Source organism: Alnus glutinosa, chromosome 10, assembly GCF_958979055.1.
Source record: "Alnus glutinosa chromosome 10, dhAlnGlut1.1, whole genome shotgun sequence".
NCBI classification, from domain to species: Eukaryota; Viridiplantae; Streptophyta; class Magnoliopsida; order Fagales; family Betulaceae; genus Alnus; species Alnus glutinosa.
This window is the reverse complement of record NC_084895.1, coordinates 6527257-6671435: the sequence shown is the minus strand read 5'-3', so window position 1 is coordinate 6671435 and position 144179 is coordinate 6527257. Positions and strand designations below refer to the sequence as shown.

At 34.2% G+C, this 144179-nt stretch overlaps 7 protein-coding genes, 5 long non-coding RNA genes and 3 pseudogenes across 14 annotated transcripts; 10 read left to right on the top strand and 5 right to left on the bottom strand.

Annotated features, from left to right (window-relative positions):
• The first annotated feature begins 10359 nt into the window (after positions 1–10359).
• Positions 10360–12163, top strand: LOC133880502 (rust resistance kinase Lr10-like). Its single transcript, XM_062319453.1, has one exon. The coding sequence runs from the start codon at positions 11179–11181 to the stop codon at positions 12031–12033; it is 855 nt and encodes a 284-aa protein (XP_062175437.1). The 5' UTR covers positions 10360–11178; the 3' UTR covers positions 12034–12163.
• Positions 12164–22742: 10579 nt separating this feature from the next.
• Positions 22743–24917, top strand: LOC133878967 (putative protein FAR1-RELATED SEQUENCE 10). Its single transcript, XM_062317524.1, has 4 exons — positions 22743–22855; positions 22967–23616; positions 24301–24393; positions 24543–24917. Exons 1-4 carry the CDS (start codon positions 22750–22752, stop codon positions 24915–24917), a joined length of 1224 nt encoding a protein of 407 aa, XP_062173508.1. The 5' UTR covers positions 22743–22749.
• A 9124-nt stretch (positions 24918–34041) lies between these two features.
• Positions 34042–35867, top strand: LOC133878966 (uncharacterized). Its single transcript, XM_062317523.1, has 5 exons — positions 34042–34347; positions 34602–34827; positions 34913–35002; positions 35120–35257; positions 35584–35867. Exons 1-5 carry the CDS (start codon positions 34042–34044, stop codon positions 35865–35867), a joined length of 1044 nt encoding a protein of 347 aa, XP_062173507.1.
• A 6568-nt stretch (positions 35868–42435) lies between these two features.
• LOC133880227 (uncharacterized) lies at positions 42436–46788 on the top strand. Of its 2 annotated transcripts, XR_009902217.1 has the most exons (4): positions 42436–42803; positions 45832–45927; positions 46143–46274; positions 46398–46788. It is a non-coding gene; the product is annotated as an uncharacterized LOC133880227 (long non-coding RNA). The 2 variants fall into 2 exon arrangements; XR_009902218.1 differs by lacking the exon at positions 45832–45927 and having other exon boundaries at positions 42441–42803; positions 46398–46787.
• An 18741-nt stretch (positions 46789–65529) lies between these two features.
• Positions 65530–67890, bottom strand: LOC133879428 (rust resistance kinase Lr10-like). The gene is made up of 3 exons (XM_062318004.1): positions 67238–67890; positions 66751–66777; positions 65530–66671 (listed from the first exon to the last, which is right to left on the bottom strand). Exons 1-3 carry the CDS (start codon positions 67884–67886, stop codon positions 65557–65559), a joined length of 1791 nt encoding a protein of 596 aa, XP_062173988.1. The 5' UTR covers positions 67887–67890; the 3' UTR covers positions 65530–65556.
• Positions 67891–68097: 207 nt separating this feature from the next.
• On the top strand, positions 68098–69086 carry LOC133878965 (uncharacterized). The gene is made up of 2 exons (XM_062317522.1): positions 68098–68750; positions 69080–69086. Exons 1-2 carry the CDS (start codon positions 68098–68100, stop codon positions 69084–69086), a joined length of 660 nt encoding a protein of 219 aa, XP_062173506.1.
• A 429-nt stretch (positions 69087–69515) lies between these two features.
• On the top strand, positions 69516–71215 carry LOC133879429 (rust resistance kinase Lr10-like). The gene is made up of 2 exons (XM_062318005.1): positions 69516–69779; positions 70042–71215. Exons 1-2 carry the CDS (start codon positions 69764–69766, stop codon positions 71154–71156), a joined length of 1131 nt encoding a protein of 376 aa, XP_062173989.1. The 5' UTR covers positions 69516–69763; the 3' UTR covers positions 71157–71215.
• Positions 71216–88291: 17076 nt separating this feature from the next.
• Positions 88292–90539, top strand: LOC133880435 (uncharacterized). Its single transcript, XR_009902280.1, has 6 exons — positions 88292–88530; positions 88644–88821; positions 89351–89624; positions 89745–89867; positions 90040–90151; positions 90245–90539. It is a non-coding gene; the product is annotated as an uncharacterized LOC133880435 (long non-coding RNA).
• Positions 90540–94469: 3930 nt separating this feature from the next.
• LOC133879480 (rust resistance kinase Lr10-like) lies at positions 94470–95611 on the top strand (annotated as a pseudogene).
• A 1987-nt stretch (positions 95612–97598) lies between these two features.
• LOC133880767 (uncharacterized) lies at positions 97599–99070 on the bottom strand. The gene is made up of 3 exons (XR_009902397.1): positions 98886–99070; positions 98491–98591; positions 97599–97860 (listed from the first exon to the last, which is right to left on the bottom strand). It is a non-coding gene; the product is annotated as an uncharacterized LOC133880767 (long non-coding RNA).
• A 748-nt stretch (positions 99071–99818) lies between these two features.
• On the top strand, positions 99819–102156 carry LOC133878964 (ACT domain-containing protein ACR11-like; annotated as a pseudogene).
• A 10632-nt stretch (positions 102157–112788) lies between these two features.
• LOC133880640 (rust resistance kinase Lr10-like) lies at positions 112789–114935 on the bottom strand. The gene is made up of 3 exons (XM_062319622.1): positions 114258–114935; positions 114131–114160; positions 112789–114040 (listed from the first exon to the last, which is right to left on the bottom strand). Exons 1-3 carry the CDS (start codon positions 114922–114924, stop codon positions 112926–112928), a joined length of 1812 nt encoding a protein of 603 aa, XP_062175606.1. The 5' UTR covers positions 114925–114935; the 3' UTR covers positions 112789–112925.
• A 166-nt stretch (positions 114936–115101) lies between these two features.
• Positions 115102–118191, top strand: LOC133878963 (LEAF RUST 10 DISEASE-RESISTANCE LOCUS RECEPTOR-LIKE PROTEIN KINASE-like 2.2; annotated as a pseudogene).
• A 1402-nt stretch (positions 118192–119593) lies between these two features.
• Positions 119594–121380, bottom strand: LOC133879344 (uncharacterized). 2 transcript variants are annotated; one of them, XR_009902047.1, is made up of 3 exons: positions 120821–121380; positions 120544–120663; positions 119594–119944 (listed from the first exon to the last, which is right to left on the bottom strand). It is a non-coding gene; the product is annotated as an uncharacterized LOC133879344 (long non-coding RNA). The 2 variants fall into 2 exon arrangements; XR_009902046.1 differs by having other exon boundaries at positions 120544–120645; positions 120821–121376.
• Positions 121381–126317: 4937 nt separating this feature from the next.
• LOC133879345 (uncharacterized) lies at positions 126318–127970 on the bottom strand. Its single transcript, XR_009902048.1, has 2 exons — positions 127298–127970; positions 126318–126664 (listed from the first exon to the last, which is right to left on the bottom strand). It is a non-coding gene; the product is annotated as an uncharacterized LOC133879345 (long non-coding RNA).
• Between the last annotated feature and the right edge of the window lie 16209 nt (positions 127971–144179).

The following is a 144179-nucleotide window of genomic DNA, read 5'->3' as shown; positions in this document are numbered from 1 at the left end:
TACCTTAGTTACTACCTATGTGGTGGCCACCCCTATGTTATGGGGTGGTTGCGTGAGCCATGCCCAGTATTTAGGGATGGCCATGCGAGCCATATATTAGTTGTGGGGTGGCTATGTGTTAGTAAGGTGGAAATAATTTCAGGATGAGTTGCCACCACAAAACTCACAATTGGTAGATGAAATGAAATAAATGCTAACGCTAAATTAATTGGTTCGTTTCCGGTTGTCTTTTCAACGTACGTACATTTCGTTAGATAGATAAATTGATTACGCTAACCGGCCTGTTTTTTCATACACCGAATAATTGATTGTGCCTCCAATAGCTTTAATGGCATGGTCCTTAATTGATAGAGAATATAACCATCGTTAAAGTTCCAAGCTCATAATAGAGATCAACAGAAACTTATACGAATAAAAAAAGAAAAACCAATTGAAGAACACTATCCTTAACAGCAATTCAAGCAGGTCCTTTTCACATTTTGAAAAAATCTTTGAAAGGGAGGAAATAAGTGAGAAAGTTGTCAATAGAGCTAGTTGCAGCGGTCTGATCAGTAGGGTGTTGTGAGTGCATTCGAAGTCAAAGGCACTCTTAGAATTCTTAGTTTCATATCAATTTGGACACACAAAAAAAAAAAAAAGACACAGCAAGCTGTAATAGAGAACCGACCTTATCAACTTACTAACAACTTATCAACTTATTAATAAGGGGTGGGTCTTTCCCGCTTACAATAAGGATTGAGGGCCGCCCTTTATCCCTTCAATCACTCCTATAAATACATGACAAAATGTGATGTTGGGAAAGAAGGTTAGGCAAAATGTGCTTTGTGTTAGCTATGCGTGTGAACGTTTAGAACTTGAATAGACAGCATATCAGTGCACAATGATTAATCACCGTACACCATATTAATTTAAAATAGAAATGTGAATTCACACGCATATCACTGTAAAGTGTACAAAGAAAAAACATTTGTCAATTTTGTCCAAGGAGAGAAACGTACAACTTTTGTCAAAATAATTGTTTTTGTAGTTGTACATATTCTATTTATTGTTTTTGTAAGGTGTTTGAATTTGATTGTATTTGCTATTTATGTAAAGCACTAATTATTGTAAGTCTAAAGTCTTATTTATATTAAAATTTTGCAATTTGTAAAGTTGAAAATTGTGTAATTTAAATTAGTAATAGTTTAATAAATTTTTTTATTATCATTTATTTGGATTTTATTTTCTTCAATTTTCTACTAAGTTAGCAAAAAAAAAAAAAAAATTCAACTAAGCTCAAGCGAGCCGAGAACTCGATGGAGCACTCGATTTTTCATTATTTTGCACATTTCTTGTTCATTTCTATACCAGAGATGTGTAAATTCACCATTAAATCTATGAGAACACCCGTAGATATTTCTTTGTTTAGGATGTTGGAAACATATCCTCACATAATGCATTTTTCCTTTTTTTGCTAGAAATAGGCCAAAAATGATTTGAGCCTCATGTAACAAAGCTCATGTCCGATCTGAGCATTTTTTTTTTAAAAGATTTTTTATTATTATTATTTTATTATTTTATTTAGCTTGATTCAGTCTTAATTAGACTCAGATTTTTCTTTAAAACAAAATTATCATAAAAAAAAACCCACTCGCTAGAGTATTGAGGATGCAAATGCATTGCGATTTCATAAATAAAAAGTACGATTTTAAACCTAATCGCAGAAAATAAATCGTTTGGAAGTGTATTTTTTTAAAAAAATTGTAATTTGAAAACGCATAAAATCTGCATTTTTAAATCGCAGGAATGAGAGTGTTTTTTTGAAAACACACAATTTTAAAGGCTAAACTGCAATTTTACCAAATGTTTAGCTGAATTTTTTAAAATCACGTTTTCAAATCATACATTTCAAAATCGCTACTTTTTGAAATCACAAACACAAACGAACATTGAGACTCTTTGTCAAATCACTTTCTTTGTTTTTATTCCTTTTAGCTCGTTGAGTTTGTTCCCTTTATCAAATCACTTCTTAAGTCTAATATCATATAAATTCCGTTAAATTATAAATTCCTTTTAGCTCATTGAGTTTTTTTATGGAATTCATATAAAATTTGAAATCTACCCCATCTCCAAAAATAAATAAAAAAAACAAAACAAAACAAAGAAAAAAAAAAATCATAAAGATAGCACAAAGGGTAATTGTGCAAGCAGGGGCAGAGGGAGAGGGAGTCGAGAAGCGTCAAATGCCCCCCCCCCCCCCCCGCTCAGCCCCCAATTTTTTTTCACCCCGGTAGAAGTTCCCCTCCGCCTCTGGTTGCCCACGCTCAGAGGCAAAAATATTTTAGAGGACTAGGAAAAATTCAATACATGACATCTTTGTATTTTATATAGAATCTCATAGTAATCTAAAGCGATAAAGCATGAAAAAAATACACAGAGATTAAGGTGGTTTGGCCTATGGTCTACTTCCATACATTAAAGTCTTTTCTACTACGTCTTTCATTGATCATTTGACTTTATAGAAATTTACAAAGGTTTGAATAATTTTACTTACAAATGAATTCCTTAAATTAAAGTAAGTAAATCTCTTAATTTATGGTAATTAAATAATTTAAATCCTTCAATTTAGGATAATCAAATCATAAAAGATTTATATCCTTTTCATTTACTTTTTCGTTTCATCATTGTTTCTCAGTAACTGTGTTTGTGTATCAAATTTTTAAAGATTCAGGGCTAAAGAATGAATTAAGAAGATTACATAAGTCTTTTATCAAAGCGGTGCATCTAAATTAAGTAGAAACATTGTGTTTTAACTCATGCCTAAATAAGAGACAAAAAACTCGCTGGTTAAACTTACTTTTCTTATTTTTTTTTTTTTATTATTCCAAAAGTTAGTTTTTAAATGATGTGTCACAATCTCATGTGATTTATCATGAGATTGTGATAGATCACACCTTTTTCTTTTTCTTCTTCAGAAATCAACTAAATTGACTAAAATTGAAAGCAAGGTGTTTTCATGAGTTCAACGCTGACATAATAAAAATACCTAAATATAAATACTCTGAGAAGTGAGTAAAAGTTGGGAACTTGATTTCAATAGTTTCATTAGTTTGAAAATTGAGCGGCGATCAAACTGTTGAATCCTTGTTCTCCTCACAGTTAACTATAATTATAGTTAAATGAGATTAATTCGCCTTTCAAAAAAAAAAAAAAAAATGAGATTAATTCGAAGAGTATATCTACTAAAAGGATCATGTCAACCAATTAACCATGATTTTTCAAAAACACAATCTGGAAAAACTTGGCATCATTTTAAAATATGAAGAAATCATGCATGCAATGATTTCAAAATATGTAGACTCGTCAAGAGCAATTGAATAAATTAACTCTAGGCGTGACAAAATATATTGTAAATTACATTTGTATGTTTTAATCAATAATTAAATTTTGTTTAGTTGTTTATTTATTTCGTTACTTATATATATCTTTTACTATTTTTACTCAATACTTTTGAAATTTTATTTTTTAACCTTGACCCATTTGAACAAAAATCATGGCTCTACCACTACGAGCAAGTCGATCATCTTGCAACTAAGAGGTGGCTCGGGTGGCCACCACTAAACACTGAACAGTGGGCATGACCCATGCAATCAACTCATAATAGAGGGCAGCTTGTGGGTCTACCCCTTAACTACACTAGCCACCCCTAATTTTTGGGTTTTTTTTTTTTTTTTTTTTTTTTTTTTTTTTTTTTTTTTTTTTTAATCTTTCAAAAAATGATAGAATTATAATTTTATTTAAACTCAGTAAAAAACGATTGATGGAATTTGTAAAAAATTAGACGAAATGATCGATTTGGTAATGGAAACAAACTTAAAGAACTAAATAAAAAAAGAAACTTAGAAGGTGGCTTGATAAAGGCTCAAAACTAAAGTTGTTTAATAATTTTTCCACATTGTTTAATGCGATATGAAGTTAACGATAAATAAAGAGTAATGCTAGAAATTACATTTTTATTTCACAATTATTTTATAATGTTGACTTGACAATTCCAAATCTGGTGTAGCTGACGCAGGGATCCAGTGTGATGCAGTTGCAACAAATCTAGTGTGGCGCGCGTGGATCTCTCGCGCGGGAGAGAGTGACGGCGCAAGGTGGCGCATGGTAACGAAAAATTAGATCTGTTGGTGGCGCGTGGAACGTCTTTTGAAGACTATGTTTTCCATAAACGCCAATCTGAGGCTATTCGGTCGATTTTGAGGATTAGTTTGGCAAAAAAAAGGTGGCATGTAGACGCGACAACAGTGAACAGTGGGGGCGCGTGTGGCAGCGGATGGACTCCAAATTTCTTTTACGTGCAAAATAAGCTCAACAAAATGTTTGGAAGACTATTGTCGCAGTAAAAAAAACCCCAAAAAGAAACTCTCAAAGAGAAAATGCACAAACAAGAAATTGAGATTTTAAGAGAGGCACCAGAATAACGGTGGCTCTGATACCATTAAGAAAAAAATAACAGAATATAGTTGTGAAAGAAACTTGTATTTCTGATCTGATTTACTCGTATAATAAAGTGGCCTATTTATAATTGAATGAGGCTAGAGAATAAGGAAAATATTGTAATTATAGACTAAGGTAAATACCGTAAATACAAAATTATACAATAATCATATTTACAATAAGAGTAGTGATTCACTACTACCTAAATATACAACTTTTCACCACCTTGTCTATGTGGCAAGGTGGTCCCCCACTTTAATTTATTTTTAAAAAATAAAAAAACTCAAAAAGTAGTGGGGGACCACCTTGCCACATAGGCAAGGTGGTGAAAAGTTGTATATTTAGGTGGCATTGAATCATTATTCTTACAATAATATCAAATAGGAGTAATGATTCACTACCACCTAAATATACAACTTTTCACTACCTTATCTATGTGGCAAGGTGGTCCCCCACTTTAATTTATTTTTAAAAAATAAAAAAAAAACTCAAAAAGTAGTGGAGGATCACCTTACCACATAGGCAAGGTGGTGAAAAGTTGTATATTTAGGTGGCATTGAATCATTATTCTATCAAATAGTACTATAATTTGTGAGAGAATATTTTCTTAATATGCTAAGAATATTACAAAAATATGCTACCATAAATATGGCAAGTAATGTATTAAAACAATTTTTTTTCTTTTAGAAAATGATAAAATTATAATTTTATTCAAACTCAGTAAAAAGCGATTAATGGAGTTTCTACAAAATTAGATGAAATAATCGATTTGATAATGGAAACAAACTTCAAGAACTAAATAAAAATAGAAACTTAGGAGGTGGCTTGATAAAGGCTCAAAACTAAAGTCATTTAATAATTTTTCCACACTATTTAATGCGATATGAAGTTACTGATAAATAAAGAGTTATGTTATAAATTATATTTTTATTTCACAATTATTCCATAATGCTAACTGACAATTCCAATTCTAATCAAAATCTCCTACCTTGAGTTTGATAGAGGATATTAGAGAATATATTCTTCATGTAATTGTGATTGAATATAGTAGGAAAATATATGAGTTTAATTTGATGGTATTCAAATCACATTGATTTGATTGCATACTTATCTACCACAATTCTTCTATAAATAGGAGTCTCATGTATTGTAAATATATCATAAAAAATAAGTGTATAATGTAACCCTTTGAGCTTTATCTGTAGACGTAGGCTATAGACGGAGACGAAGCCATGCACGTAAAATCTCTTGTCTCTACTTCTTTTATTTAAGCTATTGCTTTTATATTTCCATTAGCATTATGATTTTCTTCACTTTCGTAGACCACCTTTTTATCAGGGATTTGGCTTACATGTTATTAATTAAAAAAAAAAAATACAGGAAATTCTTTTCAAATGGTTTAGATTTAATTGAAAAAATTATAAAAAAAATCATATATATGTTTTTAGAGTACTTAGGCGAATTCCTTTTTTTAGTGCTTGCTTTTACGAAGGCGCAACAGTACTCGGGTAACATTCTTCTATGATCATGTCATCAGCGTTTGCTTTGTCAGTATTCCATGGTATATGAGAGTCTTATTTCTTGGTGTAACCCACTTTGGTCTTTGGGTGATAAGACTGAATCCCACTTAAAGTGATCAGATTCTATTATCTCAATTGATCATTGTTTGCGTTGATCCGGCCTTCTGGACCTTTTTCTTCGATCAACTTGACAACTTATGAAGAAAATTAAATATAAGAGAGAGGAGAGAGAGGAGTGGAAGCGACTAGAAGACAACTAAGATAAAGACTTTCAGTTTCCAAAAATTTCTAACTTTCTACATAATGTTTTTTATTTTTGTCGTCTCTAGTGGACAGTTGATTAGAAGATAGCCTCTAATTTAAACTAAAGATAATATTGTAAAAAAGAGTTACTTGGCTACAAATACAAAACGTGAAGAAAAGACTAAAGCAAGTAGAAGACATTTAAGCTAATGAAAAGGGACGTGTATTTTTGGAACGTCTTGATTGATTTTTCTTGAGATTGGTGTAAAATTGTGAGCCACGTAAATAATGAAGAGTTTTGGTTGAAAAAGAAACTGGCCAGTAGAGAAGCGATGACACGCAAGGACAGAATTCATCGATGGCCACCAAAATTTGATCAGCTAAATTAGCGCACTCAACGTAACAATATTTGAAATAATATTTATACTTTTTGTGCATAATAATTACACTCACACCAGATACATCAGAGTGGAGCCCAGTGTGTGGGCTCCACCCCAATGATATTTATTCCTTGCGACTACTGCAAGTTTGTTTCGGTCTATGACAGCAATTTTTGGCACGTCCATTATTGTGATAAAGACTAAATCATGAATTTGTCATGATTTTTAATATTTTTAGTTCTTTTTTTTTTTAATTATAAGCTAGGTATAATTTACGATATAAAATAAAACTTAAGAAAATAAAATTGTTAAACGATAGGGGCAAAAATGTATTTAATTCTTCCAATAATGATAAGGAAGCTAAGCCATAGGGAACCCTTCAAAAATGTATTTTTAGACTGTCTTTTCCTTTTCTTTTCTTTTTTTTTTTCTTTTTTTATTTTGAGTTCTGTGTAAAAAGTTGCCAAACATAATTTTTAAAAATAAATAAAAAATAGTTGAAAATAATAGGGGACCCAAACAAGCCCTTTGTTACTTCCAAGTTCCAACTAAAAATAATGTTTGACTTGACCATGTAAAGGAGATTGTGAAGCACTCACGTTACAACATTTGATAGCCTTCCAAAATAAGAGCAAAAGATTTCTTTAGATGATGTTTTCTGATAATAATTTCCAAAAACTGTTTGAAGAGAGAGAGAAAAAAAAAAAGAAAAAAAAAAAAGAAAAATCACATACTGTCAGGGTTTTCCAATGAAAAACTATTGCTGAATAATGCATTTCGAAAATGATTTTATGCTTTAATCTTTGAAGACCATCATACATATTTTTTTATGTTTTTTTCCTAAAAGTGGGATTGTTGGAGACAATCATATTTGTATTGAATGCTTCAAGAGCATTTAAATATAAAGAGAGGCACTTAAAATATATATATATATATATATATATATATATATATACATACATTGCTGTCTTTGTAGGTCGGGCCATTAATGTGATAAAGACCAGACCATTAAAATTCAAAAGTTGACTATAAGATCACCTTTTAACGATTAATAGATCAAAGATAACGTGTAGGTGTGCTTTAGACAAAGTAGGTAGCTATAATTAATGTGACAGCAGTGATAGAAATATCTGAAATATGACAAAGTGTGACTAAAAACAATTTCTTTTTTAGATTATTCGACAATCTAAGAAATTGACAATTGAAAAGGCCAAAAAAAGCAGATTAAAAAAAAAAAGTTGGCGCTTTTTTATAATCTTCGAGTTTAAGTCCCAACATTGATCATTGCAACATATATAGTAATTATTACATAAGCCAAGTTTAAATATAATTATTCTGATTCAAAAATCACTCCCAACACATTGTCAAAGATGTTTTATAAGCATATTTTCTTTAGTTTTTATGGGGCTCGTAGAGGCAAAGACATTAGAAGACATAATTAATTTATCTCATTCTCTTTTTAACATTTGAACCACATTTTTAATAGAATGACGATCTATTGAGTGCCATTGAACGCACTAGAGTCCTATAGTTGCAAGTTTCTTTGCAATTTTAGCATCTCCATTATCCTCAACAAAGATTCGTATGTCTTCTTTTTGTTCCAAGAGATTGTAGATCCATTCTGAAAAGTAGACTTGGCTAGTGTTCTCAACTGTAACGTAGACATTTTTCCTCCCTCCAACTATTTCAAGTAACAATATTCCAAAGCTAGCTATAAACATTTGCTTTTACAGACACATTTCCAAAATTTTTAGAAAACACTTCAGGTGCAATGTAACTTGATGAGTGTCAAATATTGTATATTTAGACCATTTAATTCACATTTGTTAAACCTTTAGCTTTGTTATTTTTTAATGTTTTTTGTTATTTTTTGTATTTTGGTATTTTTCAGATCATTGAAAGAAAACGACAATTTTAAAGTGAAAAATGCAAAGTTTGGAAGGAAGCACAAAGTCAAAATCGGATTGGATTAAATTTCACATTCTGCACAAGTCATAATATTTTGATCAGAACTTTTAGCTCAAGTATCGGATTAAAGTGAAATCAGCAACGTTGGAAAGCTAATTCAAAATTTTACAAATCATTGTGAAATATAATTTTCCTAATTCGAATGTTTGCCACGTCATAAATGCCCCGCAATATAAGAGCGCGAATTTTCTTGTTCCTAGCGGCCCCAAACACTCCAAACCCTAACATTCTTTTCTCTTATTAGGGTTTAGAGGGGTAGATGTGTCATTTTGTAAAAGTTAAGTTTAGCCTAATTTTTCACTATAAATACCCCATGCTATGCACCACTTAGAACATCGAATCCCAACATTGTACATAGCAGCAGCTGGGTTATTTGGCTTCTATTCTTTGTAAGTTTTTATTTTTATGTTTTTAATAAAATTTAGTATTTTCTTTTTAGTGATGAGTAGCTAATTTTTCAACTAAGGTTGAGGATGAAACCTCACATTTGATAATACTTTCATTCTTGTTATTTTATCTTATGCAATTCCGATATTTATCAAATTATTGTTCAAGTCCAATATTCAATTAATTGATTTATGTCTTTTAATTGAATGATTATTTATGAAAAGTTGGATATTTAATGTGTTTCAACCGATAGATACATCGAATGATTTGGTTGAAAGAGGATATCCATTGTGATTTGTTTGTCAAAACGGATACATTAGATGATTTGATTTCAATTGGGTATTCGTTGTGATTTGTTATTAAGTTGGATTCATTGAATAATTTAATATAGTTTTTACGGAACCTTGAACAATGAATATGTCTTAATTGTTTATTGGGTGTATAAATAAAATACAAGAATGTGTTATTTGATATGGTGAGGTGGATTCTAAAACCTTAGAGTTTTTTTTTATTGATTGTTTCTAATTTAGTTTTTATTTAGTTTACTATTTTACATTATAAAATTCCAAAATTCGGAATTAGGTTAAGATAAAATTAGTTTATATAAAAATTAATTTTTGCAACGCAATTCCCTATGGATTCGACCTTGCACTTGCACATACACTATATTGCAAACGATTCGTGCGCTTGCGAGTATTAAAATTTGCGCATCATAACCCATAGTCCCCCTAGCTGTGGTCATGGAAACTGCACTTTGATCCTTTGAACATAACTTGGCAAGACCAAAATCCAAAAATTTTGAATTGAAGTTCTGGTCTAGCAAAACATTGTGAGGTTTAATATCAAAATGGAGGATTCGTTGGTCGCATCCTTGGTGAAGATATTCGAATCCTTTTGCTACGCCAAAAGCAATATCTTGCAGCTTAACCTAATTAAGGATACGATTTTTGGCAGGCGTTGAAGATATAAACTTGTCTAGTGAATCATTTGGTAAAAACTCATAAACCAAAGCTCGTCTAAATCATTTGTCTAGTGATTTTTTATTAATTGATAAATTTATTAATTTATTTATTTTCATGTTGTAGTTATTGTACGAATACTTTATCGAGTGTTCATCTTCGGTAAGAACCGTTATCTTTTTTTATTTTGACTATCTTCTTCTTCTTTTTTTCTTATTCCTTTGTTTTTATAAACAGGTCTTTTCAACTTTAAAAGAAATGCCGAGTTTTAATTCTATGTTTCCAAACAGTGCTGATGCATGTTATTCTCTTGTTTGTCAAAACAGTATTAGATCAACTACCAGGACCACTACGACAACGACTATATGAGCTATCAAATCAACTAGAAGACCGAATACAACCAACAGTATATGAGCCAGTTGGCTACAAAGGTGAGGCTTCAATCTTAAAAATTTATTTGCAGGATAAATTCCCTATGGGCAATTTGGTAAATTTAGTATAGAATGAAACAATAACCACATAGATCGAAATGGAATATTGACTGTCCTCGATGATACGATGAAGCAACAGGTTTAATTATACTATTGCTTTTATTTCTTCTTAAGCATGGCCCTATATATGTGACATTTGTTTATGCAATTTTATTAATTCATTCATTTTTTTTTTCATATTTCTTCCAGCTCTTTCAATTTATTTACTGATGTACATGACAATTGACTATGGTAAGAATCTTCTCTCCTTTGATCTTCGCTAGTTTTTTTCTTTTTCCTTTTTAGCCGATCACTCTATAAACTATTAAGCATGAATTAATTTATAACATGTGGCCAAAATGAAAATTTTAATTATTACCTGAAAAAGATAACAAGTATTGTACTTAATTACTACGATCTATATATACTAAATTAAATAAATATATATTTACAGCAATGCAACAACATGTTGGCTTACAATCCTTACTTTGGTGATGTTCTTCCATATATAGGACTAATATTCCAAGTTCCAAAAACGATATTGGGGACTCCATTTGTAATTGCATTCTTGATATATAAATGGCGTAGGAGGCATTTATCCATGTATGATGTTGTCGAAGAATTTCTACAAAGTCACAATAACCTCATGCTAATAAGGTACTCTTATTCCGAAATAAAGAAGATTACCAAAAGTTTTGAGGAGAAATTGGGTGAAGGAGGTTATGGCACTGTATTTAAAGGAACACTTTGAAGTGGTCGTCTTGTGGCTATAAAGATGTTAGGTAAGTCCAAAGCTAACGGACAAGATTTTATAAGCGAAGTTGCAACCATTGGAAGGATTCACCATGTTAATATAATGCAACTCATTGGTTTTTGCGTTGAAGGATCGAAACGGGCTCTTGTATATGAGTTCATGCCTAATGGTTCCCTAAATAAATACATATTTTTGTCAGAAGTACACACGCTCCTAAGCTATGATCAAATGTTTGATATAGCTCTAGGAGTGGCTCGTGGGATTGAATATTTACATCAAGGATGTGAGATGCAAATTTTACATTTTGATATCAAGCCTCACAACATTCTTCTTGATGAAAATTTTACTCCCAAGGTTTCTGACTTTGGATTAGCAAAATTATATCCAACAAATGACAGCATTGTTTCTTTGACTGCTGCAAGAGGGACATTAGGATACATGGCTCCTGAGTTGTTCTACAAAAATATTGGAGGCGTCTCATACAAAGCTGATGTTTATAGTTTTGGAATGTTATTGATGGAAATGGCCGGTAGAAGAAAGAACGTAAATGCAGTTGCAGAACACTCAAGCCAAATATACTTCCCTACTTGGGTTTATGACCAATTGCAAAATGGAAACGACGTAGAAATATTGGAAGAAGCCACAGAAGAGGAAAAGAAAATAGGGAAGAAGATGATCATTGTTGTATTATGGTGTATACAGATGAAGCCTAATGATCGCCCTTCAATGAACAAAGTTGTTCAAATGCTTGAAGGAGAAGTTGAATGCTTACAAATGCCTTCCAAGCCTTTCCTTTCAGCACTAGATGAAACCGTAATAGGTGGTGGAGAGAATTCGAATCAATCAAATGAATCAAGTCAATCATCTCAATTTTAAATGCAAATTAATTTATGTATGAGTCTTTTTGATTTATTATATCCATGTTTAAAAAGAAAATTAGTTTTCTCATATATATTTGATAGCGCAAAGATGCTTAGTATTTCTATGTAACAAATAAGAGTTTGTTTGAATTAAGAAAACTCTAGCTCCTTATTACATCAGTTTTTTTTTTTGTTTTTTTAATGTTCAATTCTATTTTCTGATACTTGACTAATGAATTTGAGTTTGAAATTTGAGAAGATATGTTGCTATTCTCTTTCATTGTCTACTAGTGATCCTCTGCTTTGTGGATTTGGCATATTGAATTGGACCAATCCTTAGTCGTTTGGAGATAATATTGTTGAGGGATCTCAATCCAAATTAAGATTTAATGTATTAGTGGAGGAGATTTGGTATATTGCCACCCCATGACACAATTATTAATTTTTTTTTTAATTAAATAAAAAATCACAAAACCATATAAATGGGTTGGGTCTGATTTAATATTTTCTTTTTAAAAAAAATAAAAAATTGTGTCAATAATTATGTCTTTGGTGGCAAAATATCATTCTAACCAAGTCTGGACGGCTTCCAACTAGTACTCTATCTAGCTTTCTTAAGATTGTGTTTGTTCGATCCAAAATGAGTTTGAAACAAAAATCAAATCTCTATGTGTCAACTAACGTGTGGGGTTTTGTGGGGACGAGACGTCGCATGACATCATTTAATGCAAATTAGATCGAACGAAAGTTGCTTCTCCACGTGTCACTTGATATGTGATGTTAGGTGAGACTCAACGTCATTTGATTGCATTTAATGCCAAATTTGATCGAATAAAAATAAATTCGATCGAATGAAATGAACATTAATTGCACAAAAAGATTCTATTTAAAGAACGAAAAATAATATTTGTTCTTAGTGAACCATTGAGGGTTTTGAACTTTTTCCTTGAGTGTTAAACCAAAAGATTGAGTGTTCATGTAAGGGTTTATTATACAGAGGACTTTCGGGCAAGATTTTCAAAAAGTTTCTTCAAGGGTGAGCATTTTGAAGGCATAACTCCTTATATAATATAGTTGTAGTAGTGATCAAATAAATGATATAGACAATGATGTTAATATGTTAGGAGGGTTAACATGCTAGAATGAACAACTGGCTTAGAAAATGAATATCGACACTTGGCACTTGTCCCCTTTCAAACTACCACACTACGGGTACTTCATTGTAAGATACATGAAGGCATGAAGCACATGTGCTAAATTTTTACATGAAACACTCAATTTAGACTAAAAAATACAAATAATAATAATAATATAAAGGGTTCTTTGAGCGTTGGTCGAGCCCCCCTTAGCCACTTTTGACGGTGGCCAAATCACCCCATCAACTGGGCCTGGTCAACCACCCTATCAGCCTTTCTTTTGTCTTTTTGTCTTCTTTTTTTTCTTCTTTTTTTTCTTATTTTATAATAATTTTTAAGGGTAATTTAGGCATTTCATGTAAACAAAATTAGCATGTGTGCATTACACATGCCATTTCCCAACAATTTTTAGGTAAGAAGCTAACAAATGATGCAACTTACAGTACTTAAGTGGTAGTTTGAGGATGTTAAGTATCACTTTTTAAAATTTAAGGATAATTTAAACATTTTAAGTAACAAGCTATCACCGACAAGTTCCGACTTATTTTTCATTCAATTTAATGTTAGAAGAGCTAGCTAACAGAAGGTATAACTTGCAACAAAGTGGTAGTTTGATGGGCCTAATATTACTTTTTAAAGTTTAAAGGTGTATTTACAAAAAAGGTGTCAATTTAAGGGAAATTAAGTGTAATTTCTCAATTTTCTTTGCTTTGAAGGATATTTTTGGAATAAATGTATTTGCTTACCTAGTTGTTTCATCATGATCTATTAATAAAAGTCATAAAGTCCAAATAAAAGAAAAATGGATAATTACCTTTTCCCCCATGAACTACCAACTTTTGCGCAAAGCCCCTACAAAGTACCAACTCGACCAAAATAGAGCATTCAACTACCAAAGACAACCATTTTCCCTCCTTCCGTCAGTCAAAGGGGTTAAAACAATCGGTCAACGGGTCACGTGACCTTCACATGCCGTTTTACCCGCATTTTCTTCCTTTTTTCTCCCCATGAATTACCACCATTTTTCAACATGCCCCCATAAAAAACGGCACATGACTGTCACGTGACCCATTAACCATTTGTTTTAACCCTTTGACTGACGGAAAAGGGAGGAAAATAGTTGTTTTTGGTAGTTAAATGTTCTATTTTGGTCGAGTTGGTAGTTTGTGGGGGCTTTGTGCAAAAGTTGGTAGTTCATGAGAGAAAAAAATAATTATCCCAAAGAAAAAAATAAAAATAAAAAATGATTTGGGCTCATGTAAGAAGGCTCGTATCTGATATGAATTTTTTTTTAGCTTTTAAGACAATAAAATCTACTCCCTATTTTTATCTTTTAGCTCCTTGAGTTTATTGTGGTTACCAAATCCTTGTTAGATCTGATTTCAAATAAATTGCTTTAATTTTTTTCAAAAGATTAAAGCAAACCGTACAAAAAAAAAAAAAAAAAGTTCAATAGAAGCTGTAAGGAACAGTCCTGTATAGGGCAGCGTACCAATCACTAGCTATTAGAATTACAAAAGAGAGAATCAGGTGGTTCACAAGGTCTCTCAATCCACAAGTTTTCCTGATTCTTTTGAACTTCCTCAAGAGAAACCAATCTGATTGAGAATCTTGTCTATATTTAGTTAGCCTGGTTGGATTTGCAACTCTTGGGATTAAGGTAATAATAGTAAGTAAACATCCAGAAGCAAAGAAAGATTTGATTTCTTCCAGTATTTCTTTCCCAATTATATGTGAAGTCTTTGTGAAAAACAAGGTGTTCTAACCATAAGAGCATGGAGTCTTATTGTCTTTGGAAAACATTGAGTATCTAATGTGACGACCCTCTTTTTTTTTTTTTTTTTTTTACAAAACGTAAAACGAGTCCTCATAGTGGTACAACGATATGTCACAAAGCCAACATATGACACATGCCCCATAACATGTACCTGATAATCAGAGTATAACATATATAGATACCTATGCAACAGAAAACATAAGTCTGAATAGCGGAAATTACAACGTATACATCTATCACAAATTAATTACAACAAAAAGCCATTTAACATCTATCTGTTTGAGTCTAATTAATACAATAATTACATAACAATAATGGCTTTACAAAAAATAAGTGATACAAACATCACAAGTCATAGTAGACCTATAAAATAGTGGACAACTTGTGGTCCGACAATTACAACCGTCGCTGGCAAGCTTCAGTCATAATATCTCAAGTACACTGCTACCAAATTATCAACTATACCGAAGTACCCGCAGCCAAAGGAACATCATCTACATGGTTGTGGTGGTATCCACATCCGCATAGGTAAAAGAATGAGTCCACCGTCTCAGTATAAAACATACTAAGACCTCAGTGATATTAAACTAACTGAGTTTTCACAAAGAACCAACCTTTATTTTATTTTTAGTCGTGCGAACATTATATCAGCCACAATTTACCAATAGCTAATATAGTAAACACCGACTATTCAGAAAACATTTAAAACATACTATATAGCTGTGAACATATGTAAAATTTCCAATCTACCACTTGGAAGTTTTTACATATAAACCCCTCTATAATAATACTTTTCAACGGTGGCTCAGACATATATGCATACGATCACTCCATCACAGATATCACGCCTACACATAGGGCTGGCAATTTTGACACGACCCGATAATCCGACACGAAATTAGCGGGTTTGGGTCTTAAACGGGCCGACCCGTTTATCTTGACTTGGCGGGTCGTGTCACGGGTCACCCGCGGGTGACCAGCCAGACACGATTAGGTTTTTTTTTTTTTTTTTTTTTTTTTTTTTTTTTTAATTTTAAATTATTATTTAATTATTTAATTTATTAATTTATTATTATCAGTGAAAACACCAAAAAAAAAAAAAAAACCTAAACTTCTTTTCTTTTTTCCTTCAACGCCCCCCCCTCTATTCTTCTTCTTCCATTTTCTTCTTCTCCCCGTCTCTTTACTGCGCCGTCATCCTCGTCCGGTTCGTCGTCCTCGTCCAGTTCGTCGTCCGTCGCCCTCGTCCGGTTCATCGTCCGTCGTCCTTGAAGCCCCAATGCCCCACAGTCTCCCCAATGTGTCCGTCTCTGCTAACTCCCCTCGCCAAGTCGCCGGTCGTGGTCTGTCCAGTGTCCTCGTCGAACTCGTTCAAGCTCGGGCCCTGGTCTTCGCCTCTTCGGTCCCCACGCCTGAGTCCGATCGTGCCATGAAGAGCTTGGAGGTCAACATCTACTGATTCTACTTCAATATTTACAAGAAGCAGGTGAAGTTTTTGATGGAATTTGCGATCTGAATATCTAATTGTCGATTTGAATCATTTGATTTTGTTTTGACTGCTGAAAGTGAAACATTTAGTTGAAATTTGAGGTTCTGATTGTGGATTTTGATTTGGTTTTGAGATAATGGCTTGCCTTAGCTTTGAATGTTCAAACGGGTCGTGTCGGGTCGTGCCGACCCGATACGACCCATTATGTTAAACGGGTTTCACGGGTCGTGTCGCGTGACCCGTGAGATAATCGTGTTCGTGTCGTGTCTGGAGCCCCGACCCGTTAACATAAACGGGTCGTGTTTGGATCTAACTTAAACGGGTCGCGGGTCGTGTCGAGTACCCGTTTTGCCAGCCCTACTTACGACCTATGTGTAGCCTACACATAGGTCTTAAGCAATAAAATATGGCATCTTACTCTTCCATATTAGGATATTATCATTCAACAAAATACTCGCAACACCATCTCTAATCGTATTTCAGCTTCATGCCTTGAATGTCTGTAGATCATAAAGCACTAGAGTTAAACTCAATTATGCAAACACATCTTTCCCGAAGAACAAGAACTGTCAACCTTCTTACTAATAGACATGCCATTACTCGCACCTGAGCAGTCATGTATCCATGTGCATTCAAGTTCAATGTATGGCATCTTAACACATGCAATCATCCGATAGAAATATACATAAGCGCTTTTCATTTAAGACACTTATGCATACCAACACGTCTAGTAAAAACTACTCATAACATAAAAACATCACTTATAAAACAATGCTATATATGATATGCATGAAACTGGGTATGTTGATACTGCTGATACTGATATGCTAATACTGCTGTTTAACTGTGTATATTGCTGCTTTACTGCTGTTAATGTATGCTCTATACTACATGCTCTATGCTCTGTGTTTGACCAGTATATATTTCACTACTGTATCATGCTATAAAATCATGTAGTTGCTAAATCATGTTCTCTTAAAACTAAACAAATCTGATCTTTCATCAAATACTTTGAAAACATTCAAATCATAGTTTTTTCATAAAACATAAACAGTTTCAACATGACAAGTTCTCAAACAATTTTGCATAATTTAAATCCCAACCGCAGCACACTCAAACACTTTAACTCAATTCGACACATTTCACTCTTGCATCAATTCTTAAACATCATTGAAATAATTGAACATAATCAAACTAATCAAATTATCCAAAACATATCTTTCATCATATAGTTGGTTCAGATTCATAAAACAATATACATTTTACAAATCCATAATACATAAAAAATATAATTTCTCAGTGAGTAGAATACTCACATTGGCTGCATTGGACTCTTGACTCGAGCACTCTCTTGGACTCTAGTCACTTGGACTCTACATTAGAGAACCAATTAAAGCCTCAAATCCGGACACGATCCTGCAAACATTGGTATCGTTAAACTACACTATTGAATCCCATACTCAATGACATCCTAACTACCCGCGTGCTCACACGTCGCGTCACTCGCTTCTAAAGCCATCTAGATACCTTAAGCTATTATTAGATTAGTCATTAGTTATAAGTTTGTGTCTTATCTTATTTATTAACCAGAAGACGCATATATTATTTCATTAACTTATTTGTTATTGTTGTATCACATTATTATTCCTAATCTTTTTTATAGCTTGTTGCTTATTTACTAAGTTCACAATATATATATTTAACTCATATATATACATATGTATATATACATATATACCTTCAGCGCTTAAACCTATTCTGATAATACACTAAAACACTTAGTGTACATGGATGAGTGAATTAGGTACTAAGTTGTCTTGTTATCATTATTAACTATTAAGTCTTCTAGTTAGTTTATCCATTTAAGCTAACTAAGTATATTCGATCCCTATATATATACCTATTGACATAAGATTATATTAGACATCACAACTCTATGTTCTTTTAACATTGACCACTACATTAATACTTTACTAGTTTCTAACCTTCCAAGTAATTTAGATTATAAGACCTAGACATACTAGTAATCACTTATCTTATTTCTCATTCTCACTTGGTACCAAGTTGGAGACTTAATCAATAATTATTCAAATGGATTATAATAAAGAATCTAACTTTAATCAATTCCACTTTATCCAACTTTTACCCAAAATCCTCATTGATGGTCTCTTAATCAATCCAAGCTTCAAAGCATACTTACAACACTAAAATAACTCATAGTAGAGAACCTACTAAATTCCAATAAATCCTTTGCACTCTCTTTTGCATAGTACCATTAACCCATTCTCTATTTCCACCTCATTTGTCATTTACACCAAAAGGATCTAACACATTAACTTCAACATCATAGTTCACTCCAAATCAACACCAAATTTGGATTCAACTACATACACACATCAAAGCCATAAAACCAACTCTAAGGGTACCAATTTGGTAATTCTCAACAAAGCCCTCAAAATCAATCTCCAACAACCCTAGGAGACCAATCCTAACTAATTTCAGCACCCGTACACAAGCCATCTTCGGATAATACCCAACCATTTCCAAATGAAATTAACGGGAACCCATCCTCAACCAAGTTCCACCAACAAGACTCAATAAAACATCATCAAATCAACCATCAACAAAAATCCAGAATTTCATTAATAAACCCAACAATTTCCATCCTGAAACTAACACCCAAAAATCACCTAAACCAATAATCCATAACAAATTAACACAACTAATTCACTTAGCCTTCAATCCCCCAAATCAGCCCTCAAGATACTCTAAAACACCACTAAAAATCACATCTTCCCTCAATCGGTGAACATCAAAACAAAGAAACTAAACCAAGCTTCACAACCTACAAAATCCAAACCTATTTTGGTTAAAACAAACACCCAAGTGAAACTCCGAAAATCAACACGACCAAGACACTCATTCGACCGTGAATCGAGTCCAAATAGCACAGAAAAATTCCCAAAATAAATCTATAATAACTCAGGAATGAAATCACAAGAAATTACAAAAAATCTACCGGAAATTCATCAAGGAACGATCCTCTAACCGGACGCCGGAAATCATCCCAAAATCGCCGAAAATTGGCTCCTGTTCGCTTCACCGGCGTCAACCACCGGAAATCACGCCCTCAGCTCCGTCGGCGTCGTCTAGTCCGGAAGGATCGGGTCTCTCTTACTCTCGGCGATGATCTCTCATGCTGGGTTTCACTCGGGTTGTGCAGGTGTGATGGAAGAGAGGAGAAATGAGGAAGGGAAGAGAGGAGAGGGAAAGTGGGGCTGGGCGACAGAACAGGGGAAAGAGAATGGAAGAAAAGAGAAGAGGGGGAGGAGTAATGATAGGCAGGGGCCATCCTGCCGGCCCCTGCCCGGCCCTTTCCTACGTGGAAAGGGCCACGCCAGTTTTTAATTTTTTTTTTGATTTTTTATAAAAAAAAAAAAAAAAAAAATTTCAAATTTTGAAAACAAAACCTGCTCGTCTTTCTCATTTTCGCACTTTTCTTCCCCGAGCTTCCCCCCAAATTTTCCCTCCCTCTCTCCATCTACCCAAAATCTTCCCACCGCCGACCACCGTTCGGAGCCCAGCACCGTCGTTCTGCCCGCCACCGTTCGGAGCCCAGCACCGTCGTTCTGCCCGCCACCGTTCGGAGCCCAGCACCGTCGTTCTGCCCGCCACCGTTCGGAGCCCAGCACCGTCGTTCTGCCCGCCACCGTTCCGAGCCCAGCACTGTCGTTCTGCCCGCCACCGTTCCGAGCTCGGTCGTTCTTTCGCACGAGCCAGCCACCGTCATTCTTCCGGTTCCGACGAGGTCCCCCACCGTCATTCTTCCGGTGCCGACGAGGTCCCCCACCGTCGTTCTCCATCTTCGGCCAAAGCCCACCCACCGGTCGTCTTCCAGTGGCGGCCCTCTTCCATCTCCGGCCGTATTCCAGTTCCGGCTTCCCCCCAAATCCGGGAACTGCTGGTCCCGCCACCGCACTACCCGCGACCATTCGTTCTCCACCGTCGTTCTCCACCTCCGGCCAAAAAGAGCAGGTTCGCCCATTTTCTTTTAGGTTAATCTGCTCTCCTTTCTGTTGCTCCATTTTTTGTTCATGTGAATTGCTCGTGTGTGAAATCTTATAGGAGATTTGTGTGTTGATTGCTCCATCTTCTATTCCATCTTTTTTTGATTTCTGATTTATGGAAAGGTTGTGTTATAGTGCTTGTAGATTTAGCTTCTCACTAGACCACACTGCAACAATAATGAATTGACTTCATTATTTAAAATGAATCATGTAAACTGTGCTGCTACTCTCCTGATGGGATGCAGTAGTGGTTCTTTGACACTGAATGGGTGTTACATTCCACAAGGTACTCCACTATCCTATCTGCTAGCTGGTTCTCCTGTCATTGTTGCCAATCTATGGGAAGTGACAGACAAGGATATTGACCAATTTGGAAAGGCCATGCTTGATGCTTGGTTGAGAGAAAGATCCAATCCTTTGGGTTGTGCCCAGTGCAATTTAGTAGCGGAAGAATTTGAGGCCATGACCATAGGGGGCAATAAAGGTAATGGAAAGAGGAAAGCCCGAAGGAAGAAGTCACCTGAAACTTGCGAAACAAGTTCGTTTAAGGACTTCTGTGACCATAGACCAAAGATTGGATCATTCATGTCTCAGGCCCGTGAAGCTTGCACACTCCCCTTCCTGATTGGGGGATCACCAGTATGTTATGGTATCCCAACGGGTATAAGGAGAAATAAGGATTTGTAGCACCTCTAAGAAGTGTGATCTCCATATCTTCTCAATTTTTCCCTCTTAGCTCCAATTCTTTAGGAGACCATTTCATTTCAAACCAGCGGGGGGCAGGAAGATTTGGCTAAGATTGGCTTTTCTTACATATAGCACATAGTGAGCCGAGCATTCTTGGCCTACCAAGCGAAACTGGTGGTTCCTAGGTCACGATCGTTTGTTCCATTAAAGAGCATTTTTGTAGTGTCTTTGGTTGTCTTATGCAGTCTTTAATCCTTAACATTTCCTTTCTTCACTAAGCTATGCCCAAGTATTCCCACAGATTTGATAATTGTATACGTTGTAAATGAAAAGGAATTCCCTGTTTTAGCTTGCTTTTGTGTCTTGTTCATTTGATAAAATATTGCAGCGTGTAGCCTAGTGGTCAAAGGGTGGGCTTGGATGTGCCGTAGACTTGTACATCGTGAGTTCAATTCTGCACTAGGACCTCCCCTGGATTATATCAGCTTATTGTATGGTGGTTTTACTAGTGGTCATACAAACCGTAATGCTTGATCCTATTTATATATCGTATAGAAGGATCCTAACCCATCAAGGGTGCGGCCTAGTGGTTAAAGGGCGGACTTGAGATGAGCCATAGACTCGGACATTCTGGATTCGATTCTGCACTAGGATTTTTGTTAGATTACCTGATACCCCGGTTTTGGCGGGTAGAATTGTGTATCCGGGCTTTACTCGTAGGGGTGGGTCTGAAGGGGCCTTCCGCCCTTGGTAAGGTTCTGCTTCATAAAAAAAGAGAGCCTGAATTTTTTTTCATAAACAAGAATAAACCTTTATGAGTGAAACTTTTTAATCATAGGATGCTGCAGGATTGCTATATAGGTCATTCTCTTTGGTTTTATTAAGCTAAAATTCTTCAAATTATAAATAGGCCTCTTGGATTTTTTTTATTTTTTTTTCCTCTGTTTCTCTATATAATTGAAAAATCCTGATTCCTGAACACCTTGAGAAACGAAGTGCAGTATAGGAAGATAGGATCACAAACTGTATTTTGAAATATTATTTTTCCGGGACTTCCAATGTACACTTTTGAGATTATTAATCGAAGAAAAAAGACTTTAATATTAAAATATGTAAATGTGACCAATGTAAAACTGTTCTTTATTTCAGAAACGCTGAAAAAACGTTTTGAGTTAGTCGGACAAATGAAAAGTTTCATAAACAAATAAAAAAAGCCTCTCCGTGAAAAACATTCTTTAGGCCGGATATCATTTGGCCATCAGGCTGTTAATATATAACGGGAAGTCTAAGTTGCCTCAACTTCTATCATTTCTGTTCTTATCGAAAGAAAAAAAAACTTCTATCATTTCAGTAGTAGTAGTTTGTACTCCCGTATTGAGTTTACATCATGTTAAAATATTGGGACCGATTTAAAATATTTTCCCCAAGTTTGAATGCTTTGTGATGTAAATCGGTTGGTACTTTTTACCTAAAAATGCATGTAAGGATCTGAAACTTTATTTTAACCTGGAAAATATATTTATTTTTAAATGATAATGCATTGATATGAATCTTTATTTGTTACAGAAATTTTTAAATGGATTTATCACAATTGGACTTGATTTCACAACACGAAGATGATTGTTCATTGACACATATTGAACTTGATGATGTTGTGCCCATCGAAATGGACCCTCAAAATGGTATGTTGGACACTTCATGCTTACCTTTAATTTTTGTAACATAATAAATGTTATTATTTATAGTTGGGTTCTTTACACCATATTTATTTATTTCTTTTCATTTTGTGATAGATGGAAATGAAATTGTTGCTAATGACCAATTGAATGATGGTGTGGATAATTGTCGGTCCAAGGCCAAGCTCATAGATGGAGATAAAGTTGTTGAGGAGCCTAAGAGCGGTATGCTATTTGGCTCCATAGAGGAAGTCGTTGACTATTATAGGAATTATGGAAAGCAAGCGGGCTTTGGTGTGACACAAAAGAAGAAGAAAAAGTATGAAAATGGAGATGTACACTACATCAGTCTGACATGTGCTCGCGGAGGCAAAGCATCATCCAGTTCAAGTAATAACCTATGCAAGGCTAGCAAAACAAGCAAAACGGGGTGTCAGGCTACTTTGAATGCAACGTTAGTGGATACATCGTGGTATGTGACAAATGTAAATCTAGGGCATAATCACGACTTAAGCCCAGGTAAAGCGAGATACTTTCGGTGCAACAAGAAGTTGGATCCTGCTACGAAGAGAAAGCTTGATATAGATGATAGAGCTGGAATCCGCACAAATAAAATTTATAACGCACTAGCCGTTGAAGCGGGGGGTTATAAGAATCTTACATTTGGAGAGAGAGAGTGTCGCAATTATATTGCGAACTCAAGACGCCTTCGCCTTGGTACAGGAGGTGCCGCAGCACTTCGTGACTATTTCAATAGAATGCGGAACGTAAATGATGATTTTTATTTTGATATAGATGTGGATGATGAGTGTCGGCTGAGAAATGTTTTTTGGGCTGATGCACGAAGTAGGGCATCATATGAAGATTTTGGTGATGTGGTTACATTTGACACAACATACTTAACCAACAAATACGAAATGCCATTTGCTCCTTTTGTGGGAGTAAACCATCATGGTCAATCAATTCTTTTAGGGGCGGCATTAATTTCAAGTGAGGATACGGAGTCATTTGTTTGGTTGTTTGAGGCATGGTTGAAATGCATGAAGGGTCGTGCGCCAAGGGCAATTATTACAGATCAAGATAGGGCCATGAAAAATGCTATTAAGAAGGTGTTTCCGAATGCTCGTCATAGATTTTGTTTATGGCATATACTGAAAAAACTTCCGGAAAAGTTTGGATCACATTCACAATACTATGCCATTAAGAGTGCCATAAGAAATTGTGTGTATAATTCTCATACATGTGACGAGTTTGATGGATGTTGGCAGAGTATGCTTTAGTGTTATAATCTAGAGGAGAATGCATGGCTGCGTGGTTTATACAGTGAAAGGACTTTTTGGGTACCAACATATTTGAATGATGTATTTTGGGCCGGCATGACTACCACACAACGTAGTGAGAGTATGAATGCCTTTTTTGATGGTTATGTGCAATCGTCCACCTCATTGAAGGAATTTGTGGATCAATACGATAACGCTTTGCGCAGGAAGGTTGAGGTTGAGAATGTTGCTGATTTCGATTCCTTCAATACCACCATTTCATGTGTGAGCCATTGGCCCTTTGAGAAGCAATTCCAAAAAATTTACACCCATGCAAAGTTTAGAGAAGTTCAGAAGTTCAGAAGGAGATTTCATTGATTATGTATTGTGGTTCTTCTCTTTTAAAAAGTGAATGTGGAATTCGTACCTATCAGGTGATCGAACAGGTAGAAATTAATGAATCCTATAGGAAAAAAATCGTTTTTAATGTTTGCTACAATGGCCCTGTATATGAAGTGAATTGTAGTTGCCGTTTGTTTGAATCAAGAGGAATTTTGTGCAAACATGCCATATCCGTGTTGACTACATTTGAAGATGTCGATTTCTTGCGCGAAAAGTATTTTCTAAATCGATGGAGGAAGGATTTGAAGCGGCCATATAAGTTAATCAAGAGTAGTTATGATCCTTTGAGTGGCAACCCTACTGCAGATCGATATGCTGAACTGAGCAACAATGTGCTGAAGTTGGCCGCTATTGCAGCACCAAACGTGGACCATTGCATGGAATTGCAAAGTATGTTGATATGCTAATTAAGAAATTTAGCGGTCCAAGCTATGAACAAAGTCAACCTTCCCAATCACTCCCAAGTGCAAAAGATCTCCCAAGTGCACCTATGATCGATAATGGAGCCATGGATTGTATGGAGGTGGAGGTGTGTAGTCCTCTTGTGGCTTGAACTAAAGGCGCGCGACCATCAATCAGAAAAGTGTCTGTGGTTGAAAAAGTGGTGAGAAAAAAGTCGTCGAAAGGAGGAAATAAGAAACAGAGCAACGCAAATCCCGAGCAGCGAAGGAAAAGAAAGAAGGTATTCAACTATTCAAAAGTCGTTGTATGTGTACTTGTTCATTTGTAATTTTAATATTAATTTTAACATTTTTGAATATTTTATTTTTTGAAGACATGCCAAAGATCGCTAGTAGATGAACTGGACACAAGTGAAGATCAGTTGCTTTTTTCAACTGATGTGCAGCATGACCAAGTGATTGAAACACAACATAGTGTACTTACACAGGTACTGAAAGGAGGGAAAAAAAAGTTCATATACGTGCATTTGATTCATACATGTTGACGAATAGTTTAATTTCATATATATTAATCGTTCGATGTATTTGTTCCAGACGTTTGGGAATTCACAATCGTCATGTATTTTCGAAGAAGATTCTATATACTTGTCGTAAGTGGTAAGGTCTCTTTGATTAAAGTAAATTCGATCTTTATTAGTGTCGAGTATTACAATACTTGTAGTCCTAACAAATATAAAATAAGAGGATTCAACCATTTATAATTACTAATTTGAAAAGGTCAAGGGTGCGAATGTATATATATATGTATGTAAAAGTAGAATTAATGATAATATAAGCACCCGTAGCAGAAAATAATGATCCATTATTCTTGTATCTTTTTTCCTTATATTATTTTCTTTTAGACGAGGGCCAAATTCTGTTCCCTGTTTGTTCTCTTGAATTAAGAGCAGGTAGTGCTGCACATTGCCCACACATCAGATATTCATATGTTAACTCGCCTTGGTGTGTTCAATACCCAAATTGATGGCCTAGGGAATCTTTCTTTGTCCAGTTTCTTCATCAGTAATAATTCTCATGAAAGCTAATAATTACCGCCACTTTCTTTCTTTTTTATTAAATATCAAGGTGGGTTGAATGTCTTCCACTCTTGACAAAGAATAGGCCTAAGGCCCAAAATGAGCCTTAGGCCTTAGGCCTATTCTTTGTGGAAACTCTCTCATAGGGAGTTCTCAATTTTAGTAGAAAAAATAATCAAAAAGAAGATGAATGCAGCACCGGATTATGACTTTTTGAGTGAATAAGCTACTTTTTTTGCTTTTCCTAGAGTATCACGAGACCACTTCTATAGGTGATAGCATAAAAAAGAATCGCTTCCTTCCATCACATGATTTGCAACAGGCTACTTAACAGGCCAAATATAGCCCATGCAGTGATCAAATTCACACCTCTTGCTCATTGGAGGTTGTTTCTCAAATAATAGAAGCATTGTATTACTTTCTAGCATATAATCAAAAATACACCAATTCTTTTTAATGAGAGATGGTTTTTGTTTACAAACTCTCCTATTACAGGTCTGATTTTGCTTTCAAGGCTTGTGGAGAGGAACTTCTTGTGGTGGGCGGGCAACGAGGTCCACAAGGCGAATGCATTGTGCTTAACTCTTGGTCTCCTGAGTCCGGGATCAAGGATGGAACCTTGGATTGGAAGGTTTTTGGTGTGAAGGAGCATGTTGGTGTGAAGGGTGCTTCTGTGTCCATTTATCTTATTGACTAGAGATAGCTTTTGTCTAGCTGGAAAACCTGCTTGAATTTGAATGCATTACTTTGGTAGCTTTGTTGTCTGTCTTAAACTAATATGTTGAGATCATGATGAGATGACACTAGTATGATTCAGAATTTGTATTTGGTTAGATTACTTCAGAAGTGTAGTAGGGAACTGTAATTTTTATCTTCAAGATTTTCTTGGCTAGCAAAATGATTATTAGATCTTTTTATGTTGCTGTATCTTGATGTTCATTTGCAACAAAGAGTTGTAGGTTTGCAACAATTCACTTTATCTATGTGCTTTATTATTATCCATGTTCAGATGTTCACATTCTATGTATACATCTTAAGAGTGGTAATTACCTTTATATTAGCTACCATATTTATGAACTTCAAACTAATCTCCTCGATATCTAGTGATCTTTTGACACTAATCTTTTTAACGCCAAAAAATACGGTAAGTCCGCGTTATTAAGGTTGACAATTGCTAAAATTTGTTTCGCATAATTTTTCAACTACTTTTTCTTCCTTTGGCTCAAGTTTCTATTAAGAATTTCTTCCTTTGGCTCATGTTTTCTCTTATTTTGATTTTAGAATTCGAGCTTTCCAATTTTAAAGACCAAACCTTGGCCTGATTTTGATTAAATACTTATGTTCGTATTCCCATCAACTTTTTAATCGAAATGTTCTGTTTTTTTATTCTTCCTAGTTATACCCACCCACAACAACCCAATTTCTACATCAACAGTAAAGACTCATCACTAGTGTTCTACACAAATCAATCAACAGGGGAAAAAAATGCATCTCTTCAAAGGAAATTAATGTGCATCAATTAAGTTTAACATACATTTAGGAAATTCGTACAAACAGAAAAAAGTCAAAAGTCTTTTACAACTGAATTGTTTTCATAATTTCATTTTAACATCAAGTTAGTATGTCTAGGTTCACTATAACTACAAAAATAAAAGGCTAACAGCAAAATGACAACTAACAACAAAACACGAAACATCTTCTCGTTACGTTGCGCTAATTGTTCCTTACATTTTTTTTTCAATCAATTCCTCAACTTTCTCCTCCATTTCTTTCAAATGTTGCGCTAATTGTTCCTTGCATTTTTTTTCAATTAATTCCTCAACTTTGTCATTGTCAGCCTGTCTTCTCTCCTCCATCTCTTTCAGATATTGCGCTAATCCCTTCTCATATGCAGACATCTTCTTATCCCATTCAAAAAAATCACAATCACCGGCTTTCTGCATGAAAAAAACAAGGGTCAACAAAAATGTCATGAACTACTAACGACGAAATATAACACAAAGCTAATTTCAAAATATAACAAAAATTACCTTGTAGTTATTACATCCATACCACTTTTTAGCGGGATTGGATATGGTCCAAGAGTACCTTAGACGTGCAGGAATTCCACACTTACATAACGGATGACCGCTTGACAAATCACTTGTTGTAGACATTTACTTGTGCCTAAATTCAGAAGTGGGGGGCTAAATATATGTTACTTAAACAAGAAATATACAATCATAACCTTTAGATAGGTGACAAGCTCAGATTCCACCAAAATCCATCTAACATAATAAAAACCAAAAAATCCTCAAATTCTACCAATCTTCTATGCATGCGGTTATTAACGAATAACTAGGAGGATCAGAAAATAAAATAAAGAAATAACGAAGCACAAGCACACAAAAACTGATCATATGAAAATCATTTTGTTTTCTTTAAGATAAGATCATTCCATAATGCTGGACATGTCAAGATTGCCACTCATTTTCCAAACTCGTGTCAAGAATATATGAAAGGGAAATTGTCGTTCGAGATAATAACAGGTTCCAATTATTTGCTCAAAAAATGAACACTGTAAATAGATGCAACATCAGACATTGTTACAGGAGAATAAGTTTTCTTTCATATCAAACCTACAGAAACAGAATATAGACAATGAAGTATCAGGAAATCAATCTCATGTATTTTTGCAATTCTAAACAAAACAATTAAAACCTGTATAGGATTAAAGGTGGCCAACTAAACATGTAAACAAGAAGTTAACTAAAATAATTAACCTGGAAACAAACTTGTGGAGGGGTGTTAAAGAAGTGGAAAAAGGATTGAAGAAGGCTTCTTCCCCTCGTGTAGTTGGGGGCTAAAAAAAATAAATTCAGATACTTCTCTTCCACAACTTGTTAACGATTCCCTTGGGGGGCATATGAATGAATAACCAATACAAATATGAGTGCAGATGTTCCTTCTGGTAAATTTGTCTAAAATTAGGAAACCATCAAGTACCTTTAAATCAATGCGGTGGCGCAGCTCACGTCCAGGATATGTGAAAAGACCGACTTTGATACAATATTCATGAACCAAAGAGAAATGCTTCTTTTTTATTTTTCCTAACATGCAGACCAGAAACTGCACCGGGAGCCCTGAAACAGAAACCAGAACCAAAACAAACAATGTTCCTATGACTCAAAACACAATACTTCATAAGGAAGACAGGCTTTGATACAATGTTCATGAACCAATAATCCTAAAAGCTTAAGCTCATGGGAATTAAGCCTAACAAGTATATCAAACTAATACACACACTGACCAAAGAAGGTTCAAACTACCGTGAAACCACAAATCAACAGGCGCACCACCATAATTAGTCAATTTTCGCTGCTTTGCAGTGTTTGAAAAACCAATAAACGATTAATAAAAGGCATTGCATAATTTTTGCAAGAATTCAAGATCAAAAAACTTAAATGTTGACTCTCAATCAAGTGCAGCCATCAAAAAGTACTGATCATCACAAAGATATCCTTTCCTGTAATTGCAGAATCCAGTTTATGGAAACTAATAACCCTCAATGTTAATATATTTTTTAAAAAAATTACAATATGCTACATGAATAATAAAGAGAAAGCATCTGAAATGTAGGTAACCCTAACAGTGAAAATAGCATACAAGAAATAAGAAAGCTGTGTGAAGGAAAAATCAAACAGAAAGAAAGAATATATTACCTCCTTACAGTAAGTACTGAAAACCAAATCCTCTCTCAAGAACTTCATATCCTTTAAACGCTTTACATATTTTGATAAAAAAAACCTTTATGACTGCAAGTAAGGAGCAAATTAACACAGCGTTTCAGAAATAATATCCATAGGGGTTTTTCGGTTTACAATCAATGTTTCACAGTCCACATAACACAAACATGTAAGAAGGCATTTTATAAGCGGAAACCCAATAGCAAAAAACCACAAATAACCACAAATCACAGCAAGGAACTAAAGAAAGCAACTCTGAAAACAACTGAAAAAACGCAAAAATGGGGGAGATCGGTACTAGAGCCGGAAATGGGGGAAATCTGGGCCGGAAATGGGTCGCCGGAACCCTAAGTTTTGGCCGGAGGTGGAGAACGACGGTGGAGAACGAATGGTCGAATGGTCGCCGCCGAAACTGGAACAACGACGGAGTTGGGTCGTTCTGGGCCGGAAATGGGTCGATGGAACCCTAAGTTTTGCCAAGAAATGGAGAACGGCGCGGCCGGGTCGTGCGTGGAGAACGGCGGTGGCGGGCCGCCGGAACTGGAACAACGACAGAGTTGGGTCGTTCTGGGCCGGAAATGGGTCGATGGAACCCTAAGATTTGGCCGGAGGTGGAGAACGGCGCGGCCGGGTCGTGCGTGGAGAACGGCGGTGGCGGGCCGCCGGAACTGGAACAACGACGGAGTTGGGTCGTTCTGGGCCGGAAATGGGTCGATGGAACCCTAAGATTTGGCCGGAGGTGGAGAACGGCGCGGCCGGGTCGTGCGTGGAGAACGGCGCGGCCGGGTCGTGCGTGGAAGATTTTGGGTAGATGGAGAGAGGGAGGGAAAAAAATGGGGGGAAGGTCTGAGCTCGGGGAAGAAAAGTGCGAAAATGAGAAAGACGAGCAGGTTTTGTTTTCAAAATTTGAATTTTTTTTTTTTTTTTTTTTTTTTTTTTTTTTTTTTTAATAAAAAATCAAAAAAAAAAAAATTAAAAACTGGCGTGGCCCTTTCCACGTAGGAAAGGGCCGGGCAGGGGCCGGCAGGATGGCCCCTGCCTATCATTACTCGAGGGGGAGAGATCGTGCTGCAAGGGAAAAAGGGGAAAGAAAGAAATTGAAGAAAAGGAAGGAAAAGAAGAGGAATGTGGGGAGGGCTGGAACGTGGGGATTGAGGGGAGAAAAATATTTCCCCAAAGTTTTGGATCCTCTCCCTTTAGCGTAAAAATGAGGGTATAGAATATGAAAAGATAATTAAACCTACATTTTTACATTAAATCATTCTCTTCATTTGAAATGGAGAGAATCATTGTTCCAAAGTAACCATAGCCACACACATGGCTATGGATAAGACAAAGCTTTGCTCTTATTTTAATACTAGCCTTTAACTTTTTTAAATTGTATTTTTGCCCAATCTTATTTTATTTATTTCTCAAATAATTATTACTCAACCTCATTTTATTTAATATCATTGCAACTTAACCTTACAATTAATTATTCATTACAATAGGACTCATTATTGTAATTATTTATTTTAACTCCATTATTTACTTTAAACTCATTTTATTTTCATAATATAAATGTTGTCGGCTAAAATTTAACTATTAATCTCTTCTACTTAATAAATATAATTTATTAATTGCTAAGTTATCTATTTATTTTCTTCATCTTTACATCTAACCTCTTCATCACTCACCTTCTTGAGTCAGCCAGCCCTCCATTGATGTAACATCAAGCCTTTCTGAAATAGCAGCATTCAATCTTTCCTCATTCAGCTCAACAAAGTTAGAATTTACACCCAGAAGCTTTTGGAAGAAGCTTACCATTTCATAGTTGACCTCTTCAGGGTCGTCCACCCTATTTCCATCTTTCTTAAACACACATCTGTGATTTTCTTTCTACTGTTTCTGCACTTAACAGATTTGAACTATGCTTAGCCACCGCCCTCTATCCTTTATCTTATAGAAGCTTTCTTCAGTCCTGCGCATATCACAATGCATCTGTAACAACTCTTTTTCTTTCAACAAAAGCTCACCCTTTCTAGTATTCAGCTGAATTTGCTTCTGGACGCTCTCAAGTTTTTCTCTAGCCATGACAATTCTCCTTGATATCTGAGAGGCTGTTCTGGTTCAACTCAGTTCTGACTTCAGCAGCTTCAACTGGCTGGAAACATTATCCATAGGAGTCCCTTTCACTGCTGTGATCCAAATTTTCACCACTAAAGGAAATACTTCATACTGCCGAAGCCAAAACATATTTTAAAAAATTGGAAGGCATTTTCAGAATTGGAGGCTCAGGAAGGACTTTACTAGGGAGTGATCAGAAATGCCTAGAGGTAGAAGGACGCTAGTCACCACTCTAATCATCCATATTTCATTAACTGACACTCTGTCTAGCTTTCTTAAGATGGGATTCTCAGGCCTTCTGTTAGACCAAGTATAGAGCCAGCCCATAAAATTCAGATCTTCCATCTTGGCAAGTCTGATGTAAATCGTCCATATAGTCTGTCCAATCAACAGATCCCCCTTTCCTCTTATGCTCCATTTGTTTCGGCGTAAAATGATTTCTGAAAAATAATTTCGGTATTTTCCGGTGTTTGGTTGGGGCGTAAATAATAGTCAACCGTAAATTGATTTCGGTTTGACCAAAATTAGTTAACAAATTTTGGAAAATGATTTACGCTTTTAATTTCCGTAAATCATTTTCCCCCAGGCTCATTACTCTCGTTCGTTCCTCCCGCAAACCCGACACTCAGCTCTTTTTTACGGGAGTTTCGTCTTCTCCTCAAATACAGACGGGCGACAGCTTCTCTCATCTTCTCCTTCACGCTCAACCGCACAACTCCTCTCTCTCTCTGCTAGCATCTCAGGTAATCTCACATCTCTCTCTCTTTGTTGCGTTTGGTTTCATTTTCGTTTTGGGTTTTTAGCGTTCACTTCCGTTTGGTTTCTGAGAAAACTCAAGGGAAGAACCCGATTCTGCATTTTCTCTCGCTTTCTCTCCCTTGTTTGAATTTATATGGTTTACATGTGATATATGGCTTTTGGTTGATCTGGTTCTGCTATGTGGGGACTGTTGGCATGGGGGTGGGGATATTTGCTATTGGGTGGCTTGATTACTTTGTATCTTTTCCCTATGTGACGCTATTGTGCTCTCTGTGATATTTGCTCTGTTTACCCTCACTTGCATTTACACGTTGTCATGGGTCACGATTGACAGAGGTTGGGACTCCTGTGTTTGGCTGTTGTATGCACTCAAAGTGTTTGTCAAAATGTCTCTATACAAGTTGTAATGTTTGTAGGGCTATTATGTTTTAAGGGTCTGACTGCATTGCCAACTAAAGTCAGTTCATAGGTTTCAATTCCTTTATTTTGAGTTAAAAGTAGAGTTATTGGGGCATAAGGCATCATCTCTCTTTTCCTTTTACAAATTCAAACTTCCATACTCTCCCTAGTGGCAGTATGCTCTATAAAATGCCTGGGCTCCGTAGCCACCCTTCTGCCCATGACAGTTTAATTAGACCATCAAATAAGACCATCAAAAATATAGTTTATCAGTTTAATTAGTTAGTCTACATTTCTTAAATCATATTGGATTTGGTTTTTCAAATTACAACTTGGAGGTCAGAAGATGATGAGATTCTAATATGAGTCCACTGTCCACTTGAACTCCAACCTTTTCTTATCAACTTTCCCTTTTTTCCTGTTTGATTTGATAGCCATTTGAGGAGAAGAATCCTAATTTTGGTGATTATAGAATGGAATCTGGATTTTTTTTTTTTTTTTTTTAATCTTTGGGTTCTTGTTCTCTATGTCAGCTTTTTGGTTGTATCTTTGCCCCCTCGGTAAAATGTTCCATTTCTCTGTAATGAATAATTCTATGAAATAAAAGACAAAACCCGCCTAACTTCTTCTTTGGAAAGACATGCAAACAGACAAGTATATTATAGTGATCACTCATTTAATAAATAGATTTAAGAAGTGTAATGGCTGAAATGTTCCACACTCTCTGTTTTGGGAACATTGAGATTTCTATAACAGCTACAAAGTGATTACAATTCATCTTATCACATCAACTTCTTTATCTCTTCTTTGAACTAGTTGTTGGTTATTGTTATCTTCCTCCTTGGCTTTTGCAGATTGTCGTTCAACTTTATCTTTATCCTTCTTGTCAACTTCAGCTTGATGCTTCTCTGACGTCTCAATATTTAAAAATCAGGAAAATTTCCTTGTTACAAATACAAGGATAGGAAAATTTTTGTATTCTGAATTTATGCTTGGATGGAATATCATACCTTAATAATTTTTTGTGTTGTTTGTAGATGGATGAAAAAAATTCTTGCAACAGTTATGGCCGCAGTTGCATCTATCCTTGCTATTGGGGCTGTAATCTTAGAAGATATTAGATCTAAGAGATTATTACGTAGAGAACCTCATGTTAATCAAGAGTATGAAAGAGGGATTTATATGGATAGTATTCTTTATGGAAGCAAGCAAGATTGTATTGATCAAATAAGAATGAGTCCTACAGCTTTCTTTGAATTATGTAAAATTCTTGCTGACAACAACCTCATACGTGAAACCATTAACATGTCTATTAAGGAACAAGTGTTGATGTTTTTACACATTATTGGACATAATGTGAGGTTTCGAGTGGTTGGTGGAAGGTTCTATAGATCGATTGAGTCTGTTCATCGATATTTTAGGGTTGTCCTTAGAGGAGTCTTGAGGCTATATAAACATTTAATTAGAAAACCTGACAATTCTACGCCACCAGAAATAAGGAATAGCTAAAGGTTTTACCCATACTTTAAGGTACGTTTGAAAATTTGATTTTTTTTTTTTTTTTTTTTTTTAATTCAAGTAATTTGTCAAACAAACGTAATTTTTTTTTCTTTTGTCATCATTAGGATTGTGTTGGAGCAATAGATGGAACTCATGTTCGGGCATCTGTTCCAATCGAAATCCAAGGAAGGTTTCGTGGTCGAAAAGAGCGAACAACACAAAATGTGTTAGCTGGCATTATCTTTGACTTAAAATTCACATATGTATTAGCTGGCTGGGAAGGAAGTGCACATGATTCCCGTGTTTTGAACGATGCACTCACTGGGCCAGAGGGATTCAAAATTCCTGAAGGTATATAGGGATAAAATTACGTTTTGTTTCGGTTGATTACCTTTTATTAATTAGTTATGATTTTATTTTTATTGTAAACTTGTAGGTAAGTATTATCTTGGTGATGCTGGTTATGGAACTCGAAATGGAATTATCTCCCCCTATCGTGGTGTTCGGTACCATTTGAAAGAATTTGGTGATCATTCACCTGAAAATGAAAAAGAATTATTTAATCTTCGTCATTCGTCCTTATGAACCACCATTGAACGAGGGTTTGGAATTTTGAAGAAACGTTTTCGTGTGTTGGATGCAGAACCTTTTTGGTCATTCCCGACACAAGTGGATGTAGTATTAGCATGTTGTGTCATTCACAATCACATTATGGGTGTTGATCCTAATGACTCAATTATGGAAGAGGTTGTTCGTGATGTTGGATCTCAAAATCAAAGTGGTAGAGTCTATCAAACACAAAGGGAAGCTCAAGAGGAAAGTAGAGAATGGACAATTAAAAGGGATGTAATATGTCATGCGATGTGGAATGATTATAAAAATAGAAAAAATATGTAGATTTCTTTTCTCTTGTATGGTTTATGTTATAATGTGAACAAAATTGAAGTAGTCATCTTGAAAGACAGTTATATTTCTATCTTTAATGATTTGATTGTATAATATTGCATGTTTGATGTTTAATCCAACTTATGATATAAGTTTGTTTTTATCTTGCATTGTGTTTTTATTTTTTATCTTGCATTATTATTCATGTATTTGTGATTGTAGCAATGGGCAAAAACAAGGAGAAAGACACTAAAAACAAGCAATTTAGGTGGTCAAAACCAATGCACACTTTATTACTTGAAATTCTTGCTAATGAAGCTGTTAAAGGAAATAAGCCTTCAAACACATTCAAACCTGCATCATTTGCACTAGTTGCCAGGTCAATTAATGAGAAATTTGGAGTAGAATGTGCATCTGATCATGTTGAGAACCGCCTTCGAACCATCAGAAACATGTGGACTAGCATCAACACCCTACAGTGGGAAGAGTGGCTTTGGATGGGATGACAATTTGAGGATGATTACTTGTGCAAAGAAGGTGTATGAAGAGGAAGTGGTGGTATGAAACTAACTTTCTTTATTATAGTAGTTATATTAGTCTTGAAGTTTCTCAAAGTCTATTTTTTTTTTTATTATTATAGTAAACTAAATTATGTTCTCTCTTTTTCACAGGCGCATCCTAAGCATGAGCAATTTTTAAATAAAAAAATTGAAATGTACGATGAGATGGCCATAGTTGTTGGTAAGGATATGGCGATTGGGAGTTTCTCAAAGTCTTTTGCTGATATAGATGATTCAGAACATGTGGATTTGGATTTTGATGAAGCGTCGTCAAAAGAAAAAAATGTTGCTTCTTCCAATTCTGCTTCAGCCAAAAGGTCACACAGGAAAAGAAGCTGTGTTGACAGTGAAGATACTTATAGTTCAATACCTGAAGAGTTGAAAGATGTTGCATTAACACTTAAATCTCTCAATAAGGGAGTCGATGCAGATTATCTTTATGAGGAAGTAATGAAGGTGGAAGGATATGACGAGTTTATGCTTGCATCTGCATTTGACCACTTGATGGGAGATGAGAATGTCGCAAGAGGATTTTTGGCAAAGAATGCTAAGCTTAAAAAGTTTTGGTTGGACAACTTCTTCAAAAATCATAGAGCTTAGAATTTGCGTAGTATTGATATGTATAAGATACTAATTAACTAGATTGAAATAACATATATGATTGAACTTGGATAGTCGTAGTACGTTGGCCTAAACTTTGCAATATTTGTGGTTGAACTTGAATGGTAATATTTATGATTGAACTTTTGTTGGTAATTTAAATTTATTGTTGGATGTTATTTATGACTCTCCCAATTTGAAAATATATGATTATTGTTAGTCAATGTGTATATTTTAGTTAAACATAATTTTTTAGTTTTTTTTTTTTAAAAAAAATTAATTTTAATTTTTTTATATTATTTTACATTAATATTTTTATCTTGTGAATAAAAATTGATTTTTATAAGTTAATATGATTGAATGAAAATATAAAAAATATTTGCGATTTTCCGTACGCGCCAAACACCGGAAAATGCTTTCCTGAAAAATGACTTCCCTGAAATCATTTTACGATGGAAACCATTTTACATCAAAACAAACGGAGCATTAGTCACATATGTATTTAGAATTATGTTTTTCCATTTTGTTAGGATTAGACAATTTGTTTCTCTATTTTACTCAACTTGGCAAGCTTCATGTTTTAGGGATATGTACTTAGAATAAATGATGGCATAATGAAATCATCGTACTTAGTAGCTGAGTTGTCCAACATCTACTTACACTTGGGCATGGCATTCTTGCTATTATTTTTGTTAAGTTTCTGTGGGTTTTTGTCAGATGGTTATCTTCAGTCACTGCAATCACTCCACAAGCATCATCAACTACTGCTCTGGAGGTAAACAATTTGTGATCTATGTGATAGGGGGTTTTGCATTTTAACTAGCTTACTTCTCTAATTTCTTTTGGTTTTTGAATTTGGGGAATTGGGTGGCAAACAGGATGAAAGTCCTAGTGATAGTGATACCATCCCAACTCCTGTAGTTGTTGTCAACCAAGACTCTGATCCAAGTGCAACTATTGTGGAGATAACTTTTAGGGATCGGCTTGGAGCTCTTCTCGATACTGTATGAAGCCAATTACTTCCACTTTTAGTTTATTGAGCATGGGAATTTTTTTGATTCTGTATGATTTATTAGAATGTGTTGGTTAGTGGACATTAAGCATCAGCACATGGGTTGCAGATGAATGCACTTAAAAATCTTGGACTCAATGTTGTTAAGGCCAATGTTTTTTTGGATTCTTCTGGGAAGCACAACAAGTTTGCCATCACTAGACCGTAAGTTATGTTATGCCTTACATGTACATTACTGTCTTGACAGCTACCAAATTTGCAATTGATGCCAGTGATTTTTTTTTCTCTTCTTTTTTATTTTCTGGTCACTCGACTGAAAGTTCAGATCTCTGTTGTCCTTAAAAGTGACACTTTTTTATATGTGTTTTGGAGTGACCTTCCTTACAATTGCTGGTATTTGAGTCACAAATTTGACAATCCCTTGAACTAATGCAAACACCTAAAAATAAAAAGAGAACTGGTGACGTTTGTTCTTGGATAAGAAAACAGCTAGTCGTTTCTGTTACGGTTGGAAATCTCAGTTTCCTAGATAACTCTGAAAACCTTAAAAATTTGACGTGTGACTCATTCCTTGTTGTAACTAATTCTTTTTGTCACTGTTTTATATGGATTTTGATTTATTTGTCGGTGGTGTTTGTTTGCAGTGACACTGGTAGAAAAGTAGAAGATGCAGAGTTGCTTGACAATTATAAATAACCTGATTGAGTATCACCCGGTATTTCATCTTTAAACCTCTTCTTTTGTGTGTGGTGGAGCACTTCTTGTTGCAAAGCTAACTATCTGGGATAAATCTGTCACATTTAGAATATTATCACTATGTTTACCTTCGTTGAATATGTTTGTGTTATCTTATTCATGAAAAAAAAATGTTTGTAACCCTTCATTTCATGAATGTGGTACAAACCAGTGGCTAAAATAAATATAACTAAAATAAAGAAGAAACTGGCTGAGTAAAATACTTTTCTGCACTTCTTTTTATGCTCCCTTTTTATAACATAATGTCATAATGCAGTGGCTTGAGACTTCTTAAGTAGTATTATGTCAAATTCCCAAAATGCTGATTTACTATCATATTGAGTTGCTTGTGTCATGTAATGATATTTTTTTCACTAATTAAGGTGTGGAACATGGTGGAAGTAAGATAGTATTGTCCAATTGGCTTTGTTTTCATATCTTATGAGGGATATATTGTGTCAATGCATCCTGATAGATTTATGGGTGCATAAAATATGTGTCGATTGTTGAAGTCCCACACTTTTGTCCCAATTCAGATATGCCGTGTTGTTATTCCTCGGGTTGATGTGGATATAGCAACTCATGTAAACGTCTATAGTGATGGCCCTGACCAGAGGTAATGCATGTATCAGTTTTGTTTACTCATGTGATTAACTCCTGCAACCCAACAACAGTTGCTCCTATAGCAATTGTTGAGGCTGCAGCTCCACACCCACATTAACAATTATCTGCTACGCATGAATCATTGTAAATCTAAAATGCCGTGGCTTTCTAAACTTTTAAATTGGGTAAGAGTAACTTGATTTCAATTCTTCTTCACCTTACAAAACTGCCCAAGCAATGAAAGTCAATGAATGTGCATGGCCAACTTTGGCTTTTCTTCTCAAACAAAAATCGAATAAATCCACTTTATGGACCGTCTCTTGCCAAATCTATCGAATTAGGCATGCTTATAATATGCGCCCAACTGTTGCATCCCTTTTTTTCATTAACTTCCAATTTTCAAACTATACTAAAAAATACCCTATTTTACTTCAATGAAATGAAGGGTACACTATAATTTTCACTTCAATTTGGTTTATTTTTGTGCAATTTTCAGGAAAATAAAATGCATGTTTTGTTTATTAAAGAAATTAAGAAATGTATAAAATACCTACTAAAGTCAAAATAAGGTAGGGTATCGGAGCAAATGATATCTTTGGGGAAGGAGGAAGCGATATATTTTTAGCTTGAAAATGTGCTCACCGAGCGTAGCTAGTGATTGTTGCGTGCGCGCTGAAAAGAGATTTCCAAATTGGGGTCATATGTGTGATTTCGACACTTGTAGCAAAGGTTATGACCGACTTATGGTCATGAGGGGGATTCTTTTGAACGAAAAATGGTTTGATTAAATGAATTAAGTTTGCCACATGTCAGATGAGGAAGAAACATTCGACATAATCGAATAAACATAAATTTTGATCGAATGAAAATAGTTCAATCAAACGAATTTAGAATCTCCATGTGTCCGATGGGAAGAAACCTACGATGTAATCGAACAAACACGTGACAAATTGAACAAACATTTGTGTTTGTTCGATCCAAAATGAGTTTGCCCAAACAAAAATCAAATCTCCATGTGTCAATCATCGTGTGGGGTTTGGTGGGGACAAGACGTCGCATGACATCATTTAATGCAAATTAGATCAAACGAAAGTTGCATCTCCACGTGTCACTTGACTTGTGAGGTAAGGTGAGACTCGACGTCGTCTGACTACATTAATGCCAAATTTGATCGAATGAAAATAAATTTGATCGAATGAAATGAACATTAATCACACAAAAAGAGTCTATTTAAAGAACGTAAAAGAACGAAAAATAATATTTGTTCATAGTGAACCAGAGAGGGTTTTGAACTTTTTCCTTGAATGTTAAACCAAAAGCTAGAGTGTTTGTTATACGGAGGACTTTTAGGCAGGATTTTTGAAGAGTTGCTTCGAGGATGAGCATTTTTAAGACATAACCCCTTATATAATATAGTTGTAGTAGTGATCAAATAAATGATATAGACAATGATGTTAATATGTTAGGACAGTTAACATGCTAGAATGAACTACTCGCTTAAAAAATGAATATTGACACCTGGCACTTGGCCCCTTTCAAACTAACAGTACTTCATTGTAAGTTGCTTCCTCTATTAGTTTTTGGCATTAAAATGGACAAAGAATCGCATGCATGAAGCACGTGTGCTAATTTTTGACATGAAATACTCAAATTAGCCTCAAAAATTGAAAAAAACCACCCTATTAGCCTTCCTTTAGTCTTCCTTTTTTGTATTTATTTATTTTTTTTATAATAATTTTTAGGGGTAATTTGGGCATTTCATGTAAACAAAATTAGCATGTGTGCGTTACACATGCCATTGCCCATTAATTTTAAGTGTATTTTCTCAAAAGGGTGTCAATTTAAGGGAATATTACTTTTTAAAGTTTGAAGGTGTCTTTACAAAAGGGTATCAATTTTTTTTTTTATTTTTTTATTTTTATTTTTTTTTATATTTTATTTTTGAGAGAAAGTTGAACTTTCATTAAAACAAACAACATTACAACATTCGACCATTACAGCATTCAGCCACCCTAAAGGTGTACATTCAACTTGAGTCAAAGACTCAAATAAATACAAATAGTAGCAACTAATAAAATTCAGCCAACAGCATGGTGCCTTTGCGTTGACATACACATTTACTTGATCAGGGAGTCGGTCACACATACTGGGCAAAAGTCAATGACTGAATTAATACACGCACATAGCACACTGTCAGATTAAAGCCCAATCAAAACAACACAGGCTAAGCACTTTGAAGTGGAGACTGTCTTCTGGGAGGGCCGCCAACAAAAAAACCCTTCAACACCAAACACTGTAAGACCTCCGAACACCATCAGCCCCACCAATCACGGCAAAAACAACCAATTTGTAGCCATCACGCGCAGCCCAAAGCAGAAATAACGCACAAGCGCGTGATGACCACGCTCCGACCACCGACAGACCACAAGGCCGTGAGGAGTGGCTGAAGCACCAAAAGCTGACGGAGAATGAGGCTAGAGGGCGCGTGTCCCACAGAAGACGGCAGAAACTCGTAGATCTAGCCTCACAAAATCTGACAGTAAGAAACTCGGCCACAAATTCCGCCGGCAACACGTCATGGACAACCAGACCCCTCCGACATCTCCACCAAAGAACTCACCTGCCACCACAAACTAAACAACTAAAAAAAAAAACAACAAACTCCACCGGATCCACCGAGGAGACAAAACTACCACAACCCAAAAGGTTGGGAGACTAACCAACACCCAAACAACAAAAAAAAACCCAGGGAGGAGGGAGGCATGAAGCCTTCCTCTCCCAAAACAAAGCCAAACAACGACTCTCTCTCTCTCTAGAAACACCGGGAGCTTCTCTCTCTACCTTTGCTTTGCTTTAAATATCTGGTTCCATTCATCTACACAAAAGGGTATCAATTTAAGGAAATTAAGTGTATTTTCTCAATTTTCTTTGTTTAGAAGTATATTTTTGGAATAAATGTATTTGCTTAACAAGTTGTTTCATCATGATTTATTAATGAAAGTCATAAAGTCCTACTTCAAGAAAAAAAATTGATTTGGGCCAAAATATGCCAAAATTGATTTGGGCCTCATGTAAGAACGCTCTTGTCGGATTGAGAATTCTTTTACTTTTTAAGACAAAAAAACTAGTCCCTAGAGAATTGAGACTTAGTTTCTATTAACATGTGGGTCCCACTCTATGCGAGATGGGAGGTGTGAAACCAGTGTTTAACTCGTGTGTGTAAAGACCAAAAAAGTAAATAGAAAATTTAGCAATTTATAAATCATATTTATTAAATAAGATGGATTAATGTTAGATTCTAAGTGATATTTTATTATTTATGTTATTGAAATAAAATAGGTCTAAGATAAAATAATAGAAATAAAATAAATAATTAATTAAAATAGATAAATAGTATAATAGGTCTTAATTGAATAAATAATTAATCATATTTGTAAAAAAGTAGTTAAAATTAAATGTGGGGTTATATTGAATATTAAATGATAGGATTAATAAAAGTTGAAAATTTTAAAAATAAGAAAATCTCCCTATCACGTGTCAGCATTCGGTTGGTCCCCCCCTCCCCCATTCACACGCACGGTCCTCTCCCTTTTTCTTTTCTCTCACTTTCCATTTCTCTCTTCTTCCTCTCCTCTTCTTCACATGGCTGAGAGAGACCGAAAATGAGAGCTTCTGAGAGAGAGAAAACTTGCAGAGATTGAGAGAGTGATCGCTGAGAGTTCGTGAGGGAGATGGAGAGGCCGTGATGGAGACAACCCGTGAGAGAAGAACCAGGAACCCGTAGCAGATCCAACCGACTGGAGTGTTGGGTTTGGCCGATCGCCGGTGGGTCGACCCCTGTGGAGCGTGGGTCACGATTTCCGGCGACTCTGTGACGAATTTCGGCGGTTTCTCCGGTGGATTTCTCTGCTGTTCAACAGGGAATTCCTAAGGTGATTCTGTCATAATTTCTTGTGTTTAATTGGGATTATTCTTAATTGAATTTTATTGGTGATTTGGGTTGTGGCTTATTCGAGCCCGATTCTTTCGTTTAGCCGATTCCTGTTCTAGCAGTAAGGTTTTTATGGTAGTTTTTGGGGGATCGGCCGAATATGTATGTTTCCAATAATGTTGGGTGTTTTCTTGTTGGACCTGTTGTGATTGTGTGAGAGTGGGTGATTTTGATCATGTGGAGGGCCGATTGGTTTGTGGGTATTTTCTGTGTATGGATTTCTTGCCCTTTTATGGATTGTGAGTTAGATCCGTGTGTTTAGCCGTAGAGATTTTGGGTTATAGTTGGCAGGATGTTTTTGTGGTATGTTAACTGTGATTGGCCGAGTATTGGCTGATTTTGGGATTGTAATTTGGTTGTGTTTCTATTGTGGTTGAATCAAATTGGTTGTTGTACTTGAAGTTAGGTTTTTTTTTTTTTTTTTTTTTTTTTTTTTTTTTTTTTTTTTTTTTTTTTATGGGTTTATAGAGGAGCTCCTAGTGGATGGGTTCTAGTTGATGTTGTTTGGAAACGGTTGGGTATTATTTGAAGAGGGCTTGTGTATGGGTGGTGAAATTGGTTAGGATTGTTGGAGATTGATTTTGAGGGCTTTGTTGAGAATTACCGAATTGGTATCCTTAGAGTTGGTTTTATGGCTTGATGGTGTAGAGCTTGAAGTTTGAGTTTGCGGGGATTGTGGAAGAGTTCCCAAGTGGATGGTCATATGATATTGTGCTAGATTGTTGATGTTTGTTTGTGTGTGGCTAATTAGAGATGCTTAGGTGAGAAGGATGTGGTTTTGGAATTGAATCTTTCAATTCATTTGCTATAGGTTCATGGTCACTTAAAGGGAGTCAATTGGCTAGTTTTGATATGGAAGTTAATGTATTTAGATAATTTGTGTAAATAGCAAATGCGGTTAAAATAAAGAATAGATTATCGTTGTATCTAATAGAATAAAATGAATATGTAATAGTTAAAGAAAGAATGAGTAAAAGTAAAGTGTTAAACGTTAGGTTCTATGAGTTAGTTATAGAAATATTCACCTAACTATAAATAAATTAAGGGAATGAGTAAATAAAATAAATGTAAGAATATAGCAAATAAATGGAAAACATGAAGGTTATAATATGGAAATCATAGCTTAATATAAAGGAAAGGGGAAAGTACAGTACACTTTACTCCCCTGATGTATCCACCTATTGGTAATTTGACGCCAAATGTTTAAAAATTGGTAGATGACCCCCCTAATATAACCAACTTTGACACTTAAAACCTTCCGTCCACTTGGTCTGTCAAAAATGACGGAAAAGAGGTCATGTGCAGCTCACATGACCACTTAAAGGCCAGCTTTCCAAAATTATCCATTTTCAAAACGGTGAGTTTGGCTATGACACACCGTTTAAATTAAAAATCCATTTCTCTCTCACTCAACTCCATTTCTCTGTCTCGCTCTCTCTCAAAACACCATTACGGTGCAAGGCAACGCTGACCCAAATGAGAACACCATCAGAACACCGGAATCTCAACCAACCAAAACGGCGACGTACATGACTACGATTCCACGATTTTTCTCTTCAAGATTGCTGGTTTCTAACTGAACTAAATGTTGACTTTTTAGTCTCTCTTCAATCGTCTTCCACCCACTCTCGTCAGAGAGTCTTCTCGAAATGTTTTAGAGGGGGAGGGGGGAGGGGGAGGCGAGACATAGAATCACCAGCTCATGCAGGGAGAAACACACGCACACTCAACATGCCCAAACACCACTAGCACCAAGCCACCAACTTCACGCATAAACCATGACAACAGAAAAACTGAAAATGAAAAGGAGAAAACTGGGGAAATTGAGAAAAACAAAAAGGACCTAAAACAGGGACTCTGCCAGCTTCATCTATGCCCATAATGCAAATACTTTCTACAAGCCATGTGCATCGCCTGCCGAGAAGAGGACTTTGCCTTGGAGCTTAGGTGAGTGATGGTGATGGAAAGAGTTGGTAGTTAGAAGCTGAGAAATGGTCCTCTGTTCACACACTATAAAACAGGGGAGAACAGAGTGAAGTGCAAAAAGCCAAGAGAATTTTGTAGAGACATGCATGTGCATCATAAGAGTTGGCTTGCAATAGTTGCTTGAACTTTTTTTTGATAAGCACAATAGTTGCTTGAACTTATCAATGAGAAGCTAAGGATTCAGGATGAAAAGATGAAGGCCAATTAAGGATTCAGCTCTTGCAGAAGCTGTGCTCAAAACAGGCAACAAAGCCCGATAAATGAAGCTATTCCTCTGCTGGAGCTCCTTTGCTGTACTTCCACCTTTTGTTAGGACCAAAATTAGAGCTGCTTTAATGCAACAGGCTGTACTCCTTTGCTTTAATGCAGGATGCCAAAACTTGCTTGTTGGCACCACATATTGCTTGTTAACGCGTGTTTTAGAGTGTTGTGTATTTTTGGTTTTAAAAGTGTCTGACCTAACATAATAATAGTGAAAACTGCTTTTACAAGTGTCTTTTTTTTTTTCTTTCTTTCTTTTTTTTTTTTTTTCTTTTTTGTGGAATCCATGTTTGAGAAACTCTTGACATTATTCAGATGCGATAAATTATCCTTTGTAAAACCAATTAGCACAGTAGCACAGCTATGGTATTCAATACAGCCAGAAGGACCCCACTCCACATGGGTATTTTAAGGAGTATGTTGAGAGCGAATGCCGTTCCTATCACTGTAAAAGTATAATAAATTACAACAACGTCTGTGTAATTATATGTTATTTTTGCTGCATTGGTGTTAGCATCATGCAGAAGTTAAAGACTGTCAATATCTGGGAGATCGCAAGCTATCACGGCAACCTCAGCAAGTATCCACAGGCAGTAATTCACTGGAGTTGGGTACTCTGCCTAAAAATGCTCAGCATGATGCTTTCCTGTAAGCAAATATAATAAAAAGTATTAGTATACAACTAATATATATCATTTTTTTTTTTTTTTTGCATGGAATAGTTTGAAATAAACATGCACGTCTTTGAGTAGAGCACAGAGGGAAAACCTGTAGCCACCCCTAAATTTGCAGAACGAGACTGGATTATCAAAGCAAAGGTCAGCCCAACTAGCACGATCCATAGCAACTGCTTATATAATATGTAATAAGTGCCCTAGAATCCATAAGAAGAAGAAGAGAACTAGAGAAGTATATATCCAAAACAAAATTAAAGAGAAAATTATTTCCTCCAAACTTCGCTTTTACTCTTTCAAGCTATTATTTCATTGTAAGTTATTTCTTTTGTTCATTATGGTTTGCACAACAATTTTAGGATATGCTCCAGCAACTGTTTCTCTGCCAAGCTTCACGCAGTCGGTGCCCATCAAGAACTGCATTAGTAGCTGCAGTTTCTGCACCACACGGGTCTGCAGAAACTGCAGTTTCTACAGAATGCAGTAAAACGGTAATCCCCTCAAGCGTACGCATGTATTTCTTGATGCCTAGTGCGCATATAAATTATGCCAGTCTCTAATACTACACAATCTCTCTCCCTCTCTCTCTCTCCCCCTCTCTCTCTCTCTCTTAGAGCAAACGCGGCGGTCAAACAGAGGACGTGGAACGCCAACCACCCAGTCGGTCACGACGTGTCTCATGCATGTCCTGTTCTTGATATTGGTTTGCTACCTAGAATTGGCAACGTGGACGTCCAGCAATATCACATGCGTCGTAGGGGTCTCTTTCCAGTCTATGCGTGCCATAACAAGGTTTGGTGCCGACAGTAAACCTGTAGAAGATGTGACCAATCTAACGGCCTATAGGATGCTGCCGTTCGGTGCCGGGAGGAGAACGGATTATAGTTATTTATACATGTCAATTTTTGGAAGTGGAGGATTTTAAAAATTATCATCATACAATATGATGTTCATATGAGCTGGAAACAACCTAAAAACGAAGTGATATGCATTATAAATTTGCAAGGATGCCCTCTTTGGCTCTTTGATATAGTTAGTGTCTGGAAAAACAGCACAACCAGTTTAATTACTTAAGTTGTTTTTCTTATTAGCAAACTGAAGGCAAGGTCTTACAGGTCACGGCGTGCCTTTTTTCCCAACATGGCATGCGCATGGTCGTGATCGCCGACATCCAAGGCCAACTAGGTCACCGAGTAGCCACATCCATTGGGTCACTGTTTTTGAGCTTGACTTTTCACAGTTTGGCCTATTCACCCAAACCACCCAAGAAGTTCGTCGAACTATTCCAGAGAATAACTGAGGCCTCACCACCGTAAAAATCGTCTACGTAGTCTTAGGAGCGCAATACCGAGGTAGAGATGAAGAACAAGTTCATCAACCACGCGCGCAATATCTGGGACCGTGCGGTGTTGCTCTGCGAGAATGAACCAGCTCTGGTACAAGTACATATACATGGAGGAGATGCTCGGCAACGTCGCTGGCGCCAGACAAGTGTTAAAGCTCTGACCAAGTCTCCGCTTTCCTTCCCAAATGCAAGAGACCTTTGAGCTGCGTTTGTTTTGGAGGTCTGTAACGATGGCTTGGTGAACGACGACGCGCGGTTCTAAATATATCAGAGAAGGTATATGCGTTAAAAGTTACTGTGGGGTGAAACTCACCGTTTTGAACATGGATAATTTTGAAAAGCTGGCCTTTAAGTGGTCATGTGAGCTGCACGTGACCTCTTTTCCGTCATTTTTGACAGACCAAGTGGACGAAAGGTTTTAAGTGCCAAAGTTGGTTATATCGGGGGGTCATCTATCAATTTTTAAACATTGGGCGTCAAATTGCCAATAGGTGGATACATCAGGGGGGTAAAATGTATTTTCCCTAAAGGAAATTACTAAACCAATATTTTAGTGTGCAAATTGGTAAGGTTCCATAAACTAAATACCCGGATTTTTAGTTAACTAAAAGATAAAGTATTGAACATATTAGTAATTGTATTTAAGGTTAAGGAACTAAATAATGGTTAAAGCCTAAGATTTATATCCAAGGGGGTTAACAATAATAATGTTATACAACAATGATGTATAAGCTAATGAAGATAGTGAATACATCTTTATATTAATAAGTAAGATATAATACGAACCTATTGTCTAATAATAGTTTAGGTACTTAACTAAACTTAGAAGCGAGTAACACAACGTGTGGGCACGCGGATAGTCTTTGTGTCATAGAGTATAGAGTTCAATAGCATAGTCTAACGTTATAAGTATTTGTAGGGTTGTGTCATAATTGGAGACTTCAATGGGTCCTTCAATGTAGAGTTCGAGTTGGAGTCCAATGTAGCCAAGATGAGTATTCTACTCACTGAGAAGTATTATTTTCATATATGATGAATTGCAAAATATATATTGTTTTACAAACTTGAACCAACTGTATGTTGATTATGAACTGTTTTGGATGATTTGAGTACTTTTGAGTATATTGAAATTATGATGATGTTTTGAAGTATGAATATGATATGTGGAGTTTAAATGAATGGAATCACTGTATGTTATGGTTGGGAGTTTTGAAAACTATGATTGCAATGGAACATGAATATGATTTTAGAGTGAGTTAAGTTATGCAAATTGTTTAAGAAATGACATATTGAATTGTTTATGTTGTTATAAAGAAAGCTTGTGTTAAATGCATGATTCATGAAATGAAATGTATATTGTTTTTAAGGCATGAAGCATAAGCATATGAACGCTAAACGTGCATCGAAGTGAGGTTCATAGCCCACGGGAAATTATACATGGGTTAGATTCCCATAAGGTGCCTACTTGGATTAGATTCCCTTGAGGCATTTACGAGGTACTTACTTGGGTTAGATTCTCTTGAGGTCCTCGACCATGGGTTAGATTCCCATGAGGTGCCTACTTGGGTTAGATTCCCTTGAGGTCCTCGACCATGGGTTAGATTCCCATGAGATGCCTACTTGGATTAGATTCCCTTGAGGTACTAGTGCTTTCTTGGGTTAGATTCCCTTGAAGTACTATACTTGGGTTCGATTCCCAAGGCATAAAACAATGAGCATGAGCATGTATAACATTGTTTTTATGAGTGATGTTCTTATGTTATGAGTAGTTTTGCTAGACGTATTAGTATGCATAAGAGTCTCAATGAAAAAGAGCTTATGTATATTTCTATCGGATGGTTGCATGATTTAAATGCTATTGTTTTCTAAGTCTCACTGCATCAAAAGTATTATAGTAGGTGATGATGTATGTAGTTGTTACTAACAATGGAACTTCTACGTATAAGCTTAGCTGCATAGTATGCTTTAAATGTTTTCTATTAGTCGGTGTTTGCTATATCAGCTATGGGAGTTTTCAAACAAAAGTTTATAAAATTGGTGACTGTTATAGTGTACGCATGACTTGAAATGAAAAGTTGGTTCTTTGTGAAAACTCAGTGAATAGTATACCTCTGAGGTCTTAGTATATTTATTTATGCTAAAACGGTGGATTCATAATTCCACATATACGGATGTGGCAAACCTCCACAACTGTATAAATGATATTCCTTTGGCTGCCTTTGGCTGCAGGTATTTCGGTCGTAGTTGATGATGTTGTAGAAGTATACGTGAGATATTATGACTGAAACTCGCCGCGACAGTCGTAATTGCGGGATCAGGGGCGTCTTCTGTTTTATGGGTTTAGTTTATGACTTGTGATGTTTGTGTCACATATTATTTGTAAAGCCATTCTTTGATGCAATTATTATTTTAATAAGCTTTAAACAGATAGACATTATGGCTCTTTTGTGTAAATATCAATTTATGTTTATAAATGTGACTTCTGTTGTTCAGATTATGTTTTCCGCTGCATAGATGTTATTAGATATGTTACTCTGATTATCAGGTACATATTATAGAGTATGTACTGTATGTTGGATTTGCGACATATCGTCGTGCCATTGTGATGACTCGTTTTATGTTTGTAAAAATTAAATATAAAAAAAAAAAAAAAAAAAAAAAAAAAGGTCGTCACAATGTGTTTCTAACACCCCCTTTATCTTTTAGCTCATTGAGTTTATTGTGGTTACCACATCACTTGTTCGATCTGCTTTCATATAAATTGCTTTAATCTTTTTATGGAGTTATATAAAATTAGAAATCTTCCCCTTTGAAAAAGAAAAAAAAAACAGGGAGAAAAACAAAATTATAAAAGTGGCACTACCACTTCCACATACTGAATATGATTAATTGCCACCTTATCATATATATATATAAAAGCCGAGTTCTTCCTTAGAATGACATAGAATAGTGACACGTGGCATGAACCCATACTTTTTAGTGACTAAACCGGTCATTTAAGTACTGAACCGGTCTTTTAAATAAAATTAAACCGGTCTATTTAATATTTCTTTCTCTCTCTCTCTCTCTCTCTATTAATGATACAAGTAGCCTCTCTCTCTCTCAATTAATGATATAAGTATGACTCTTTGGTATTTTTATATTCTTGGTTGAAATCTAAATATGTTTCCATTTTGTTTGTGAAATTTGTGGTTGAACAATTCTTCATTTGAATGTTTATGAGATTTTTTTTTGTTCATTTTCTTTTTTCAAATGTTCAGAATTATATAGGATTAAAATATAATAGGCATCACTACGACATTAAAAAAAATTCCTGCTAATTTTCTATTTTATATTTTGATAATCAAAATCGTGATTTTCTTCTTGCTATTTTTCTTCTTCATACTTATTTTCATTCTAAATTACACCCATGAGAACAAATATTTTAACATGTTTTAATTTATATGAATTAAACTAAAAATAAGGTTCTTATGTATTAATTCATTTAAATGTTTTATGGGATATTTGTTTTTCGTTTATGTGATTTTACGATTTTCACTTATTTTTTGTAAGTGTTATTCTACTTTTAAAAGTCAAAAAAAACAAAATTTTATTTGATTATTGTGCACAAAAGGAATATAAATGCTTTTAAAACACTAAAGAGTTAATTAAGCATTAAATTTGAAATGTTTTTTTTTTTTAATGTTCAAAATTATATGGATTTTATTTTTATTGAAACATATCATATATTATATATATATATATATATATAAGCCGAGTTCCAACTTAGAGTTGGCTTATAATTAGGACACGTGGCATGAATCTATACTTTTTAAACATTGAACCGGTCATTTGAGTAAAAAATTGGTAATTTAAGTAAAACTAAACCGGTCTGTGTATTTCAAGTAAAATAAATGATGTATTTAATATGACTAATTAACTCTCTTATATTGAATAAAAAATGAATAGAAACGTCAAATTTTTTTTTGTCATTAATTTCTCACTAATTTCTACCTCTTTCTCTTTCTTTAAGTAAAACTAGAAAAAAAAAAAAAGAAAAAAAAAAAGGTAAAATTGAATTGCTCCATGTATTTCAAGTGAAATAAACGATGCGTTTAATATTCCTAATCAAATCTCTTCCATTGAATAGAAAATGAATAGAAACATTTAATTTTGTTATCATTAAATTCTCACTAATTTCTACATCTCTCTCTCTCTCTCTCTCTCTCTCTCTCTCTCTCTCTCTTTCTCTCTCTTTCTCTCTTCCTTTAAGTAAAATCTTTTACTCCAACACCGCTTCCCCTCCGACTAAATGTTCGTTACAAACTAAACCTCAAAGAGTCAAACGCCAGTTTTTTTCTTTGGAAAATGTTAAAAGTCACTCTAATATCTTTCGCTTTCTCAAATAAATATATGGAGAAGTAATGGTTTGTGGCTATGCAAAACTGCAATGTTGTTTACATTACCTGGGAGTTGTGCTCAAAGCAAAGATAGCAAAGTTTTTACTATTGTTGGAACCTTTTTGTTTGTAATACTGCTATAGCCTTTTTTTTTTTAGTTTGCCTTTCAAGTTTGTCGGGGCTGTGTTCAATAGAATTGTAAATAAGATATTTGTATTTATTTTATGTGCTTCTGTTTTTCTGATTTGATTTTCTATCCTTATTTTTGCATTGATAATTTATATTTTTTTTTTTTTGTTGAAAAAGTAGTTTCTTTTATGCTATATATAAGAATGATGGTCGAATTAAAAAATATCTATCTGACCGTAGTTTCTTCCTATACCTATAAATTTCTTTGGAACTGAAAAAAGTATATAAAAAAATAGTTATTTTCTATTATATTAGTGGTTATCATTTAACATTTTTTTTTTTACTTTATTTTCTATGATTCTGTTCTTTCTTTACATTTTTTTTTTGTCCCTATTTCCTAATTTATATTATTTTTTTGTTCAAATTGCTTTTTCTTTTTCTTTTTCTTTTTGCTTTTTTCCTTTTCTAAATTTTACATTGAATTCAAGGAAACCATGAAGAGAGAGAGAGTTTACAAACGATTTTTTAATTTACATTGTCCATTGAATTTTTTTTTTCCCCTGTATAATGCACATTGTTAACGTGCTTAATTGATAGACAATATTGATTTTCAAGGTTTCATATAAACCGAAAAAATATATGGAAAAGAAAACTATATTTTATTCTATTAGTATTTTTTATTTTTTGTTTATATTTTCTATGGTTCTCTTATTTTGTTTCCTCTCTTCTTCTTCTTCTTCTTTTTTTTTTCTTTTTTTTTTTTTGTAATTAATATATTATTTTTCATTCAAATTGCTTATTTTATCTTTTGTAAATTTTACACTATATTCAAGAAAATGATGGTGAGAGAGAGTTTCCTATGGTTGTTTTTTGTACGGGGTGTGATGATTTTTTAGCATATTATGTTTATTGAGTAGTTTTTTATTACTTTGTGTAACACAAAAAAGATAACACTATTATATGGACATGAATTTCCTATAAACCGGTTTGTAGAAAATTTCTTACAACCCACATATAAGATTGACATGTGTCATTTGGCATGTGGCAAGCACATGTTATTTAAATAGCATGTCCGTACATGCTTTTTTACTATCATTAATAAAAAAAAACATGTGATTCTCACATGTTTAAAGGATACGTGTCTTTTTTAAATGTTAGTTGTAGAAAATTTCTTACAAACCAGTTTATAAAATTTTTTTGTCCCTATTATATTATATTATTATATTTCAGTTTTCAGTTTTTATTTATATTTTCTATGCTTCTCTTCTTCCCTTTATTATTATTATTATTATGAAACTAAATTATAAGGAAGAATTCCGCGCATAGCACAAGTTACGAGGTAATTAACATAAATGGTGGTTATGCGAGCCACCTCACAACTAATATGACTCGCATGGCAACCCCTAAATATTGGGCATGGCTCACGCAAGCCACCCCTTAATAGGGGTAGCTTGCACGGCCACACCTTTAACTACCCAAGTCACCTTCTAGTTTTTGTATATTTTTTTCACATTTTTTTTTTCTTCTTTTGGAAAAGGGCAGAATTGAAATTTTATATAAACTCAGTAGAAAAAGATTGACAAAATCAACAAAATTGGACAAAATGATCGATTTCATAATGAGAACAAAACTTAAGGAATTAAAAAATAGAAACTTAACAAGTGATGGCGGAGTAAGGATTTTGGTTTAGGAGGATCAATTTTTTTTAATTTTTTTTTAAATATTAAAAAAAGAATATATATATATATTTTAAAAAAATGATTAAAAATATTAAAACATATAACTAAAAAAATGAATAAACAATTCATAAAAATCATTTTTGTTCTCTATAATTTTAAGTAATTACAATTATATATTCCACACAATTAAAACACGCAACAAAAACTATATATATTCATCAATAATTAATTTAAAAGATCAATTTAAATATAAAAGTTTAATCAATGTAAAAATTTGATTACATACACTTCTCAATTTTTTCTTTTTAAAAGTTGGTTTTCAAGTGATGACTCAATTTGACAAAAGAGAGTAAAAAAAACAAAAGAAATAGTTGGCCTTTGACCATTTTAAACAAATACCAAAGTCCAACGAACACAAAAAACAAAAAAAAAAAAAAATGCGTTTCGCAACCTTAATTAGTTAAACACTAAAAAAAAAAAAAAAAAAAGAGAAAAAGAAAAAAGCTAAACGGTGCGTTTCTTTAAAAATTAAAAGATGGCCTTCAACCTTCAGCCTTCTGACCTAATTACTATAATACAAAAAAAAAAAAAAAAAAAAAAAAAATGGCAAAAGTTGTGAATCACATTCCTCTTGAAAAATATTTGCCTCTTGATAAGTGTATGAGGGTGGGCAACTAAGACATCTGAAAGAATTATATAGGGGTGTAAGGATAATTTTTGGGAGGTGGGAGGGGACATTTGACCCCTCTCGACCCCCCTCCGTCCGTCTCTGGATTTGGTAAACGTTCACAACTAAGTCATTTAATAAGTTTTTCACACTGTTTAATGTGATATGGAGTTGCCAATAAATAAAGAGTGACGTTTGAAATTACATTTTTATTTTATAATGTTACTGTGACAGTTTTAATAAACTCCTGAATTAATTTTGATTTGATTTGATTTTTTATTTTTTGTAAAAAACATCTCAATCACGAGTCATTTGACACAGCCATGTTAAAATTATATAATAATTATGAGATTAAAAAAAAATGTAATTCATAGCATTTCTGATAAATGTATTACTGGTGAGTGCGACTATATTTGCTATATATCATAATATTGACCATGTCAGAAGGGTCTATTCCCTTTTTGTTTTAAACGTAATTTTTCTTCTTCTTCTTCTTCTTCTTCCACTTTAGCCATTATTTTTCTTTTTCCTTCATTTTTTTTTAATATATATATATATATATATATATTAGTATATTAGATAACAACGAGGGAAAGGGAGAAGGGAAGCTCTTTATTTCCCTTAATTGCTCACTATGTATTTGTAATTTTTTTTTTTCAATTTTTTAGGGAAAAATACATATACTCTCTAAAACTGCCACTCAATTGTCAATGTCCCCTAAATTACCAACTGTGTCAATATCCTCAAAAACTATTAAAAAAATGTCAATGTTCCCTAAGACCAACAAAAAGACAAAAATAACCTTAATTTTTTTTTCTTCAATAAGACAAAAATGTCCTTATAAATTTAAAAGAAAATACGACAATTAAAAAGAATGAAATTTTAAAAAATAAAACAAAAATTTTAAAAACAGAATTTTATTTATTAATTTATTTATTTTTTTAAACAAAGCAACTAAGATTGGGCTTCAGCCTGACGTCAAGTTGGCGATTGTGGACGTTGAAATTCAAGTAGTACAAGAGAACTCACTAACTTACTAGATTTCACATTTGGGTTGACTTTGAACTAGAGGAGATAGGAATCCACTCTTCTACGTAGAGTGCGTTTGCATTGCGATTTTGCAGGAAAAAAAAAAAGGTTCAATTTTAAATTAAATCACAAAAGATGTATTGTTTGAGAATGTGTTTTTGACAAATTGTGATTTGAAAAATTTAGAGAAATTTGCGTTTTCAAATTGGAGGTAAGGAGGTGCGTTTTTAAAAACGTATAATTTTAAAGGCTAAACTGCAATTTTAGAGGTTAAACTGCATTTCTATCAAACTCTTAACTGCAGTTTTACAAATTGCATTTTCAAATCGAACTTTTTGAAATCGTAAACCTAAATAAACCCTTACACTTTTTCTTTTCTTTTCTTTTAATTGTAGATATTAAAATGAGGATAAGTGTTCAATGCTCATTTAAATACTAGAAGAATAGTCATGATCTAGAAAAAAAACGTTAACTACATCCGTGCTATCTCTTCAAAATGATTATTCATGTACTAATTGAAGTTTCCTAGAATTACTTATAAAGTACAGTTTTACCTAGAAAGAAATCAATAAAAAAAAGGGAAAATTATAGTTTAGCCCCCCAAATTACCACCCATTTTGCGCTTAGCCCCACAAACTGCCAACACTCCGACTCCGGCCTACCAAACTACCAAAACCTTTGATAAAGGCCCCATTTGGCGAAATATCTCCATATTACCCCTGCCACGTGTCATTTTTCAATTAAAAAAAAATTTAAAACTAAAAAAACTAAATTTTTATTTTTATTTTTTTAAAAAAAAAAAAAAAAGAAAAAAGAAAATATGGGGTGGCTGCCGAGCCACCCCCTTGGGGAGTGGGGTGGCCTGCGAGCCACCCCAAGGGGCCGGGGTGGCCTGCGAGCCACCCTAGAGGTGGTGCCGGCCACCTCTGGGGGTGGCTCGCAGGCCACCCCCGAGCCCTAGGGGTGGCTTATGGGCCACCCCGAAGTCCATTTGGGGTGGCCCGAAAGCCACCCCTAGGGCTCTAGGGGTGGCGCGCGGCCACCCCAAGGTGCCGGGGTGGCCTGCGAGCCACCCCAGAGGTGGCGCCGTCCACCTCTGGGGTGGCTCGCAAGCCACCCCCGAGCCCTAGGGGTGGCTTACGGGCCACCCCGAAGTCCATTTGGGGTGGCCCGAAAGCCACCCCTAGGGCTCTAGGGGTGGCGCGCGGCCAACCCCAGAGGCCGGGGTGGCCTGCGAACCACCCTAGAGGTGGCGCCGGCCACCTCTGGGGGTGGCTTACGGTCCACCCCGAAGTCCATTTGGGGTGGCCCAAAAGCCACCCCTAGGGCTCTAGGGGTGGCGGGTGGCCACCCCCAGAGGCCGGGGTGGCCTGCGAGCCACCCCAGAGGTGGCGCCGGCCACCTCTGGGGGTGGCTCGCAGGCCACCCCACTCCCCAAGGGGGTGGCTCGGCAGCCACCCCATATTTTCTTTTTTCTTTTTTTTTTTTAAAAAAATAAAAATAAAAATTTAGTTTTTTTAGTTTTTAATTTTTTTTTAATTGAAAAATGACACGTGGCAGGGGTAATATGGAGATATTTCGCCAAATGGGGTCTTTATCAAAGGTTTTGGTAGTTTGGTAGGCCGGAGTCGGAGTGTTGGCAGTTTGTGGGGCTAAGCGCAAAACGGGTGGTAATTTGGGGGGCTAAACTATAATTTCCCCATAAAAAAACTTAGTAGCTTTATAATTGATCATCTCTATGTATACTTTACTCATCTTTTTAATATGAGACTTTCAAGCACTTTATTTGCCAGGTAGACACTTGTATTTTGTAGGAGCTGAAAATTTGTATTTTTTTTTTTTTGAAGGGGAAAAATTTGTATTAATATGACGTATATGATATTCTTTTTATTATTAACATTCTATTGTATAATTTTGTGTTGACTAATTGGTTTTATAATTTTTGTTTTTTCTACCATTAAGTAAATTCATTACCTTTCGTTTTGTTTATTTAATTTGAGTACATTTTATAGAACTCATTATTGTAAAAAAATAATAATAAACAAACTGGATAAAAATAAAATAAAATAGTAGTGTTTTACCAAAAATAAGTGGCATTTTTTAAGATGTTATTTTTTTAAAAAAAAAAAAATATCAGCATTTTATAAAACATTGGGATGCAGGATGAGAAAATAATATATGGTCTTTGGATTTATTTAGATTTTATTGATTTTTTTTTAGTGCCTATATTTCCTATATCCAAACTATATTTTTATTTCATAGATATCTCATAATGCGGACATAACGGTCCTAATTAACTATTGAATTTTTTATTTTTAAAATAATGATTAGTTTAAGAGTTGGTTGATACTATTGTGTCAGTAACATAGGATAAAAATGTGGTAAATATCATTTCTCAATTTAATATTATGAAGCTTTTGGAATTGAGATAAAGATAAGAGTAATCAATTTAATTTAATTTAATTTAATTTAATTTTATTATACTTTTTCAAGTAGAGTAACTCAAATTATTGTCTGTCTTGATTTCATATGGGTAGTCAATTTTAAGAAGAAAATATTAAACTATAAATTAATTTTAAATCATGTCTTGCAGAGGAAGAAAAACAATAATACATCATTGAGAAATTTCAATCGATAGATTAATTAATTTATGTATTCTTGTACTTTCGTTTCTTTTTATGGATAAATAATTGGGTCTTTCTTTCTTAGAAAATTCTCCACCTTATCCAAGTCATTGTTGCTCAAGTCATCGTCGAAGTCTTTGCTAGTTTATGAATAGCACGTCACCGACAGGATATTGCAGTTAAAATTATGTGGAAAGACTAAATCAACGTCAATGGAGACTTTGAGCCCCACGAGTCATTTCTGATTTCCCCACCTTTTTCAGACCAAAGAACTCGGCATGGAAGAACAAAAAGTCCTCAATATATATATATATATATATATATATATATATATATATATATATATATATATATATATAATACCTAGGCCAAATCCTTTGTTAAGTTCTTGCTTTTACGAAGGTACATGCAACAATACTCGGGTGACTTTTTTATATGATCGATCTCATTGGTGTTGTTTTTTCATATATATATATATATATTTAGAATACCTAGGCCCTTTGTTAAGTGCTTTCTTTTTCAAAGGTGCATGCAACAATACTCGGGTGACTTTCTGGTATGATTTCATTGGTGTTGCTTTTCCATATATATATATATATATATATATTTAGAATACCTAGGCCAAATCCTTTGTTAAGTGATTGCTTTTACCAAGGTGCATGTAACTATACCCGGGTGACTTTCTGCTATGATTTCATTGGTGTTGCCTATTCATATGTGTGCGTATGTATATATATATATTTAGAATACCTAGGCTAAATCCTTTGTTAAGTGCTTGCTTTTACCAAGGTGCATGTAAAAATACTCGGGTGACTTTCTGCTAAGATCGATCTCATTGGTGTTGCTTTCTCTCATATATATATATATATATATATATATATATATATATATATATAAAATACCTAGGCCAACTCCTTTTTTAAGAGCTTTCTTTTACGAAGGTACATGCAACAATACTCGGGTGACTTTCGGCTATAATTTCATTGGTGTTGCCTTTTCAAATATATATATATATATATATATATCCTTAGAATACCTAGGGCAAATCCTTTGTTAAGTGCTTGCTTTTACCAAGGTGCATGCAACAGTACTCGGGTGACTTTATGCTATGATCGATCTCATTGGTGTTGCTTTTTCATATATATATATATATATATATATATATATAGAATACCTAGACCAAATCCTTTGTTAAGTGCTTGCTTTTACCAAGGTACATGCAACAATACTCGAGTGACTTTTTGCTATGATTTCATTAGTGTTGCTTTTTCATATATATATATATATATATATATATATATATATAGAATACCAAGGCCAAATCCTTTGTTAAGTGCTTTCTTTTACGAGGGTGCATGCAACAATACTTGGGTGACTTTCTGCTATGATTTCATTAGTGTTGCTTTTTCATATATATATAGAATACCAAGGCCAAATCCTTTGTTAAGTGCTTTCTTTTACGAGGGTGCATGCAACAATACTGGGGTGACTTTCTACTATGATTTCATTGGTGTTGCCTTTTCATATATATATATATATATATATATTTAGAATACCTAGGCCAAATCCATTGTTAAGTGCTTCCTTTTACCAAGATCCATGTAACAATACTCGGGTGACTTTCTTCTATGATTGATCTCATTGGTGTTGATTTTTCATATATATATATATATATATATATATAGAATACCTAGGCCAAATCCCCACTTAATTAATATTATCTTGACTCTTGAGATTAATATTATCTTGGATCTACAAAGCTATTTAGAATAGCTAGGGCAGATCCACAATTAATATTATCTTGAATCAACAAAGCGCTAGTAGGTGGGACTTCGCATGTTTCATGCCATTTTTGATGTACATTTAGACTAAGAATATTTGGTTTTCTCTAAGATTATCAAATTATGCTGTTTGAATTTCTATAAATTTGAGGGAAAATTTTACTTACAACTCTTGATTTTTCAATACTTTTGAAATAAAGTATCCAAACTTTTAAAAAAATGTCAATTTAGGGAATCAATCTTTCAATTTTTTTTTTTAAAAAAATTTTAATTTCAACAATCCGTTAGAATTTTTCGTTAAATTCTATCAAAATTTTCAAAATACCACTGTGTTTTGTTTTTTAAAAAAATAATAAAAGATTTTAAAGATTAAGGCATGAGTAATTTTGACTAACACCTAAATCCTTGCAATTTTTTATTTTTTTTCTTAAAAGAAAATTTGGTTATTTTATGCTCTAATCTTCTTCTTTTTTTTTTTCCTAAATATTGTTGATGACTATAAAAATTGAAACGAATGTGCACTTTCTAGTGCTTTCCTTTAGTGTTTTCTTTTCTACTTTTATTAGTCCCACTTACTAGCGTTTTCTTTTTTTTTCGTCTGATCCCACTCCCTAGTTGATTGAAGCAAAATTTAGTATAAATATATGTTATGGCCGTCTAATTCTAGTGCATTAGGTTTTTTTTTTTTTTCTATATATTTCGATTAGAGATAAATAAAAGACACTCAGACGAGTGATTTTCTATACTTTTTGCCTCAATTTCTCAATACGGGGGAGAAGCAGAAAGCTGTTGAAATATTTGGTCCAAGGCAGAGCAAGATAAAGAGTATTATGTGGGCTCTTGGTAGGTGTCACTTTATGGTGTGAACTTACAGGCAGTTTTCAAGATACAAAGTTCTTGGATTCTTCTTTTGAAATTTTCTCCAACCACAATGTTTTTTTCTTCTCAACATATATATAAAATATAAAAAGAGAGTGGGGTGAAGAAATTTCAACAGATTGTTGTATTACAATCTTTACTTCTTTATATATTGATTATGATCAGTAAAGATAAAGAAATATTTATTGGGATCGATACTTCTCGAATTGCAGCTTATTTTATTGCAGTCAGGGAGGCTCTTAATGGAGTCTATTTGTTCCAACAGGTATTGAAATTAGACAAATAAATTCTCAGTCAAGCCATCTGTTTAAACAGGTACTGAAATTAGATAAATAGGCTTCATTAAGGGCTTCTTTAAATTGCCAACCTAAATATAAATCTGATTTTTTTTTTATAATTTATTGTCCAAATTATTCTTTATAAAATTATTGAAATCTCTGTCCCTTAAATATAGGACTGACAATTCCAGGGATATATACCGAGTGCAGGGGATTCCGTCCATATATCTTGATGTTATAAAAAGGTCAGAGCCATTTTTAGTGGTCGCAAAACTTTGATTCCTCTAATACTACGTGTCGTTTTATTGTTTACAGTACCGAGAGAGGATTCAGAGGAAGCTGGGGGGGGGGGGGGGGGAGGAGGTTGGAATCGTTGGATGATGTGCCCCAAGTGGAGGGCCATTGAATCCATTAATAACACGTACAGTTTGGATGTTCAAAATTTGATTTGAATTTAATAACACAGCCGAAAGGAGTTTGTAATAATCTGTTGAGTGCACTGAATGAGCTTAAAATATAAATTGAAATGAGTTTCTATTAATGTTTGTTCAAGACATAAAGCTCTCCAGTTTCAGAATACCGGGCCATGTCTTCTTCATCTCTTTCATCGAAGCAGAGTGCCCACCATCATTCCACTAAATTTGATTCCTATTTCTACCTAAAGGACAAATGATGACTTATTTTTCAAAGTCTTCCACAGATGTGGAATCATTTGGTTTGTCGTCCAATTGATCCCGCAGTTGATCGATCCTGTTGTAGGTTTTTTTAATTTACAATTTCCTGTCCCCTTAACCTCTTACGACAAATTAGGGAGTACGCTAAAATATTAATTTAAATTAATTAGTTCACAATTTCGTGTCACCTTAACCTCTAACGATAAGTGATGATTTAATGTATTAGAGCAAAGTCTTAAGTCTAAACCTTGTATCCATAATTTATCCAATATTTTGATTAAAATAGTTCACATATTTTATAGTTTAATATATAAGGAGAAGTATTAAAATATTAATTTCAATAATTAAAGTAATTTTTTTATTAATTTAAATTTTTGAAATAAATGATGATTTAATAAAAGAGTAGTGATTTACTACCACCTAAATATACAACTTTTCACCACCTTATCTATGTGGCAAGGTGGTCCCCCATCTTAATTTATTTTTAAAAAATAAAAAAAAAATCAAAAAGTAGTGGGGGACCACCTTGCCACATAAGCAAGGTGGTAAAAAGTTGTATATTTGGGTGGCATTGAATCATTATTCTTAATAAAATAGATAAGAGGTCTTTTGACAGACGGACTAAATTAATTTACAAAATATAAAGTAAGGCATTAGGATCAAGTAATCAAGGTCTTTCCTTAGTTTGCATTATTTGTTAGACCAAGCAAGGAGTAGAATATTTATTGAAAGACAACGTAATTAATGAAGTATTTTTATACAAACAAAAACATATATAAGCATTCCTAGTAGCCTCACCAAATTTTACTCACCAAAATAACTAAAAATCATTTTTTTCTATTTTGGTAAGCCACTTTATTAAAATTCCCCCAGCAGCCTCACCATTTTAACTAGTCAATATTCACTATTCCATTTAAATAATAATTTTTTCATATATATTTTTTTTATATATAATCTTTTTTACAAAAAATCATTCATATCCATGAAATAAGGACAATATCGTGTGAGAGATGGGAGATGGGAGAAGAAAATGAGAGAAAAAAGGAAAAAAGTGTGCTAATCATGTGAGAGAGAAAGGTGAAACAAAATTTGGTGAGTGGGTTGTTGAGTGAAAATGCCTGGTCTAATTTGACTAGTAATTTCAGTCATCAAATTTTTTTGGTTAAAATGGTGAGGCTGCTGGGAGTGGTTTTTAAGAGTTTTCATCAAATTGGCTCACCAAAATAGCTAAAAAACTAATTTGGTGAGGCTACTAAAAATGCTCTAAGATACAAGATAAAGAATAAGCTTTTTAAGAATCTAATAAAGAACAGCGCGCTATAGCATGTTTGTTTGTATGTTCTTTTTTTTTTTTTTTCGTCACATATAGATATAGTGAAGAGAGCTGTTATATACCATGAAAGAGCTAAGAAGAAAGTCTCAAAATTAAATACAAATAAAAAAGCCATATAGAAAAAAACGGAGATCATGGAAAACTTTTCACTATCTGAAATAAAATTTTCACATTGAACCTTGCATCTTAGGTTTTTAATGTTACCTAATTTGGTCCCCAGAACAATTTGGTTTAATTTATTTTTGACTTTTTCATATATATATATATATAAAATACGTAGGCCAAATCCCTACTTAATTAATATTATCTTGAATCAACAAAGCTATTTAGAATACCTAGGCTAGATCCCCACTTAGTTATTATTATCCTGAAATTAAAATTATCTTCGATCGACAAAGCTATTTAGAATACCTAGGCCAGATCCCCACTTAGTCTTGAAATTAATATTATCTTGGATCAACAAAGCTATTTAGAATACCTATGCCAGATCCTCACTTAGTCTTGAAATTAATATTGTCTTGGATCAACAAAGCTATTTAGAATACCTATGCCAGATCCTCACTTATTCTTGAAATTAATATTATCTTGGATCAACAAAGCTATTTAGAATACCTAGGTCAGATCCCTACTTAGTTAATATTATCTTGAAATTAATATTATGCCCACTTAATTAATACTTGAATTAACAAAGCTATTGAGAATACCTAGGCCAAATCCCACTTAATTAATATTATCTTGAATCAACAAAGCACTAGTACTAGGGACTTCGCATGTTTCATGCCATTTGATGTACCTTTAGACTATGAATATTTGGTTTTCTCTAAGATTATCAAATTATGCTGTTTGAATTTCTTTAAATTTGAGGAAAAATTTTACTTACAACTCTTGATTTTTCAATACTTTTAAAATAAGGTATCCAAACTTAAAAAAAAAAAAAAAAAAAAAAAAAAAAAAAAAAAAAAAAAAAAAAATTCAATTTAGAGAATTAATCTTTTAATTTTTTTTTTAAAAAAATTAATTAATTTCAACCATCCGTTAAAATTTTTCGTTAAATCCTATTAAAATTCCCAAAATACCACTATGTTTTGTTTTTTTTTTAAAAAAAAAATAATAAAAGATTTTAAAGATTAAGGCACGAGTATTTGCAAATGTAATTAAATTTTGACTAACATCTAAATCTTTGCAATTTTTTATTTTTTATTTTCTTAAAAGAAAAGGAAAGGGTATTTTGAGAATTTTGAGAGGATTTAACGGAAAATTCTAACGGAGTGTTGAAATTGAAAACAAATTGAAAGATGGATACCTTAAATTGACACTTTATAAAGTTTGCGTACCTTATTTCAAAAGTGATGAAAGATCAGGGTTATAAGTGAAGTTCTTTCTAAATTTGTATAGTGTAAAAGAGAAGGGTTGTAAGATCTATTTGTCTGAATAGCCTAATTGAATAATGAATTTGAAAAATTATTTTAGGCTTTAATCTCTCTTTTTTTTTTTTTTTCCTAAATATTGTTGATGACTATAAGAATTGAAACGAATGTGCACTTACTAGTGCTTTCCTTTAGTGTTTTCTTTTCTACTTTTATTAGTCCTACTTACCTTGATTTTTATTCAATAAACTAGTGTTTTCTTTGCTTTTTTCGTCTACTCCCACTCACTAGTTGATTGAAGCAAAATGTAGTATAAATATATGTTATGGCAGTCTAATTCTAGTGCATCATTTTTTATTTTTCTATATATTTCGATTAGAGATCAATAAAAGACATCAGACGAGTGATTTTTTATTCCTTTTGCCTCAATTTCTTAATACGAGGAAAAGCAGAAAGCTGTTGAAATATTTGGTGCAAGGCAAAGCCAGATAAAGAGTATTATGTGAGCTCTTGGTAGATGTGATCACTTTATGGTGTGAACTTACATGCAGTTTTCAAGATACAAAGTTCTTGGATTCTTCTTTTGAAATTTTCTCCAACCACAATGTTTTTTTCTTCTCAACATATATATAAAATATAAAAAGAGAGTGGGGTGAAGAAATTTCAACAGATTGTTGTATTACAATCTTTACTTCTTTATATATTGATTATGATTAGTAAAGATAAAGAAATATTTATCTTATTTTATTGCAGTCAGGGAGGCTCTTAATTTGTTCCAACAGGTATTAAAATTAGACAAATAAATTCTCAATGAAGCTATCTGTTTAAACAGGTACTGAAATTAGATAAATAGGCTTCATTAAGGGCTTCTTTAAATTGCCAACCTAAATATAAATCTGAATTTTTTTAATAATTTATTGTCCAAATTATTGTTTATAAAATTATTGAAATCTCTATCCCTTAAATATAGGGACAGACAATTCCAGGGATATATACTAAGTGCAGGGGATTCCGTCCATATATCTTGATGTTATAAAAAGGTCAGAGCCATTTTTAGTGGTCGCAAAACTTTGATTCCTCTATTACTACGTGTCGTTTTAATGTTTACAGTACCGAGAGAGGATTCAGAGGAAGCTGGGGGGGGGGGGGGGGGGGAGAAGTTGGAATCGTTGGATGATGTACCCCAAGTGGAGGGCCATTGAATCCATTAATAACACGTATAGTTTGGATGTTCAAGATTTGATTTGAATTTAATAACAAAGCCGAAAGGAGTTTGTAATAATCTGTTGAGTCCACTGAGCTTAAAATATAAATTGAAATGAGTTTATATTAATGTTTGTTCAAGACATAAAGCTCTCTACTTTCAGAATACCCGGCCATGTCTTCTTCATCTCTTTCATCGAAGCAGAGTGCCCACCATCATTCCACTAAATTTGACTCCTATTTCTACCTAAAGGAGAAATGATGACTTATTTTTCAATGTCTTCCACAGATGATACAAGGAAAAACTTGAAGTTGGAACATTGATTACAAGATTAATAAGTTCTAAGAATATAAGATCATTGCAATAGGCCTATATAGGTGTCACATAAGCCAAGTTTACATACAATTACTCTGATCCTAGAATCACCTCCAACTCATGGTTTACACGTTTTGTGGGAATATTTGCACTAATTTTTATAGGGCCTGTAGCGACAAAGGGATTAGGAGGTATAGTTAATTTATCTTCCTCTCTTTCCAACATTTGAACGACAGTTTTTATGGAAGGACGATCCACATGGTGCCATTGGATGCACCATAGTCCTACAATTGCAAGTTTCTTTGCAATTTTAGAATCTCCACCATCCTCAACAAAGATTCGTATATCTTCTTTTTGTTCCAAAACATTGTAGATCCATTCTGGAAAGTAGACTTGGCTAGTATTCTCAACTGTAACATCAACATTTTTCCTCCCTCCAACTATTTCAAGCAACAATATTCCAAAGCTATAAACATCTGCTTTTGCAGACACATTTCCAAAACTTCTAGAGAACACTTTAGGTGCAATGTAACCTATAGTCCCCCTAGCTGTGGTCATGGAAACTGCACTTTGATCCTTTGAACACAACTTGGCAAGACCAAAATCAGAAATTTTTGGATTGAAGTTTTGATCTAGCAAAACATTGTGAGGTTTGATGTCAAAATGTAGGATTCGTTGGTCACATCCTTGGTGAAGATATTCAATTCCTTTTGCTACGCCAAAAGCAATATCTTGCATTTTATCCCAATTAAGAATAAGGTTCTTGACAGCCGTTGAAGATATAAACTTGTCTAGTGAATCATTTGGTAAGAACTCATAAACTATAGCTCTTCTAAATCCATCAGCACAAAAGCCAACCAAGCGAACCACGTTAACATGATGGATTTTAGCCATTGTTCCTACTTCATTTATGAATTCTTCCCCATTTCCCATTGATGTTTTCAGAATCTTCACTGTAACATAAATTTCATTGGAAAGCTTTCCTTTGAACACTGTCCCATATGCTCCTTCACCTAACTTCTCAGTAAATTGATTTGTAATCCTTTTAACATCGGCATACGAGTATCTCGTGGGTTTGAAATTTCTGTAATCCTCCAAAAACTTTTTGATCTTTGCTTGATGTTCTTTTTCAACTTTATCATAAGTATAGAAACGATAGAGAGCAAAGATAGAGAGCAGTATCAGAAATGGACCTAAGATGACACCTGCATGATAAACATTGATGAATCAATAACTTCCATCTCCACAATAAGAATAATTTCAAATATCTAATATATGACTCACCAGGAATCTCTAACTTAGATACAGCACCTGTCAAAGATTTAACACAATTAGCTTCTCATTAATGCACATTTTAAGAAATAAACAATTGTTCACCTAAAAAATAAACTGACAGAATAAGGTCTTTACATTTGGCTTTTCTTTAAAAATCTAACAAAACTCATAAAAAGACCTATTTAACAAGCTCTGTCTTCTTTACTTCAGTTTTAACTAAAACAAATAAAATTTGCCACTTGAAATATTGCAGTTAAAGTGGTTGGTTTAAAACACATAAAAAACAATATTTAACTAAAGTAGAGAAAGATGTAAATAGAGTTTGATGCTGGGTCCTTTTAAAGGTGGCTCTCCAAATTTGAAAAAATGAACGGATAATCTCTTGCCTTGTTTCCAACAATTAGTTGGAAATCCTCCCGTGGATAAGCAACGTACGTACGTGTAGAAGTTAAGGTTGAAATGAATTGAATGGATAGATAGAATGATCAATACGTACCTTTAGTATGTGTAGAAATGCACCGAGTTCCTGATCCACTGTTATTACTCTTCCCACATGTCTTGCCTTTCACTTCACAGTATTTGCAGTCTGGAATGGACCAACTCAATTCAACAAATTTATCTACATCTACATTTGGAACTGATAAAAGATTATACATCTTTGTACAAGATATGAGGGACGCCCTGATGTAAGTCGCAGGATAAACTTGGTAGGTAGGGCCACTAAGGCAAGGGATCCGAGGGTACTGCATTTCTTCTGATCTTTGGGAACAATTGAATAAGGTATAGTTGGAAAGGTAATAATGTGCTTCAAATTGGAAAGGAGAGGAATTAGACAAATTGAGCCACTGAAGCTGCGGCCTTGGGAAGCAATGAAGTGGATCATATAATTGAATTACTTGAGATTTGTAGTTAATCTCTTTGACAAAGAGCTTCACTGAAACGGGCAGCACCAGCACTGTATCATTTGTGTCAATGCAGGAGAGATTAAACCCAGAATATCCACAGTAGTGTGGCTGACTGTTAAGTCGGAAGGGAAATCGGATGGGTGGGCCATGACCTCCACAACGTGTTTCAGTACACCCATTTTGGGCATCTCCAAGGTCAATGATGAAAGCCACAAACAAGAACAAGTATGAGATTACCATTTCTATGCAAATATCCATCAGCAATAATGAATATCAGCCTCTTAAATAGATACTTCATAAAAGGCCTATTTTTTCAATAAATGACGTAGGTGCTTACGCCTTACATTATTTATTTACTTAATTGTCTATATATAGGCTTTGTTGCGGATTAGTGTGGAATCTCTCTCTCTCTCCCTCTCTCTCTCTCACTAGTTCTTCCATGGCAAGAGGAATGGGGCTGATGGCCCTTATTGTTGTTCTTGTCCTCCTTAATCAAACTTGCAATACCAATACCACGGCTGTGGTTCATTGTCCTCCTTCTTCCTGCGGCTCCATCCTTAACATAAGCTATCCGTTTCAATTAATGAGCGATTCAAAAAACTGTGGCGACCAAAAATATAATCTTTCATGTGAGAATAACCAAACACTAGTGTTACACTTATATCGTGCAAGATACTACGTACAACAAATCAATTACAACAACAACACAATCAGAGTTGTAGACCCAGGTATTGGACTCAACGCTAATGAGTACTACTCCTTCATCCCTCATTATTCTCTGGACCAAACTAATTTCAGTTCAAGGGATCCATATCGAATAACATTTTTGGTTGGTATGATTTTCGTGAAATGTGAAAAGTCAGTGAATTCCCGGTATCATCTAAACATTTCTGCTTGCATTGAGGATGGAGTATATCCCAATTCCAAGAGGTATACATATGCTCTATTCGGGTTTGAGCGTGCTGCAGTGGAGTTGGGGGACTTGTGTGAAGTAGAGCAAATATCTTTCATATCCCAGTCAGATCGTTATTATTATGATGACTTGAGAAATATTTCCTGTACAGACTTCCACAATGAATTGCTACAGGGTTTTGAGCTTTCCTGGTACCGATTTGGTGCGTATATAAAAGAATTAATGCATGCGAAAAAAAAAATACACATAACACTTGCAATTTCTAATTAAATTTCTTACATGCATGTTTGAATTTTAATTACCATTAAATTTCTGTTTCTTTCTTTTCTCATCGCTAACCATTCATATATGCTTCTAAACGCTGATGTACGTTTTCCTTTTCTTTGGCAAACAAGGAATCCTTGAGAAGATATACGATTGTAAGTTTTCGATCTCGCAAACTTGTTTGAAGGATCTTATACTCAAATCACCTTTTTTATTAATTGATAAATTAATTTATTTATTTATTTTCATGTTGTAGTTATTGACCCAATACTATATCGAGTGTTCACCTTCGGTAAGAACCGCGCGTTATCTTTTTTATTTTGATTATCTTCTTCTTCTTCTTCTCTTCTTCCTCTGTTTTTATAAACAGATCATTCCTTGCAATGTGATGTTTACATAAAAAAAAAAAAAAATTAAAAAATTAAAAAAAAAAAAAAAAAAAAAAAAAAAAAAAAACCCGACAAATACTATTATTTTCGACTTTAAAAGAATGCTGAGCTAGTTTTAATTCCATGTTTCCAAACAGTACTGATGCATGTTATTCTCTTGTTTGTCAAAACAGTATTAAATCGACTACCAGCACCTCTACGACAACTACTAAATGACCTATATTCTCAACTAACAGACCGAATACTACGAGTATATGAGCTATCTGGCAACAAAGGTGAGGCTTCAATTAATCTAAAAAATTTATTTGCAGGATAAATTCCCTATGGGCAATTTGGTAAATTTAGTATAGAATGAAACAATAACCACATGGATCGAAATGGAATATTGACTGTCCTCGATGATACGATGAAGCAACAGGTTTAATTATATTTCTTCTTAAGCATGGGCGCCATAGGTGACATTTGTTTATGCAATTTTATTAATTAATTAATTATTAATTTGTTTTTTTTTCATATTTCTTCCAGCTCTTCCAATTTTTTTACTGACGGACATGACAATTGACTGTGGTAAGAATCTTTCTCTCCTTTGATCTTCGTTAATTAGTTATTTTCTTTTTCCTTTTTAGCAGATCATTCTATAAACTATTAAGCATGAATTAATTTATATGTGGCCAAAATGAAAATTTGAATTATTACCTGAAAAAGATAACAAGTATTGTAATTAATTACTAGGTTCTATATATACTAAATTAAATAAATATATAATTACAGCAATGCAACAACATGATGGCTTACAATCCATGCTTTGGTGATGTTCTTCCATATACAGGACTATTCCAGGCAGCAAAAATGATATTGGGGACTCCATTTGTAATTGCATTCTTGATATATAAATGGCGTAGGAGGCATTTATCCATGTATGATGTTGTCGAAAAATTTCTACAAAGTCACAATAACCTCATGCCAATAAGGTACTCTTATTCCGAAATTAAGAAGATTACCAAAAGTTTCAAGGAGAAATTGGGTGAAGGAGGTTATGGCACTGTATTTAAAGGAACACTTCGAAGTGGTCGACTTGTGGCTATAAAGATGTTAGGTAAGTCCAAAGCTAACGGACAAGATTTTATAAGCGAAGTTGCAACCATTGGAAGGATTCACCATGTAAATATAGTGCAACTCATTGGTTTTTGCGTTGAAGGATCGAAACGGGCTCTTGTATATGAGTTCATGCCTAATGGTTCCCTAAATAAATACATATTTTTGTCAGAAGTACACACGCTCCTAAGCTATGATCAAATGTTTGATATAGCTCTAGGAGTGGCTCGTGGGATTGAATATTTACATCAAGGATGTGACATGCAAATTTTACATTTTGATATCAAGCCTCACAACATTCTTCTTGATGAAAATTTTACTCCCAAGGTTTCTGACTTTGGATTAGCAAAATTATATCCAACAAATGACAGCATTGTTTCTTTGACTGCTGCAAGAGGGACATTAGGATACATGGCTCCTGAGTTGTTCTACAAAAATATTGGAGGCGTCTCATACAAAGCTGATGTTTATAGTTTTGGAATGTTATTGATGGAAATGGCCGGTAGAAGAAAGAACGTAAATGCATTTGCAGAACACTCAAGCCAAATATACTTCCCTACTTGGGTTTATGACCAATTGCAAAATAGAAACGACGTAGAAATATTGGAAGATGCCACAGACGAGGAAAGGAAAATAGGGAAAAAGATGATCATTGTTGCATTATGGTGTATACAGATGAAGCCTAATGATCGCCCTTCAATGAACAAAGTTGTTCAAATGCTTGAAGGAGAAGTTGAATGTTTACAAATGCCTTCCAAGCCTTTCCTCTCATCACTGGACGAAACCATAATAGGTGGTGGAGAGAATTCGAACCAATCAAATGAATCAAGTCAATCATCTCAATTTTAAATGCAAATTAATTTATGTATGAGTCTTTTGATTTATTATATCCCTGTTCAAGAAGAAAATTAGTTTTCTCATATATGTTTGATAGCGCAAAAATGCTTAATATTTATGTGTAACAAATAAGAGTTTTTTTTTATTATTATTATTTTATTTTTTAAATGTTCAATTCCATTTTCCCATACTTGACCAATGAATTTGAGTTTGAAATTTGAGAAGATTTGTTGCTATTGTTGACATTCATGAACTTCTATTTTTGAATGAGGAAGCCAACAAACAATTTGAGCAACTATTTCTTTGCAAGGGTTGGAGGCATAGAATGTTAAAACAGTGTTAAATATGAAAGGTAGCGATTAGTAATTGAAGACATCAAAAAAGCTTTTTCTTCAATAACTTGCACTACTTTTTTTCCAAATGACATCAAAAGGGCCATCGATCCATATGTTCTTCACCAAAAAGCATCGAGAGCTATAGCCTATAAGTTTCTATTACTTACTAATGGAAATTACAATTTCAAGTTAATTAAAAAAACTTTAATTTATGGAAAAAGTCCACAGACCCCATTCAAACTACCACCCAACCAATTGACAATATTCCCCATAAACTTTAGATTGCAACAATATGTAACGTCAATCAATATATAATAAGTGTGAAGAATATCATTAGTTTTCGTTCTTGCTCTTGCTCTTTTTCTTTTTCTAGATAAGCAATAGTTGACGACCTTAAAACCGAAAAGGCACAAAAAAAAAAAAAAAAAAAAGAAGAAGAAGAAGGCAAAAAAGAAAATACTCGTAGCTTGCGAGATATCATTTTCTTAATAGCCCACAATTGAGATTCGGCTTGGGCCTAGCGTTGGGTTGGTAATTGTGAATGCTGAAATTCAAGCTGAATTTGAGAACTTACTAGCCTACTAGATTTGGCATTTGGGTTGGCTTTGGACCGTAGAAGATAGGAATCCACTCTTTACTTAGAATACGTTTGGGATTGTGATTTTGTAGGGAAAAAAAAAAAAAGAGAAAAAGAAAAAAATGTGTGATTAATTAAACTAAACCTTAGAAGATGTATCATTTGGGAGTATTTTAAAATATTGCGATTTGAAAATATAGAAAAATCTGCTTTTTCAAATCGCAAGTAATGAGGTGTGTTTTTAAAAAACACACAATTTTAAAGGATAAATTATAATTTTAAAGGCCAAACTGTGATTTTACAAAACGTTTAATTGCTTACGGTTTTAAAAATCGCATTTTAAAAACGCATATTTTAAAATTGCTATTTTGAAATTGCAAACCTATACAAACCCTTAACACTTTTTTTTAGGGGAAACTTTGCTTAACCCCCTAAACTTCCATCACATTTTCAATTACTTTCCTAAACTTTGAAAACTCTCAATTTAGTGTAAATCAATCTTTTGATTTTTTTTTCAACTTTACCCATCCGTTAAATCTTGTCAAAATTTCCAAAATACTTATTTTTTTTTAAAAAAAAAAATAATAAAAAATTGAAGTTCAAGCGTGGGTAATTTTAACGGAAACTTTACTTACAACTTCTAATTTCTTATCACTTTTGCAATCATACTCATAAACTTTAAAAAGTGTCCATTTAGTGTATCGATCAATTTTTCAATTTCACCCATCCGTTAGAATTTTTCGTTAAATCCTAATGGAGGGGTGTCAAAATTCCTAAAATACCCCTATTTTTTTAGGAAAAAAAAAAGAAATAAATAAATTGCAAGAATTTATGTGTTGATCTAGATTTAACGGAATATATATATATATATATATTCCCTCATTATTTACTAGGCTTCATGAATTTCGGTTCAGGGGATCCATATCAAACATCTGTTCCAGGAATGATTACATATCCTCTATTAGACCTTATGTATTTCGAGAAATGTGAAAAGCAAGTAAATTCCCGGTATCATCTAAGCATTTTTGCTTGCATTGAGAATGGAGTGTATTCTAATTCCAAGAGATATACATATGCTCTTGTATATCGTTCCGCACTGGAGTTGGGGGACTTGTGCCAAGTAGAGCAAATATCTCTCACATATCGTTATTATGATGATGAATTAAGAAATATTTCATGTATAGCTAGACTTCCACTATGAGTTGCTACGGGGTTTTGAGCTTTCTTGTGGAAGCTGCAGATCTAGAGGTTATTGCTCCGTCAATGAGGCGAACAATGTTACATGCTATTCAAATGGTGCGTAAAAGAAAGCATTGGAGAAAAAAGACAACACGTACACTTGCAATTTCTAATTAAATTTCTTACATGTTTATCACTAAATTTCTGTTTCGTTCTTTTCTTATCGCTTTTAAACACTAACGTTATTCTTTTCTTTGGCAAACAATATCCCCATAAACTTTAAATCTCAACAATATGCAGCGTCAATCAATATATAATAAGTGTGAAGAATAATATTAGTTTTCATTCTTGCTCTTTTTCTTTTTGTAGATAAGCAAATAGTTTTGACGACCTTAAAATCAAAAGGGGCCAAAAAAAACAAAAGGCAATAGCAAATACCCGTAGCTTGCGAGATATCATTTTCTTAATAGCCCACGATTGAGATTCAACTTGGGCCTAGCGTTGGGTTGGTAATTGTGGATGATGAAATTCAAGCTGAATCGAATAACTCACTAACTTATTAGATTTGGCGTTTGGGTTGGCTGTAGGAGATAGGAATCCACTCTTTTGAAAAAGTTATGGACTCGAACGATTTTTTTCCCCCCTACAGGGTATGTATAAGATGTTCAAAAGAGTTCCAAATTTTTTATGCAAAAGCAAAGATTTTGTCATAGTTTGAATACAGAAAAATCTTTTGTAACATGAAATTTGTAGCATATCAGGTTATTGTGAAATTATTAACATTCAAATTTTCAAATTTCCGAACAGAACTTGCTGAAATAGTCTCAAACCTTCTTATCCTCATCCAATTGAGCATGCACATATTATTATTCCAGTGTCCACTACATGAAGCTACATTTCTCTCATGCATTCCATCAAGCATTTTTCAAGCATTTATGATTTTCATACACTTTGCAAATTTGTCAACAATGGAGTTCCAACAAATGCATTTATGAAATGAAGCCAAGACAATGACATTGGCATCAGTGTGTATCTTCTTTCAGTCTACTATTACAGTAGGACGTAAATTTTATGCTTAAAAATACATCAGAAAAGAATCTTATAAGTATAAAAGAGACTAGTCCTTTTCTTTTCTTTTTTTGATGAAATAAATCTTTTATAGAACCAAACGCCAACAACATACACATCAATATAATCTACACAAAGGGCAAGAGAGTAACATGCTACACTCATAGCCCTACAACTTGAACAAAACATGATACAACCTATAAGCTAAAACTCAAAACTTCCACATCAGAACAAGAACCAACAACAAAGAAAAAACAACTAAACCAGGTAATGAACAATCTTTTGAAGATTCCACAAACTAGCAAGCCGCATATTCTCTACTGACTTTTTGTAAGAACCTTTACTCATGATACGGGCCCTAACATCCCATTTAATCTTTGCTACAATATGCTCCTCAGAACTAAGACTATTCCCATGTAAAATGCTGTTCCTATGCTTCTATAAGTGATAGACAGCAGCCCCCAAGCACAATCTACAAAGTCTAGATTTCAGGCAATCTGATCTTAACTCTTTTATGCTCCAATTTTCCACATCTTCCCAAGAATTCCTCAGCTGCCTTACAAAACAAAGAGCCATCACTTCCATATTTGTTTGCTGAAGCCACATAGAAAGAATAGATGTGCTCTATTCTCCATACTTCCTCTGCAAAACAAACATAAACAATCCCCTTGAAAATCCCATACACACATCCTTTCCTTAGTAATCAATGCATTCCTAAAAACCAGCCACAAAAGGAAGGAGTGACGAGGTATCGCCACAGAATTCCAAACCAATTTCCACCACTTCACTAGAAACTCTTTCATCTGAATGGCTTCCCAAGTTTCTGAGCATACATACTCCCCTTTTTTACAATTCCAAACTGGCTGATCTTGAGTACCAACCTCCACCTCCGGGAGCTTGCTTTGTAAATCCACAATTCTATCCGATCTTGCATGAGGCCAATACCATTCTCCATTGCAAATTATAGTTGGCAGTTTAGCATCCAACGAACTACCTGCTTCGTAGATAGGTATAGGCGCATATTTATCAAGTAGACACCCATCCGGATGCCATACATCAAGCCACATAAAAATTTTACTTCCATTCCCTACTTTGAACTTCAAGATTGAGGAATTGGGATTTGCCAAAAGCTCCTCTCCCTCAACCAATTCTCATTCACCTATGCTACCCAAATTGAACCGGCTTGAGCAAAAAGATTCCATATGCGCCTAAGCATAGCAGCTTGGTTCCAAGTATCTAATCTCTTAATCCCAACCATCCCTCCTTTGGGGCACACACTTTTTCCCAAGAAACCTTAGCCTTAGCCTTCTCATCTTTTCCACCCCATAAGTACCTATTCAGCTTTTCCTCAAGAAGCCTTAAAATAGCCTTAGGGAGAATAAAAATGCTAGACCGAAATACTTGGAGACTGTAAAGCACCGAGGAGATAAGCTGTAGCCTACCAGCAAAAGTTAAGCGTTCAGAACACCAAGAGTCAATTCGAGAAGTAAATTTATCCATAAGACCTTCACAATCTGCAGCAGAAAGTCTCCTTGTGATTAAGGGTACACCCAAGTACCTAATCGGAAGCTTCCCCTCAACCATGTGCAAAGTATCCAGCAACTCCTGCTTAGTGGCGGGTCGGGTGCTTAAGAGGGCAAAGTCTGTTGTTAAATGGTTTCGGGCCGGGGCAAAGTTTAAGCCATTTGCTAATTCGGTCGATGTTTCGGGCCGTAAGCTGTCTCCAGCTGATGGTGCAATTTCGGGGCGGGGCTCGGGTCAGGGGTGTCTTCAGCGTCCGATGGAGATCCATGGGAGCGCCCTTCGGCCGGTCATGACGTCGGCGGCAGATCCTGGGGTGGATCTGGTTCTGTCTCTTTCCGGGGCTAGATCCAGTGTTCGGGTGCTCGGTCCTGTGGTCGAGACTGTCATTGAGGATGCCGTCCCTTCCTCTCTTCCGGCGCTGGTGTTGCGTCCGCCGGTGTTTCTGAGTGTTATTCCTTCTGGGGTGCGGCCTTCTTTAGTTTCAAGCTCTTTCGAATCTGGGCTCGTCTTTCGGCAGGCAGGGGTTCTTCCGTCAGCTGGGGTGAGGTCGGGCGTTGAGGTTCTTCAGCTTGGGGAGATTGGTGACTCGTCTGTCGGTGCTGGGCGTGACCACGTAGGCGTTGCTCTTAGTGCGCCTTCTGGTAATTCTTTGTATCGTACTTCGTCTCTCCGTCGGCAGGCAGGGATGCTTGCGGATGTTTCTGCCTTGGGAAGGAGTTTTGGTGGGGTTGATCTCTTGGGTCTTCCTGGGGTTTCGGCTTCCTTTCCCTGTGGTCAGTGGGTTTTGTTTTCTCATTGGCCAAGCCCAGTCCCCTTTGTGGTTGGGTACCCCCAGTTTACTGGTTTATCGTCTAGGGTCGTTGAGGTGGGGGAATCTTCAAAGGGGGTTGATTCTAAAGGAAGTGTTGTTGGGTGCCCCCTGGATCCTGGTTTGCCGTCTGGAAGCGTTGAGGTGGAGGATTCTTCTGAAGGGGTTGTTCCAAAGGATAGTCTTGTTATTTACCCCAGGGTTGTGGAAGATAGCAAGTCGTGTTTTCGCACAATGGGGGTTTCGTTCGTGGGATCTGATCAGAAGGGATTTCTAGATTTTTTGGCTTTGATCGAGGATGAACGCTTTGACTTTGAATCCCCTCCTAAGAAGGATAAGGAGAGAAAAAGGAAAAAGGGGAAAAGAGAGGTCAAGAATCTAGAATGTTCTATCAATTTCGATGCTAGGGGTATGAGATCTAGTCGAGACAGGGGCAAGAAGATAGGGGTTTGATGTAAATTTCTTTTTTTGGGTTTTTCGGGTGTTTCCTTTCCCTTTTTCTTTTTTTTTTTCTTTTTTTTTTTTTTTGTGTGTGTGTGTCCTTTTTGTATACTCCTTGTATGCTTAGGGGCGCCTTTTACGCTTTTTAATAATATTCTGTTTATTACCTATCAAAAAAAAAAAAAAGTATCATTAGACACACCCGAGCAGAAAAAAGAACTCTTAGCAGGGTTTGCCTTCAACCCAGAAAACTCCTCAAAATCACTCAAAACAGCTAGAATACATCGAATAGAACTTGAGTTAGCAGCTGAGAAAATGAGCAAATCATCCGCAAAGCACATATGAGTAAGTCCTAAAGAATGGCATCTAGGATGAAAGCCGAACCTACAAACAATACCAATAGAATCAGCCAACAACAAAGACAACCTCCATAGCTAGAACAAAGAGGTAAGGGGAAATGGGTCTCCTTGCCTCAAACCCTTCATTCCCGGAAAATATCCTACCAATGATCCATTGAGAGCAATAGTGAATCGAGGGCTAGTTAAGCACTCCTTGATCCATTTGACAAACCTCATAGGAGCACCAAAACATTTCAAACAATGCAAGATGAAATCCCAACTTACCGAGTCAAATGCCTTCATAAGGTCTACCTTAAGAGTACACCTTGGTTTACCACTGAGCTTATGATAGTCACAAACTATCTCTTGTGCAAGGAGAATATTTTCAGCTATACTTCTCCCTGAGTAAGCAACTTGATTCTGACTTAAAACAACATTGAGGCCCACCCTTAACTGGTTTGATAGAATCTTGGTTATACACTTGTAGACTACATTACAGCAAGAAATAGGTCTGTAGTCACCCATAGAGGAAGGATTTTTCCTCTTGGGAACAAGTGTAATGATGGTTGCATTAGTCTCCCGAAGCAACCGGCCATCTTTTAAAAACTCCAGCATTGCATCGATGACAACGTCCCCCACCATAACCCAAGCTCTAGGGTAAAACCCTGCAGAAAAACCATCGGGACCCGGGGTTTGTTTTGATTCATAGCAAAGATTGTTTTCCTAACTTCCTCTCTAGTAATCTCTGCCTCCATTCCAGAAATGCAAGAAGAAGGGAAGTTGTTCTGAATGAGTTTGGAAACCCGTTCAGCTTTACTTTGAGTAAAAGCATGAGAAGTCTCTCCCAACAACTTCATCTAGAAATCAGTCACTAAATTTTTTATACCCTTCATATCATCCACTACATTCCCCTCCTCATCCTTAAGAGATTTAATCATGTTAAAGGAATTCCTCACCTTAACCTTTGTATGGAAGAACTTATTGTTTCCATCACCCAAATTCAGCCATTGGTTTCTGGACTTTTGCTTCAAAAAGTTCTCCTCTAGTCTGCTATTACTGAAAAACCGTAAGAGAAAAAAAGAAATGAACCTAAATCAGACCTCAATCGGTTCAAAACAGGGGAGAATAAACCAGTTTTCAATACCCATCAAAACCCATTCAAAACGACACCCAAATCCATTTACACAACATCCCATCCGGCCCTCACAACCAACCAGCCGAACAACCTTACACGGCTGAAACACCCATGGCCGACACACACAAGGAAACCCAGCCGAACAACAATTAGCCAACAAAATCAGTAGAAATCCAATCCAAAGTATTTTAGGACTAAATTAGTCGTAATCACAAGAAATTAATATACTAGAAATTTCTTCATAAAATTACAAGATTTACCAAAAATCGCACCTCTAGACGGTCTCCGTTCGTCGGCCTTTTTCCCAGTCGCCGGAAATGGATTCTGGCCGACGACCCATGGACGTGGGTCACTGGGTTCGTCTCGGATCCTCCGGGTTCTCCACTGGTTCTCCCGGTTTCACGGGTTATCGGCTCCACGGGTCACAGGTTCCACCGGAAATCAACTTCTGGCCACCGAAAATCGCGCTCCAGGCCACCCACCGGCGACCCAACGGCGAGCCATGGAGGGTCGGACCTCCGGCTCTCACGATCAGCCTCCGGTCTGTTCACGGGTCTTCGTGGATCGGGTCACCTCCGGTTCTCTTCCTCTCTCTCCGACAGCATCTCTCTCAATCTCTTGATCTCGGTCTCTCTGATCTCTCTTCTCATCTCTCTCTCTGTATCACGAGCGGAAGACAAAGAAAAGAAAGAAGAGAAGAATAAAAGAAAGAAGAGCAAAAGAGAAGAAGAAAAATAAAGAAGTGAGAAAGGAGCTGCGTAAATTCGGAAGCCAGTGGGATTTCTTTTATGGAAAATATTGGATGAGATATTACCATTCAAAAAAGTTCTGTGAAAATATCTCTCGTATGGAAACTTAGTAGTTACGTCATATTTTATAAAATTTATTAATTACGTTTTTATCGTAGGTATTTTTCACTTTTTGAATATTTACCATTTTAATTTAATTTATTAAAATTATAGGCTAGTTCATTTTCATTGTTAATATTATTATTCCAATAATATTATATCATTGATGATATTATTATATTCCAATAATATTATTAATTAGCACACTTAAATGATATGTCTATTTATTTTTCAATTAAGGACAAGTGGCACATAAATATGCATTTATCAGAATAATGTCAATCGATCTACAGAAATGGTCGATGTCCACAGCTAATGGCTCCACTCTCAAGGACTCCTGCTATTCGTGAATCGGAGCTAAGCTATTGTAATGAGATGTCGTTAAAGGAATTGCCAATTGGAATGCATAAGCTTAGAATTGAAGGAATTAATGCACTGGAGTCCTAACGGAGGGAATGATAGACTCCAATGGCGGTCTTCAAGAGTTCGTGATCAGTGACTCGGTGAGTGTTCCTCACTTGTGTCCCTTCCTAAGGATGGTCTTCCCTCTACATTAAAAATCCTCGACATCAATTTTTGTTCCTCACTTGTGTCCATTCCCGAGGGAATGATAGACTCCAATAACGGTCTTCAAGAGTTGGTGATGAAAAATTGCTCGAGTCGAACACGTATGGATTGATGAGGAATTGATTAAATAAGCTACAAGTCTAGCAAGGGTCCCCAATTTCAGTATGTGCACTTTTCAACCACCTAATTTATCAATATAATTTACCCTTTGTTTTCATTTGCTTAGTTGCTAACTTGCTATCTTTGATAAAACAGAATACTCTACCCACTTCACCATTCCCGACATAAGTAGTTGACAACTCTATAGAGAATTGGGGATGCTTTAATTCGAACCAACAATGTATGTTCTCATGATTTGTCTTTCTAGCATATAACTCGCACTATGTATGATTTTTTTTATTATTATAATTTAATTTCAAAAATCTTTTTTGAAAAACACAGGTCTTGATAAAGAATACTAAAAAATAGAAATAATTATAAAGGAAAGAAAGATGGCAAGTTAAGCATAATATGACTTACACAAATTTGATGTTTAGAAACATTAATCATAAATGTGTAAAGTAATTTAATATGTCAATGAATTTTTTTTATGGTTCCAATTTCGTTAAAAAGATCAAAATTTAAAAATATAATTAATATCCACAACAGACCCCGGCAATACACAATCATTAACCTAAGAAAAGTTTATTTGTAGGAAAATAAACTACAATCTTATAATTCCAAGCAATATACTCACACTACAAAAAAACTGGCATTTTGTGACTTTTTTTTTTTTTTTTTTGTGTGTGTCGTTTGCATCAAGCGACATTAATTTATTGTGAGTTGACGTCATTTATTTTAAAGATCTTATTGTCAATTCTCAATTCCAAAGTTTATAATCCTCAAGAGGTAGCTCAATCGGTCGGGGACCACGTCTGATGAAGCAGATGTCACTAGCTCGAATCCCTCATCATTCTCTTGTGTGGACATGTCAAAAAAAAAAAAAAATTCCAATGTTTATAGGGTCACTTTTTCTTGTCAATATATAACAAGTGTCATATGCTTGGAATCAAATTATATCACCTGCTTCTTGTCACTCTCACTCCTATTGGAAATTTCTCTTTGAAGAAAGGCTATATAAATTGTCCAACGTTTTTTTTTTACTATACAATTAACAGTGTCCCTCCAAACTACTAAAGCTTTGTCAATATACCCCAAGGCCAACAAAAAGACAAAAATGACCTTACAATTTTTTCAATAAAACAAAAATACTCTTATTATTTCAATTTAAAAAACAAATGAAAAATTTTTATTTAAAAAAAAAATGAGAAATTTTTAATTTCTAAAAATGCGAAAATTTCAATTTAAAAAAAAATAAAATTAATTTTTCTTTTAATTTTTAAATTTGGCCACCCTTGGTTTTTTTTTTTTTAATGTATTTCTTGTTTAATTATTTTTTTTAATTTTGGTTTTTTCTTTGAATTATAATAATTATTATTTTTTATTTTATGAAGGTGTTTTTTTTTTTTTTTGAATTTCAGAGGTTTCTTTTGCATCATGTTTGTTATGTTATAAAGTTCATTTGCATAAGTTCTTTTTCTTAAAAAAAAAAAAAAAAATAGAAAAAGAAAAAGAAAAAAGAAAAAAAGAAAATGCCATTTCGCTGTTTAATGAGTGAGAGGACATCTTCCTGAGACAGAAAATGGGAATTTGATGCTACTATATAAATCATGTCCTGGGCCTCGGCACAAGTGGCTTAACTATAGATCGAGTGGTGAATGATGAGATAGGAATGGATTATGATACGTCTAATGCTTTCTTAAATTTGGGTGGTTTAGGGTTTGCCACATTTAAATAGGGTTAGCAATTTTTTTGACACGACCCGCGAACCCAACACGAACACGACAAGGAAAAATAGGGTTTAAGTTTATCATAATCGGGTTCGGGTCATAATCGGGTCGGCCCGATTATGACACGATTAGACCCGGTTATATTAAAAAAATAAAAATAAAAATAAAAATATGGTAGAACTAGAACGAACTCAATGAAGAATCTAGACACGGAGAAAGTGAGAATTGAGAAACCCCAATTGCCAATTCAGTGTATTCACTCAAAAGAATCAAAGAAACGACCCCTAGCTTGCTAGCCGCACGGTCGCACCAGCCCGCACGCCCGTCACCCACACTCCGCAGTCTGCACGCCGCACTTCTTGAGATCTCGTCTTCTCTTCCAGACTTTCAGTGTTTCACCCTTCGGTCCAACGGTCCCTTGACGCCCCTCCAGTCCAGCCTATCTCAGTGACTCAGTGTCTCTTTCACACTTCATCTTCACGCAGTCTCTCTCTCTCCCTCTCTCCTTCGGCCGGTGGTCGCCGACCTGTGAACTCGAATTCCCTCTAAGACTCTTTTAAGTTTTATATATTATTTTGCTTTTTGTTTTGGGATGTGTTTCTTTCCAGATTTGGGCCTGACATTGTGTTTACTGAGTTGGGATTTGATGGAACAATGTATATCTGTTGATTGGTTTGATTTGAAATGGTGGGATTTGCTTATTTTGTTGGATTTCTTTGGTTTTCTTCTCTCGGGTTTGCCCGTTTTGTTTGTTTCATTTATGGGTTTCGCCTCAAACTGTCGAACAGCATTCAAAAAAGTCGGGTCGGGTCGGGTCGTGACGGGTTAACGAGTTACCCGATTACTAATCGTGTTTAACAGGTCGTATTCGAGTCACCTGATTATTAATCGGGTTGTCTTCGGGTCACGAGTTCTGACCCGATTAATAATCGGGTCGGGTTCGTGTAAGACCCGTTTAGACAATCGGGTTGGTCGGGTTGACACGAACCCGACCCGTGAACCCGAATTGTCAAGCTTGCATTTAATAATATTAGGTAGGGTGCTTTTCTCTCAAATTACTGCGCTAGTGTTTTGAACTTTATCTTCATTATTATGATTCCAAAACTCAGCATTAGATTATATTATTGTTTCAAAACATATTTGAGAGTCACTTAATTTGCTTGATGAAATGAGGAACATGCACGTCGTCTCTTGGCATTAGGAATTGGAGGGGTGGTAGCTTGAGTGCCTTTCTATGTAAGTTGAGCTTGGTTGCAATGCAATGGTTTATCCTATTTGGTTATATAGAAATATGCTATCTGTCATGCCAGTACTCCTAGTTCTGAAGAGCAGATTTTAAATGCTGTAATTTGGGATAGTAAGCATAGGGTCAATTTTAAAGGGAGGTTTATGCTCCGTTTGTTTCGGTGTAAAATGATTTCTGGAAAATAATTTCGGCATTTTCTGGTGTTTGGTTGAGGCGAAAATAACAGTCAACGAAAATCATTTTCGGTTTGACCGTAACAGCTTTTTTAATTTTCGGAAAACGATTTACGATTTTTAAAACCGTAAATCGTTTTCCGAAATTAAGCTTTTCGTCCTTACACGCATGTTTGATATCCGATCGTCAGAATTTAGCAATTGTCGGTCGTCGGGATCCAGTCAGCGCCGGAGTCCGACAACATCCAGTCGCCGGAAACATGCCGGCGCTGGAATCAGGCCACCGGAATTCTGCCGGTGCTGGAATCAGGCATCCGGAATTCTGTCTGTACCGGAATCCGGCACCGGCAGACCAAATCCCGGCCAGAATATCGCCAGGTTCCGGCCTGGCCGGCCAGATCTGGATGGATCCGGCTATTGATCCAGCCGGATCTGGCCAAAACGGCCAGGATCCGGCTGGATCTGGACGGATCCGGCCATTGATTCGGCCGGATCCGGAATATTCCGGCCTGAATCCGGCCATTTTGGCCGGATCCGGTCAAACTTTTTTCGCCAGAATCCGGCATCGGCGGCCGGACGTTGCCGGATTCCGGCGACAATTACCATACTCTCATTTTTACATTTTGTAATTTTTTCGTGCGAACCAAACACCGAAAAATATTTTCGAGAAAATTGTTTCGACTAAAAATGATTTCGTCGAAATCATTTTCCGACGGAAATCATTTTACGTCGAAACAAACGGAGCATTAGTGAAAATTGGTGTATTGGGTTCGATATCCTGCACGGCAAGCAAATTTGTTTTCTGCTCAAGTGCTTGGATTTTGGGTTGGGTCCCTTTGTTGGGATCATGTGGTTTTGAAATCATTCATTCATCCAAAAAAGAAATGGGGCATGTGAAGATTGTTTTGATCGAACTTACTTATAATTCTGTAACATGTTTTTAATTATGCTTAATTAATTTGAAGTTGTACGTTCTTTCATGAATGAAACGAAAATGAAATTTATTTTATTCTTCTTATTTGACATATATAAGTTTGATTCATGCAAAATCTTGTTGTTTGTACATGAATCAATGGTATTGACCTCGATTAAGACATCCTATAATCTATGTTTTTACAATTTTTGTTTGATTAGATGACTGTTCTGGACAGCTCTAGTGCCTTTTTATTTCCAAACTTTCGTTCCCTTCCAAATTTTAGATTGTAAATTTAGTTGGAATTTTTGTATACCTTCTGTAACTTCATTTTTTTCTATATTCTTTTATAGAACATCCTTAATTTATGAAAAAAAAAAAATTTTGTTTCCCCATTTAATATACAATTAAACTCAATAATATTGAAACTTTGGTTTTATTGGATTATTTCAGATCACCAAAGCGAAGTTTGGTTCCAAAGTCAACTAAAGGTGCTTCAAAGGGTAGCTCATCTTAAAGAAAGAGTATGGGAAGATTGTAATCCCTGGCTTTAACGTAAGCTATAAGTGAAAAATATCTAGTAATAGAACTCTCGCGACTGCATATAATAATGATAGAACTAGAACTCTTGCAACAAAAACAACATGCATAAAATTTTTCTTTTTTTCTATTTTAAAAAAATAAAAAGACTACAAGCTCACCTCAAATTATAAATAAGCGAGAGCATCTAATAAAAACTTATATCACGTAAATACCTCAAACATTGTATTACATAAGTAACATAGCATCCAAAAACTGCCACACAAGTGGCAGATCAAAACATTACAACTTACTATCAGGGACAAGGCCAAAAGCTATTGAACATAGATCTGAAGAGGAAATAAACAAGTTACCTCTTTTCTCTCTCTGAAGTTTCTAGAGAGAGAGAGAGAGCTCAGTGTGAGTTGCGTTCACCAGGGGGGAGGCCTCACACCTCCCCCTCCCGGCGCTGTTCTTCCCCTAGACTCCGAAGGCTAGGGTGGTTTTTTGTCTCCCTGGTGTTAGATTCGGTGGTGGGTTTTGTCCCCCCAGTGCTAGATCCAGTGGTGGTTTTTTTTTTTTTTTTTTTTTTTTTTTTTTTTTTTTTTCTTTGTTTTGTTGTTGTATGTTGGTGCAAATAGAAGATTTTCTGGTCCAGATCCGTGATGAACGGCAGGTGTTGGCGGTTCCGGCAGAGATGTTGTCAAAGCTAGATCTACAAGACTCGGTTGGAATTTCTTCAACAAGGACCTTTCTGTTGCGGTCGCCGGCTTTCTCTGGTCTTGGTGGTCATTCGGCAAGTCCATGTGGTCACTCGTCAGGGTTTTCTTTACCTGATCTTGCGCGTGAGGGTCACCGTTTGCTTCTTCGGTCTCCGATGGTGACGATCCGGACTCCTGTAGGTCACTCGGCGCAAGGGAGGTTCCCGGAGAAGGTGCGTGTTCTACATGCGCAGTCTCTAGCGGCAGTTCTTACGGTTCTTGTTTCCGGGAGTTTTCTATTTGTATTGGGTGTATATTCTTGTCTTTGATTCACAATCTACTGTAATGGTAGCTGCTTTAAGCTAGATTTTCTAACTTTGTGGGTAGAGAATCTTTTTCTCTAATCACTCTTATGGCCTTCGGGTTTTGCTGTTCTTCGTCGTTGGGCACTTGTAGCTTTGTATGTGGTGCCGTGTTTCTTTGTATGTGTTTTATGATTGTATTACCCATTTGGGTGGTTGTTCAGCAATGAAGATAGCACTTTGTTCAAAAAAAAAAAAAAAAAAAAAAGACCAAAATCTATTATAGCTAGGGGCTAGGGGGGAAAAAATTTATAACTAGAAGCCAGCTGTAGGCTAATTTTTTTTTTTTTTCTTTTTGACCTTTTTTTTTTTTTTTTTGGGTTCTTAGGCCATGCCCCTCTCCCCCCGGTCACAACTTACTACTGTAAGTTAGTGTTCTCAAAACTGAGGCTTCATATTAGGCCCATGAACAATAGTTAAGACGTGCATATAGGTATACATCCTCCTCTTCCTCTTTGACAATAGTGTCCAAAAAAATATTTAATGAATATATTACAATTAAATTAAAATAAGTTGGATTAGTGTGACAAAATCACACTTGAAAATTTAATGGAAAAAAGGTCTATCAAGTTTATTGTGATCAAATAATATACTATTAATGTGGTAAGATAAAATGAGGTGGTTTATCTCTACTCCCTAGCTCATTGAGTTTATTGTCGTCACCAAATCACATGTTCTATCTGATTTCATATGAATTGCTTTAATTATTCTATGGAGTTAGTATAAAATTAGAAATCTTCCCTTTTTCAAACAAAAAGAAAAGGAGAAAAACAAAATTATAAAGATAGTACTACCACCTCCACAGATTGAATATGGCTAGCCGCCGCCACCTCACTAACGCACAGCCACCCCATAATTAATATATGGCTCGCATGGCCATCCCTAAGGGTCCGTTTGGGTTTGCGATTTTAAAAAGCGCGATTTAAAATAACGATTTTAAAATGTGCGATTTGAAAAAAGTGATTTTTAAAAACGCAGTTAAGCATTTGGCAAAATCACAGTTTAGCCTTTAAAATCGCGAATTTACCTTTTAAAATTCTGCGTTTTCAAAAAAGCACCATCTTATCTGCGATTTGAAAAAGCAGATTTTCTGCGTTTTCAAATCGCAATTTTTAAAAACGCAGTTCCCAAACGATCTATGTTCTGCGATTTAGTTTAAAATCGCACTTATTGTCTACGAAATCGCAATCCCAAACGCACCCTTAATATTATCTTGAATCAACAAAGCACTAGTAAGTCGGACTTTGCATGCTTCATGCTATTTGATGTACCTTTAGACTAAGAATATTTGGTTTTTTCCAAGATTATAAAATTATGCTGTTGGAATTTCTATAAATTTGAGGGAAAACTTCACTTATAATCCCTAAATTTTCATCACTTTTGAAATAATTAGCTAGATATCCAAACTTTAAAAAGTGTCAATTTAAGGTATCCATCTTTCAATTTCTTTCAATTCAACACTCCGTTAAAATTTTCGGTTAAATCTTATCAAAATGACCAAAATACCACCGTGTTTTTTTTTTTAAAAAAAAAAAATTACAAATATTTTTCAAAGATTCAGACATGAGTATTTTTACAAATTAAATTAAATTATGAACAACACCTAAATCCTTGCAATTTTTTTCCTTCTTTTTTTCTTAAAAAAAGAGAAGGGGTATTTTGAAATTTTAATAGAATTTAATGGAAAATTCTAACGGAAGGTTGAAATTGAAAATTGAAAGATGAATACTCTAAATTGATATTTTTAAAGTTTGAGTACCTTATTTCAAAAGTAATGAAAGATCAGAGTTATAAGTGAAGTTCTTTCTAAATTTAAATAGTCTAAAAGAGAAGGCTTGTGAAATCTATTTGTCCCGACAGACTAATTGAATACTGAATTTTAAAAATCATTTTATGTTTTAATCTTTGAATACTATCAATTGTTTACTATAAAAATTAAAACGAATGTAATTAGTAAAAGAAAAAGAAACGAATGTGCACTTACTAGTGCTTTCCTTTAGTGTTTTCTTTTCTACTTTTATTAGTCCCACTTACCTTGATTTTTTTTCAATAAACTAGTGTTTTCTTTTCTCCCACTCACTAGTTGATTGAAGCAAAAGGTAGTATAAATATATGTTATGGGCCTTATGGCCATCTAGACTATAGTGCATCAATTTTATTTTTTACGTATTTTGATTAGAGATCAATAAAAGATAGTCGACGAGTGATTTTCTGTTCTTGCCTCAATTGCTTGATATGGAGAGAAGGAGAAATCAAAAAAAAAAAAAAAAAAAAAAAAAAATTATGGGCTTTTTGGCCTGGGATTTGATTCTTGTACAACATCAATACAACAACTGTACAACAACCCCTCACATGAGGGTGGGCCCCAGTATGTGGGACCCATCCTCATGTGAGGGATTGTTGTACAGTTGTTGTATTGGTGTTGTAAATCTAACATTTTCCTTTTGGCCTTTTAACGTTAATTACTGTTGTGCCGTTTTCTTTGTTATAGATTTGTTCTTTCCCCGGGGCCTTTTTGTCTTTTCATTTTTTCGCATTAAATAAGTAGGCTCTTCTACTTATTTAATGTTCGCCCCTCTTTCTTTCTTCTTCCAGCATGTTCTTTTTCTGTGAATTTTTTTTTTCCTCATAATTTTTTCGTCTGCAACCAGCCATACTGAAGGACATTTTGTTGAACAAATGCATCCCGAAATCGCGCCGGTCACCTTTTATTGGTGCGCCCTGCTTTGTATCTCTCCAATCGGTCAAGAAATCGCGTGTTTTGCCTTCCTCTATATCCTGCAATTTCGCCTTCCTCAATGCCCTAAATCTTCAATCCATCATGTAAGTACGTCTTTTATGTATAACATACACTCGTATGCTTTCTGTATACACAGACTGGCACATATATATAGATAAATTTTTTTCTTTCCTTTCTGCTTTGGTTTGACGCACAGAGAAATCAAAAGGGAGTGGAATCGCTGCAAAGAAAAATAAGAGAGAAAGACCTGCACAGTGAGGGAGAAACAAAGCTGCCGTTTGGGTTGCTCCGATTTCTCTTTTCCAAAACTACGGTTTTTGAAGAATTTGGTCTGTGTCTTCAAGCTCCGTTTGGTTATGCCGAGAAATGAACAGGTAGAATTTTTTATTTATTTATTTTATTTTATTTTATTTATTTTTTAATTTGATCTGAGAGAGCTGGGTAAAGACCCGTGAATTTTGGTTTTCCGGTTTTTTTTTTTTTTTTTTTTTTTTTTTTTTTTTTTTTTTTTTTTTATAGTCTTTGTGTTAGTTCAAGATTTATCATTTACCAATTTCACAAAACAAAATTTCAATTTTTTTTTTTTTTTGTTCTTTAGATTTATTTTCTTAGTCGGGTGGATTCGTAATATAGTGTGGGACTTGGAAAAATGTCAAGGGTGGATTTTTTTTTAGAATCTTTTATCTGGACTGGTGCAATGCACAAATATTTTTTGGACAGTGACAAGGAATTCACCCATCAGACAAGTGTTCTTGTGATTATATTGGAAATAATGGAAATCCCTTCTCATATTAATTGAAACCAAGAATCTTTGTTTTGTATTCAATATGTTATTATCTACTTTCGATGTCTGAATTATTTTATTTTATTTTCATTGATATGTTTACATCTCTTCGTATGCAGTGTCACAGTTTGCTAGATCATTTCCATTTTTCTTCCATCAACTAAGTGGGACAACTAGATGGAGGACTGGGGTTATTTCTTCTTCTCTCAATTCTTATCATGCATGAAATCAATTTGGTGTGCAATAGCTATTGGAAGCTTTTTAAATCTTGGGATTGGGCAAGCTTACTTTTCAATTCATGAGAATTGTGATCTATTAGTTTTCACTTTGCAGCTTTTATATGATAAACAAAGGGAACAACCTAGAATGGGGCAATGGAATATGATAAACAAGGTTAGATAGTTTAATTTTGTAGTTGGTTGCTTGGTTCTAGAAAATTATGCTTATTCCTTTTCACCTGTGTACTGGAATATATTTTAAGCTAGACTATCCTTTGTGATGTTGATGTTGTAGAGAATGATCAACGGCAGTCGAGTGGATTTTTGAACATGTGTGAACTTCTCTTCGGGAATGCACTTAGATTTTCCATTTGATTTTTGTGACCAAGTGATCAGTATGTGCAGCAGCGAAGGAATGGTATGATTTCATTGATAAATGATTACTTTTGATTGCAGGATGTGCAGATCCCATCGTGAATCTAAATAATTGACTTTGTGGATGCTTTTGATGAAAGTTGGTACATGTATTGCTGAATATGGAACGCTTTTTTTTTTTTTTGGTCTGAAACATGTGAAATGATATAATGCAGATTAAATTAGACAAACAGAAAAAAATCCTTTCAATTCTTGACAGAGGTATTGGTATGACAAAGGAGGATTTAATCAAGAACTTGGGTACCATAGCAAAATCTATAACTTCAGGTATCTATGTCATGCTAAGTCCTGTAAAGTTTTGTTTTTTATTAGAGTTCGTTGTTAACTATGTGGATTTGGATTGATCTTTTTTTCTTTCAGCGTTCGTGGAGGAAATGCAGACAAGTGGAGATCTCAATCTCATTGGGCAGTTTGGAGTTGGTTTTTACTCTGTATATCTTGTTGCTGACTACGTTGAAGTCATTAGCAAACACACAACGATGACAAACAGTAAACTTTTTGAATCAATGTGCCATTTAGTTTAAACCTTTTGAGTTTTTCTGGCTTTTTTGGTTTGCCTTTTGGTTTGGAATTTGGTTGTTATAAATAGGTCTTCTTGTCATTACCTGGCTGAATATTGGTGATTATATAAAGTATGACTCATTTGTAGTAATGTGCTGATTTGGTATAAAATGTCATTTTTCATACTCTTTTAAATAACTGGTATTAATCCAAAATAGAAACAAGAAGCAAGTAACCAGCACACATAGCCTGAAACCTGAACAAAACAGAGTTTTGTACATTCAAGATCAAACAAACATAAATCTACCAAGCAAGAACAGGAAATGGGACATTCCGTTATTTTTTACCCCCCCCAATTTAATATAATTCTTCAGTTTGGTATAAGAAGTCATTATGTGTCTCATGTCTGCTTATGGATCAAAAGTAATCTCCTCAATGATAACAATTATACTGATACATAACATCGAAACCAAGCACGTGCAATGCACCTGCCATCCCAACTAGTATAAAATATAAAAAGAGAGTGGGGGAAAGAAGTTTCATTGCTTTCCGGACGTAATATTTAAGTTTGTAACACTTCCTTGACATGGAGAGAAGCATAAAGCTGTTGAATTATTGGTGCGAGGCAGAGCAAGATGCAAAGTATTTTGTGGGCTCTTGGTAGGGTTCACTTATTGTGTGAACTTACAGGTAGTTTTCAACATACAAGGTTCGTGGATTCTTCTTTTAAAATTCTCTCTAAGACTCTAACGACAATTTTTTTATTTTTTTTTGTCTCTATATAAAATATAAAAAGAGAGTGGGGGAAGAAATTTCATTGCTTGCAAATTACATATCAAAAAAATAAAAAAAAAAGAAAAAAAAGAAAAGAAATTTCATTGCTTGCTGTTTACAGTTGAAGGCTATCACAGTTAAAGACTTTAACTTAATTATAGTTGAAGACCATACTTAGTCATAGTTAAAAACTGTGACCTATCTGCAATTGAAGTATGTCACCCAGTTTTTTAAGACATGAAAGTTTATCACCTAGTTAGAATTGAAGACTGGTACTTAGTTGTAGTTGAACTATATTTGTATTGTCTAATTCTCTTCTAAATAAGAGCATGTTATATTGTAAAATTAACTCAAAGAAATAAGAGCAAAATGTAGCCATTTGGACTTTATCATGTGTACGTTAGACATATACCGAACTAAGTAATTCTTTGTGTCTATTTTTATATCCTGCATTATATTATCTTTCATGGTATTAGAGGTATATAGGCTAACGTCAGTTTTCGATCATGTGGATTTCAATTTTTTATTTTTCTTTCTTTTATTCACTTATCATTTTGTCTCTAATTTTCACATAGTATTAGAAAACAAAACAAGATATGAGAGTTCATTTTTTTATCGTTCTTGTTAATTCCTTGTGAAAAAATAAAAGGCCTATCAGATTTGATATTTTACGGTGAAATCCGACTGTCCCTTGGTGTTTTGCGATGAGATTCAACTGTCCCTTGGTATTTGCAGCGAGATCCGACCGTCCCTTGGTTCTTTGCAGCGAGATCCGACCGTCCCTTGGTTCTTTGCAGCGAGATCCGACTACCCCTTTGTATTTTGTGGCGAGATTCGACCGTCTTGCAAAATCCGACCGCCTCTGATAGTTTATGGTGAGATTCAACTGTTCGTACGTCGCAGTCTTCCAACAAGTTTTTAAAGAAAAGAAAAAAAAATTCAAAATCAATCTCAAGATTCCACAAAAGTTTCACGGTGCACAATTCATCTCATTGCTCATTGCTTTACTTCTATTTGTTTAGATGTGAACCAAGCGGGTTCAAGTGCATGAAGAGCATATCTATCGAAGCAAATACAATTACCTTTTTAACATATTCCTTTCATTAAAGAAGTTTCAAACTTTCTATTACACATATCCGTTATAGCCAGTATTGGGGTATTTCTGTTTGAGCCGTACGAGATGAAATTCTCAAATATAGTTCTTGGAGGAGGAGTTTCTCGAGTTTACCTATCTCAATAAAGTCTATTATTGGTTTGAAGAAAGTCTTGAGATTCAGACGATTGCAGATGATATAACTAGTAAATACAGTCCTCCGCATGTCAATATATTTTATTGTTTACGCGGAATTACAATTACTTGTTTTCTAGTACAAGTAGCTATGGGATTTGCTATGACATTTTACTATCGCTCGACCGTTACTGAGGCTTTTGCTTCTGTTCAATATATAATGACTAAAGCGAATTTTGGATGGTTCACTTTTTGTTTTTGTCTTTAGTTGACTAATTGATCAGAAGATGACCTCTAGTTCAAACTAAAGATAATGTAAAGAAGACTTATCTACGAATATAACACGTGAATGAAAGACTATAGCCACTCGAAGACATTTAAGCTAAAGACTTTAGTTTTTAAATTTCTAACTTATTTCCACATAGCGCTTTTGTTTTTGTCTCTAGTTGACTAGTTGATTAGAAGATGACCTCTAATTCCAACAAAAGATAATGTAAAGAAGACTTGACCGGCTAGCCGGGGGTGGCCGAACCACCCCTATGGCCCATGGGGGTGGCTGAACCACCCCCAAGGACCAAAACCCTTGATTTTTATTTTTATTTTTTATTTTTGCCATAGGATGGCCGAACCACCCCATGGGGTGGTTCGGCCACCTCAAACCGATCAAGAGGGTGGCTCAGCCACCCATCTTCTTCTTTTTTCTTTTCTTTTTTTTTTTTTCTTTTTTTTTAAGTTATTAAGTTATAATTAATTTTTAAAGATTTTTTTTATTTTTTATATTAAAACACATGTCAACTCTTAGGGGTTGACACCTGGCAAGCCGTTAGTTTTTAGACGGAAAATTTGAATAAGGTACTAATTTGATCTTTTTCCAAAACAGAGGTATCATATGTGATGGGAATTGAAACTCAAGTACTAATTAAATATAAAATTTTCAAAACTCAAAGTGCTAATTATTATAATGATGACTTGAGAAATATTTTCTGTACAAACTTCCGCAATGAATTAATGCTATGGGGTTTTGAGCTTTTCTGGTACCGAGCTTATTACGGAAGGTGCACAGTTTGCGACCCCAATGAGGCTAACAATGTTAGTAGCTATCGAGATGGTGCGTATATAACACTTGCAATTTCTAATTAAATTTCTTACATGTTTACCGTTAAATTTCTGTTTCTTTTCTCATCGCTAACCATGTATTCATGCTTCTATACGCTAACGTTATTCTTTTCTTAGGCAAACAAGGAATCCTTGAGTTTTCTATCATGAGAATTCAATACGATCTAATTCTAAGATACCTCAAGTCTAGAGGTTTATAGATTTATTTATATTTATAGACTTTTAAAATTATTCAAATCACCTTTTTGATTAATTAATGAATTTATTTATTTATGAATTTTTTATTTTTATTTTTATTTTTTTTTCAAGTTGTAGATATTGTGAGAATACTAGAAGCACCAACGTCCATAGGTAAGAATCGTAGATATCTATACATTTTTATTTTGATTATCTTTTTTTTTTTTTTTCTTTTTTTTTTTTTTTTTATAAACAAATCATTCCTTGCAAATTGCAATGTGATGTTATAACGGATGTTTACGTAAAAAAAAAAGACGACAAATGCTGAGTTTTAATTCTATGTTATTCTTTTGTTTGTCAATGTACAGTATTATATCAACTACGTACAACTACGACTACCACTTCCACTACTATATAGAAATCGAATATTGATTGTCCTCGATGATGAAGCTAAGAGGTTTATACTGTTGCTTTTATTTCTTCTTAAGCATTGCCCTATATATGCTCACATTTGTTTATGCAATTTTATTAATTAATTATTATTATTATTATTTTTTCATACTTCTTGCAGCTCCTCCAATCAATTTTATATATACATGCACTGTTAAGCATGAATTAATTAATTAACATGTGGCCAAAATGAAAATATGAATTATTACCTGAAAAAGATAATAAGTATTGTACTTAATTACAAGGATCTATACTAAAATAAATATATAATTACAGCAATGCAACAACATGTTGGCTTACAATCCATGCTTTGGTGATGTTCTTCCATATACAGGACTATTCCAAGCAGCAAAAATGATATTGGGGACTCCATTTGTGATTGCATTCTTGATATATAAATGGAATAGGAGGCATTTATCCATTTATGATGTTGTTGAAGAATTTCTACAAAGTCGTAATAACCTCATGCCAATAAGGTACTCTTATTCCGAAATTAGGAAGATTACTAAAAGTTTCAAGGAGAAATTGAGTGAAGGAAGTTATGGCACTGTATTTAAAAGAACACTTCGAAGTGGTCGTCTTGTGGTTATAAAGATGTTAGGTAAGTCCAAAGCTAATGTACGGACAAGATTTTATAAGCGAAGTTGCAGCCATTAGAAGGATTCACCATGTTAATGTAGTGCAACTCATTGATTTTTGCGTTGAAGGATCGAAACAGACTCTTGTCTATGAGTTCATGCCTAATGGTTTCCTAAATAAATACATATTTTCTCCATAAGTATGGACGCTCCTAAGCTATGATCAAATGTATGATATAGCTCTAGGAGTGGCTCGTGGGATTGAATATTTACATCAAGGATGTGACATGCAAATTTTACATTTTGATATCAAGCCTTCTTCTTGATGAAAATTTTACTCCCAAGGTTTCTGACTTTGAACTAGCAAAATTATATCCAGTAAATGACAGCATTGTTTCTTTGACTGCTGCAAGAGAGACATTAGGATACATGGCTCCCGAGTTGTTCTACAAAAATATTGGAGGCGTCTCATACAAAGCTGATGTTTATAGTCTTGGAATGTTATTGATGGAACTGACCGGAAGAAGAAAGAATATAAATGCATTTGCAGAACACTTAAGCCAAATATACTTCCCTACTTGGGTTTATGACCAATTGCAAAATGGAAACGACAAAGAAATATTGGAAGACGCCACAGAGGAGGAAAAGAAAATAGGCAATAAGATGATCATTGTTGTATTATGGTGTATACAAGTGAAGCCTAATGATTGCCCTTCAATAAAAAAAGTCGTTCGAATGCTTCAAAGAGATGTTGAATGCTTACAAATGCCTTCCAAGCCTTTCCTCTCATCACTAGACCAAATCGTAACAGGTGGTGGAGAAAATTTGAATCAATCAAATGAATCAAGTCAATCATCTCAATTTTAAATGCAAATTAATTTATATGAGTATTTTGATTTATTATATCCCTATTCAAGGAGAAAATTAGTTTTCTCATATATATTTGATAGCGCAAAGATGCTTAACATTTATGTGTAACAAATAAGAGTTTGTTTGATTTAAGATAACTCTCCTTATTACATAAGTTTTTTATCTTCAATTCCATTTTCTCGTACTTGAACAATGAATTTGAGTTTGAAGTTTGAGAAGATATGTTGCTATTCTTCATTTTCTATTAATAATCCGCTGCTTTGTGAATTTGTCATATTAAATTGGACCAATCCTTGTCATTTGGAGATAATATTGTTGACATTCATGAAATTTTATTTTTGAATATGGAAGCTAACAAACAATTTGACCAACTTTTTATTTGAAATGTTTGGAGCCATAGAATGTTAAAACAGTGGTTAAATATTTAAAGTCACCCTAAAAAGTTTTGGATAGTGAATAGGGATAGAAGACATCAAAAACCTTTTCCAAGTGATATCAATATCTAAAGGGCCATCCATATGTTCTTCAGATATTTTCTTCACCAAAAAGCATCATGCACTATAGCCTATAAGTTTCTATTACTATGAAAAATTTACTTACTAATGGAAATTACAATTTCAATTTAATTAAGAAACTTTAATTCAAGGAAAAAGTCCGCATACCCCCCTTCAAACTACCATCCAATTGACAATATCTCCCATAAACTTTAGATTGCGACAATATGCAACATCAATCAATATATAACAAGTGTGATGAGTAGCATTAGTCTTCGTTTTTGCTCTTTTTCCTTTTGTAGATAAGCTTAGTTGACGACCTTAAAACTGAAAAGGGCAAAAAAAAAACAATAAATAACAAAGACTCATAGCTTGCAAGATATTATTTTCTTAATAGCGCATAACTGAGATTGGGCTTGAGCCTTACGTTGGGTAGGCAATTGTAGATGGTAAAATTCAAGCTAAATCGGAGAACTCACTAACTTACCAGATTTGGCATTTGGGTTAGCTTTGGATGGTAAGAGATAGGAATCCACTCTTTACTTAGAGTACCCTTGGCATTGTGATTTTGTAGACAAAAAATGTGATTTTAATCTAAATCATAGAAGATGTATCATTTTGATCTTTTTGACAAAAATTGTAACCATAAAAAAAAAATACCTTGACATATTAAATTACCTCATATTTATGATTAATGTTGCTAAACATTAAATTTGTGTAAGTCATATTATACTATGTAGATACATAGCATTCAGTGTAGATAGCCCCAAAGTTCAAGGGTTGTTTATATTCTTATTTATTAACCATCCATACATTCTATTTTATTAATTAGAGTCTATTGTATTTGTATAAATATATGCTTTTGTTGGTAATTTTCTTTGGCTCAAACCTGTACTTTGAACTGCCCCGGTTTGGTGGAATTTTTTATGGCCATGTGTAGTCTTGGGTTTAAGTTTTGTCATCTCTCTCATGCCCATTCATATTTTTCTAATGTAAATTTAGTTACGACAAAATAAATTGTTGAATTTGAAAACTGGTGCTTTAAAAGTTGGTGATTGCGTTATGCAAGTACATTGCACTTGAAGTTTATTTCTTTCAAATTTGTTAGCATATTTTGTTAATTCGTTATTAAGACTCCTCATGTTATTCTGAGGTCACTACAAAAAAAAAAAAAAAAAAAGAAAAAAAAGAAAAAGAAAGGAGTCACTGTTTTGAGCAAATTATCACAAGTAAACAACAAATCAAACTAATTGATGACCACAACGAGCAACTTAAGATATACTCAAAAAAGCACAACTCATCTGAAGGTGTACATATGTAATTTGGTCCACCAATATTGTATTTACAATCAATTATTTCTTTGGCAAAGCACAACTTGTTTGTTCTTTTTCCCCTTTTGTTTGTGGAATGAAATGAAATTTTACTTTGAAAAATGAAACAGGTAAAATCAATCCAAGTTTGTTTCTTTATGCATGTCTCATTGCTACACTGAGCAAATCCAAATAAGACTAAACTATTGTCTGATCTAATACAGCAAAAGACCTTGTAAAGAATGAGCAACTAATTAAGTTCAGTTATCAACAGACAAATTCTCCACGCAGTTATAAAAATGTCTCTCCATCTATGAGCTTCGATTTACCAGATGCTGCCAAAGAACTCAAGAAAATTACGGAAGACAAATATTCTGAGACTGTATACTTTACCTATGATGATTATATAAATGAATACAAAACATTGACCTTAATAGGCAGAGCATATATCTTTCCCTTGCCATTACATTTCATTCATCTGCAAAGACAAAATATTTTTTTTTGATAAGTATCTGCAAAGACAAAATATTCTGAGTGAATGAACCATGACCACTGCAAGAGTAATAGCTAGCTATCCACTTCCAAAACATGAAGCTGCCATTAAACTGCATATAGAACTTAACAGTCAAAACTGTTGATTTCAAATATCCTTTGAAGTATTTGGGTAGAAATGAAGTACACAGATAAGTTCTTGTTAAAGATATGTAAAGAACAACCACTGAAGTTTGACTGTGTAATAATTATGTTTCAGCTTAAAACCAGATGTGATTACATTCACATAGAGATGAATTACTAACAAACAAACAACTCACATTGTGTCAGATCCATCTCTATGGGCAAATCCATATGCATATAAAATGCCCAACCATGCAAATGCATGTACAATCTCATTTTAAATCCTTTTTAAATCCTAATAACTATTTTCCAAGTACAGAACTCTATGGAAAATTGGCTTGTCACCTTCAATATCCCATCAAATTAGAAATTTGATACAGATATCCCAGAAATTCAGAATCCAATTCAAGATAACAGCTGAGCGTATTTTCTCATTTCAAGAAATTAATAAAATTTATCACTAACTTATGTTGTAGAGTTTGCAGATGGTTACCTCTAGGATGTTTATAATGAAGTTAAAGAAGGAAGGCAAGGCTCTGCCTCCTACATGAACTTCTGCTTCAACGTTTAGGTGCTCAAATCGGACTTCAATAGCTGGAAGATCAATTCCAACTCACAGAAAATTCCAAGAAACAAGAAAATCCATTATGGTACTGACGAATACGTATGAAAATAAAGAATAGTTCAGAAACAAAACCCGTTAATCTCTGATTGGTTACCAGGAAAACTTGGAAAAAAAAAATGGAAGCATAAAACAAAATATATACCTGTTTTGGTGGTTGATTTTTATCATTATAGAACCGGAATAAGTGGGTATAACGAAAATCTTCACAAAACAACACAAATCAAAACAAAAATCAAGAAATCAAGCCTAAAAATTATACTTACCCAAAAAAAAAATGGATTTTCTACTGCTTGGCTACCGAGAAAATGCCAGAACTCCAAGATTTTTGCCTCACTGGCGTTGGGCCGCGACCCACCCGACCCGGCGCCGTCGTCCGCCCCAAACGGTGGCTAGCCCACCGCACGGCTCTTCTCTCAAGCTTTCTGTTTCTCTCCCTCTCTCTCGGTCTCTCTTTCTGTAAGGGATATTATGTTAGTACCTGTGGGCTTGGGTTTAAATGTAAGGGATATTGGGGTAGGGCCTTTGGGCTTGGGTTTATAATTGAATAACTAGTTGGGCTGAATAATAATAGTTAGGTTCATAATTAGTTGAGTCTATATTATTAGCTATCAAGGAAAGATTGTATGGGTATCATTGGAGATTAGCTATTCTTGAATGAATCATTGGAGTTCTTGGGCTTCTCGAATTGCCCTACCTTATTCAGCATCCATCTTTTACATTCAATCACCATTATCCATCCCAATTTCATATTAATATCCATCAATATCTACCATTTACATTTTATAAACAAGAAAGCTCATTACACTTTCTTTCTGTCTGGGTCTCTCTCTATTCTCTCTTTCGGTTGGAACGAAACGAAAAGAAAAGAAGAAAGAAAGGGCAGGGGAGAAAGGAAGAGAAAAGAAGAAGAAGAAAAAAATAGAGTTTGAAAATTTTTGACAAAAAAATGGGGGCGTGCGTGCGGGACATGGAATTTGAGCCGTTTTAGAGCCGTCTTAGCATTAAAACGACTCAAAATAAAATAAAAAATTAAAAAATTACTATTTTTTTGAGTTGGTTTAAGGACCCTAAAATGATTCTAAGTAAAAAATAAAAAAATAAAAAAAAATAAATTCATTATTTATTTATTTATTTTTTGATAATACCTATATAGCAAGAATAAAATAAAAGCATAGCAAAATAAAACAAATCTTGTAATGTCAGTAAGTGTAACAGCACAGCAAAATAAAACTGAGTAAATCAAAACTTGGTGAAATCATTTCATTAGAATAAATATAATCATCGTACTTAGTACGTAGCTGAGTTGTCCAACATCTACTTACACTTGGGCATGGCATTGTTGCTATTATTTTTGTTAAGTTTCTGTGGGTTTTTGTCAGATGGTTATCTTCAGTCACTGTAATCACTCCACAAGCATCATCACCTACTGCTCTGGAGGTGAACAATTTTTTATCTATGTGATAGGGGATTTTGCATATTAACTAGCTTACTTCTCTAATTTCTTTTGGTTTTTGAATTTGGGGGGAATTGGGTGGCAAACAGGATGCAAGTCCTAGTGATAGTAATACCATCCCAACTCCTGTAGTTGTTATCAACCAAGACTCTGATCCAAGTGCAACTATTGTGGAGATAACTTTAGAATATGTTGGTTAGTGGACATTAAGCATCAGCAAATGGGTTGCAGATGAATGCACTTAAAAATCTTGGACTCAATGTTGTTAAGGCCAATGTTTTTTTGGATTCTTCTGGGAAGCACAAGTTTGCCATCACTAGAGCGTAAGTTATATTATGCCTTACATGTACATATGAACTTCAGTCCTTGTATACATTACTGTCTACTCTGCTCTTATACTGTCCTAACAGTTGCCAAATTTGCAATTGATGCCAGTGATTTTTTTTTCTCTTCTTTTTTATTTTCTGGTCACTCAACTGAAAGTTCAGATTTCTGTTGTCCTTGAAAGAGACTTTCTTATATGTTTTGTGGAGTGACCTTCCTTACAATTGCTGCTATTTGAGTCACAAATTTGACAATTCCTTGAACTAATGCAAACACCGAAAAACAAAAAGAGAATTGGTGTTGGTGACATTTGTTCCTGGATAAGAAAACAGCTAGTCGTTTCTGATACGGTTGGAAATCTTACTTTCCTAGATAACTTTGAAAACCTTAAAAATTTGACATGTGACTCATTACTCCTTGTATTTAGTACTTTTTGTCACTGTTTTATATGGATTTTGATTTATTTGTTGGTGGAGTTTGTTTGCAGTGACACTGGTATAAAAATAGATGATCCAAAGTTGCTTGAGGTAATTCGCTTAACAATTATAAATAACCATTGAGTATCACCCGGTATTTCATCTTTAAACCTTTTTTTTTTTTTTTTAATGTTCTTATTTAGATAACACCTGGTAGAGCCACTTCTAGGAGTTACTTTCTTTATAAGCTTCATCAATATGTTCCAGGAATCAAGCGGCCAATTAGCAATGGGAGTAGCCTTTGGAGTAATGCCACCAAAACAACAGGTTCAAATCTTTCTACTGTTATATTTTCATTTTTGAAGTTTAAATCTGGTTGGAGTTTGTGTGTGGTGGAGCACTTTTTGTTGCAAAGTTAACAATCTGGGATAAATCTGTCACATTTAGAATATTATTACTATGTTTACTTTCGTTGAATATGTTTGTGTTATCTTATTCATAAAAAAATAAAAATAAAAAATGTTTGTGTTACCTGCCATTTCATGAATGTGGTACAAACCAGTGGCTTTAGGTCTCTTCTGCTGTGTGTGCATGTGCACTCTGCGTGTGCTTGTGTCTTTGTGCACACTGTTAATATGCATGCACAATTGAGCGTGAAAATGTTCACTTGGCACTGATTTTGATGATGCCAGTTTTCAGTTTGCCATAGTGACCATTGCCTTTGCCCATCATACTCATGGTAGAAATGTTCTTATTCAGGAAGTGATTGATAGATCTCACCCCCCCCCCCCCCCCCCCCCCCCCCCCCCTCCCCCCCAAGTGGTCCCTTGCTAGAAAAATAAATATGGCTAAAATAAAGAAGAAACTGCATGAGTAAAACACTTTTTTTCACTTCTTTTTATGCTCCCTTCGTATAACATAATGCAGTGGCTTGAGACTTCTAAAGTAGTATTATGTCAAATTCCCAAAATGCTGATTTACTACCATATGAGGGATATATTGTGTCAATGCATCCTGATAGATTTATGGGTGCACAAAATATATGTCGATTGTTGAAGTCCCACACTTTTGTCCCAATTCAGATATGCCGTGTTGTTATTCCTCAGGTTGATGTGGATATAGCAACTCATGTAAAGGTCTCTAGTGATGGCCCTGACCAGAGGTAATGCATGTATCAGTTTTGTTTACTCATGTGATTAACTCCTGCAACCCAACAACAGTTGCTCCTATGATAATTGTTGAGGCTGCAGCTCCACACCCACATTAGCAATTATCTGCTAAGCAGAATCATGACATCTTGACATGAGAATCCAGCTAGCAAAAAATAAAATTTCTTGTTGCCTCTGCCTCCTCTGCCCCCGCCACAATGTTATTTGTGCAGTTTAATTACTACATGTGGAGACAGCTGATCACCCTAGATTATTGGTGGATCTCATGAAGAACATCACTGACATCAATGTTTCAGTTAAATCAGGAGAATTTGACACAGAGGTAATAATTTTTCACTCATTGTTTGTCGGTTTTTCACTCATTGATTATCGCCCTGGATTATTGGTGGATCCCGGACAATATATTCAATGGATTTTGGCATTGTCAGTTAACAACCTTTGGGCAACTGTAGGATGTTGTCATTTCCACATTTTAAGGGATATACATACAGAATAGTTTAAAATAAAAATAAAAAAAAATAAAAATAAAAAAACCCAACAAATCTAAATTTGGTAAATTTGCAACTAAAATAGAGATGTAAAATGATAGCGCTTTTGTTTAGTGATAGCATTATAATATCCCTTTGTGATTTTATGCTTTTGCTGATTATGTCTTCCCCCCCCCCCCCTCACCAAAAAAAAAAAAAGAAAAGAAAAGAAAAGAAAGAAATATTAGTATTTGTAAATCTCAAATGCTGTGGCCTTCTGAATTTTTAAATTGGGTAAGAGTAACTTGATTGCAATTCTTCTTCACCTTACAAAACTGCCCAAGCAATGAAAGTCAATGAATGTGCATGGCCAATTTTGGCTTTTCTTCACAAAAAAAAGTGGAATAAAATTCACTTTATGGACTGTCTTTTGCCAAATCTATCAAATTAGGCATGCTTATAATGTGCGCCCAATTGTTGCATCTGTTTTTTTCAATAACTTCCAATTTTCAAACTATACTAAAAAAAACAATAATGAAATGCATAAAATACCTACTAAAGTCAAAATAAGGTAAGGTAGAGGAGAAAATGATGCGTTTTGTGCTGCGGCAGGGGGTGGGGGGAATATCTTTTTAGCTTGAAAATGTGCTCACCGAGTGTAGCTAGTGACCGTTGCGTGCGCGCTGAAAAGAGATTTTCAAATTGAGGTCATATGTGTGATTTCAACACTGTAGCAAAAGTTATGACCCACTTATGGTCATAAAGGGGATTATTCGGAGTGAAAATGGTTTGATTGAACGAATTAAGTCTACCATGTGTCGTAAGAAACATTCGACAAAATCGAATAAACACAAATTTTGATCAAATGGAAATAGTTTAATCGAATGGAAATAGTTCAATCAAACGAATTTAGAATTTTCACATGTCCGATGGGAAGAAACCTATGATGTAATCAAACAAACACGTGACGAATTGAACAAACATTTGTGTTTGTTTGATCCAAAATGAGTTTGCCTAAACAAAAATCAAATCTCTATATGTCAATCATCGTGTGGGGTTTGGTGGAGACAAGACGTCACATGACATCATTTAATGCAAATTAGATCAAACGAAAGTTGCATCTCCATGTGTCACTTGACCTGTGAGGTAAGATGAGACTCGATGTCGTCTGACTACATTAATGCCAAATTTGATCGAATGAAATGAACATTAATTGCACAAAAAGAGTCTATTTAAAGAACGTAAAAGAACGAAAATAATATTTGTTCATAGTGAACCAGAGAGGGTTTTGAACTTTTTCCTTGAATGTTAAACCAAAAGCTTGAGTGTTTGTGTGAGGGTTTGTTATACGGAGGACTTTTAGGCAAGATTTTTGAAGAGTTGCTTCGAGGATGAGCATTTTAAAGACATAACTCCTTGTATAATATAGTTGTAGTAGTGATCAAATAAATGATATAGACAATGATGTTAATATGTTAGGACAGTTAACATGCTAGAATGAACTATTGGCATAGAAAATGAATATTGACACTTGGCACTTGGCCCCTTTCAAACTAACAGTACTTCATTGTAAGTTGCATCCTCTATTAGTTTTTGGCATTAAAATGGACAAAGAATCACACGTATGAAGCACATGTGCTAATTTTTGACATGAAATACTCAAATTAGCCTCAAAAAAAAAAAAAAAAAAAAAAAAAACCCACCCTATTAGCCTTCCTTTTGTCTTCCTTTTATTTATTTATTTTATAATAATTTTTAGGGGTAATTTGGGCATTTCATGTAAACAAAATTAGCATGTGTGCGTTACACATGCCATTTCCCATTAATTTTAAGTGTATTTTCTCAAAAGGGTATCAATTTAAGGGAATATTACTTTTTAAAGTCTGAAGGTGTCTTTACAAAAGGGTATCAATTTAAGGGAATTAAGTGTATTTTCTCAATTTTCTTTGTTTAGAAGGATATTTTTGAAATAAATGTATTTGCTTAACAAGTTGTTTCATCATGATTTATTAATGAAAGTCATCAAGTCGTACTTAAAGAAAAAAAAATTGATTTGGACCAAAATATGCCAAAATTGATTTGGGCCTCATGTAAGAAGGCTCGTGTCGGATTGAGAATTCTTTTAGCTTTTAAGACAAAAAACTAGTCCATTAAGGATTGAGCCGTAGTTTCTATTTTTATCTTTGGATAATGCTAAAAACAACACTAGTTACACATTGGTTACATACTCTCCCTCTCACATGGGATGGGACCCACATATTTAACTGGTGTATTTCTAACACCTCCTTTATCTTTTAGCTCATTGAGTTGATTGTGGTTACCAAATCACTTGTTCGATTTGCTTTCATATAAATTGCTTTAATCTTTTTTATGGAGTTCTTATAAAATTAGAAATCTTCCCCTTTGCAAAAAAAAAAAAAAAAAAAAGAAAAAAAAAAGAAAGAAAAAAGAACAACAAAATTATAAAGGTGGCAACCTTATTAACAGAGAGGGTGGCTGTGCGAGCCTCCCCACAACTAATATGACTAGCATGGCCACCCCTAAATATTGGGCATGGCTCACACAACCACCCCATAACAGGGGTGGCTTGCACGGCCCCACCTTTAACTACCTAAGTCACCTTCTAATTTTTGTATTTTTTTTTTCTTTACTTTTTTTTTTCTTCTTCTTTTAGAAAATGGTAGAATTGAAATTTTATATAAACTCAATAGAAAAAGATTGACAAAATCAGTACAAAATTGGACAAAATGATCAACTTCATAATGAGAACAAAACTTAAGGAATTAAAAAAATAGAAACTTAACAAGAGAACTCACTAACTTACTAGATTTCACATTTGGGTTGGCTTTGAACTAGAGGAGATGGGAATCCACTCTTCTACGTAGAGTGCGTTTGCATTGCGATTTTGTAGAAAAAAAAGAAAAAAAAAAGTTCAATTTTAAATTAAATTACAAAAGATGTATTGTTTGAAAATGTGTTTTTGACAAATTGAAATTTGAAAAATATAGAAAAATCTGCGTTTTCAAATCGGTGGTAATTAAGGAAGTGCGTTTTTAAAAACGTACAATTTTAAAGGCTAAACTGTAATTTTAGAGGCTAAACTGCATTTCTATCAAACTCTTAATTGCGGTTTTACAAATTGCGTTTTCAAATTGAACTTTTTGAAATCGTAAACCTAAATAAACCCTTACACTTTCTTTTCTTTTCTTATAATTGTAGATATTAAGATGAGGAAAAGTATTCAATGCTCATTTAAATACTAGAAGAATAGTAATGATCTAGAAATAGCGTTAACTATATCCGTGCTATATCTTCAAAACGATTATTTATGTACTAATTGAAGTTCTCTATAATTGCTTATAAAGCACAATTTTACCTAGAAAGAAATCAATAAAAAAAACTTAGTAGCTTTATAATTGATCAACTCTACATAGACTTTACTCATCTTTTTAATATGAGACTGAGATTTTGCAAGCACTTTATTTGCGGTAGACACTTGTATTTTGTAGGAGCTGAAAATTTGTATTAATATGACGTATATGATATTCTTTTTATTATTAACATTCTATTGTATAATTTGTATTGACTAATTGGTTTTATAATTTTTGTTTTTTCTACCATTAAGTAAATTCATTACCTTTCGTTTTGTTTATTTAATTTGAGTACATTTTATAGAACTCATTATTGTAAAAAAAATAATAATAATAAACAAACTGGATAAAAATAAAATAAAATATTAGTGTTTTACCAAAAATAAGCGGCATTTTTTAAGATGTTGTTATTTTTTTTTTTTTTGAAAAAAATATCAGCATTTTATAAAACATTATGATGCAGGGATGAGAAAATAATATATGGTCGTTAGATTTATTTAGATTTTATCGATTTTTTTTTAGTGCCTATATTTCCTATATCCAAACTACATTTTTATTTCACAGATATCACATAATGCGGATGTAACGGTCCTAATTAACCATTGAATTTTTTATTTTTAAAATAATGATTAGTTTAAGAGTTAGTTGATACTATTGTGTCAATAATGTAAGGTAAATAATGTAGTAAATATCATTTCTGAGTTTAATATTATGAAGCTTTTGGAATTGAGATAAAGGTAAGAGTAATCAAATTATTTTTTATTTTTATTTTTTAATTATTTTTCAAGTTGAGTAACTCAAATTATTGTCTGTCTTGATTTCATATGAGTAGTCAAGTTTAAGAAGAAAATATTAAACTATAAATTAATTTTTAAATCATGTCTTGCAGAGGAAGAAAAACAATAATACATCATGGAGAAATTTCAATCGATCGATTAGTTAATTTATGTATTCTTGTACTTTCGTTTATTTTTTATGGATAAATAATTGGGTCTTTCTTTCTTAGAAAATTCTCCACCTTATCGAAGTCATTGTTGCTCAAGTCATCGTCGAAGTCTTTGCTAGTTTATGAATAGCACGTCACCGACAGGATATTGCAGTCAAAATTATGTGGAAAGACTAAATCAACGTCAATGGAGACTTTGAGCCCCACGAGTCATTTCTGATTTCCCCACCTTTTTCAGACCAAAGAACTCGGCATGGAAGAACAAAAAGTCCTCAATATATATATATATATATATATATATATATATATAATACTTAAGCCAAATCCTTTGTTAAGTTCTTGCTTGTACAAAGGTACATGCAACAATACTCGAGTGACTTTTTGATATGATCGATCTCATTGGTGTTGTTTTTTCATATATATATATATATATATATTTAGAATACCTAGGCCAAATCCTTTGTTAAGTGCTTGCTTTTACCAAGGTGCATGTAAAAATACTCGGGTGACTTTCTGCTAAGATCGATCTCATTGGTATTGCTTTTTCAAATATATATATATATATATATATATATATATATATATATATATATATATATATATATATATATATATATATATTTAGAATACCTAGGGCAAATCCTTTGTTAAGTGCTTGCTTTTACCAAGGTGCATGCAACAATACTCGGGTGACTTTCTGCTATGATCGATCTCATTGGTGTTGCTTTTTCATATATATATATATATATATATATATATATATATATATATATATATATATATATATAATACCTACACCAAATCCTTTGTTAAGTGCTTGCTTTTACCAAGGTACATGCAACAATACTCGAGTGACTTTCTGCTATGATTTCATTAGTGTTGCTTTTTCATATATATATATATATATATATAGAATACCAAGGCCAAATCCTTTGTTAAGTGCTTTCTTTTACGAGGGTGCATGCAACAATACTCGGGTGACTTTCTACTATGATTTCATTGGTGTTGCCTTTCATATATATATATATATATTTAGAATACCTAGGCCAAATTCTTTGTTAAGTGCTTGCTTTTACCAAGGTGCATGTAAAAATACTCAGGTGACTTTCTGCTAAGATCGATCTCATTGGTATTGCTTTTTCAAATATATATATATATATATTTAGAATACCTAGGGCAAATCCTTTGTTAAGTGCTTGCTTTTACCAAGGTGCATGCAACAATACTCGGGTGACTTTCTGCTATGATCGATCTCATTGGTGTTGCTTTTTCATATATATATATATATATATATATATATATATAATACCTAGACCAAATCCTTTGTTAAGTGCTTGCTTTTACCAAGGTACATGCAACAATACTCGAGTGACTTTCTGCTATGATTCCATTAGTGTTGCTTTTATATATATATATATATAGAATACCAAGGCCAAATCCTTTGTTAAGTGCTTTCTTTTACGAGGGTGCATGCAACAATACTCGGGTGACTTTCTACTATGATTTCATTGGTGTTGCCTTTCATATATATATATATATATATATATATTTAGAATACCTAGGCCAAATCTATTGTTAAGTGCTTCCTTTTACCGAGATGCATGTAACAATACTCGGGTGACTTTCTTCTATGATTGATCTCATTGGTGTTGCTTTTTCATATATATATATATATATAGAATACCTAGGCCAAATTCCCACTTAATTAATATTATCTTGACTCTTGAGATTAATATTATCTTGGGTCTACAAAGCTATTTAGAATACCTAGACCAGATCCACACTTAATTAATATTATCTTGAATCAACAAAGCGCTAGTAGGTGGGACTTTGCATGTTTCATGCCATTTTTGATGTACCTTTATACTATGAATATTTGGTTTTCTCTAAGATTATCAAATTATGCTGTTTGAATTTCTATAAATTTGAGGGAAAATTTTACTTACAACTCTTGATTTTTCAATACTTTTGAAATAAGGTATCCAAACTTTAAAAAAGTGTCAATTTAGGGAATCAATCTTTCAATTTTTTTTTTTAAAAAAATTTAATTTCAACAATCCGTTAGAATTTTTTCGTTAAATCTTATCAAAATTTCCAAAATACCACTGTGTTTGTTTTTTAAAAAAATAATAAAAGATTTTAAAGATTAAGGCATGAGTATTTTTACAAATGTAATTAAATTTTGACTAACACCTAAATCCTTGCAATTTTTTTTTATTTTTTTTCTTAAAAAAAAGGAAAGGGTATTTTGAAAATTTTGACAGGATTTAACGAAAAATTCTAACGAAGTGTTGAAATTGAAAACAAATTGAAAGAGGGATACTCTAAATTGACACTTTTTAAAGTTTGCATATCTTATTTCAAAAGTGATGAAAGATCAGGGTTATAAGTGAAGTTCTTTCTAAATTTAAATAGTGTAAAAGAGAAGGGTTGTGAGATCTATTTGTCCGGACAGCCTAATTGAATAATGAATTTGAAAAATTATTTTATGCTTTAATCTTTTTTTTTTTATTTTTTATTCCTAAATATTGTTGATGACTATAAAAATTGAAACGAATGTGCACTTACTAGTGCTTTCCTTTAGTGTTTTCTTTTCTACTTTTATTAGTCCCACTTACTAGCGTTTTCTTTTCTTTTTTCGTCTGATCCCACTCCCTAGTTGATTGAAGCAAAATTTAGTATAAATATATGTTATGGCCGTCTAATTCTAGTGCATTAGGTTTTTTTTTTTTTTTTTTTTTTTTTTTTAATATATATATATATATATATATATATATTTCGATTAGAGATAAATAAAAGACACTCAGACGAGTGATTTTCTATACTTTTTGCCTTCAATTTCTCAATACGGGAGAGAAGCAGAAAGCTGTTGAAATATTTGGTCCAAGGCAAAGCAAGATAAAGAGTATTATGTGGGCTCTTGGTAGGTGTCACTTTATGGTGTGAACTTACAGGCAGTTTTCAAGATACAAAGTTCTTGGATTCTTCTTTTGAAATTTTCTCCAACCACAATGTTTTCTTCTTCTCAATATATATAAAATATAAAAAGAGAGTGGGGTGAAGAAATTTGAACAGATTGTTGTATTAAAATCTTTACTTCTTTATATATTGATTATGATCAGTAAAGATAAAGAAATATTTATTGGGATCGATACTTCTCCTCGAATTGCAGCTTATTTTATTGCAGTCAGGGAGGCTCTTAAATCTTAATGGAGTCTATTTGTTCCAACAGGTACTGAAACTAGATAAATAGGCTTCATTAAGGGCTTCTTTAAATTGCCCACCTAAATATAAATCTGAATTTTTTAATAATTTATTGTCCAAATTATTCTTTATAAAATTATTGAAATCTCTATCCCTTAAATATAGGGACAGACAATTCCAGGGATATATACCGAGTGCAGGGGATGCTGTCCATATATCTTGATGTTATAAAAAGGTCAGAGCCATTTTTAGTGGTCGCAAAACTTTGATTCCTCTATTACTACGTGTCGTTTTATTGTTTACAGTACCGAGAGAGGATTCAGAGGAAGCTTGGGGGGGAGGGGGAGAGGTTGGAATCGTTGGATGATGTGCCTTACTGGCCTGCTAGTCCCCCAAGTGGATCGGAGGGCCATTGATTAATCCATTAATAACACAGTTTCGATGTTCAAGATTTGCTTTGAATTTAATAACACAGCCGAAAGGAGCTTGTAATAATCTCTTTAGTCCACTGAGCTTAAAATATAAATTGAAATGAGTTTATATTAATGTTTGTTCAAGACATAAAGCTCTCTACTTTCAGAATACCCGGCCATGTCTTCTTCATCTCTTTCATCGAAGCAGAGTGCCCACCATCATTCCACTAAATTTGATTCCTATTTCTACCTAAAGGACAAATGATGACTTATTTTTCAAAGTCTTCCACAGATGTGGAATCATTTTGTTTGTCGTCCAATTGATCCCGCAGTTGATCGATCCTGTTGCAGGTTTTTTTAATTTACAATTTCCTGTCCCCTTACCCTCTTACCACAAATTAGGGAGTACGTTAAAATATTAATTTAAATTAATTAATTCACAATTTCCTGTCACCTTAACCTCTAACTATAAGTGATGATTTAACGTATTAGAGGAAAGTCTTAAGTCTAAACCTTGTATCCATAATTTATCCAATATTTTGATTAAAATAGTTCACATATTTTATAGTTTAATATATAAGGAGAAGTATTAAAATATTAATTTCAATAATTAAAGCAATTTTTTTTATTAATTTAAATTTTTGAAATAAATGATGATTTAATAAAATAGATAAGAGGTCTTTGGACAGACCGACTAAATTAATTTACAAAATATAAAGTAAGGCATTAGGATCAAGTAATCAAGGTCTTTCCTTAGTTTGCATTATTTGTTAGACCAAATAAGGAGTAGAATATTTATTGAAAGACAACGTAATGAAGTATTTTTATACAAACAAAAACATAAAATACAAGAGAAAGAATAAGCTTTTTAAGAATCTAATGAAGAACAGCTATAACATGTTTGTTTGTATGTTTTTTTTTTTTTTTTCGTCACATATAGATATAGTGATCGAAGAGAGCTGTTATATACCATGGAAGAGCTAAGAAGAAAGTCTCAAAATTAAATACAAATAAAAAAGCCATATAGAAAAAAAGGGAGATCATGGAAAACTTTTCACTATCTGAAATAAAATTTTCACATTGAACCATGCATCTTAGGTTTTTAATGTTACCTAATTTGGTCCCCAGAACAATTTGGTGTAATTTGTTTTTAACTTGCTTAGTATTTTTCATGGAGTTCAAATTTAGATTCTCACTTAATTAGAACGCACAATTTACTAGTTCGAACTAGACAAAGTGAGGAGCAAATTCAAGACAGGTAGCACCTTAAATATTTCGTCTATGTTCTAAGAATATATATAGACGAAAACTTGCCATTATCTTCAAGGGGCAATATTAATTTGTTACATTATAACACTCATTTTATGAGCTCTCAACTATCGTTGTCGTCATCATTATTCGGTGGCAACCAAGATCGACAAAAAGAAAAGCTGGTCCAAATTAGTTAAAGAGATCGATACCAAAGTTAAGAAATAAAACTTGCATATACCATGGAATATTGAGAAAGAAAAACTGACAATTAATTGAAGGAAAAAAAAGATAGGCAAAAGAACAAAAAATAAAAATAAAAATTAGTAGATACTTTTTTATAATCCTCGAATTGGTTATACATTGACTACAAGATTATTAAGTTCTGAGAATATTATAGGATCATTGCAATAGGCCCATATAGTTATCACATAAGCCAAGCTTACATACAATTATTCTGATTCTGAAATCACCTCCAACTCATGGTTTAGACGTTTTGTAGTAATATTTGCACTAATTTTTATGGGGCCTGTAGCGACAAAGGGATTAGGAGGTATAATTAATTCATCTCCCTCTCTTTCCAACATTTGAACGGTAGTTTTTATAGAAGGACAATCCATTGGGTGCCATTGGATGCACCTTAGTCCTACAATTGCAAGTTTCTTTGAACGTCAACCCAAAATGACTCCCAGTCCACAAGTTTGCCCCTTCTGATCTTTCTTATTAAAGTGTCCCCACTCCCCAGTCATGCACATAACAATATTCCCTTTTGCCATTGCCCTCATCAATCATACACTACTAACTATAGCTTGCCTCTCTTCAAGAGCATTTAAAGGCATTTACAAAAATAAATAAATAATTGGTTCCCACATGCATACCTCGTTGTCTTTGTAGGGCCATTAATGTGATAAAGACCAGATTATGAATTTGTCATGATTTTTAATATTTCTATTATGCTTAAAGAAAGGGATCTTGAGCTGATATATATTCAGAAATATACATTAGTCTTTTACAAATACAGTGCAACAGAAAGATAAATTGTGTGGTGCTTCATAAATAAATGGTGTGACTAAATTAAACAAATTCATTCTTAGATTATATGACAACCTAAGAAATTGACAATTAAAAAGGAAAAAATGGCAGATAAAAGAAAAAGAAAAAAAATTAGTAGCCACTTTTTCATAATCATCGAATTGAAGTCCCAACATTGATTACAAAATTAATAAGTTCTAGGATTACAAGATCATTGCAACATATATAGTAATTATTACATACGCTAATTTTACATATAATTATTCTAATTCAGGAATCACTTCCAACTCATTGTTTAGACGTTTTGTAGGTATATTTGCACTACTTTTTATGGGACCCACAGAGGCAAAGGGATTCGGAGGCATAGTTAATTTATCTCCTTCTCCTTCCAACATTTGAACCACATTTTTAATAGAAGGACGATTCATTGGGTGCCATTGAATGCACCAGAGTCCTACAATTGCAAGTTTCTTTGCAATTTTAGCATCTCCATCATCCTCAACAAAGATTCGTATGTCTTCTTTTTGTTCCAAGAGATTGTAGATCCATTCTGGAAAGTAGACTTCGCTAGTGTTTTCAACTGTAATGTCGACATTTTTCCTCCCTCCAACTATTTCAAGCAACAATATTCCAAAGCTATAAACATCTGCTTTTGCAGATACATTTCCAAAATTTCTAGAGAACACTTCAGGTGCAATGTAACCCACAGTCCCCCTAGCTGTGGTCATGGAAACTGCACTTTGATCCTTTGAACACAACTTGGCAAGACCAAAATCAGAAATTTTTGGATTGAAGCTCTGGTCTAGCAAAACATTGTGAGGTTTGATATCAAAATGGAGGATTCGTTGGTCACATCCTTGGTGAAGATATTCAATTCCTTTTGCTACGCCATAAGCAATATCTTGCAGCTTATTCCAATTAAGAATAAGGTTCTTGGCGGCCGTTGAAGATATAAACTTCTCTAGTGAATCATTTGGTAAGAACTCATAAACTAGAGCTCTTCTAAATCCATCAGCACAGAAACCAACCAAGCGAACTACGTTAACATGATGGATCCTAGCCATTGTTCCTACTTCATTTATGAATTCTTCCCCATTTCCCATGGAAGTGTTCAGGATCTTCACTGCAACATGAATTTCGTTGGAAAGCTTTCCTTTGAACACTATTCCATATGCTCCTTCACCTAACTTCTCAGCAAATTGATTTGTAATCCTTTTAACATCAGCATACGAGTATCTCGTTGGTCTGAAATTTCTGTAATCTTCCAAAAACTTTTCGATCTTCGCTCGATGTTCTTTTTCTACTTTATCATAAATATAGAAACGGTAGAGAGCAAAGACTGAGAGCAATATAATAAATGGACCTAAGATGGCACCTGCATTATAAACATTCATGAATCAATAACTTTATTCTCCACAATTATAAGAATAATTACAAATTAATATTAAATACATATATGACTCACCAGAAATCTTTAACTTCAATATTAATACACCTGCAAAGATTTAACACAATCAGCTTCTCATTATTGTAAATTTCAAAAAATAAATAATTAAGTAGAAAGTTTGAAATGAATTGGATAGATATAATACCTTTAGTATGTGTAGAAATGCACTGAATTCCTGATTCACTGCTATTACTCTTCACACATCTCTTACCTCTGATCTCTTCACAGTATCTGCAGTCTGGAGTGGACCAATTCAATTGGACAAATTTATCGGGATGGAATATTATGGCATCTGGAATTGATAGAAGACTATACATCTTTGTACAAGATATGAGGGACGCCGTGATGTATGTCGCAGGATAAACTTGGTAGGTTGGGCCACTAAGACAAGAGATGAGACGATATTTGTTTTCTGATCTTGGAGAACAATTGAATAAGGCATAGTCGGAAAGGTCATTATAAGGGTTATGTACTTGGAATCGGAAACGAGAGGAATTAGACACTTTGAGCCACTGAAGCTGCGGTCTTGGGAAGCAATGATGTGGATCATATAACTGAATTATCTGAGATTTGTAGTCAATCTGTTTGACAAAGAGCTTCACTGAAATCGGCAGCTCGAGCACCGTTAGATTCGTATCAGTGCAGGAGAGATTAAACCCAGAATATCCACAGTCGTCTGGCTGGTTGTTAAGTCGGAAGGGAAATCGGATGCTTGGGCCATGGCCTCCACAACGTGTTTCAGCACACATATTTTGGGCATCTCCAAGGTCTATGATGAAAGCCACAAACAAGAACAAGTATGAGATTACCATTTCTATGCAAATATCCATCAGCAATGGTTCTCGATCAGCCTCTTAAATAATTCATAAAAGGCCTATTTTTCAATATATGACGTAGGTGCTTACGCCTTATAAATCTAAATTATTTATTTACTTTGTCTATATATAGGCTTTGCTCTGGGCTAATGTGGAAGCTCTCTCTCCCTCTTTCTCTCTCTCTCTCTCTCTCTCTCTCTCTCTCTCTCTCTCCAGATCTCCATGGCAAGAGGAATGGGACTGACAGCCCTTATTGTAGTTGTTGTCCTCCTTCATCAAACTTGCAATACTACTACTGCTGAGGATAGCCATGATCATCACTGTTCTCCTTCTTCCTGCGGCTCTATCCGTAATATAAGCTATCCATTTCGATTAACGAGCGATCCAAAAAACTGCGGCGATCAAAGGTATAATCTTTTATGTGAGAACAACCAAACACTAGTGTTACACTTATATGATGGAAGATACTACGTACAACAAATCAATTACAACAACAACACAATCAGAGTTGTGGACCCAAGTATTGGACTAAACGTTAATGAGTACAACTCCTTCGTCCCTCGTTATTCTCTAGACGAAACTAATTTCAGTTCAAGGGATCCATATCGAATATCTTCTAATTCATCAAAAACTGTGATTTTGGTGAAATGTGAAAAGCCATTGAATATTTTTGGGTATCATCTAAACATTTCTGCTTGCATTGAGGATGGAGTGTATTCTAATTCCAAGTGGTATACATATGCTCTATTCAAGTATTATCGTGCAGACGAGTATTATCGTGCAGACAAATATTATTGTGCTCCTGCAGTGGAGTTGGGGAACTTGTGCCAAGTAGAGCAAATATCTCTCATGTCCAGGTCATATCCTTCTTATTATTGTTATGATGATGACTTGACAAATATTTCCTGTACAGACTTCCACAATAAATTGCTACGGGGCTTTGAGCTTTACTTGAGCACACGAGATGGTGCGTATATAAAAGAAAACATGCTAGAAAAAAAAAAAAAAAAAAAAAAAAAAAAAAAAAAAGACAATGCACTTGCAATTTCTAATTAAATTTCTTACATGTTTACCATTAATTTTCTGTTTCTTTCTTTTCTCATCTCTAACCATTCATGCTTCTAAACGCTAACGTTCTTAATTTTCTTAGGCAAACTTGGAATCCTTGGCATGATATCCAATATAATTGGATGTAAGTTTTCTGCCATGAGAATTCAGTACGATCTAATTCTAAGATAGCTCAAGTCTAGAGGTTTATAGAGTTATTTGTATTTATAGACTTTTAAAATTATTCAAATCACCTTTTTTATTAATTAATGAATTTATTTATGATTTTTTTTTTCCATGTTGTAGATATTGTGAGAATACTACTAGCACCAGCGCTCGGTAAGAACCTATATATCTATCCATTTTTATTTTTATTAATTTTTTTTTCTTTTTTTATAAACAAATCATTCCTTGCAGATTGCAATGTGATGTTATTACGGATGTTTACATAAAAAAAAAATACGACAAATGCTGAGTTTTAATTCTATGTTATTCTTTTGTTTGTCAATACAGCATTATATGATCGACTACCAGAAGCACTATACTATTTATTTGACGCAGGTGAGGTTTCAATCTTAAAAATTTATTTGCAGGATAAATTCCCTATGGGCAATTTGGTAAATTTAGTAAAGAAATGGAATATTGATTGTCCTCGATGATGAAGCAAGAGGTTTATACTGTTGCTTTTATTTCTTCTCAAGCATGGCCTTATGTCACATATGTTTATACAATTTTATTAATTAATTAATTTTTCTTTTTTCGAAGATTATTCTCTACACTGTTTAGCCTGAATTAATTAACATGCGGCCAAAATGAAAATATGAATTTTTACCTGAAAAAGATAACAAGTATTGTACTTAATTACTAGGATCTATTCTAAAATAAAATATATATTTACAGCATTAATACAATAACAAGTTGGCTTACAATCCATGCTTTGGTGATGTTCTTCCATAGGAGTAATATTCGAAGCACCAAAAATGATATTGGGAATTCCATTTGTGATTGCATTCTTGATATATAAATGGCGTAGAAGGCATTTATCCATGTATGATGTTGTCGAAGAATTTCTACAAAGTCAAAATAACCTCATGCCAATAAGGTACTCTTATTCCGAAATTAAGAAGATTACCAAAAGTTTCAAGGAGAAATTGGGTGAAGGAGGTTATGGCACTGTATTTAAAGGAACACTTCGAAGTGGTCGTCTTGTGGCTATAAAGATGTTAGGTAAGTCCAAAGCTAACGGACAAGATTTTATAAGCGAAGTTGCAACCATTGGAAGGATTCACCATGTTAATGTAGTGCAACTCATTGGTTTTTGCGTTGAAGGATCGAAACAGGCTCTTGTATATGAGTTAATGCCTAAAGGTTCCCTAAATAAATACATATTTTCGCCAGAAGTATGCACGCTCCTAAGCTATGATCAAATGTATGATATAGCTCTAGGAGTGGCTCGTGGGATTGAATATTTACATCAAGGATGTGAGATGCAAATTTTACATTTTGATATCAAGCCTCACAACATTCTTCTTGATGAAAATTTTACTCCCAAGATTTCTGACTTTGGACTAGCAAAATTATATACAGTAAATGACAGCATTGTTTATTTGACTGCTGCAAGAGGGACATTAGGATACATGGCTCCGGAGTTATTCTACAAAAATATTGGAGGTGTCTCATACAAAGCTGATGTTTATAGTTTTGGAATGTTATTGATGGAAATGGCCGGTAGAAGAAGGAACATAAATGCAGTTGCAGAGCACTCAAGCCAAATATACTTCCCTACTTGGGTTTATGACCAATTGCAAAATGGAAATGACGTAGAAATATTGGAAGAAGCCACAGAAAAGGAAAAAAAAATAGGGAAGAAGATGATCATTGTTGCATTATGGTGTATACAGATGAAGCCTAATGATCGCCCTTCAATGAACAAAGTTATTCAAATGCTTGAAGGAGAAGTTGAATGCTTACAAATGCCTTCCAAGCCTTTCCTTTCAGCACTAGACGAAACCGTAATAGGTGGTGGAGAGAATTCGAATCAATCAAATGAATCAAGTCAATCATCTCAATTTTAAATGCAAATTAATTTATCTATGAGTATTTTGATTTATTATATCCATGTTCAAGGAGAAATTAGTTTTCTCATATATATTTGATAGCACAAAGATGCTCACTATTTCTGTGTAATAAATAAAGAGTTTGTTTGATTTAAGATAACTCTCCTTATTATATAAGTTTTTTATGTTCAATTTCATTTTCTCATACTTGAAAAATGAATTTGAGTTTGAAGTTTGAGAAGATATGTTGTTATTCTTCATTCTCTACTAATAATCCTCTGCTTTGTACATTTGGCATATTGAATTAGATCAATCCTTGTCATTTGGAGATGATATTGTTGACATTCATGAAATTTATTTTTTGAATGTGGAAGCCAACAAACAATTTGAGCAACTATTTCTTTGAAAGGTGAAGAGTAGCATTAGTCTTCGTTTTTGCTCTTTTTCCTTTTGTAGATAAGCAAATAGTTGACGACCTTAGAACTAAAAAGGGCAAAAATAAATAAATAAAATAAATAAATAACAAAGACCCGTAGTTTGCTAGATATCATTTTCTTAATAGCCCATAACTGAGATTGGACTTGGGCCTTGCGTCGGGTTGGCAATTGTGGACGATAAAATTCAAGCTGAATCAGAGAATTCACTAGCTTACTAGATTTGCCATTTGGGTTAGCTTTGCACGATAAGAGATAGGAATCCACTCTTAACTTATAGTACGTTTGACATTGTGATTTTATAAACAAAAAATGTGATTTTAAACTAAATCATAGAAGATGTATCATTTTCATCTTTTTGACAAGAATTGGAACCATAAAAAAAGAAGAAAAAAATACCTTGACATATTAAATTACCTCACATATTTATGATTAATGTTGCTAAACATTAAATTTGTGTAAGTCATATTACACTATGTAGATACATAGCATTCAGTGTAGATAGCCCCAAAGTTCAAGGGTTGTTTATATTCTTATTTATTAACCATTCATACTATTTTATTAATTAGAGTCTATTGTATTTGTATAAATATATGCTTTTGTTGGTAATTTTCTTTGGTTAAAACCTCTACTTTGAACTGCCCTGGTTTGGTGGAATTTTTTTTAAGTTTTGGCATCTCTCTCATGCCCATTCATATTTTCTAATGTAAATTTAGTTACGACAAAATAAATTGTTGAATTTGAAAACTAGTGCTTTAGAAGTTGATGATTGCATTTATGCAAATACATTGCGCTTAAAGTTTATTTCTTTCAGATTTGTTAGCATATGTTTGTAAGGATAATTTGTTGGTCAGACTCCTCATGTTATTCTGAGGTCACTAAAAAAAAACACTGTTGAGCAAATTATCATAAGTAAACAACAAATCAAACTAATTGATGACCACAAAGAGCAACTTAAGATATACTCAAAAAAGCACAACTCATCTGAAGGTGTACGTATGTAATTTGGTCCACCAATATTGTATTTACAATCAATTATTTCTTTGGAAAAGCACAACTTGTTTGTTCTTCTTTTCCCCTTTTGTTTGTGGAATGAAATGAAATTATTACTTTGAAACATGAAACAGGTAAAATCAATCCAAGTTTTTTTCTTTATGCATGTCTCATTGTTACACTGAGCAAGTCCAAATAAGACTAAACTATTGTCTGATCTAATACAGCAAAAGACCTTGTAAAGAATGAGCAACTAATTAAGTTCAGTTATCAACAGACAAATTCTCCACGTAGTTATAAAAATGCATGTCTCTCCATCTATGAGCTTCGATTTACCAGATGCCGCCATAGAACTCAATAAAATTACGGAAGACAAATATTCTGAGATTGTATACCGAAACCTATGATGACTATATAAATGAATACAAAACATTGACCTTTATAGGCAGAGCATATATCTTTCCCTTGCCATTACATTTCATACATCTGCAAAGACAAAATATTAATTCTGAGTGAATGAACCATGATCACCACTGCAAGAGTAATAGCTAGCTATCCAGTTCCAAAACATGAAGCTACCATTAAACTGCATATCCAACTTAACAGTCAAAACTGTCGATTTCAAATATCCTGTTGTAGTATTTGGGTAAAAATGAAGTACACAGATAAGTTCTAGTTAAAGATATGTAAAGAACAGCCATTGAAGTTTGACTGTGTAATAATTATGTTTCAGCTTAAAACCAGATGTGATTACATTCACTTAGAGATGAATTACTAACAAACAACTCACATTATGTCAGATCCATCTCTATGGGCAAATCCATAGGCATATAAAATGCCCAACCATGCAAATGCATGTACAATCTCATTTTAAATCCTTCTTAAATCCTAATAACTATTTTCCAAGTACAGAACTCTATGGAAAATTGGCTTGTCGCCTTTAATATCCATCAAATTAGAAATTTGATACAGATTTCCCAGAAATTCAGAATCCAATTCAAGATAACAGCTGAGCGTATTTTCTCATTTCAAGAAATCAATAAAATTTATCACTAACTTATGTTGTATATTTTGCAGATGGTTACCTCTAGGATGTTTATAATGAAGTTAAAGAAGGAAGGCAAGGCTCTGCCTCCTTACATGAACTTCTGCTTCAACGTTTAGGTGCTCAAATCGGACTTCAATTGCTGGAAGATCAATTCCAACTCAGAGAAAATTCCAAGAAACAAGAAAATCCATTATGGTACTGACGAATACGTATGAAAATAAAGTATAGTTCAGAAACAAAACACGTTAATCTCTGATTGGTTACCAGGAAAAATTGGAAAAAAAAAAAATGAAAGCATAAAACAAAATATATACCTGTTTTGGTGGTTGATTTTTGCCATTATAGAACCGGAATAAGTGGGAATAACGAAAATCTTCACAAAACAACCCAAATCAAAACAAAAATCAAGAAATCAAGCCTAAAAATTATACTTACCCAAAAAAAAATGGATTTTCTACTGCTTGGCTACCGAGAAAATGCCAGAACTCCAAGATTTTTGCCTCACTGGCGTTGAATCGTGACCCACCCGCCCCGGCGCCGTCGTCCGCCACAAACGGTGGCTAGCCCACCGCACGCCTCTTCTCTCAAGCTCTCTGTTTCTCTCCCTCTCTCTCGGTCTCTCTTTCTGTAAGGGATATTATGTTAGAACCTGTGGGCTTGGGTTTAAATGTAAGGGATATTGGGTTAGGGCCTTTGGGCTTGAGTTTATAATTGAATAGTTAGTTGGGCTGAATAATAATAGTTAGGCTCATAGTTAGTTTAGCTATCAGGGAAAGATTGTATGTGTATCAAAAGAATTATCAAAAGGATTATGCAGGGAAATGTTCTTGGAGATTAGCTGTTCTCAAATCGGCCATTGGAGTTCTTGGGCTTCTTGTTCTTTCTTCTTCATTTCTTCTTCTTCATTCTTCTGCCCGAGCGACCCACAGAGAGAGAAAAGAGATCGGAGAGAGAGTTTCAGAGGGAGAGACCGAGAGATGAGATCGGGAGGGGGGAGAACCGGAGTACCCACAACCTAGGGGAGGTCCGATCCTCCATGACCGGCGCCCCGATTCGAAATCCGGCGGAACCCGATGGATTTTCGGCGAGGCCGCAACCTGAAGAGACTCGGAGACCCGAGTAACCGCCAGACCCGTGTGTGTAACCCGCTGTACCCGTGAGGACCCGATCCTCCATGATCGGTGGCTAGGACTGAAATTCGGCGATTGAGGAGCTCCGGTGGAATCCAGGAGCTTGAACTTACGACCCGTGAGCCTAGAAAACCCGAGAACCCGATGCAGCCGTGAAACCCGAGCAACCCGTGACTCGTACCCATGTGACCCGGTTCTTCATAGCGATTTCTGGCGGGAATCAAAGGCGATTTTAATGGGTTTTTGAGGAAAATCCCCAAGATATATAAATCTTATAATTTTGTGGATTGATTTGATTATTATGGAGTTAAGGTTTGATAGTTTTGGAGTTTTTCAATCGATTGTATTTAAATAGGTTGATTGAGTGTTTGTGGGTATTCTGTTTTCTGTTTGGGCCGGCAGTAGGTGTGTTAGCCGATTGTCTATGGTGTTCGGTGTCTATGAATTTTAGTGAGTGCTTGTGTGGAGTTCGGTGGCTGTGATTTCTCTGAGTGTGTTATTGATGAATCCATGTTTTGGCTATAGCGTGTATTGTTTTGAGGTTCCCTGTTCCGGTTGTGTTGTGATTCATTGTCCATGTTCATGTTTTAAGTGTTAGTATTTCCTGCTTGTGGTGATTTGTGGGATATTAGCTGTGAGTGTTGTATTGATGATTTTGTGGGCTTTGGCGATTGGGTAACATGCTGTTTTGATAAGTATTGCAGTTAGAATTTCAGTGTGTTTGTGTGTTACTGTGATGTTTTAAGTATATGTAATGTTCGGGACATTTAATTAATAATTAAGTATATATTTAAATAATTAATTAATTAAAATTAATTAAGTGTCATTAAAAATACAAGTGAATATTTTTAAAAGTCCAAAGAAATAAGAAAATAAATAGAAATAATAGGAAAAAAAAAAGAAAAGAAATATAAAACAAAATAAATTATAAAAGAAAATAGAATAGAAATAAAAATTGAAAAGAAAATTAAATAAGAAAATAATTAAAAAAAAAAAAACTAATTAATACATGTGGGGCGACATGCGCCCCCACATGCTTAAAGTGAAGGGCCAGATGGCCCTTCACGAAAAAGAAAGGAAGGGTTCAAGGGCCACATCTGGCCATTCCCAAAGAAAAAAAATAATAATAATAATAATAATAATAAGGCGTCCGGCGCCTTATCTCGAACAAAAAAAAGAAAGAAAGAGAGGCAGAACGCCTCTCTCTCTCTCTTGTCCTCTTTGATTTTTAACAAAAATTATGACCTACGAAGATCCGACCGTTCAAACTCAAATATGATTTCGAAAAAGTGATCTACGAAGTCTGATCTATGTTTCTACCGATTGATTTGAAGTATTTTCATAAACTATTGTCATTTGAGATTTTGAATGAAATCTTGAAATGTGGAGTTTAATCTTTGTTTATCTTTAGGATTTACATGGTTTGGAGTTTCCTAAATACTTTCCTAGTGTTAGATTTTATTTGGGCAAATTTTAGGTAAGTTTTCCTCAAGCCCTAACTTTTAGATATTTGATTTTAGTTGTATTTTTATGTGATTAACCTTTAGTAAATGCTATGGATTAATAATATTGCGTTTAGGGTAGTGATTTATAAATTACGGGTTAAGATTAGAAACTCTAATTTGATGGGTTAAATTAACTTGGGTTTTTTATGTGCTTAAAATGTAAATTGTTAATTTGTGGATTAATTGTAGTTATAATGATGATTAATTTCAAATTGGCTATGAGTTTTGTAAAAATAAGTATTTATGGGTTAGGTTCCAATGTTAGTAAAAAATAAATAATTATAGGAATTTAGTTTAAATTGTATTTGTGAAGTTAACTCTAAGATTTTCTTATGGGTTAATGTTATTTTAAATACGGTAGTGTTTTATGTAAAAGTTTAATTAGTATAATTTGAAGGTTAATGTTATAGAGAAAATGTTAGTAAGAAATAATTTAGAGATTAGTGAATATAATTTTAGGGCTAATATTATTATAAGTGTTAATGAAAATAATTTTATGGTTTAGTGAAATTAATTGCGGATTAGTAAGTAATAATACGAGTAAATAATTTAAACCTTAGTAAATGCTTCGGGTTAGTATTGTTTGAGTTTTACTTAGTGTATAGGATTTATGGGTAGACGTATGGAACCTTTAAAAATATTATGAGTTTTCCAACGGTTTAGCCTTGAACGATTCAAGTGCTAATTAGAGTGTTAATATTTAAAGTGCTAAATAGTGCAGTGTGTTATTCCACAATAATACATTGCAAGGTGGTATTTAGGAGACCTAGTGATTGAATCCGCGCAGCCAAGGTGAGTATCTACTCACTGAGAAAATATATTTTTCATATTTTATAGAAATGCAAATGATATATGATTTTCTTACTGAACCAACGATATTTTTCTGCTGAAAATTTCAAGGATAAAATTAAGAAGCAATTGGTCATCATGGGCCTAGGGCTACAATCAAAGTTAGCCTTCTCTATTTCCTAAATACAGAGCTTGATAGCTTTTGGTTCTAGCTTGTTTATGATGCTACGCCCGGTAAGAGCTTTTTTGGTTGATGAGAGAACGGTACTATTGATGGTTAAATATTATTGAGAAATTTCCCTAAGGGAGAGTACCAACAACCCTTCAATTATGTACACATCTCCTTGTAGATTGTAAATTAATTTTCAACACCTGTTGCCATTAAACTTAAAAAGATTTTTTTTTTTTCAAAAAAAAAAAACCAAAATTTTGTTACCAAAACGAAAGAAAATGCAAATTAATTTATATATGAGTATTTTGATTTATTATATCCTTGTTCAAGGAGAAAATTAGTTTTCTCATACATATTTGATAGCGCAAAGATGCTTAACATTTATGTGTAACAAATAAGAATTTGTTTGATTTAAGTTGACTCTCCTTATTACATAAGTTTTTTATGTTCAATTCCATTTTCTCATACCTGAACAATGAATTTGAGTTTGAAGTTTGAGAAAAAATGTTGCAATTCTTCATTCTCTACTAATAATCCTTTGCTTTGTGAATTTGGCATATTGAATTGGACCAACCCTTGTCATTTGGAGATAATATTGTTGACATTCATGAAATTTTATTTTTGAATGTGGAAGCCAACAAACAATTTGAGCAACTTTTTATTTGAAAGGTCTGGAGGCATAGAATGTTAAAACAGTGGTTAAATATTTATAATCACCCTAAAAAGTTTTGGATAGTGAATAGTGATAGAGGACATCAAAAACCTTTTCCCAAAGATATCAATATCTAGAGGGCCATCCATATTCTTCAAATATTTTCTTCACCAAAAAGCATCAAGCACTATAGCCTATAAGTTTCTATTACTATGTGAAATTTACTTACTAATGGAAATTACAATTTCAAGTTAATTAAAAAACTTTAATTCAAGAAAAAAGTCCACATACCCCACTTCAAACTACCACACAATTGACAATATCCCCCATATACTTTAGATTGCGACAATATGCAACGTCAATCAATATATAACGAGGGTGAAGAATAGCATTAGTCTTCGTTTTTGCTCTTTTTCCTTTTGTAGATAAGCAAATAGTTGACAACCTTAAAACTGAAAAGGGCAAAAGAATAAATAAATAACAAAGACCCGCAACTTGCGAGATGTCATTTTCTTAATAGCTCATAACTGAGATTGGGTTTGGGCCTTGCATTGGGTTGGCAATTGTGGACAATAACAGTCAAGTTGAATCAGAGAACTCACTAGCTTACTAGATTTGGCATTTGGGTTAGCTTTGGACTATAGGAGATAGGAATCCACTCTTTACTTAGAGAACATTTGGCATTGTGATTTTGTAGATAAAAAATGTGATTTTAAACTAAATTACAGAAGATGTACCATTTTGATCTTTTTGATAAAAATTGAAACCATAAAAATAAAATAAAATAAAAGACCTTGACATATTAAATTACCTCACATATTTATGATTAATGTTGCTAAACATTAAATTTGTGTAAGTCATATTATACTATGTAGATGCATAGCATTCATTGTAGATAGCCTCAAAGTTCAAGGGTTGTTTATATCCTTATTTATTAACCATTCATACTATTTTATTAATTAAAGTCTATTGTATTTGTATAAATATATGCTTTTGTTGGTAATTTTCTTTGGCTCAAACCTCTACTTTGAACTGCCTCTGTTTGGTGGAATTTTTTATGAGCATGTGTAGTCTTGGGTTTAAGTTTTGGCATCTCTTTCATGCCCATTCATATTTTCTAATGTAAATTTAGTTACGACAAAATAAATTGTTGAATTTGAAAACTAGTGCTTTAGAAGTTGGTGATTGCATTTATACAAGTAAATTGAGCTTGAAGTTTATTTCTTTCAGATTTGTTAGCATAGTTTGTTAGGATAATTCGTTGATCAAATTCCTCATGTTATTCTGAGGTAACTACCAAAAAAAAAAAAAAAAAATCATTGTTTTGAGCAAATTATCACAAGTAAACTACAAATCAAACTAATTGATGACCACATCGAGCAACTTAAGATATACTCAAAAAAGCACAACTCATCTGAAGGTGTACATAGGTAATTTGGTCCACCAATATTGTATTTACAATCAATTATTTCTTTGGAAAATTAAAGCACAACTTGTTTGTTCTTCTTTTTCCCCTTTTGTTTGTGGAATGAAATGAAATTTTACTTTGAAAAATGAAACAAGTAAAATCAATCCAAGTTTTTTTCTTTATGCATGTCTCATTGCTACACTGAGCAAGTCCAAATAAGACTAAACTATTGTCTGATCTAATACAGCAAAAGACCTTGTAAAGAATGAGCAACTAATTAAGTTCAATTATCAACAGACAAATTCTCCACGTAGTTATAAAAATGTCTCTCCATCTATGAGCTTCGATTTACCAGATGCCGCCATAGAACTCAATAAAATTACGGACGACAAATATTCTGAGATTGTATACCGAAACCTATGATGACTATAAAAATGAATACAAAACATTGACCTTTATAGGCAGAGCATATATCTTTCCCTTGCCATTACATTTCATACATCTGCAAAGACAAAATATTAATTCTGAGTGAATGAACCATGATCACCACTGCAAGAGTAATAGCTAGCTATCCAGTTCCAAAACATGAAGCTACCATTAAACTGCATATCGAACTTAACAGTCAAAACTGTTGATTTCAAATATACTGTTGTAGTATTTGGGTAGAAATGAAGTACACAGATAAGTTCTAGTTAAAGATATGTAAAGAACAACCATTGAAGTTTGACTGTACGTGTAATAATTATGTTTCAGCTTAAAACCAGATGTGATTACATTCACTTAGAGATGAATTACTAACAAACAAACAACTCACATTAACGTCTCTATGGGCAAATCCATATGCATATAAAATGCCCAACCATGAAAGTGATTTAAAATGATTTACAATCTCATTTTAAATCACAAGTAGCCTATCGATAGAATTGAACACAAGTTCAACAAACCTTATTTGCCAAGTACAGAACTCTATGGAAAATTGGATTGTCACCTTTAATATCCATCAAATTAGAAATTTGATACAAATTTCCCAGAAATTCAGAATCCAATTCAAGATAACAGCTGAGCGTATTTTCTCACTTCAAGAAATTAATAAAATTTATCACTAACTTACGTTGTATATTTTGCAGATGGTTACCTCTAGGATGTTTATAATGAAGTTAAAGAAGGAAGGCAAGGCTCTGCCTCCTACATGAACTTCTGCTTCAATGTTTAGGTGCTCAAATCGGACTTCAATTGCTGGAAGATCAATTCCAACTCAGAGAAAATTCCAAGAAACTAGAAAATCCATTATGGTACTGACGAATACGTATGAAAATAAAGTATAGTTCAGATACAAAACACGTTAATCTCTGATTGGTTACCAGGAAAACTTGGAAAAAAAAAAATGAAAGCATAAAACAAAATATATACCTGTTTTGGTGGTTGATTTTTACCATTATAGAACCGGAATAAGTGGGTATAACGAAAATCTTCACAAAACAACCCAAATCAAAACAAAAATCAAGAAATCAAGCCTAAAAATTATACTTACCCAAAAAAACTGAATTTTCTACTGTTTCGGTACCGAGAAAATGCCGGAACTCCAAGCTTTTTTGCCTCACTGGCGTTGGGCCGCGACCCACCGGCCCGGGGCCGTCGTCCGCCCCAAACGGTGGCTAGCGCACCGCACGCCTCTTCTCTCAAGCTCTCTGTTTCTCTCCATCTCTATCGGTTTCTCTCTAACCTCTCTCTCGTTTGGGACGAAAAGAAAAGAAGAGCAAGAAAGAAGAAAGAAAGGGCAGGGGAGAAAGGAAGCGAAAAAGAAGGAATTTGGATCCTAAAACGACTCCATGTAAAAAAAAAAATCATTATTATTATTATTATTATTATTATTATTTTGGTAATACTTGATATAGCACAGCAAAGTAAAACAAATCTTGTAATGTCAGTAAGTGTAACAGCACAGCAAAATAAAACAGAGTAAATCCCTTCAAAAAAAAAAAAAAAAAAAGAAAGAAAGAAAACAGAGTAAAACAAAACTTGGTGAAATAGTTGTTGGGACAGTTGCATTCAGTTGAGGATTTCTGATCTAATGATTTAGTAGAGACATTATTTAAGTGCATAGAAGATAGTGAAAACAGAAAATGCTGAAATGAAATTTCAAGGTAGCTAAATTGGAGTTGTTTTAAAAACGGCTCCAACTGTTTTTAATTTTTACTCAATTTATTAATAGTAATCAAGGAAGGGTTAAACTAGCTAGCTAACATATTAATTTGTTACTAATACTTAGTATATAACATATATTGTATATTTAGTACATAATAATTAGCATATATATGTATATATAAAGAGAGAAATAATTCACCACCACCCAAAGATACATCTTTTCATCATCTTGTCTATGTGACAATGTGGTGAAAAGGTGTATGTTTAAGTGATGTTGAATCATTATTTATATATATATATATATATATATATATATAAACACACATATATCACATCAAACATGGTTAATTAATAATAGTTATATAAAATATATTAGATTTGCTTCTTGCTTACATTATACATATATATACCATTAGTTTATGAACTCGAATGGCATTTTCAACGAGTTTGAGCTTGAACTCGCCCGAATTCTAAACGATCGAGCCGAGTTTTAACACACAATTCATAAATCAGCTTTAGTTCGAGATTGACAAGTTAAGCTAAAAAATAGTTATATATATATATAGTTTATGAACTCTATTTATATATAATAACATATTGTTAATTTGTTACTTATAGGCTATAGATATGTTACATATTATATATTTATGTTATTAATATATGTATAGAGGTTGTTCACAAATTCAAATTTGAACTCCGTGATCATACATTGAAAAATATTTTAATAACCTAGCTCAAGCTCTAGTTGAGCTGAGCTTGTCGAGTAACCCGGATCGATTCGAATGGCATTCTCAATGAGCTCGCCCGAGTTTTAAACGAACTAAGCTTGAACACACATTCCATATATCAATTCTAGTTCGAGATCAACTCTTTAATTAAGCTTAACTAATAAACGAGCCAGTCTTGAAAGTCTTAAAGCTCGGATCGTCTCAATTACAACCTTAAATGCAACTTATGTAGTGCTATATATATAATATATCTTGGTTTATACATATTAATTAGTGCTATATATAGTATATAACTATATAAGTTTAGGGTTTATACATATTTTGGTTAATTTAGTGTTATATATAGAATATAGGGTTATAGTTATTACAAATGGAGTTGTTTTTATTTTTAAAAATGGCTCAAATTGGAGCTATTTTAACAAAAACGGCTCAAAATGGACCCGCTTTAGAAAAAACGGGTCCATTTTTCTTAAACGGCTCAAAAATACTGATTATTTTTAGTGGGTGTTCTACTAATTGATATGTTGTACTTTGCTACTTTTGGTTTCACTTACTTGATTTTGGTTGGACCAATGGAGGGTAGTATCTTACTGAAGAGCTCTACTCAGAAAGTTTTGAAGCTATCAAAGATAGACTTAAGTTCTTCTTCAACTGCCATAAGTAAAAGAAAAGTGATTCACTTTGTATAGAAGTAATTCATCTCTTTTGATATGAATCTGGTAGAGCTGGGTGCTTGACTTGCTATCTTTATTTCTTTTATAATTATTTTTATTTTTTACTATGCTTTATCAAGACCTGTTTTTCAAAAAGGATTTTTGAAATTAAATTATAATAATAATAAAAAGTAAATTAAAAAAAAAAAAAAAAAAAAAAACAACAACACATAGTGCAAGTTATATGCAAGTTTTGGATAATGAAAATGAATTTTTTTTTTTTTTTTTTTTTACTTTGTAGTTTAGGACTTCCGATCCCCTTGAGTTTGATTTCCCCTTTGTAGGCCCAGATCTTGAAGAAAAGGAAAAGAAAGTAGAAATATATGGAAAAGTAGTAAGTAAAATTGCGTTGCTCAATGGTGCTCTCATGATGTTAGTGTTGTCAACGGTTATCTTAATCTTCCTCTGTTGAAATCAGTTCGTTTTCAACACTTGATGTTAGTTTACTTCTCTTATATGTTTCTCTCTCTCTTAGGTGGAAGGATACTTATCATTGGAGAACAGAATTCTCAGGTCAATTGAGGTTTGTCCTTGATGTTGTAATGAACCAGCACTAGCTATTTAATTTGTCAATTGATCTTAGCATTATTACAGCTGTTCTGCACAGGAGGAACATGATGAACTAAGAGTTGCCCTCAGAAAGAAGAGACAAGTTGCTCTGAGAAAGAGGAACCCATCGATATTGCCACCTTAGTATGTCTTTTAACTGATATCCTAGTTTTCGATTCCTTTGTTTGATATCAAATCTTGAAGTGTATCGAAGTACACATAGATATTGCTCATTAAAGGTGCATGTTTTTCTTTAACCTGGTGATTCTTGTCTCTTTTACTACATTGATCAGATCTTGCTCTTTTTGCAAGGTCCATAGCAATTGTAGCAAAGTACCTTACCATTATCTCCATATAATATATAGTGCTTCATACAGAGTTCCAGTGCTTTTTTTCCATGCTTACTACAGTGGTATGTTCATCTCTGTTTAATCACCTCATATATAGAATGTAGAGTATATTGTACACACACACACACACAACTACATAGATAAACACATGACAACATGATATATTTACATATATGTCTCTATGTATGGATGACGCGCACACAAATGACAGTATGATACAAGAAAATGCTTGCATATCCTTTTATATGTTTGACAGAAACCAATTATGTCTTTGATAATGTTACACAACTTTTTCCACAAACAAGTACCATCATAAATTTGGTCTTTGATAATTTCTTGTTTTCATCAACATATGGTAATATTTTTCTCTTTTTAAGAAACACGGTACAATTTGTTTTAACTCGACATACTTCTATAAATGATTGAAATCATGCATATTAGTTAGATTGGCCAGATTTGTTATTTCAATCAATGTGTTTTTTAGTGGTTATTTGCAACTTTATGATGTGTTCACTTTTTGGTTCTGTATTTTTGGTTGATCCTTAAAGAGCTTTCAGGGAATGCTTTAAAATTGATATTTCTTAGATCTTTCTCTTTCTTTCTTTTTTCTTTTTTTTTTTGGGATTTCTGCTCTTGGAAGTATTCCTATTTCTTCTCCTCTGGACTTTCCCGGTTTGTTGCATTTTAGATTGTATCCCTTTAGGAGAACTTGTTTTATGCTCCACTGTACTAGAGATGTCTTCCTTTTCTGATAAGTTTTGTTTTTTATACTTAAACGGAGAAAAAAAAAAAAATGTGGCTACAAAATGATGCAGGATATCGTTGAATTAATTGTTTCTAAGGTTGTCTTGCTGAGAAGATGGTGATAATTGAGTGGCGAAGGTTAGAAAAGAATAATAGAATCTTAGGTGGGATATAAAGAGGGAAAATAATCATGTTTTTGTTCGGGATCGATTATGAGAGAAAAAAATAGATTATATTTCTCAGAATTGCAGCAAGCAAGAGGAAAGAACTGCTGAGAACTTCAACAAGAAAGAAAATTGAGAAAGAAGATCAGATAGGAAGAGACAAAGGAGGGAAGGGATTCCAAACTAAAAATCAAACAACTACTCAACTTTCAATACATTGAATCACTGCCTAAAGAGTAGAAGTAACATCCTTTTATAGCCACGGTTACTTAAGGAAATACTCACACATTTCATCGAAAAGCAAGTAGAACAGCTCATTAGCTCATATATTTGAAATATAAGTTCCAACAAAACACTGATGTTGTTCAATTATATAGATGGAGAACCTTTGGGGTTTAATGAAATCGAAAAAGACCTTCCTGTTCCCTCTGCAAAAAAAGCATTGTTGGACTCGAAATGGACGTTCATAACCCAGGAGGTATGTTTTTATTTCAATTTTCTCTTATTTTAGTTTTCTTTTTGGGTTCTGTTATGAAAATTTAGCAATTTTGAGTCTTTTTTTTTTTTTTAGCCCTTTTTGGGCATAAATACGACTCAAATCGTTTTGAGTCCTTTTCTTGTAGTCGTTTTCAAAACGACTCAACATATAGTGTGTTAATTCTAGGTTAGTCATTTTAGTCCTAAAACGATTCCAACTAGAGTCATTTTTACCAAAACGATTTAAACCATTTTGAGTCTTTTTAATAAAAAAACGACTCCAAATAAAAATAAAAATAAAATCTAATAATTTCATTAATTTTTTTTTTTTTTTTGGGTCCATTTCATTTTCATTCTTTAGCATAAAGATACAAAAAGGCTGATAAGAGAGCATTGCAAATGGTATTACTTAAGAAAGAACAAAAGGAGAAATTGGTGCTTATAAGGAAGTGATAACAGAAGGATGGACATAACACAAATATGCAGAAATTAGTACAATAAGGAGAGAATATACATTTATTAATTAATGCAGGGAGCTCCAAAACTAAGTTTGCTTTCTCATACGCATAGGACTTGGTAAATCCCATTCTTGGAAAGTTCAAGAAAGAAAACTTGTGAAGACAGAGCAAACGTGCAGATGAGGATAATAGAGTCGGCTCAGACTCAACTATATCTTATGTACCAACATTCAATAAGATCCACTGCATATCAAGGCACATGACTCCCTACAAGCATTTTTGACTTATACTAATAAGTTGAAAGCAGACCATACCATCCTATATATTTAACCATCCCTGTAGCCTAGCTTGTAGGGAATTGGAGCTAAATTAAGTAGAAACATTGTGTTTAACTCATGCCTCAATAAGAGACAAAAAAAAAAAAAATTGCTGGTTAAACTTACTCTTAGAAGAGACAAATTGGGAACTTGCTGACTTAATAAAAATACCTAAATATAAATACTGTGAGAAGTGAGTAGAAGTTGGGAACTTGCGATTTCAATGGTTTCATTAGTTTGAAAATTGAGCGGCGATCAAATTAAATTTTGGAGCATTGAGATCGAGTTTTTTAAGAATTGTTATATATATTATTATATTATATATTACAATTCTTATATTATAATATTATATTAATATAATATCAAGTCACCAAGCTCTTAAAAAAAAAAAAAAAAAAAAAAAACTAGCTAGTTTGGTCAACACCTCACAAAATCAAGTGTGTGCCTGAATGCTCTTGTGTTCGCGTGAATACTAGTGATAACTCTTAATATATAATATAATATTATATTATATATTACAATTCTTAAAAAACTCGATCTCAATGCTCCAAAAGTTAATTTATCTTAATTTGAACTTAGTTAAAACTGTTCACTTCTCAAATTAAATGGAGAACACAAAATTAGACATAAAAATATATTTTTACAATATATTTTATCTAATTTAATACTAATATTTATACCAAAACATTCTTAATCACCTTAAAAAATTCGTTGGGTGTTACAATATATGTTTTTGTAGAAAGAACAAGCATTAGAGGACATATCAACTGAATTGTGGATTTTGTTTTATTTCCTTTAGGAGAGTAGCTTCTCGAAATAGGTGAAACTAATATTGTAATTCCTTTGTAATTTTGATTCCAGTAATCCATTTAATCTATTCTATTATCTCAATTAATTTGTGTCGTTTTAGTTTGAAACTATGCAAACAAATGTTTTTTATAAACGACATTACGAGAAACAAAAAAAAATTACGTCTTTTGAACCGAAATGATGAAATTTTTTTTTTTAAAAATGATGTTTACTGTTCAAACGAGTTCAAACGATGTTAAAGTGACTCGTTTGGACCACCAAACGACATCACTCCTCTTAATTTGAGGAGGGCGCGGAATATACAGAACAACCCCGCGCCCTCCTCATTTTTTTCTCCTCTCTCTCTCTCTTACAACCCCGCGTCAGGCGCCCTCCTCCACCCCAGCTCCAAGCATTCCAGCTGTGAGTTTCAAGGATTATTTTTTAGGGAAAAATACAATTTAGCCTTCCAAATTACTACATTTTCTCTGAATAGTTTCCCAAATTACCAAGGCTTGCACCCTGGCCCTCTAAACTACCAAAACCTCTGAAAAATGCTAATTTTGACAAAATATCCCCATAATACCCATGCCACATGTCATTTTTCAATCCAAAAAAAATAAAACAAATTCAAAAAAATTCAAAAAATAAAAATTCAAAAAAATTCAAAAAATTTAAAAAAATTAATTAATTTAAAAACTAAAATTTTATTTTCTTATTTAAAAAAAAAATTGCGATTGACCGGAAGACGTACTACTTCTTTCCGGCATCGTTGTTGGGCACGATGCACACCTGCATCTCGGTGAGCTTGAGCCCGGTCAAGATCAACAAGCTGATGATTGCGAATCGGTACTTATCAAGCCGTGCTATAAAATTGGTCATCATGGCGTTGTAAATGGACGGTGACCGTAAGGGTGTCGGGAAGATTGGGTTGCGGTTGAAAAATAACACCACCTCAAACATCCATCTTTTTTAAAAAATAAAATATAATAAAAATTTTAGTTTTTTTAATTGTTATTTTTTGAATTTTTTTTGAAATTTTTTGAGTTTTTCCGATTTTTTTTTTTAATTTTTTTTTTGAATTATTTTTAATTAAAAAATGACACATGACAAGGGTATTATGAGAATATTTTCCCAAAATGAGTCTTTTTCAAAAGTTTTGATTGATAGTTTGGGGGACTATCCGGATAATAACTGGTAGTTTAAATGGCTAAATTCTATTTTTCCCTATTTTTTATTAGCTTATAGTCACGATCCTCTTTGTTTACAGTTCTTTCTGTTACAAATTTTTGTCCAACTTCTTCGATATGCCACTTTCTTACCGCCTCCTTGTTATCCTACTCTTTGTTTGTCTGTTTTTGATTCATATGCATTTTTGCTAAGCACATGAAGCTGGGCTATGGTCAATATGGCTATCTGGGTTTGTGTTAATTACTCTCTCTCTCTCTCTCCGAGAGGTCGCCTTCCATCAGGGATCAGATCAAAGTGCCCAAAATTAATTACAGGGCTCTTGGCGATCCGGGAATCCGAGAATTACCATATTCTCAGCGCCTAGCCCATTTAATGCCTCTGCTGGGGCTAGGCAGAGTCTAGCCGTTCGGTCATGGCTTCCATTTGTTATATTGAGGTTTGCTGGAGAACAAATAGATGAGTTTATATATTGGTGTAGTTATCTCTAGTTGTTGATTGGGAACAGTTTTATATGAAAACATATCAATACTATATGATATTGAAGAATGGAGTGTTTGTTTGTCCTGCAGGAGACTTGGGATTTTTTCCTTCTTGTCATATATATGAATTCCGGGATTTCAATTGACTTATGCTCCGTTTGTTTCGGCGTAAAATGATTTCCAGAAAACGATTTCGGTATTTTACGGTGTTTGGTAGGGGCGAAAATAACGGTCAACGAAAACCATTTTCGGTCTGACCGTAAAACCTTCTTTAATTTTTGGAAAACGATTTACGGTTTTTAAAACCGTAAATCGTTTTCCAAAATTATATTATTCGTCCTTATACGCACGTTTGATATCTGACTGCCCGAATCCGACAATAGTCGGTCGTTCAAAAATAGGCAGCATCGGAATCTGGCATCATCAAGTCACTGGAATAATGCCGACGTCGGAATCCGACAACCGGAATATTGCCGGCTGCCGGAATACTGTTGGCCGCCGGAATTCGGCAACATCTGGCAACCGTGCAAAATGCCGGCGGACCAGATTTTCGGCGGAATCTGGCCTGAATCCAGCCCAATTCGACTAGATCCGGACACTGATCCGGCCGGATCTGGCCTGATCTAACTGGATCAGGACACTGATCCGGCCAAATCTGGCCAAACTGGCCAGGATCCGGCCGGATATGACCGGATCCGGACACTGATCCGAACGAATCTGGCCAAAATGGCCGGATCCGTACACTGATCCGGCCAGATATGACAAGATCCGGACACTGATCCGGCCAGATCTAGCCAAAATGGCCGGGATCCGGTCGGATATGAACCGGATCTGGCCAAAATGGCCGGAATCCGGCCTGATCTAATCGGACCCGGCCACTGATCTGGCCGGAAATGGCCGGAATCCGGCCTGATCTAACCGGACCCGGCCACTGATCCGGCCGGATCTGGCCAAAATGGCCCGAATCTGGCCTGATCTAACGGGACCCGGCCACTGATCCGGCCGGGATCTGGCCAAAATGGCCGGAATCGGGCCTGATTTAACAGGACCCGACCATTGATTCGGCCGAGATCCGGCCAAAATGATCGGATCCGGCCGGATTTGACCGGGCCGGCCGGATCCGGCCAAACATGCTCGCCGGCAACGGTGACCGGTCGTTGCAGGATTCCGGCGACAGCTGCATTTTCACTTTTCGTAACTTTTTTGTGCGAACCAAACGCCGAAAAATATTTTTAAGAAAATAATTTCTTTTGAAATTGATTTCGTCGAAAATATTTTACAATGAAAACCATTTTACGTTGAAACAAACGGAGCATTAATAGAAGAAGGTTTCGTCAGTGAATCTAGAATTAGATATTATGTATATCAGAAAATTCTAGATGAAACAGGTTAAAGGCATTGGAAATAACTGATGTTGTTGTGTCAAATCTAAATGATCTAATCAAAAGTGATGCAGATTACTCAAGATTATTCGCATTGTGTGTTTCTAGCCCAAGTATTTTCGTTCAACCACATTTGAGGAAGCTTGCTTTGAAGTTTAGTTTTGAGTACTTTTTTTATTCATTTTTTTGGCTTTTGCTTTCCAACCCAATTGTAGGATAATGCTCTTCAGCTGGTTCCTTTCTTCCAGGTTTTCACATTTATTTTTCTGGACTCAAATTCAGGTGCTTATTTTTGTATTTGTTCAAAATATTTTTCCTCTTATTTTCCTATGTGTTGATCTTTATTTTCCATTGTATGAAGCTTTTGCCTTAAAATAAAATAATATATACAGTAGAATTATATATTAGAAGAAAATATCTTAGTTTGTTGATAAGTCAGTATCATTTTTAACGCGGAAGAGTAAATATATCTCAGTCTATCTTTAAACGCAAAGAAGGGGAAGAAAGAGAGAGAGAAAAGTTTTTAAAAACTTAATATCTTACAACATTCTCAAGTCTATCTTTATATTATCACAAACATGCTGTTGTCTATCCTTCTTTGGAAAAGAATAAACCCGGGTCAATCCTAGGTTTTGGGCTTCAATTCTGGCCTTTGTTGGCCTGTTTTAAATATTGAATCAATCCGACCAGCCCAATTCCTAACACATGTTAAGACTTGTGTCTTAACCCAACCCAATTCTTAAAACATTAGCTTAGTAGAATAGGAATGTAGTATGTATCATTACTCATGATTTTTTTCTATAATCATCGTAGTTCCAGAATTTTTTTTTTGTACTCTCCCCAAAATTGTTTTATTAATTCCTTTCTTCTAAATGATGCAATTTTTTAAATATATAAAAACCTTTTTTTTTTTGGAGGAATCAGGTTATAAATACTTTCAAATGATTCTATATTTCTAACCATGTAAGTTAAGCAACTCTTAAGCATCCAAATCAGAATGATTAAACACATATGTACGTGACCACCACTTTAGAAATGCTATTGAAATGTTTTTCCATACCGTTAGATAGTGAAATCATATGGAGCCAATTTCTTCCAAGGAGAATTTTGTGTCATCATGATAATTAAAGAGGCAATTGGCCCACCAAAAGTAACACCACTTTCAACCCAATGTGGTCTTAGAGATGGTGAGAGTAATTTCATTGTCGATAATTTATTCTATTTCATCCAATGTTGTCATCTAGTGAATATGTTGTTATGTTATTTAAAATTATCGTTAGGAGAAAAAAAAAATGAAGATAAAATCTTGATCGTAAAATAGTGCATCTTCATTGAAATTGAAATGAAGCAAATCCTTGTCCACTTTCAGTAGCCTTAGCCACAATTTAAATAAGAGTAATGTTAGAAATCACATTTTTATCTCACAACTATTGCACAATACTAACGTGACAATCTCAACCAACCCTTGAATCAGTCGTTATTAAAATTAAAATAAATAAATAAATTAAGAATTAGTTCAAATTGTCACGTCAACGTTGTCAAATAAAGCTGTAGTTCCTAGCATTTCTCATTAAATAATATATAAAAAAAATTCTTTATCAAGCCCACCACTCTTTAGAGGGGACTTAAGGCAGCCTTTGCAAGAGAACTCAAATGATCTTTGCAAGAACCTGCACAAAAAATCCAATTTAGTAGAGAATATCTTCTTCCAATTTTATTCAAATTCAATGCCAATATGCGTTTTATGTCATTTCCCAATAATCAAAATGGAGCCTTAAGGGACAATTAGTAGTAGAAAAGCCATACAAATCAATAAATAATTTCATGCATTCTAATCAAGTAGTATGCAAAAGGGTTGAGAAGATGGAGAAAATAAAACTATGTAATACATGCATGGAATCAAGTTTCATATTACTTGGATACTTCAGTCTTATCAGATGCCTAGGACTTAGACTTAAGTCCAGTCCACCAATGTGTCAAATGATTTTGGTAGTTTATAGGCCTGAGTTATATGGAGTCATATTTTAGAGATAAAAGTACGAATTGGATGTTAGTTTGAGAAATAGAGTGTAATTTACCTATATATAATTTTAGTTATAAATGAGGCTTTTCAAAATCACTTATATATAAAGCGCAATCCATCAGCAAAACATAGGGTTTGTTGTTGCTCACCCGGACGCACTGTAACGACCCACCCCCAATGACACAATATTGTCCGCTTTTGGCTCCCCCGAACCAGACTTCCCTAGAGGCCACCTATCTTGGGATTACTCTCGCAGAAGCACGCTTAACTGCGGAGTTCTGATAGGTTCATGGCCATCACGGTTTTAAAACACGTTGTGTCATAAATGGTGCATTTATACATATAAGTACATCTCCATTCCCAGGCGATGTAGGACGTCACAATCGCCCTTTCTTTGGACCCAGCGTCCCCGCTGGCGTCCTTCATTGGACTTGTGCACGCTCCCCTTATCTCAGGCTGGGTAATGGCTTTGATACCATTTGTAACGACCCACCCCAATGACACAATATTATCCGCTTTTGGCTCCCACGAACCAGACTTCCCAGGAAGTCACCCATCCTAGGATTACTCTCACAGAAGCACGCTTAACTGCGAAGTTCTGATAGGTTCATGGCCATCACAGCTTTAAAACGCGTTGTGTCATAAATGATGTATTTATACATATAAGCATATCTCCATTCCCAGGCGATGTGGCACGTCACACGCACGATGACCTATCCGGACGCCGTCGAGTAAAAATAAGAATTTGAGCAGAATTAGGATTTCTGAAGCCTATTTAAAGGAGCTTCTAGGCATTGTTTCTTTAAGGATTCTGAATAGAATTATAGTGTGCTAAGAGAATAAAGTTTAGGTAGAAATTGTTTTATGTCTTATTTCTCTTAGAGTTATTTATGTTGTAATCGTTCAACCATTTGAAGTCAATCTAGAAAGGAGCTCTAGTTAAGGGATCAATTGAAGAACTCTACATACGGGTTTGGTAGAGAGGCGTCAAAGTATCGATACTTGTTAGAGTTCAAGGTATGACTACTGTAAAGGTACTATAAGTACAACTGTCTTCTAACTAGTTATTTCTTCTGTTAGTTGATTTCTTGGGTTAGGTTGCCCCAAAGTGATTTTTTTCTTTGATGCAAAGAGTTTCGACCTCATAACTAAATATCTATGTCTATCTTTTTATTGCTTTACATAGTTGATTGTGCATGCTTGGTGCGGTTAATATAAGGAGTCTAATTTATTTTCAAGAAGCATCCCAATTCACCTTAATGAGACCATTAGGAGGTGGCTGCCAGATTGTGTTCCTTCTCTCCTGTCCGCTATTCTCCTGCAGAGATTGGGGCCTGTTCATTATTGGTAAAGAGTCGAGAATCTTCCAAAGAAGCTACTACTTCTTTAAAGACCGCATTTGGATGAAGGAAAACCCATCAAACAGCCATTTATTCCTACTTAGCCATATCCCTCGGGCAACCACAGCCATGAGTTCTAGTTTAATTTGTCATTCCCGAGTTGTTGCATGCAATATTAAAACAGCTGCATAAAAGAGTTCCCTTGATAATGGCATTTCTGGAAACAAGAGGACTCTCCTCCCCAAACATCCCGGGCAGCTGGGCAATTCCATATTGCCTGTAAAATATCTTCCTCTTCTCTCCCACAGCAAGGACATTTGGTATCAGACTATCAGTGACCACTCGTTTATGGAATAAGTTCACCCTTGTTGGCAGCAAATTGTTACATGCATGCCATATAAAGATTTTAACCGGGTCGGTGACATGTAGTGACCAAACAGCTTTCCATATATACTTCATGTCCTTTGTCAACAAAGGAGCATTGGCCTCTAGATGATTCCTGCAATTCGACCCCCAAATGGTAGGCACTTCGGACATAAAAACACTCCATTGTTGGTTCCCTTCCAAATCAGCCCATCTTGTGGAAAATTAGGGGTAAGGGGGATATTTAGAATCACTTGTGCTTCTTCTTCTGAGAATATCTCATTTACCATTTGTGTATTCCATCCCTTTTGATTTCGGTCAATCAAAGTTGTAACATTGGATGAGCCTGCAATAATATTTTTGGGGGATTGGACAGTGAATGAAGTGGGGGTGGGCAGCCACCTATCACTCCAAACTCGGATGGTGCAACCATCTCTCACCTGCCATAAAAGCCCCTGTTTTAACAGATTCTTAAAGCCCAAAATACTCCTCCAAGCAAAGGAGGGCCGAGACCCTAGTGAGGAATCCAAAAAAGACTAATGAGGGAAGTACTTTGCTTTGAGAATTAGGGCAGTGAGAGATGTGGGATTCTAAATTAGCCTCTAACCTTGTTTTGCAAGAAGGGCCTTGTTAAATAAGCTAAGGTCCCTAAAACCGATCAAGTCCTCCAACTGATTTGGATCTTCCCAATTTCTCCCAACTCCATCAATTAATTTTTGAGGTGTTTGCCATGTGATCCCACCATAAATTTTCCATCATGCGATTCAGCTCTTTGCACAAGGAAGCCAATAGTTGCAACACACTCATAGAATATGTAGGAATCGCATGGACAACTGCCTTGAATAGGATTTCTTTACGCGTTTGGGATTGAAACTTAAACTTCAAGTTATTTAGTTTGTGCCCTACCCTCTCCTTAATATTGCTGAAAGCTTGACCTTTGGCTTTTCCAATCAAGGATGGCAAATCGAGGTATGTGTCATAGTGATGAGCTTCAGTCAACCTTGACAACCGAAATATTTCTTGCCTCCTCTCTTGACTTGTGTTCCTGCTAAAGAAAAGAGAAGTAAAAAGTATGTTGTCGTCCGCAAAGAAAAAATGGCTTAACCAATGACCCCTAGGAGATGTAGGAACCCCTGTAATGGTCCCCTTTTTGCTCGGCTTTGTAGAGTAGGGAACTTAAAGTCTCTGCACACAATAGGAACAAATAGGGAGAGACTGGGTCTCCTTGCTAATACCTCTGGTGGGCTTGAAACATCCCGTTGGATTCCCATTTACAACCACAGAGTAAAAGACCGATCTAACACACGCCATCACCAAGTGCATCCATTTGCTTGCAAAACCTAACCTAGTCATATCAGCCTCCAAAAACTCTCATCCAATCTTGTCATAGGCCTTACTCATATCGAGTTTTAGGCCCATAAACCCCATCTTGCTCCACTTCCTTGACTGCATATTGTGCATACTCTCGTAGGCTGCTAGGATATTATATGTTATCAATCTACCTGAAATGAAACCACTCCGTGTGTGAGATATTATATTTGGCAGCACTACTTTAAGTATGTTAGCCAAGACTTTTGAAATCAACTTGTAAATAACATTACATAAGCTTATTGGCCTAATTTCAGTCACACTAGTAGGAGAAGGTATTTTAGGCACCAGTATGGGTAGCATTAATTTTCTCATTTATAGTTAAATGATCTTAAATAATCAATATGTAACTTATGAGAATTAGAAGAGTTACATAATCAATATGTAATGTTTGATAATTATGAGAATAAATAACACATTAACTTTGACCTCGATTAAGACATCCTATAGTCTTATGTTTTTACAATTTTTGTATAATTAAATGACTGTATGTTCTGGACAGCTCTAGTGCCTTTTTATTTCCAGATTTTTTTTCCCTTCTAAATTTTAGATTGTAAATTTAGTTGCAATTGCAATTTTTGTATACCTTCTGTAACTTTATTTTTTTTTCTATATTCTTTTATAGAATATCCTTAATTTATGAAAAATAAAACTTTTTTTTTTTAATTTTTTATTTCCCCATTTAATAAACAAACTCAATAATATTGAAACTTGGGTTTTATTCGATTATTTCAGATCACCAAAAAGAAGCTTGGTTCCAAAGTCATCTGACGATGCTTCGAAAGGTAGCTCATCTTGAAGTAAGAGTTTGGAAAGACTGTTATGCCCCGGCTTTAACATAAGCTGCATGTTTAAAATATCTAGTAATAGAACTCTCGCTACTACATATAATAGTGATAGAACTCTTGCAGCGGAAATAACTTGAATAAATTTTTTTATTTTTTATTTTTACACTACAAACTCACCTAAAATTCTAAATAAACGAGAGCATCTAATAGAAACTTATATTACATAAATACCTTGCACATTGTTATTACACAAGCAACATATCTCTATCTAACATAGTTTCCAAAACTGCCACAAGCAGCAGATCAAAACATTACAACTTACTATCAAGGGCAGAGCCAAAAACTATTATGGACAGGGGCAGGGACAAAAATTTTTTTTACAAAAAGACAATAGGCTAAATTTTTAATTTTTTTTTTGGATCTTAGGCCATGCACACCCCCCCCCCCCCCCCCCCCCAACCGTCACTACTCACTATAGTAACCATAAACAATAGTTAAGACGTGCACATGGGTATACATATTCTTCCTCTGTAACTGTAATGTCTAAGAAAATATTTAATGCATTTGTTACGATTAAATAAAAATATATTGAATTAGTGTGGTAAAATTACACTTGAAAATTTAATGGAAAAAAGGTCTATTAAGTTTATTGTGATTAAAAAATATACTATAGTTAATGTGGTAAAATGAAATGAGGTGGTTTATCTCTTATCTCTTATGTACATTAACCATGGTAGTTAACTAACATCACCGATCAGTTGATCAAGTTTGAATGGAAGAGACCTCAAAAGAAAGGTTTGAATGGAAGAATATTATGTTTTAATTTTAACAAGTTGTTTCATCACGATTTATTAATGAAAGTCATAAAGTCCTACTTAAAGAACGAACAAAAAAAAATATTGATTTGTGCTAAAATACGCCAAAATTGATTTGGGCCTCATGTAAGAAGGCTCGTGTCCTATATGATCAGAATTTTGTTTTGCTTTAAAGGCAGCAAAACAACTCCCTAGAGGATTGAGCCTTGTCAAATACTACCTTAGTTTCAATTTTTATCTTTTAGCTCATTGAGTTTATTATGGTTACCAAATCACATGTTCCATCTGATTTCATATAAATTGCTTTAATCTTTTTATGGAGTTCGTATAAAATTAGAAATATTCCCTTTAAAAAAAAAAAAAACACACACACACACATACACACAAAAACAAAACAAAACAAAATTATAAAGGTGGCACTACCACCTCCACGGATTGAATATGGCTGGCTGCCACCTTACTAACAAAAATGGTGGTCGTGCAAGTCACCCCATTGTTAAAGTATTGATTAAGTGATTAAATTTACCTCTTCTTATCAAGTTAAACTTTTAGGACAAGTGGTGATTTAACATGGTATTCTGAGATCGAATCTTGACTCCGTCATTTACCTCCCACTTCAGTGAAATATTTCACGTGTTCGGCCTCACCTATATTAAAAGGAAGTATGAACCCACATGTGAGGAGGAGTGTTAAAGTATTGATTAAATGATTAAATTTACCTCTTTCTATCAGTTTAAGATTTAACACCTACAACAAACATATAGCTCGCATGGCCACCCCTAAATACTGGGCACGGCTCGCGCAACCACCCCATAACATAGAGGTGGCTTGTAA

Excerpts from the sequence above, each read along its gene's own strand:
- LOC133880502 (XM_062319453.1), top strand. The coding sequence starts at position 11,179 with ATGTTAGGTAAGTCCAAAGCTAACGGACAAGATTTTATAAGCGAAGTT.
- LOC133878967 (XM_062317524.1), top strand. The coding sequence starts at position 22,750 with ATGGATTTATCACAATTGGACTTGATTTCACAACACGAAGATGATTGT. Across the intron at positions 22,856-22,966 it reads CGAAATGGACCCTCAAAATG|ATGGAAATGAAATTGTTGCT; the intron begins GTATGTTGGACA and ends ATTTTGTGATAG. Across the intron at positions 23,617-24,300 it reads ATTTCAATAGAATGCGGAAC|GAATTTGTGGATCAATACGA; the intron begins GTAAATGATGAT and ends ACCTCATTGAAG.
- LOC133878966 (XM_062317523.1), top strand. The coding sequence starts at position 34,042 with ATGGCCGCAGTTGCATCTATCCTTGCTATTGGGGCTGTAATCTTAGAA. Across the intron at positions 35,003-35,119 it reads GTACCATTTGAAAGAATTTG|AACCTTTTTGGTCATTCCCG; the intron begins GTGATCATTCAC and ends TGTTGGATGCAG. Across the intron at positions 35,258-35,583 it reads TGGATCTCAAAATCAAAGTG|CAATGGGCAAAAACAAGGAG; the intron begins GTAGAGTCTATC and ends TTGTGATTGTAG.
- LOC133879428 (XM_062318004.1), bottom strand. The coding sequence starts at position 67,886 with ATGGTAATCTCATACTTGTTCTTGTTTGTGGCTTTCATCATTGACCTT. Across the intron at positions 66,778-67,237 it reads CATTTCTACACATACTAAAG|GTGCTGTATCTAAGTTAGAG; the intron begins GTACGTATTGAT and ends AATCTTTGACAG. Across the intron at positions 66,672-66,750 it reads ATCTAAGTTAGAGATTCCTG|GTGTCATCTTAGGTCCATTT; the intron begins GTGAGTCATATA and ends TTTATCATGCAG.
- LOC133878965 (XM_062317522.1), top strand. The coding sequence starts at position 68,098 with ATGGGGCTGATGGCCCTTATTGTTGTTCTTGTCCTCCTTAATCAAACT.
- LOC133880640 (XM_062319622.1), bottom strand. The coding sequence starts at position 114,924 with ATGGTAATCTCATACTTGTTCTTGTTTGTGGCTTTCATCATAGACCTT. Across the intron at positions 114,161-114,257 it reads CATTTCTACACATACTAAAG|GTGTATTAATATTGAAGTTA; the intron begins GTATTATATCTA and ends AAATCTTTGCAG. Across the intron at positions 114,041-114,130 it reads ATTGAAGTTAAAGATTTCTG|GTGCCATCTTAGGTCCATTT; the intron begins GTGAGTCATATA and ends TTTATAATGCAG.